Source organism: Alternaria ethzedia (assembly GCF_023757985.1).
Source record: "Alternaria ethzedia strain BMP 0044 chromosome Unknown scaffold_3, whole genome shotgun sequence".
Classification (NCBI taxonomy): domain Eukaryota; kingdom Fungi; phylum Ascomycota; class Dothideomycetes; order Pleosporales; family Pleosporaceae; genus Alternaria; species Alternaria ethzedia.
Window position 1 is genome coordinate 1,195 of NW_026056196.1, and position 137,566 is coordinate 138,760.

Genomic DNA, 137,566 nt, shown 5'->3' on the forward strand with positions numbered 1-137,566 from the left:
CATGATCCACCGACGAACCGTCTGAAGGGTCGCCATGTTTCCTGTAATACCAGAAATGGAGTAATTCGGTAGGACGACGTGTCAATGGCGGTACACAGTCATGTTGTGATGAACAAAAAGGTTGCTCTGGGAGGAAAAAGTGCGACGACCTTCGGTGGATATCCAATCAACCGCCAAGGCCTTTTCGCCGCGGGAGTCCCACCAACAAAGCCGATGCCGTGCGACGCGCCCTCCCCCACACGCATTCCAACACAACACAAACAAACACACTCCTTCTAAACCTCTCGACACTACCTGACGTCGAGCCGCCGCTCTCGTAAAAGAACACGATCAGACAATCGCAATGTCAAACGTCCCCCGCTCCCACACCCCCGCCGGCGGTTCACGCCTCAGCACCGTCCCCTCGCAGAAGCCGCGCCAACTCTCGCACCTACAAGCGCAACTCGCGCAATTGACGGCGAATATGTCGGATCTGGAAAGCTTGATGCGTATGACAGCCGGTCAGGCGCAGGACATGCGTGGTCTGGGTGGGTATGCTGGTGCTATGTGAGTTGGTCCCGCGGAACAGCAGGGTGGCTGGAAGGTGTTGGGTTGAGCTTGGATTTCGAAACAGGGTGGCATGCTAATGAGATGTGTGTAGGTTTATGGCTGCGAGTAAAGTTTTGGGTGAAGAGACGGTCAAGGGGGGAGGGGGTGATAAGGAAGGCAAAGAGGGCGATAAGTGAGGCGGAGGGCTGAGAGGAGAGAGATTATGCAACATCCCACCAGAAGTACCACGATACGCATCGACGATAACGCGCCGCGGAGTTGTATCTACGACGATAGACGAGACGGATATTGTGCAGGAGATAGGGAGGCCAGGTACCCCCATCTCTCCTTTGGAGACACGCGGTATTCTTGCCAGCCAACAAGAGATGGACTGGGTCAGATCTCGGGAGCGTATCACAGCTGAAGTACCTATACTCGCTGGAAGATGGGATTCAGTGCAAGAGAAACGAACATGGCTCATGTCCACGCGACGCGTCGCGTCGTGTCGTGATGCGCGGGTGTGCATCCGTAGTAGATATCCAGCAATGTACTCAGTTACGCGCTCTGTCGATATCCATACCCACACCCATCTCATCCTACCCTCTACATTCGTCATTCCAACATGTTATGCCCAACCGTCGTTCCAATCACTTCGCAGAATGGAACAAGACATTCGCCGACGGCGAGCCAGCCCCCTAGTCATTGTCCTACTATCAAAACCGCGCACAGATGTCTCACTCCCCCAGTTCCCCAACATCTCCAGAACGATAACCTCCAGGCTACCGAACTTCCAGCCACGCAGCACCACATCTCCCGTTCGCCGCGTTCCGTTCCCAGTTCATCCAATGATACTAACGCTCGACCGCATACCCGCAACAGACATACATGCACGTCCGCGTACCTTGCATCAGATAAGGGTCCTTACCGAGAGATAGGTACTATCACTATCTCTACTATCTCCTCGCTGCGCCTTCAAACGGCAACCCACAAGCCAATGAAGTCCGGGGAACTGTGGCTGGCCTTCCTATCGTGGACATGGTTTCAGAGTTTGTGAGGCTCAATGGCCCATGTGAGCCTCGGAGGGGGGGTTGGCAGGTCAATCATGGACCACTAAGCGTGGCGTTATCAATCGCGCAATGATAACGAGCGATGGTCTCACCGGCCTATCTATGCGTGCGTAAGGTTTTTCGCTGGGTCTGAGCGTGCGTGTGCGAGGGTTATAAGTACACGGGTATCGTCTTTGTGTGTTAAATTCGATGGTGCTTACTCTTGCTGCTGGACTCGATTCCGCTCCGCCGTTCGACTGCCTCTTCCGGAATGCCAAGACAATATACTTTGGATTGATGCGACTTTACCTACCTGGGACGGATAGATGATGGACGACAGTGGATGACGATGGAGATGGAAAGACGGTGAGGAGGTCCATGGTAGTCCCCGGGGTCTCTCGATCGGTTCGACCTCGTTGCGAGACAGCCTCACGATTTCACCACAGCATGAAGCTATTCGCACATTTCACGCCGCCCGCCGAGCCACGCAACGCAATACCCCCGCTACCCATGCCCGCCGAGCAGCGCCCAAGACGGCGAGTAGCGCCGTCAGACGTCATTGTATTTTCGCAACATCGGCAAAGCGTTGATCGCTACAATACGCTCGAGTGACATCGAGTCGCAGCGCCCGACCAAGGCTGGCCTGGCCTGATCAACCGGAACAAGGACTAGAAACGGAACAAGAGCACGCGAGCCTCCACGTCAGCGCCCCGGCAGCAAGCACACGAGCAGGACCCTTTCCCGTCCGCCCTCGTCTTAACCCACGATCGGCCCCCAGTACGATGGCCAACCGTTGCGAGCCCAACTGTGGAGATCGTCCGTCCGTCCAAGCGACCGACGGACGTGTGGTCGATGAGGAGGAGACGGACAGGCGAGGGGGCCCATCGTCATCGTCCAAAGGGAAATTTCCCCCGAATCATTTTGCCAATATACAACGTCTAAATGAATCACGTACACGGACCCCCACGGGCATCCCGCGTTTTCGTATCAGGAGCGCATGCGACCTTGCCCACTCAGCAGACAGCCAATGTTTCAACTCGACCAACGAAGACGTGCATCCGTCTTGTTAAGACGAGGGGGGGCTGTGTAATACCATTTCTTCATCGGGTCGGGCGGTTGGGTAGTTCCGCGTCAGTTGTGGATTTTGGTATACAATTTGCCAGCACGCCATACAGCCGTCCGGACATTGCGTGCTCGCAACGGATATTTCCGCGGTAGCCCTGGAGAAGCACAAAGGAAATGAAATAGAGCGGGATCGGATGGTCGCTTCGCTTGGTCGGGCCAGAAGAAAAATCAGGATTACAGCCAGTGCAAGACCGCAGAAAGCAGAATAGCATGGTAAAATTGCAAGTGTGTTGAACGACATCTGCGTCTGTAGCGTGCCCAAGTCGGCAATGCGGCGACAAGCGAGGTTAGAGCGGTATCTGTCGGGTTTAGCAAAGCGTCTAGGCTCCACATCCTGGCTGATTGCATGCATGCAAGTCAGATGCAAGTGGATTGGGAGGCTTGCATGAGACAGGGGATACAGCAGCGAGGCCGCTTACTCTCTGGGGCAATGAGCGTGGGGTCGCTGCGTGCGATCAATATCTGGCATACCCTGCCTATGCATGGTTTTGTCATTGATGAGTAACTGCTAGCGGGCGGGTTGTTCCTGTAGGATTCACGTAGGAGTGAGATGCAGGATTAGTTGTTTACGCTGTTGCGCGTCCTATGTGTATTCGTACCTTTTTCTGTTTCCGAGCCTTTGACATGTGAAACTCCACCACGGCGGTCGGACAACAGGGGTCCGGCGATTGTATCCAGGTTAGCGGACGCGCAACATCAAACATTGGGTGTTCGCGGCTGGTGCTAGATGAAATCGACGGCCGAAGTAATGCCATTGCAGATGTCGGAGGGAGTCGAGTGGAAAGATCAACATCGCCCTGGACCCTTTACTTTGGTGGGTAACCCGGTGGGTACGCAGTTCGACCTGGAAAAGCAATATGCTGCATGAAACGAGTCCACCAATAGCCAGCTCCCTGTAAGCTGATATTAGGGACAGCTCGCGGCTAAAATTGTCGTCCGGTTGGAAAGGAGGGGACCGAGAGCGAGAAAGCGAAAGCAACGGCGTCCGATCCACAGGTACCGCTCAGCGTGCCTCAAGATCGTTGGGAATGTAACGTGGTCCGTTGTCAGTCGGATAGTGTATTGAAGGAGCCGTCGAGTCTTCCCTGCCCGATGCGGCCCTAACATAAAGTCGAGATCTTGAACTGCAATAGGTGCATAGTTCTAGAAGGAGAGGTACGCCCGCCACTGCGACAGCGACTACAGGACAAGCTGCATGTTCTCGACTTTACAGTTCAGGTGTCTCCACCGTCCGCGTCACCGTTGGATCTTGCATCGTCCTGGTAATGTATCTCCCACCCGTCCGGATCTTGACTGCGGAACCGCAGGTCAGTCAGGCCCCCCAGGCAAGAGATTGAAAGTATATACTTGTGAAGAAGCAGAGTTTGGTTGTGCCAATGCCCTGCGAGGGAGCAGCAGCCGCGGCCCAATGGCGTCAGCTGCAGTGTTACGGTTGTTGAGTGCGCCACAAACTTGCAATGGCGTGTGTTTTGCTACCGGCAGGCGTTGTCGGATGAGCGACTGAAAGCGCAGTTCACTTGCAACCACGTGCTCCGCGCTATGTGCGGTGGATCGTTGTGTGGGCCTGGTAAACAAAGACCCTGAGATTTGTGAGGCTATCGGGAAATCTAGGAAAGGAAGTGCCGAGATGCAGTCGCGTTCGGCACCATTCGGATGACATGCTCCACCGTCGGGTAAACGATGGGAGTGCTATGGATCTATACACGCGGTGAAAGCCCTCTTGTTCGGCGCTGGTCACAAGACACAATACTGCTATTGCATGCAGTCGGCTGACAAGCTCGCGGTGACGGTGAGGCAGGCGAGGCAAGGCATACTTGCCCTGGGTCGAGCAGTGCAGCCTCCATCGAGGCTACAGCGTAGCGCAGCGTAGACGTCGACAGGAGCGGGTAGGCAATGCACAGGAGCCAATCGAGGCGGGCTGCAGATGTCTCTTCGCGTAAGCTTTTGCCGGCTGGTGTTGGTGGGCCGTAGTCGTGCAGTAGAACATGTCAAGAGGGAACATTGGCGAGGCCTGAAGGAAGTGACGTCCCGGGATCAGCGCAGTGCAGATGGCATCGTGAATCGTGGTTTCTCTAATTGTTCTCGAAACGAGACACCGAGGGCCTAGGGTTCTTCTGGTAGGGCTCTGGTGTTGACTGGCGTCGCTGGTCTGCACGACAGCAGCACACGCCGACAAATTGGCCGCTCGTAATTCTGAGCTCCGAGACTCTGTCCGGGGTTCCCAAGAATCCTCGCAGCACGGTTCAGGCGGTCTCGATAGGAGCAAGGGCGTGCATGCTAAGCGGCAGGCAAGCATTCTCCCGTTCAGCCCACACACACCTCGCGGGCCATGAGCTCAACCGCCGTGGGTCATCGCACATCTGAGGTTGCAGTGGCTGCGGGCCCGGAGGCTTCACGCCGCAAACGCGTCAGGTCTGGGTGTCGTGTGCGCGCAGCATTGCTTTTCTGAGTCGCGCACTTGACGACAGTGTGGAGAGGGCGTGCCGCGCTGCGAGGGTAGGGAACGCCCCAAACAGGACCCTAGCAGCTAGGGTGCAGGCTGCACGTGTGATTGGCGTCCGAGAGTGAAGAGAGTGAATGGTGGGGGCAGCGTAGTCTGAGCGTGGGTGCCGAACGCTCCACACAGGCATCTCATTCTGCTCACCAAGGCCCAGCGTCACGACTCACGACCCACCCAGTGCCACCGGCTGCCCGTCGCACGCTGGAGCCCGCATCGCTGCAATTCAATTATTGCGCCGCTCACTGGTCCCGGGAGCGCGAACATTTCGAGCCTTGTTCCCCGTGGAGGACAGCAGCCACAGTCCAATATCTACTCGTGACAGGCCGTTGTCGCTGTGCGAGGCCAGCACTCAGCACGCATCAAGCAACTGACAATCCCGCTCTTACGCTGGGCCTCTCGAACCTAGTATTATTTCTCGCAGCCTACCTTCCAGTGCCAGTGCAGGGCCTACTTCGGCTTGGTTGCAGCTGAGGTCCGCAGCTAACGTGGGGTGCGCCCATCCGATTCAGAGCACGCGCCGACGCAGCTACATCATCGCTTTCCCGTGAGAGGCACACTCGCAATATCCGCCGCCCACCAAAGAGGGCACCACCCCGACTGAAAACCCATGGACTTTGACAGACCAGAGGGCCAAATGGAGGTACAGTCGGCCCATGACACGAGCTCCAAGAGGGGCATGCTCCAGGATGCCATCTTCCCAGCGTTCGGCAACGATGCGGGCGCCCCCAGCGTGGAATCGCCAGAGCAACTGCAGAAGAACGACCCCCTGGGCACGCAAATCTGGAAGCTGTACTCGCGGGCAAAGACGCAGCTTCCCAATGCTGAGCGCATGGAGAACCTGACCTGGCGGATGATGGCCATGAACATGCGCCGCGCCGAGATGGATCGCAATAAAGGGTACGCATATGCCGCACTTGCTTTTGCGTCGCTACCACTTGACTCCCCAATACCAGCTGGCTAACTGTGATTCCTCGCGCGCAGGCCCGCTCCCGATGCGCACCACGCTGAACTGATGCCGCCGCCGCCCTCAACAGCAGGCGCAAGACCGCCGCCAAGATCCGCTCCCAGCGGCATCGCCCAGCAGCTGCGCAAGTCGCAGGACCAGCAAGCGCAGGTACAGCAGAACTCGCCCCACGACGCCATGAACCTGGACGATTTTATATTTCCGTCGTCCGTCGGCAGTCCTGCAGGCCTGTCGCCCGAATTGTCGAATGAGGATGCGGCTCCATTTAATGCAACAGCCCCAGCGATACCGATAAGAAAGCCGCATCTAGCCAACGACCACAACCTCTCCCTCGCCCGCGCCTCCGCGCCCTCGGTGCCTCCTACTATCCACAGAGAGGATGAATTTGGCTACGTTCCGCGACACGTCCGCAAGACCAGCATCGACGAGCGACGAGTGAGTTCCTTATCTCTCGCCCTGCCATTTCCTCACTAACCTCTTATCAGCCTCCCAAGCGGCGCGCTGAAGCCTCTCCTCTGGTCCCTCCCGTCAACAGTATCATGATACCCACCGACGCCCAGGCCGAGCACGACCTGCACCAGTACTCGCTCGACCACTCCATGCAGCCCCCCACCTTCCCAGCCTCACAGGCCCAGGCTCCCTTCAGCATAGACACCTTCTCCATGCACGACGACCCCGTCATACATTCCGCCGGCCCTTACCAGCAGAACTTCTCGGGCTTCTCCCCTGTCGGCTCGCCCCTCATGAGCCACAACGCCTTCAACTCCAACATGTTCAACCAGCAGTCCATGGCCTCCTCCCTCAACTCCACCGACTACTACTCCCCACCCAGCTCCGCCTTCCCCTCTACCGTCTCCACTCCCCAGCCCATACCCGAGGACAACCAGATGTACTTTGACCGGAGTGGCATGGACATCCGCAACTCGCACGGCGGCGCCTCGTATGGACCCCACCGCCCCTCCAACCTGTCGACCTCCATGCAGCCGCAGTTCATCTTCAACCCTGGTGCCGGCGGTCCCGACTCTGTCTTCAGTCCAGTCACGAGCACTAGCGGCTCGCTACCATTCTCCTCAGCGTCGTCGTTTGGCCAGTCGAGTCACGTAGATCCGTCTCAAGTACTCCACAACCATCTGCCGCTACGACAGCAGCACGAGATGCAGATGGGACGTCAGGAGAACATGTTCACCTTTGGCGCAGATTCTGACGCCGAGGACGATGAGGGAAGCGCGTTCGCAGACCGTACCATGCCACAGGACTACTCGCAGATGGAGGACGGGTCACTTGACTTCAATGCTGGCTACCAGTGGGAGACAAATCTCTCGAATCAATTCAACCCGATGCAAGCGCGGTACCCGGCAGGACCCCCACGCAAGACGGTCACAATTGGCGGCACCGAAATGGTGCACTCACCGCAAGATCACTGGAGTCCTGGGGGCAGTCTTGGGCGGACGCATGGCTCGGCTGCCTCTGTAAGCGACATACGCAATCGAGGGAGCGATCCACGACGCCAGAAAATACCCCGCACTAGCTCAACACCTAACGCTGCTGGAATGCTGCACCAGGGCATGCATGGTCTAGTCTCGTCACCCAATTCACCGCCAGAGTCTGGCTTTAATTCTGCAGCCCCATCACGGCCTCAAAGTCCTGGTGGATCGAAGCAGGGTGACGGTGGTGCCCCCACAACTTGCACCAACTGCTTTACCCAGACAACGCCTTTGTGGAGACGCAACCCAGAGGGACATCCACTTTGCAATGCATGTGGCTTGTTCTTAAAGCTGCACGGAGTTGTTCGGCCCTTGTCGCTCAAGACCGATGTAATCAAGAAGCGCAACCGCGGGAGCGGCAACGCACCTGTAGGCACGACATCTACGCGATCGTCAAAGAAGTCGTCGCGAAAGAACTCAATCGCGCACACCCCGGTGACGACTCCCACGTCCCACAAGGCGGCCGAGTCTGAGTCTCCAAAATCTACTGGCTCGGGTGGAGGCGCCTCCGGTACCATGTCCTCATCTACCACACCGACATCCTCAAAACCGAGCGGTGTGGTTCCAATCGCGCCTGGTCCGCCTAAGTCCAACAGCTCCGTAAACTTGGCACAGACTCGCACTGTCGCTCCTGCGCCGAAGCGTGTTCGCGGCTCGAGCAAAGCGGAATCACAGGAGCTCGAAATGGGCGATGCGGACGATACGAGTGGTAGAGCGCCATTGCGCAGAAAAGACACTGCCATCGCTAGTCCCAGTCCTTTCCCAGGCCAGAATCTGGGCGCACTTCCGATGGGTGCTATGGGCCAAGGCTTGCAATCATCTGGTCCTGCTGAATGGGTAAGTAACATCTTCTCAAGTATCAAACGACGAACGCTAACGAACGACTTACAGGAATGGTTGACCATGAGCTTGTGATCTTAGCAAATTCTTTGCGCATCCCTCACTATCCACCACCAGTTCTACATACCGATCTGGGAGGCCCTTTGGGGCATATTACGAACCTATGTCTGCGTTTGCTTTCACACGATGTACCCGGTGTTTCGGAGTTTCCGCGAGCATGGTCATGCTAGGGGCCCATTTGCTTGTTCACTCGCACGTCTTTACCTCGCCTTTGATACCTCCAAACTTTCCGCGATGCGATTTACACCCTTGCAACGATAGACGCGGTCTGGCTGCTTTTCTTCCCGGTTTTTTGTGACATACCCTGTTTGCTTTTGTTTTCCCAACTGGCTAGCCAGCAAGATGGAGGAGGCAGGCGCTCCATCAAGTTGCAACAACCGCTCTAATATCTTGACGAAGACGGAGGACCGCTCATGTCTTATAAGACGTCCTGTCTTATAGGTACGAGGTGGTTTCTTGTCACATTGCATGAGCTTATGAGAGAAAGAGAGAGAAGAGAGAGATATCCCGGGGGTTCCACGCGAATGCATAGAAGAAGAGTGGTGAAATGTACGCATCTTCTGCACATTTTGGTGTCTTCAAAGATGCTGCTGAGTTCGGCTCGAGTCCTGTTTTAGCGCCCTTTGCTCCTTTTCTATTACACGTGGGATGAAGATCTAGGAGGAACCCTACAAGGTTTCATACACAAGCAAAGCACACAGGACGGGCGAAAGGTGTGTATATAGCAGACGGCGAGACTTATACGGTGTCCTCTTTTTTTTCGTGATATCCTTGACGACCGATTGCTTTGGGCGTAACGTACCGAGGAGGAGAGGCAGCGAATGCTATATCTTTGACGACCTTTTTCTGTATGGAGTTGGCTGTGATGTCGTGACTTTGTGATGTAAACTGACTAACTTCCTTCCTATCTATCATAGATCTTGGAATGTTTTACCTCGTGTGCCATTGCAGGACATGATTGTAGGAAACGTTCGGAATGAGTTTCCGAGCCCCTCCCCCTCCCCCCCCTACTCCGCATACGTCACCCTTGCCTAAAGTGTGGAGCATGCTCAATCAACATCGACCCTCTCTCAGCCATTGCTTCAAACAATTCCCCCACACGTACCTTGTAGTACCACCACAGTTTTCATCTATCAAGGAAGTGCGGTGTATAATCTACGATGCCGAAAGCCCTAATCTTGGTCGCGGATGGATCGGAGGAGATCGAATTCGTGACGCCTTACGACGGTACGTTTAATAAGGTCTCATCTCATCACACTCCCAAGCTGTTGAAAGGCACGTGCCGTTCAACTGGATTATCATCGGATCGTTTGAGCTATAACATACAATTTGACGACAATCGTGCCCATTTCCTGGTTGTTGCACCGATGCTTAGCAGCTGAGCATGAACTATACCTACCCATGCGCGAGTCCGAAAGATGTAGGCAATAGATGCATAATTATTTAGGACGATTAGTGGGCTACTTTCACGGCCGTGAAGAAGAGTTCTACTCAATGTGCTGATGGAGATGCCGATGCTAACATGCCATCGCAGTCCTAACCCGTGCGGGCTTCGAGGTGAAATCCGCTGGTGTAATGCTCAAGAATGAAGGCCATGCACAGTAAGTATAACCCATCCAGGCTCTCCATCATCTCCCATCTCGATCGCTATCTTGCCCTATCCTATCCCCCGCAGATCCGCGCGTAGCAAAGCAACTCATCTGGGGTTTTAGCATGTCACGCAACATACGCATCGTACCAGACTACCGAAAAGTCACCGATCTGCTAAATGAGACGGCACATAACGTGTATGAGCACTACGATATCCTGATCCTTCCTGGCGGCGCACCCGGCGCTAAAACCTTCTGCCAAAACTATGACGTCCTCCAACTCATTTGGCACTTCCGTAACCACGGGAAATGGGTTGCTGCCATTTGCGCAGCGACAACGGCGCTTGTAGCTGCGGGGAATTGGGCTGAGGCAGTGACTCCGGATGGGGGCAAGATGCGTGTTACGAGTCATCCCAGTGTGAAGGAAGAAGTTGAGGAGGCTGGTTGGCAGTACAGCGAGGAGAGGGTTGTGGTTGATGGCAAGGTTATCACGAGTCGGGGGCCAGGGACTGCGATGCTTTTTGCGCTTACCATTGTGGAGGTGATGTGTGGGAAGGATAAGAGGGCGGAGGTGGAGGGGCCGATGGTTTGTGCTGAGACTCTGTAAAGGGTCAAAGGAATGATTTCGAAGGAAAGGAGGTATACTTAATCGTTCTGGGTATGACATCGAGCGGCGATGAGATGTTATACGAGTAAAGAGTACAAGGCAAGAACTGGAGCCGTTACTAGCTGTTGCTATACATGTATTTCTTGATTGCACCACGTTCTGAGTATAGAAAGATTACACCACAATATATATTTCGCACCATAATAACCGCTTAGCCTGTGCAGCTGTTGATCGTTTGTCTCACTAATTAGAGTCTGTACGCCGCATATGTTGGAAAAGGTTAGTAGTTCACATCTCGCATGGGGGTGCTATCCGTTGGCATCATTCGTGCTTCGTCCTCGCACCTTGCAACGTACTGAACTGCATCTCCAGTCTCTTCGGAACGACATAATATGTCTGGGTTTCGTATGACCAGAGGAACACGTTTCGTTTTACTCCGCTAATCTATATCTTTCGCATCAGCTATTCTTCTCGTGATCTCCATCTCTATTCGCAAGCCTTCTTCTATGCCCATGTGCTCTTCTCTCTGAATTCGATTGTCGGGAGAGGAGGTCCCAATGACTTCGAACAAAGTCGTCGTGAATAGATCTACATCTGTTTCTACACTTTACAGTCCTTCCCGTTCTTCACTTAAGAAACTTCTTTTGCTACCTTTTGGTTTCATTCGGTCGCTATGATGATTCAATCATAACACTAGGAAACAATCAATTCGCGTAGAATGGAATATCAGGACTGCCAACTACACTGTCATGATATGATCATTTTGAAACCGGAAGAGACTGGAAATTCGCAGCTCCATACGCCGTTTCACCATCATGTACACGTAAGTCGAGAGACTCTTGGCACATGAAGTTTGGTGCTGCGCGAATGATTTTGGTGATGCCCAAGCAACATCAAAGCCATCGCAATCATGCCGTATACCACAATGCAATCTCAAACCAGCCCGAGCCAAGACCACCTGGGCAGGCTTTAGTTTGAGGTTAAGGCGCACTCTATCGTTAATAATGCCAAGAGCGCCACTAGTTATTACTACACCAGATTTTATGGCTTTCAAGATGCTTGCCGTACGAATCATGAATAAATGGCTGACCAAGAGCAGGTTATTCTTGCGCAGATGTGAGGATCACGTGAGTACACCGGTGTGCTAGCACCGGGCGATCTACATCCCGAATTGATGACGGCGAAGAGGCGGGGAAATCGGTCCGCCTAGGGCAACGGCCAACCTCAGCAACGAAAGCGAAAGCGAAAGTCTGGATACACATTTGCATGGGAGGGTAGTAGAGCTCTTTTTGGCTCTGATTGGGTGCTGGAATACGCGCGATACGGTGGGCTAAAGTTTGTCGAGACGAGAACTGTCCTACAATCGCCAAGTGCCACAGTGCTGTTGAAGATGTGCCAGTGAGCATTTCCTTGTGGTATGTACTACGTGGTGAATGTGGCTTGCCATGTGCTTGGGGTTGGGCTTGCTGCGCGACATATCGGTCTGTTTTAACGGCGCTTACTTCTTCGTTGCCTGGTTGGACGCGTGGACATGTCCATGTACTAGGGTAAGCGACGAGGCGTCTTTCGCATCGGTTATGTGGTTTGTCCATGGGTCCTCCATGATAAAGTGCTTACGATGCGTTTGTTGGAGGACCAGGACGGAGGAAGGTGGTGCAGCGACATGTCGGAACATCGTGATCCGGTGTGGGCAGCCATCCCTCCTTGCTTGTGGAGTCCTTGCTGCAGATTCTGGATGTCGCAAAGTTGGGTAGCTGCACAGGCAGTCGTATGTCGTATCCATCGACTTCATATTGGATGAATCAGCAAGGATCATAATGATGGAGAATGGCCAGCGAAGGATTCAAACTCGGGTACATTCCCGTGCTGGTGCAGCAGCCTCGCGTAGAGATCTGGCTCGGTTAGATGAACGGAAGACGGAAGAGGCGTCAGCCGCAGCAAGGGTCCAGCAGCTCCTTCTTGCACCTGCCTCTCTTTAACGACCTGGTTACACAAACATATCCATCGTGCACTGCCTGCACCGACACGAAGGACGACTGCTCTTTCATCGACGGAATGGCGCGTGCGGTCCGTTGCCAGGGTTCTGCTGATGCCCCTCACCGACCGTGCTCACCAACGCCCGCGCAGGGTAATGATCCTTCCGAGCCGCACATACGCGTCAGTCTAGGCTGCTTGGTGAAGCACTTCGGGCGTACTTCCCGTACTACAAGGCCATCGATTGGATCGTCTCTCACCGTCAAAGATAAAGATTGGTGACGCTGAGGCATATTCAGCAACCTCGACAAAGGACATATGAGGTACTCGCTAAGAGTGTCCGGTTTGTTCCCTTTGCCCAGTGATCTGACGTCGAGTACGAATGGAGTGCTGAGGGCTGAACTCAATGTGTGACCCCGAGACACAAACGGTCAGGCTTGGCCTGGGGATCGTCGAGCGCTTTGCCCGTCAGACCCTAGCGGTCAGTAGACGGCTCCATCGCTAACAGCGCGACCGCCGGAACCAAGGATCCGCTCTGTGTATACACCGTATCAACCGTATAGAGCGAAGCGCACCAATGATCCTGGCTTTTCTAGACCAGGGGAAACATTCTCGGTATATGTAGAAGGACGACCACGTCGCGACTCCACCCGCCACTCACCGTCCACCTTTCCGACACCAACACGCAGCACCCGCAGGTGATATATCGAACCTAAGGGCAACCCTACTGCTTACCTCGAAGATGGCCGCCAAATTCGAAAACATCAACACCTCCGCGGTGCCTCCTACACAGGAATCTACGATGATGGACAGCCAAACTATGGCGCAGTTGACGCACACGCTGCAGACTGTGGCTATCGCAACCCTCTTTTTCGCAGTCTGCGCATACGTTCCCAAACTTAAACGAAAGGCCCAGCTGGGAAGCCTGCCGGTTCTCGGCGGAGAGACCGGAGAGAAACACCGACAGGCATACCTCACTTCTGCTAAGAAGATGTATGAAGATGGTTACGCCAAAGTAAGCTAATCGTGGGTCTTTTGAAATGCTCTTACTCACAGCGCGACTAGTTCAAAGACTCGGTGTACAGAATTGTAGGAGAGCAGGGTATGTTGACGGATTCCAAGAAAAAAGAAAATGCATCGCTCATACCTCTTTAGGCGAAGACAATATCGTCATACCCTCAAGTCTGCTCCCAGAGCTGCGAAAACTCCCAGATGATGTTCTCAGCTTCCCGGCCGCCGTCAAGCAGGTATGTAGACGTGAGCAATTAATGTCGAAACAAGGCTAACCGCCTATAGCTCATGGAAGTCAAATACACCAAACTGCAGGTTGAAGGCGCGACCGGTCTCCATTCGGTCAAGCACGACCTCACGCCAGCACTCCGTAGGTCGAAACGAATAACGCTGCTCACGAGATGGTGAAACTGATGCAATGGTAGCTCGATTAAATCCAACAATCGCCACGGAAGTCGACATCGCTCTTCGAGAGTCTATGCCCCCATGCGAAGAATGGACTGACGTTTACATTTTCAAAGAGCTCGTCGATGTCATTGCAAAAGTCTCCGGTCGCATTTTCGTCGGACCAGAACTATGTCGCAACCCAGAATACATCAAGCTCGGAACCAACTACACGATGGATCTCGTGGCAGGAGTCACAGCTTGCAAGAAGGTCCGCCCATGGCTGAAGCCGTTCCTGTGCCCCCGCCTCCCAGAGATCGTGAAGCTTCGCAAGATCGAGCAACAACTGAGCGACTTTCTGCACCCGATCGTAGAGGAGAGGATGACCGCCAAGGCGAAAGATCCGAATTGGCAAGAGCCAGACGACATGCTGCAGTGGATGATCACGAGGGGTAAAGGTAAAGACACGATCGACGAAATTACTAGGTTCCAACTGGGTCTCATCTTCGCCGCCATCCACACCACAAGTATGACTGTCACCAGCATCATGCACACGCTCGCCGTCACACCAGAGTACATCGATCCTCTCCGTGAGGAGATCCGCAATGTCATGGCCAACAACGATGGAGTCATTACTTCCCGCGCTCTGCAACAGATGGAGAAAGTCGATAGCTACATGAAGGAAGTCATTCGTTTCTACCCAACAGGCTACAGTAAGTTAAATTCTCTCGATATGCATCACTCTTGGAGAACATCACAACTAACCCCACCCCCTCCAGCGGCCTTCAACCGCCGCGTCCTCAAAGGCATCACCCTCAGCAACGGCCAATACATCCCGCCCGGCGTCACCATCGAAGTCCCCTCGGCAGCCGTCTACCTCGACGAAAAGAACTACCCCTCCGCCGACGAATTCGACGGTTTCCGCGCCTACAAGGCACGCCAGAGCGGCAAAGCAGCGGACATTGCACGCAACCAGTTCGTCACCACCAACGAGACCAACCTCAACTTCGGCTACGGAGCCCACGCTTGCCCGGGCCGCTTCTTCGCTGCCAATGAGATCAAGATGATTTTGGTCAGGCTGATCCTCGAGTATGATGTTAAGATGCCGAACGATGAGACCGTCAGGTATCCGATGGTTGATGTGAGCACGCAGAGTATGCCTGATCCGACGAAGGCGTTGAAGTTTAGGAAGGTGCAGATTTGAGTGCGTGGGATGGTGTTGGTTTGGATCATTTACACGTGACAGGAAAGAGCATGGGAGCAGGTCTAGAGACGGGTTTTCTACTCGGCTTGTGTAGCGACTGTTGCCACGGGTCGTTGTTTCTGCTGCATACCTTTTCTCTCTTTTGCGACTTCCTCTTTTCTGATAGCTCGATATCATTCCTCCGACCAAGAAGCGCCATGCTTTCATTCCACAACATATGTGTCCGCTTTCTCACATCCACCCAACTATGCAGTGTCTCCAAGTACTTTGACGATACGCGACGCTACCACATCACCCCTTCCATCCCCGATACAGTCATCGATAGCGTTCTGACCCTCCCGGGTGACCTGGCCTAACACAAAAAGATACATGTCAGCTTTCGCGCCTCTAAGCTCCCAACCATCACCGAACCTTATGTCGGAAGAACAACAAACAAAAACATACCATCTCCGCTGCTATGCTCACTCACAGCATCCCAACCCATACACCCAATCACTCCGATAACAAACCCCACAATATTCATCCCAACGACCGCTAGACTGGTGACGAGGATGAGTAGAAGCACGCCGGGGATGTCGGTAGCGGAAGAAGCGTTTTCGTTAACAGTGGTTGGGATATCCACGGGTATTAGCGTGGTGGAGAGGTGGTCTGATGGCATGGTCGGCCGTTTGATGGATGATGATCGTTATGAAATCGTAGGCCGAGAGAATTGTTCGACTCGCAGGTCTTCGGAACGAAAGAGAATTGCGATAAATGGAGTAAGATAATAGCGATGGAAATGATCGATCTTCTCTCGTTACCCTTAGAATGAGCGTGATAAGCGGAGTGCCGGTTTACTGATATCTTTGGTAAACGAGCGTAATCTCACAAGAGCGACGAATACTGCGTTTCGCACACGCGAAGAGATGTGTTTTGTAGAAGGGGCTGGTCATCGGTGTAGAGTGAGCGTGTCTGGGTTTCGTCTTAAGCTATGATGCAGACGCTGGGACTGTCTTGGGTTTGTCTTGGTAAGAGTGCAGTTTCAACACCCTGGATGAGTTTGATGGAGATGATAGAAGAGGTATTATGTGTTGGTCTTCAGGGCTATCTTACGCTGGGTATGGAATATAACAGTTGATGATCTCCGGCGCACTGTGGATGGGATTATACGAGGCCTAGCTTCCTTAAAATATCCGTCAGAGACACAGGCCGTGCGTAGAGCACTGCGCACAATTCTTGCTAATGGGATATGGGTAACGCGTCTACCAAGACAACGCAACAAAAGGTCTCAAGTCACGAAGCCATGCAAATGGGAAAAGGGTGTCTAAATCAAAATGTACATTGTGGGTATATTGTAATTATCATATCTTCCGACCAAATATTCCGGCGTTCATCATACGCTCATAACACGAGCATTCATCGTAATGAACCTCTACAGTTTCAGGTGCACGTGGCAACCTGAGACTCTCCTATCGAAACTCTTCATCTCCTACTCCTCGCGTCCGCGCCTCCTGTTGTTATCAATGAAGACCTTCTTGAACCTAAAGTGGCACAAGTCCTTTGTAACCTGCCACGAGCTCTTCGCATTCTCAGCAACAAGCTGACGTGTAGGCTTCTGGAACAACTGGTCAATCTCCTCAAGAGTGAGATCCTTCGTCTCAGGCATGAAGAAGATCTGGTAGAACCAGCCCAGCACGGCGATGCCGCCGTAGAAACCCAGCGCAAGACCAGTCTTGGTGAAGGTGTTTTGCATGCCGGTGAAGTTGTAGGTGACGATGAAGGAGGACAGGAAGAGCCATCCGGTGGAGGTGGTCATACCGTAGGAACGGAGGTAGGTGGGGTAGACCTCGGAGGGAATGACCCAGGTCAATGCGGCGTAGGAACCGAAGAACAGCTCGTAGAGAATGAGACCGGTGAAGTAGGTGCCGAGGGTAGCGCTCAGAGAATCCATGTGGTAGGAGATACCGACAAGGACGAGACCGACCAGGAAACCGGGCAGCATGGCAATGGCCCAGAAGCGACGACCGCAGGTCTCCATGAGGAAGATGGCGGGGATGGTACCGAGGAGGAGGGAACCGCCTCCGACAAGAGACATGTAGTTGGCGGTGACGGTGTCGAAGCCGACTTGGTGCATCAGGACGGACATGTAGTACATGATGGCGTTGATACCGGTGAACTGGCCGAGGAAGATCATGATGTTGGCGTAGATGATGGCGCGGCGAGCACGCGGCTTTGTGAAGAAGTCCATCCATGGGAAGCGGTTGGTGCGTCCGGCAGCGACCTCAGCCTCTTCCATCTCAGTGCTGACCTTCATGACGAAGAACTCCTCGCGTGCCTCATGAGTAGCAGTGCCGCGAATGCGCTTCCAGACCTTGAAGGCCTCCAGAGGCTTGCCCTTGTGCATAAGGTATCGAGGGGATTCGGGCATGAAGAGGATACCGACACCCATGATGGTGGAGAAGACGAGGGAGCTTCCGAGGATGTAACGCCAGTTGCCAGGTACAGTGATGAACATGGCGGCGACGGCGTAGCCAAGAACTTCTCCGAGGGCGATGTTGAACTGGTAGAGGGAGACGAGGTTACCACGGAGTCTGCTCTCGACAGTCTCAGCGACGTAGACGGGTACGGTACCACCTTCGAGACCGACACCAGCACCGAGGATGACACGGGCGGCGACAATCATGCCGTAGTTCATGGATCCGGCTTCGAGCGCACCACCGATGGTGTAGAGGATACAGGAGATGATGATGGCCCAGCGGCGACCGAAGTATTCGTTGCAGGGCGAGATGAGGAAGGCACCAGCGACGGCTCCGAGCGGCATACCAGAATTGACGAGCGAGTTTTGCTGGGCAGTAAGATGAAGGTCGTCGGGCAGTGTGAGGTTAGCACCAGAGATGAGCGACTGATCCAGGCCAGATAGCAGACCACCCATGGATGCGAACGCGACAATCATCCATGTGAAATGCTTAGGGTTCTTGAACTCGATGTCGAAGAAGCCCTTCTTGTAGTTGGCCTGCTCCAACTCCTTCTCAAGATCCTGGATTAGGTTCTCGGATTCCCATCCTCTCGCATCCTCGAGTTGTTCTGTCTTTGCCTTGGGTGCGGAGTAGTCCGGTGTGGGTGCGACCTGGATGTTGTCGGCTTTTTCGGTTTGCAGAGTGTGTTGCGGCGACGAGGTCTCCTCAACCATCTTGGTGTCCTTCTCGTCCATGATGGGCAGTGATCAACAAGAGATCAACAGTGAGGAGGGGAGGAAGAAAAAGGGAGAAAGGCTGCAGCAAAAGGCTGGTATCTCACAACAACCCCTCAAACGGACGCATCTCCGCCCTTTATAAACCCCAGTGGAGACGACCCATGCCCATGGAGAAGCCTCCCCATGGCGCTCTCCATCCCACCACCAACGTGACGTGACGTACGCGTGGAGTCTCCATGGCACGAACGCGGCAAAAAATTTGCCTTGCGCGGATCGCAATGCCGGGGTAGTAAGCACCAGCGCAAAGCCGGTTGTTGCAGACTTATCATGGGCTGCCCAGGAAGAGTATAGACGGGTGGAGATAAACAAGCAAAGGACCGACCGCCTTGGTGGAGCTTGGCTGCAAAGAAGCTTCTAGCGCCCCACATGCGGCTCTGCGGTTGGATCCAATATTCCTGCCGAGATACTCTCCGGACAGGTGTGGAAGGTCGCGCGTGTAGTCGTCTCGAGGAACTTTGGCATACCACAGCAGGACGTCTTTATCGCTGGTATTCGAGGGTGCCAAGTTTGACATGAAGATAAGCATCGCGGAACATGCGGCAGTGGCGCATGGCGTAACGTTCGCGACCAGTTCTCGCTGTTCCCAAACTACCAGGCATCTCGAACGGCCCAACCAATACCAAACTCTGCGCGCTACGCCAACAAACAACGCGCGCAATGACGTCGAACGCCCTCGTGATGTGTCAGGAAACGGCGCGAATAGCCAATTCCCCCAAGATCAGAAAGTCCATGCGTGCATCGGAATCGGAGCATGGGGAGAGGGGCGGGTTGGTGTGAAGGCCATGCATGCATATCCCCTCACCATCGGAGAAAACGCTTTACTTCGGCGCCCATGCCTGTTTAGGACGAGCCGGGAGGGCAGCGCAGAGGGCGCATACCTTACTAAAGTACGCCGTCCGACTTGTTCCGCTCCAGCCTCGTCTTCCCCCGGTTCTCCAGCCCGTGTTGTTGGGTAGGTGGGTGGAACCCGGGGTCCTCGCATGGCCTCGCATGGCGGGTTGGGGGACGCTTCGGGCAGAACCGGCGGCGCAGACATCACTGCTCAAGCATCCGGGAGAGAAGATGCTTAGCAGTTCCTATCGCACCGAATATCTTGTCGCTGATGTCGCATACTGAACGTTACTGCTGTTCCTCGGCCTCAGCAAAGATGGCGATATCGAGAGCTGCGACCAGCCATCAAACCAGCTCAGCATTGATCTGAAAGTCGGAGGTGGACCACATCGCTAAACCCACCACCAAAGCGCCAACATCGGACCATTCGACTCCCTCCGACATTCTAGAGCTCCGATCCAATACGCTACCACACGAACCAATTGAAGCCATTAGCTAAAACGGTCTCCATCCGACGAATCCATATCAAGCATCGTGAACTGCATGTGCAGGCGGTGTACCTGGTCGAGAAGCTTCAGTGGAGTGTGCCTTGACTCGGGCACCTGGAAATCCCATACCATGGCCTTGGCTACCTAAAAGGGAGCTTGCATAACACAATACTCGTGGTGTACATAGATCCACTCTGGGCTGGGCCCTAAGAGTGATGTTCTGCTTTGCTCTGTTCCTTTTCAGGGTGATGTTGGTGGTTAAAACTCAACCCATCACCACCATCGCGGACTTTGACCTGGAACGCGATGGTTTCGTTCGTGGCTTGCGGCGCAATTGCACTGAAATCTGGAGAGTATGGCTTTCTACTGTTATGACGCTGCAAATCGCAGCATGTATACGCAACTGTACCTAGGTATCGTCGCACAAAGAAAGACTTCGCCGCACGGATATCGACTATCGCACGACATTCAGAGAGGTTTGTTCTTGACGTAGCATCATTTATCAAGTCTTCTTTTTGCATTGACTAGATCTCGAATCCGTACGAGCAGCTGAGGAAGCGTCTCTGCTGCAGCGATTTTGTGCAGCAACGCTCATTCGGCGCGTCATTCGACACCAACCAACCCTTCCCTCTACACTTCACAACACCCCAGTTTATAATCTTTCTCTCCTTTCTTTTTCTTTTTCTCTCTTCCCGTTCCTAATTCTCTCACTCCTCACAACTTCGACGTCTTCTCCTCCCTCCCCACCAACCCCGGATGCGCCACCCTAACCGGCCTCGTAACAGCATAAAACGCCATTCCAGCACTCTTCGTCGAAAACTGCACCTTACCTAAAGATGGGTGTACGAAGTCAGTGTTTGTCTCACATGCAGTTCGTACATCGGCAATTACTCACTCCCTACATGGAAAAACGCAAAATCGCCCGCGACAAGATGATGCGTGATCCCCGTTGCCTCATCCAGCACATCGATCTGACCACTCAGAACATATTTCGTCTCCTCAAAGTCATAAGAGGCGGGTTTCGAAGGCCCGGCCTCAATCTTGTAGAAGCCGGATGTTAGGTGTGCGGGTGAGGAGGGGGTTTGTGTGCGGATGCTGGCGTGAGTTAGAAATAGAGTTTAGATGATGGAGCGTGGCCTTGGAGGAAGTGAGATGATGCGGAGCGACGAGCCATTCTCGATTCCCGCGATACAAAATCGTTCTATACGCAAAGATACTCTTCGAACGAGATGGATCGCGATCATTGCAGACTGGCTTGGATTGCTGGGGAGAGAGGGAAAAGGTGATGATGGTACAAGAGGGGGTGGCTTACGTGTGGAAATCGGCAACAGTCGCGTTGTCGCCTTTTGGCAAGGGGATGAATTCATGGCCTGCGCCTTTGATGACGGTGAGGGGGACGAGGGTTCCAGACACTGTTTGTACGGTGCGCGTTAGTAATGCTGTGAGACCGGCACGTCGGTTCCATCCCATCTGGGAGGAGGGTTGAGCTTACTGTTTGATGCAAGTTCGTAGAATTCTTAGTAGTAGTAGTAACGTCAATGTGATATATATTTGAGATGAAATTAGTCCAGAAAGCACGTTATAAAGAACCAAGGTGATGTTGTTCGGTGCCTCTTCCCCCACAATGTTGTGGGATGCGATAGTTTTCCTAATCGGGTAAGCCGTGCCTGACTGCCCAGGTCAGGTAAGCCCCTCCATTGCACTTTCGACATAGGTACGTAATGAGCGCAACACTTGAACTGAAAGGAACATGCGTGGAAAGTGCGTACACTAGCTAGCGATGCGCTTCAGTATACCAGGGCGAATATGACGACACCATTACTGCAACTCTCACGCAAAACATCCATCAAACTTCACGCCGTTCACAGACTCACAAACAAGTATATCGAGTAAAGAAACTCATAACCTCTATCTAACACCTCACTAATCCTCTCCACCCAGTCCACCCAACCAGTCTCCCATCAAGGTCTAGAGAGACAACCCGGGCCTGCACTCCCAGATCATCCTCTTTCCCATCCGTTCGAAACCAGCCAGCTGAACCAGGCATTCCTGCATCATCACATCTCCATCTCATAAACTCGTGAAATATACTCCCTCCACTCCAATTTTGAACTGATATTCGTACACAGAGAGAGAAAAAGAAGAAGAAAAAAAGAGCCCAGGGCATAAACCATCAATCACTACTCTTCTTCTCATCTACCAAATGCTCATTCCTTCACCCCTCACCTGAAAGGGTATAGTTCATATCCCGGTACACACATACACGCCCCTTCCTGCGCCTGCAATGCAAAGAAGATCGTAATATGTAATCATCGAAAAAGCGATATTCGTGAGGTAAAGAGGCCGTTCGTTCGTTGTTTGTGACAGCGAGCGGGGTAAGTTTAGGCGAAGCCAAAGTACTCGCCACCAGCTGTCATGGCGGTGTAAAGGGCCTTGCGAAGATCTTCGTACGTCTCGTACTCAGGGAGGTCGAGTTCTGTCAGATTTGTTAGTATTGGGTTGAGACAAAGGGTAAGGGGCTATATCTTACGGTTGAAGCAAGTATGGCTAGATGGCAGACGATCCTTACTGCCGTAATCGCGGTGGATGTTGAACTTGGAGAAGCCGTTCATGCCCTCAAGCTCTTTGAAACCATTGAGCGGCACTTTACTAGTACCGGTGACGAATTGAAGCAGCTTGGCTTGCTCTTCCTTCTCAAACGTTCGGACAGCGCGCCAGAACCACTGGATCTGTGGCGAGGCAGCTGTGTAGTTGTGGTACTCGGTGTTGTTCTTCCAGTCATCCACATTGATGTCAGGCAGACCGGAAATGAGAAGTTCCAGCTCCTGTTCGCTGAAGATGGAGACGAGCTCCGCCGGAACGATATCGTGGAAGCCCTTGAGGAAGTTCTCGAGCTGCTCTTGAACGGCGCCTACAAGACGGTGCTCGGTGATGAGGCGGACGTACTCGTGCTTGTTATCTTCGGTGACGGGAATGTTACGGCCGTTTTCGATGAGGTCGACGGTTTGCATCTCTCCAAAGGCTTCGACTTCAACTGAGAAGGTTTCCGTTATGATATCCGTAATCTCGTTGTGAATCATCCATTCCAAGGACTTGTAGTACTCAAGGTCAAGCGTCTCCATATCCTTGAGACTGACCTGCTTGCCCATGATCTGCTTGTAGACCGCTCGGCTGAAATGGCAGTCGAGGACGCGGCCTTCGTAAAGTGCTTTGCCGATGATGCGACCAATGAATTTGAAGAACATCAGATGCTCAGGGTTGATCGAACTAAGGCGATTGGGGTGGAATGTCGTGCGGTCGGAAGCGACAGGTACAAAGAGAGCGTAGTCGGCGTTGAACATCTGTCGTGAGATTGACTGGAACCACTCGCGGGTAACACCACCAGCGTCAACACCTTCCTCGCCGTGGAAGCGGATGCTGAGCTTGCCGAACTTCATCTCATCGGCCGACTTGAAGTACAGCGACTTGAAAGAGTCTAGGAAGACTTGGTCTCGACGAACAGAGAGCTGGAGCGGCTGGTGTTGTTGTCGGTCGCCACCTCGCGAATGAAGCTTTCGGTTGAAGTAGTTGCGCTTGTTGTCGAACTCTAGCACCTTGGAATTTTTCACAAGTAGGGAGAAAGTTCCGCTCATCAACTTGGGGTTCTGGCGTACAAGATCGTTGAGAATCTTGCGGTGCTCTTCAGTGAAGTTGAAGAACAGGTTCTCCATCCTGCTCTCAGGTGGCGGACTAGACAAAGCGAACTCCTTGGGAAGCATCTTGGACAGAGGCATGTCCTTGAGTGTGGTGTTCTTGCAAACGACCATGAGACTCTCAATAAGCGGAAGCAGCGTAGTAGCAATGTTGAGCATGTTGCCGCGCTGACGGATGACAGTGAGACATTCGCTGAGCTTTTCCCATAGTGGCGCGAAAGCAGAATCCTCGTATAGGGTCAAGAGGATGTCTTCCTTCTGAGCGGGTTCAAGCGCCTCTGCAGCAGCCTCAGGCTTATCCTTGCTATCACGCGATGGGTCGAAGAGGTAGTCAAGCGCTGTCAGGGCCCTCAGCAGCTTAGTTTGGTCGGAGCTTGCTGGGGAGAACTTGGCAAGTGCGATGCCTTGGACGTCAGTAGGCGAGCTTGCCTTTGAAACTTGAACCGTCAAGCTCGCGAGATCCTGAAGTGTTGAGCTAGCAAGATCCTTGGCAATACCAAGCAATTCTTGACCGAAAATCTCTTTGGCACCTGGGATGGGGGAGAGGTTGCTGATGACAGACAAAGTCTCCTGGAAGACCTTGCTATTGCACTCTCGAGCAGCCAGAATCTTAGCAACAAGTCGAAGGTTGGCTTCAGGCACATCGGGTGGTGTGAGTGTGCGGTGCTTCTTCTTGTCCTCTTCCGCCTTTGACTCGTCAGGCTTGGAAGTACTGCCCTCGCCCTCAGTAGCGGTATCTGGCTGAGCAGCGTTCTCGGGAGCAGTCGTCATTTCCGTATCCTGACCTTCTGGACGAGCCTCTGTGGTTGTGGTATCAGCAGGCTCATTGTCAGTAGTCTGACCCTCCGCAGAGGCCTCTGCCTCCTTCTTTGCGTCTTCAGCAGCCTTCTCCTTCTCCTTCTTGAGGACTTGAAGTGGTGCTGTGATGACCTTGAGCAGTGACGTCAATTGCTCCATGATGGTAGAACTCTCAACGATAAGCTTACGGTCCAGCAAGGTGAGGAGCGCATTGACTGGGTACTTATTCGCCTTGCTTTCCTTCGCCTTGCCCTTGCGGTTGGCACGATTCTTGAAACCGACGCCAGTCTCGTGCTCAGTAAGGAAGAACTGCCATACGGCAGGGTTCTTCTCCGTCAGCTGAGTTAGTGTGTTGAGACATTGCTGGACGACCATGAGAGGAGAGACATCGGCGTTGATCGATAGAGCACCATTCTTGCGGGAGATCTTCGGAGTCTTGTCTGCTGGCTGCTGAGGCTGCTTTGCTCGGATAGACAACTGAGCAAAGCTCTTCTCAACTGCATTCACATCGGCGCTACCGTCTTGAAGAATGGAGAGCAGGATGCTAATGACCTCGGCACGGTTTTGACGGTTCTCACAGACATAGCGGAGGATGGAGCTCAGGCTACCCTTGGCGCTGCCCTGTTGTGGGATGAACATGAGCCTGAGGAGCGTGGCAACGCCTGCCTTGTCGAGCATCTGAACGCAAGGACGCGTCTTCTTCTTCTGTGAAGGATCGTCTGGCTGCGCGCGGCGATCACGTCTATAGCCGAAGTCGTTGAACTGGTGTAACCGGCGATCACCTCCCATTGCTCGAGCTTCCGCAGACATGTCAGGTGGAAGTTGGCGCAGTATGCTCTCATCGGTATCCATAAGTACAGCAGCTCGCAAATTGGGGTCCAGCGATGCGAAGAAGCTTGCAGGATCCATGTCTTCTGCCTGTGGAGGGGCGGCGCCAGCACTGCTTTGGTCGCGACGGCGGCGCTCTTCCCGCTCTCGGCGTCGACGCTCTTGCGCCTCCTGTGCAAGCAACTCATCTCGGATCTCTGGAGGAAGAGCAGCCAAGAAGTCTGGGTTGATGTCTGTAGGTGCTTCACCTGCTGGACCTGCCTCCTCGGGCGCGGCCGGGGCTTGTGCTTGTGCCGGGGCTTGCGACTGCTGCTGCTCTTGTCGTCGTGCTTGAGCCCGTTGTTCGGCTCTACGTTCAGCTACCTGCTGCATCAAGACTTCCTCACGCAGATCCTCGGGAAGAGCGTCTAGATACTCAGTGTCGATGCCCAAGTCCGTAATGTCATACTCATGACCTCTAATCGTTGTTGTGACTCGCGGTGCTGGAGGCGCAGCAGGTTCCGCAGGCGCGGGCTCGGCCGCAGCGGAGGCGTCGGCGGGCGCTGACGAGGAATCTCCGACCTCAACGCCCTCCATCGCTTGCGCTTCAGGTGCAGTTTCGGCCTCAGTCTTTGGCTCGCTTTCTGCGGGTTCCTCTTGAGCTCGGCTCGCAGCCTCAGCAGCTTCACGTTCCTGTCGCTCACGATCCTCCTTCTCTTGTGCTTCGCGCTTCTCACGCTCTTCACGCTCCTTCTGCTCTTTCTGTTCCTGCTCTTCCTTGAGTTTGCGTGCGACCTCAGCCTGGCGTTCTTCTAGACGCTTCTTCGCTGCTTCCATAGCAGGAGGAACCATGACCTTCAGAATGGAGTTGACCACTCGCTGGCTCTTCTCTATCGCGCCAGGACCGAATAGGATCCGGGCTTCTTCCTGCCAGCGCTGGCTGGTGTACGCCTTGACGAATGATACCGCAGAATGTGGGTCTTCGCGAGCAGTGCGTGATGTGTACGACTCTCGCATGCGAGCAATATCGCGTCGCATCCCGCTATCGAAGGGTGGCATACCCATGGGATTGGCGAAAGAAAGGTGCAATGCGCCTCCGTGCTGGTGTATTGTCGGGCCAGTAGTAGAGCTCATAGCATTCAAAAGATTGCTGATGAACGAGACTGGGCTGTCAGATTGGCTGAAAACGCGGGGACCACGGCCTTCAATAGCATGAACCCAGTCGCTCTGGCCTTCGTTGCGCGGTAGACCATCTCGTCCAGCAGAGCGACCACCTCGCTGAAGCAAGGGGTTGATACCGTCGTCAGTAACACGAGGACCCGCACCTGGGCGATGCGAACGGTAAGCTGGTACAAGAATGCGATCACCTGGCCCAGCGGGGAACATCCATGGGCTGAGGCGGTGGGTGTGTCGAACGGCAGGAGCTTGAGCGTCTTCCCAGCTACCTCCCCACCCCATCTCGGGCATAGCATCGTCTTCATCCTCCATTCCAGGATCGTAGTGAATTTCTTCATCGTACTCCTCTTCTTCCTCGTCCATATCTAGTTGGGTTAGCGACCGTGATAAGCGTTCTATCCTATGGAGCAACGGACCTTCTTCCGCCATCTCGTCATCTAAGAAGTCTTCGAGATCTCCACCTTGTTGACGCATTTGTTCAAGAAGCTGAGGAGGATCAAGGACAAAGCCGAGCGCGCCAGGGCCCATGTTGCCCTCGCCGTTGGGACCACCTGGGAAGTCGTCCTGGTCATCGCTCCAGTCATCTTCTTGATCTTCAGCGAGACTGGCGTTCTCGTCATCACCAGTGATTTCCTCCATAGCATCCATGGCCTCATCCATGTCGTCCATATCGTCATCACCTCCATCGTCCATGTCATCCATGTCATCTTCGTCGTCATCCTCATCGTCTTCTGAATCATCATCAGAATTGTCGTCAGAATCGGAACCCATTCCCATTTGGTTGCCATCGTCGTCAACCTCGATCTCGACATCGATGTCGCCGGGGAGACCTTCGATAGGACCCATACCGTCAATGTCCATACCCATCTCCCCAAGGATCTCCTCATCGTCATCGGAAACAACATCGTCGTCACCGATATCAGCCTCGTCGTACTCCATATCATCCGCATAAGGATCGTCGTACATCATTTCCTCGCCCTCATCGTCTTCAGAGTCTTCGTCAGATTCCGAGTCACCAGTCTCAAACATGCCGAGCGTCGAATTGCGGAACAGATCAGGCGTCTCTTCGCGTGTGTTATCAACAAGATCGTCGTCGGATGCTGTCGAGATCTCGTACTCGTCGGCGGAGTCTGGGGCTGAACCAGTATCATAGTGCATGCTCAGATCCATGGCTACGTAGCAAAGCCACTTCAAAGGCTTGAGAATGTACTTAACCACTCGCTTGGCATTTGGGAAGTTGAGATCAATGTCCGAAATCGCTGTTGTCAGGATAGTGACAAAGTTCTTCTCGTACATAATCTTGGCCATCTGCTTCAGGTTGGGTGTCAGATCGGCGTTCTGAGTAAGCATCTCTCCGTTGGGACGCTGCGACACCATCCTACTAAAGATGTCGGCGATGCTCAACAGACGAGAGTACTTCATATCGAGTGGTTCATCCGAAGCGTTTGCATCCTTGAACGCCTTCAGAGCATGCTCAAGGACGAACTTGCGTACGAAAAGCAGGTCTGGCTCAGTTTCCGTGTATGGCGACACTGGTACGTCAGTTTTCGGCAGAACGAACTCTCCTGTCTTGTTGCACAGTGAAACGATGACGTCGATGGCGCAGTTCGATGTCGCCAACTTCTTCTTGAACGTGAGGTCGCCTTCATGGCTCAAGCTACCAATGGGCACCACGTTGTTGAGAAGGTAGTTCAGGACACCGGAGCGAGGCTTTGATGGCGTCACAGTGTAAGGGTCAGCCTTCCTGGAGAAGTTGATAAACTCAATCTTCGTGCGGTTGTAGCTCTGCAGAAGCTCAGCCAGACACTTCAAGATGAAGCAGCGGTAGATGTAGATTGGGTGCGCTTCAGCCTTGAACACAGGCTTCTCGGGCTTAGCAGACTCTGTGGGTGCGGCAGCTGGGGTCGTGGTGGCGGCGTCCGAGCTCGACTCTGTGCTTGCCTGTGCTTCAGTTGCACCCTCCGCGGGCTTCTCTGCAGGCTTCTCGGTAGGCTTAGCAGGCTCAGGCTTATCTTCAGCCTCCTTGTAGGCTAGCAACTCGCAGAGAAGGTAATGGATAACACCATCGGGATTCTCAACTACAGGCACCTTCAGATCCGAAGTCTTTGTTCGCTCAAGGAACGGCTGCTTAGGCGCTTCGCTAGACTCCTTGGGTTTATCGGCCTCAGCAGTAACCTCTGAAGACTCAACGACACTTGTTGGCTCAGCTGTCTCAGTCGGAGGTGGGTCAGTCTTCTTAAGAATAAGAGTCTGCGGTCGCTGATTAGGATCGAATCCCTTGAGTTGAAGCTTCTCGTTGGTGACCTCAACGAAGATCTCAGGCGCACGGATGGCTAGCGCGTACATCTGGCGAGTGTAGCCAGTAGTGTCTGTCTGCCTTCGGTCGCGCGACTCAAACATCTGCTGGATCTCGGTACGCATAATTTGTCGAATCATCTCGTCGTCTTCAATCATGTGGCGAAGCACAATCATGAAAGCGCTTCGAAGGCCCTCATTAGTGATACCAGCAAGCTGCTTTACCATGAGGAACAGACGTTGAATGTTGCGCTTCTCTGCAAGGCGCGTGGCAATCTTACGGGTACGAGTAAGCATGGCTAACACTCGTGTCACAGATAGAGCCAGCGACTCGTCTTTGCCGATGCGAGGCAACATCTCGATGATTGCGTTGAAAAGCAGATCCTTCTCCTCGATACTGACGATAGGTTGCGGTAGATCGTCGACTGTGGTCTCTTCCTGGGACTCTTCTGTCGGCGGAGTCCATTGGACTTGATGCGGAAGTTGATCCTCAGCCAGTAGTCGTTCCACGATAAGCAGGACCTGACCAATCCAAGGTGATGAATCCTCCGGAGACTGATCTGGGAAGATTTTGATGAAGCCCAACAAGGTAGTGAAGTGTTCCTTCAGCTGTTCAACAATAACGTCGTAGAAATCCTTTTCTTGAAGCACCAACGCTAGGAGATGGGCCGAAGCTGCTATCTTCTTGCTCTGGGTTCGGAAGTCGTCTTCACTCTGCAGCGACATGAGAGACTGCACAAGCATCATACCGATCTCGGCACGCATCTCGGGTGGGTCGGGCGCCTTCGAAACGGCGGCAATAATGAGATCTGCCAGCTCAAAGGTGACATCGTCGTGCGAGTTGAGCATGTCGAGACATCGATCGACGAGGTTCTGGCGGAGCTTGGCTCGCTGCTCATCCAGCTGGTCTATGGCAACGAGCTGGGTCGAATTGCCGTTAGCCATCCGCTTCTGATAAGCAAGAGCGTCCTGGGGCGCAGCGGGTGTTTGGCTTGACTGATCACCGGGCACAGGTGTAGTAGATGTAGGCGCCTCTGACTCTGCAGTCGAGGCATCGGCGTCTTCCATATGGACAGACTGTGTCTCCGGGTGCTCAGAACCATCTTCATCTCGCGTTACTTCGCTCCCTGTCATGCTAGCGTCGTCTGGGTGCTCGGGAACCACCACTTCAGCTCGACTTGGTGAAGCGGATGGCGGGCCTCGCGCTTGGATCTCATACTGTGGTATAGGATTTCTTGACGCACTTGGACGGATTTGGTTCTTGCAATACTCCTCTGCCATGTTGAAGTTGTCGCAGCATCGATACAAGGCTTCTTCAGCAAGACTCTCCTCGTATCCCTTGTCTTTCAAGCGCGGCAAGTGGTCTCCGTTTCGGGCAGTCCAAGGCTTGATTATGGGCTTGCTACGCTTTGGAATCTTGTCGATGCTCTTGTAAGCTCCATGCTCACCTTCGCACTCGAGAACAGATTTCAGTATGTTGACAGACGTCTTCACCAACGACGTAGTAGCCTTATCCATGAGATCAGAATTCCAGATCTTTTCCACAGGCACGATGACGGCGTAGCGTATTTCAACGAGGAACTGAGCAGTCAAGAAGTGATCAGCCCGCTCCCGATCGCGATCCGGCCGGGTTTGCATCGATGACGTCTGTGGCGACTCTGAGATGACTTTGAAGTTGATGATCTGGGAGAAGAAGGCCAGAATGATCTTGATGCCTCCGAGAGAGAGGTTGAGCACTCGCTTTGACTCCTCACTAGTATCTTCTGCCTGCTTCTGGGTGATCTCAAGCGCCGATTCGTAGAACTGGTTGAGGATGTTCGCCAGAACGTCGAATCCACCGAGGTTGCGGAAGGACACAAGCAACAGCGTCAACGCTTGCGATCGATCGAGGTTTACCTCCACGATCAGCTGTGACAGCGAAGTAAGAATGATGATCCAGTACGCATAGCGGTCCTCAATGATCTCCGATTCCTTGGGACCTTCGTACTCGAGCTGGTCAATGACTGCCTGCGCAAGCTGGTCTGACACAACCGTTGCACATTGCCTCTGGTAAGCCTCAAGACTGCGGCGGAACAAGAGCAATTTGCCAAGCGACTGGAAGAACGGTGCGACTTCCATCGGTATCCTACTAAGCAGATTGCGGAGAGTTTGCGTGTTCTTGAACTGTGCACTGTTCTGGCTTGGAGCCGTAGTCTCAGAAGCTGATCCAGAAGCAGCAGCGTCTCCATTGGCAGGTGGTTCGGTCGCACTGTTTCCAAGGCGGAACACGTTGTCGGCTTCATCATTGCCGAAACCAGAACTGGTGATCCGCGTCTCCTTCTCCCATTCTGTGGGCATGTTGCGCTGGAGCAAAAGCTCTTCCCAAACACAGCTTCGATGTAGCTTTCCGAGACTGTCCACAAGACGTGCGTACATGTCCGCAAGATTGACTTGACTGGAGACATTATGAGAGGAGCGGGTGGTGTACATCTGGCTCTGGAAGGTCAAGGTCATGGCTCCGACGAGGGTATGGGCCGACACTAGTGCTTTGACGTATTGTGTACCTTGCTGCATGTGCTCTGGACTTTGGGAAGTGCCAGTGCTTGTGAAAGGTGCGAAGAAGGCTTGCTTGCCGGTGTGATCGAGGAGTGGTTGCAGGCGCTCCAAGGCCACTTGTGTCCGCTTGATCAGAGAAGGCACCGCAATATGGGGCTTCTGCTCAACGAGTACCTGGACGACGTGGCCAAATTGCTCGCACATGCTCCGGTATTCACTTGCCTTTGGGTCTAAGCAAGCAAGACTTGAGATGTCAAGGATGGAATCTACACCATCAAGCTCAACGTACGCAGCGCACATGGCGTGGTTTGAGAAGAACCCAGAGAGAAAACGGCAGAGTACGCGGATGTACTGACCGGTGGTAGGACCCTTGGTGCTGTCCTCAGTCTCGGTGATTTGACTGTAAGCGACTGGTTCGTTAGCAGTCTCATCGGCATCTTTCATCTCCACATCAGTGCTTGTGGTCCCTGATGCTTGCGCTGTACTTTGCTGCGAGCCTGATGTAGAAAGCGCTTGGCGGCCGCCTGCCACGGTGAGCTTTCCAGCAGCATCCTCGGTCCAAAGCTTGGCTCCTACACCTTCCTTCTCGGCCTTGTCGGCGCAAAGTTGGACCACGCGCGCGATCAGCTCGCTTAGACAGGCAAGAACGCGTGCCTTGAGAGGCGGGTGATGGCGCACTAGCTCATCGAAAGAGTTTCCGATCAGGGTAGGCATCTCCGTATCAGCGTCAAGAGCTTTGATGTGAGCAGGGCTCTCGAAGATCTCGAAGAATCGCTGGAGCGCGGTCGATGACTGGAACAGCTTCATACCAGCTTCAGCCAAGCAGATACCGTCGAAAGCCGGGGGCAGGGTCGAGATGGCTTCAGCTACAGGCAAGATACCCTCGGCAAGTGGCTTTCCGCCCTCCCTGGGAGCGTATGTCGTTGGTGTTGAAGCACTGGGGTCATTGTTGGCTGCAGCCGTCGTTTCTGAAGCAGGCTCTCCCGCGACTGTCTCCAAGAACGCATCGCTAAGACCTGCCTCGGCGATGACTTGGTAGCTAGTGGGTTCATTGTTGATGAAGCTGGTAAGGATCGTGACAGCCATGCTCCAAACAGTTGAGCCGAACGTCTTGGCGTTTGATAGCACAGTGCGCAAGCTGCTAAGCAGCTGTTGTGAGTCAAGCAAGTTTCGCATCAAACGATCGAAGTTTCCGCCTGTATGCGACATCATGTGGTTGAGGAACTTGAAAAGCCAGCGTAGACTCTGCTGGTGATAGAACGGAATTTGATAATCAGTAAGCTGAGTCTTGTACTCCTTGGGCATACCCTTGTCCTCCTCTGCGAGCTTCTTGGAGGTGTCGACCTCGTATTGCATCAGATCAGCAATGATTTCGAGCCCCTTCGCGGCCACAAGGGCTGAGAAGGCGTCTCGCAGGTTGTACACAAAGGTATCAAGGAAGTTGAGAATCTTGGGGTGGTTGCGCTCTGCCTTTGCTGTACGCAGCTTGAGGACATCGACAAGAATTTCCAGGAGCCCCGCAGCCACCATCTGCTCACCAGTGCGTGTTTGAGACGTCGGAAGAGTGTTCAGCAGAGAGAACAAAGCGTCGCGCCACTCGTCCTCCTCGATATCATCCGGGTTACCAGTTTCCTCGCCAAGGCCAGCGACCAGCTTGCGCACGACGTAGAACAACACACCGTGGTTAACGTTGACACTAAGGGCGGTGCAAACATCAGCCGCTTTAGACTTGTGCTTTGCAAGGGCCTCGAGCGCGCTCATGGTATATGTCTGCAGCTCCATCGAAATCCCAGTCTCGCCATTTCCAGGCGGATGGACGAGCTCAGAGAGTTGGTAGGCAAGTTGCAACCGGCGTGGTTCGTCTGCATCCTGCTGACCCAGCTTTGCCATGAACTCCTTCTCGACGTGTACGTAACCGATGTTCGCAATGGAGAGTAGGCGGATGGCAACTGCACTGTCGCGCCCTGTGCGTCCCTCGTTGAACATCTTTGCGATGCGGAGCTTGTGGAGGAATTCGTAGTGCACCGTCTCCGGTAGACTTGCGAGTCCTTCCTTTATGAGGTCGTGTATGTCGGTCTTGTGTACCTTGTCCGCTGACAGCTGGAAAGTCTTAGGTCCGTTCGTTGTATTACTGGGCTGTCCGGGAGTGAAGGCGGGTGTGCTCGGCGAATCGGTAGCGGGTGCAGGCTGGGGCTGTCGCGGTGTTCGGTTGGGTCCCATGCTGGACGTCCTCCGTACGGGAGTCGGCGTGGTGGGAGCGGGTGCCTCTGTAGATGCCTGCTTGCTGCTCTCTGCTTCGGACGAGGGAGTGGGCTCATAGTACGAGATGAGGACGCCTCCGAACTCCTGCTTCATCGATGACTCGGACAGAGAGTATAGAGCGACAAGGTCGGACGGACTGACCTTATCAGTGCTGCCAGCGCGGTCCTTGCCCTTGCCTGCTGGAGTACCGAAGACAGGTGCTGCCGTTGCGGGGCCTTTTGCGAATGGGCTAGCCAGCTTCTGGACCTTGTCGAGGTTGATGTTGTAGTGGCTGGAGAGAAGGGACGGGTGCAGGGTGGCCGGGGCCAAGCGCATGCGTGCAGCAGCATAGCGCTGAGCGAGGCGATGGCCTAGACGAAGCGTGGCCTTGAGGAGGGATGTGGAGGTCGTGTTTAGCAGCTTGTCCAGGCGCTCACTGCTGGAATACAGACTACGGTTCCCGCAGTTCTCCAAGAGCATCCGCGTGAAGTTGAGGATCTGCTCGACCAGCTCGCGATCGCCATCCCGGGATACGTGCAGGGTATCCAGGACGGCATCGGTCGTGGTTTGCTCGGAGCTGGTGCTTCCTTCCTCGGCATCGCCCTTGAGCAGCAGCCGGCGCTGGAAGGCCTGTGTCTGGGGCCCATCTACCAGGCCATATTCCTTGTTGAAGAGCTCGAGGATGTGGTCGAAGCGATTCAAGGCGGGGATCCAGTGGTATGCGTCACCGCGGGGAAAGGGCCAGTGCCTGGGGAACGAGGCGAGATGTGCGGGCAGCTGGAACAGCGGTATTGACTCGGTCGCCTTCACAAAGTCTGCTATCATCGGCGACTACGCGCTGTGTTAGCAGTGGCGAGGGCGGGGAGGGCGGGGAGCTGCAGCTTACCAGAGTCGACTCATGTCGCGATGTAGCCTGTTTCTTGATCTTCATGTTTGCGCCGGGCGCTCGGAAGACGAAGCTTGCTCACATGCAAGCTCTATGAAGCCGGTGTCGAGCGAGCAGTGGTTGCGTGTAGGCGGTCGGATAGCACGGCGCCGTGTCCGTGGCGTGAGAGGATGTCTAGAGGCAGGCTGCGATTGCCTTTACCGGAAGCGCAGAAACCCAAAGTGGCTGCGGCTTTAGTGGAGCGAAAAGCGGGGTCGTGATGATGTATGTCGTCGGTGGGTCTGCACACAAAAGCGGTCGCCGCGAAATGTTGCGATGGCTACAAGCGGGCGGGTTGGCGGAGAAGAGGCGTGGGTGGTGGGTTGCTGGTAGATTCCACGGTGCAGGCGTGGATCTTGGGCAGCTAGTTGGGGAATTTGTGGCAGGGTGCAGGTGCCAACCGTGAAATAGCGCGAGCCTCTGTGTCGGCAGGCGGGTGGTGGGTGAGGTGAAGGTGTTGTTGGAGCTCCAGCTACGAGCACCGCAAGTAGCAGTTTCCGCAATCATGGAGACGTGGTCCGTGCCCGATGATCCAAGCTTAGAGCGTCACGAAAGCGACGCGCTGTCGTCACTCTCTCTGCAGAAGGTGACGAGACAGAATCACGCTCGGTTGCGCGGGGCATGTTGGGGCGCTTCTAGGTTGATTCATGGGTCGATTACACTGACATCCGTCGTCCCATATAATTTCCGATAACAGGCATGTCACTAACTCACCACAGAAACGCAGCGCATACCTGGGTATGCAATCCGGAGACTTTATAACAATATTATATATTACTCAACAGCGCTTCATCAATCATAACACGACCGTCGCCGTAAATTCCTCGCCAGTTCTTGGTATCGTCTACCAACCCCCCGTCCCACTCGCCGACTCCTCCCTCTCCCTGCCCTTCCCATCCACCAACCTAACCGTCTCCTCCAACACCAGCAAATCCCTCTCAATCATCTCCGCCCAGTTCTGAATATCTCCCACCTCATTCAACTTCTTCGTGCCGCCCTGAAGCAGCTTATCCCACTCGGCAGTCTGTTTCGCCAGCGCCGCCGTCTGCTTCGCTAGCTCCTTTTCCTGCTTTGCGATTGCCGCAGAGTTGGCGTGCAGGTCGGCGGTGCGCGTGCGCATCTCGTTGTCGACGGATGCGCCGACGCTGGCAAGGGATGCGGTGACGGCTGCGCGCGCTTCGGTTTGGCGGCGCTGAGCTTCTTCGGGCGTGGGTGGTGGGGAGGGCATGGTGGGCGTGTCGTGTTTGATGGTGTCTGAGCGACTGTGTTTAAAGGATTTCGCGTTGGTAAGTAGTGTAGTAGTTCGTCTTGATATGGTAGAGGTAGGAGAGTGCATGTGCTCGAATGGTCCTCGCAGCTACTCTCCCAGCGAATGATCGTCCGCGAGCTACTGCGTAACTCCACCATAGTGGCAGACTACCTAGTCTCGCTTCGGCTCTTCTTGGTATGCTGCGTAACATGGTGATTGGCGATTTGCGTCTTCTGCCGGCGCCGTTGGAGGCCGCTTCTGGCTCACTGCGTGATGGTGTAACGGGGCTTGATGTGAATGGCCGGACGAAATGCTCAATCTATCGTTACGACTAGCATCAGGGCACTCCCTAATGCCGTACCTTTGTCTGCATCTTGTACACGTGTACAAGGCTAGTACGCATGTCGTACGGCGTGACCATGGAATTCTACAACTGGGCGGCGGGGCGTCAGCTGTCGGCAGCGATTTGGTTTGATAGTACAGTGAACATTGCCTTGATACAGATATTCTCTCGTTTCTAGGATGAGAATGTTGGATATCTTTGTTCGTGCGCCTTTAGGCTCGGAGTATGATATGCGCTTGGTATTGATGTCATCCAGGTACCGTGAGCTTCTCAAGCTGCAAGTTTAACAAACACATGTCTAAGGGATTCTGAAAAGCAAAAGGGCACAATGGAACTGCCACGAATTGAGAGTTGTCGCTTGTGTCGCCTTCTCATAAAAATGGTGGCTGAAGCCTGAGTCGTTGCGGCGATTTATCAAAGCGGGGCAGTCAGCGGGGAGCATTCGGGGCAGTCGGGGCAAGCGACGGTGCCACAATCAACACCTTATCGTAACTTGCCTATCCGGGCAGCGTAGTCATCATTATCAAAGATCATGAACGTCGGAAAGGTAGAACTTGTCTGGGCCCAATTCAATCAAATTCGTAAGATAACACTACAATCCAAGAAGAAAAGATAAAAGAAAGTAAAGAAGGTCATAAAAATCCCCCAAGTGATCCAGCCACACATGTATCCACCCCCAAATCCCATCAAGCCAGTCCCCAGATTGACCCTTAAGCCTCAATCTCCTGAGCAGCCTGCTTAATCGCCTCCTGCATCTCAGCGTCCATCTTTGCAGCCTGCGCCTGCAACTCAGCGTCTCCAGCCATCTGCTCCGCCTCCCTCTTCGCATTCCTCGCCTTGATCTTCGCCTGCACACCCTTAATCTGCTGCACAAGGAAAGCCACGCCCTCATCCGCGCGGACACCATATGTCAAGTGCGCAGGCAGCACGCTCAGCGTACCGAGGCAAACAGCATCGCCAGGCTGGCAAATGATCTTGACCTTCTCCTTGGGGAAGTTAGGGATCTGGTCCCTGTCCTGCAGCTTCTGGGTGTCGCCGTAAGTGACGACACCGGCGATTTGCTGCATGACGGCGGGGTCGAGGCCTTCGATGGCGCGGTGGCAGACGGCTGCGCCTTGGGAGTAGCCTGAAGCGACGATGACGGAGTCGGGGCATTTCTGCGCCATGCTGTTGAGGGTGTCGGCCATCATGTTCTTGGAGCGTGTGTCGGTGCCGCCGGGGAGGACGTTAGTGCCGATGGAGGCGGCGTAGGGGATTCCCTCGGTCGCGACGGCGTCGGCTCCGAATTCTTTCTTGAGGCCGTTCGAGGTGGGCGGTCCGACGACGGTTCCCATGTTGCCGATCTCGGTGGAGCCACGGGCAAAGGCGAAGAGGACGTCTTTGCAGCCGCCGCGGCTGAACTCGCTAGAGCTGGATCCTGTGCCGCCGATTCCACCACCAAAGAGCTGGCGGCTCTCGACTTCGATGGGGCTGGCGGAAGCGAAGCCGGCAAGGGCGGCGATGAGGACGGATTTGGCGTACATGGTGTTGACTGGTGGATGGATAGAGGGAAGTGGGATGAAAGTTGAATCTGCTATTGACAAGAAGATAGAGAAGAAGCGAAAAAGGTAGGAGCGAATGTAAGCACCGGGCCTGTGAACTGTAGTGTTGATGACAGTGTTGACTGATGATGATCTCCAACTGAAGCCGGCGTCCTACCTTCTTATAATCCCAAGATGTTCGACCAGGCATATGGCCAAGCTCAATCTACCCATGACGACGATCAAGTCGAGAAGACAGGGCATAGTGCCAGGCACAGCCAAGGTATCAGTGGGCTCATCGATGAAGTGGAAACAACCGGTAGCTAAGATCGCAGCCGAGGAAGGTGTTCGTCGACTCGACACTGGATTGGCCAACTCTGCACCGGTGTATTGCAAGGACAACAAGCCCCAGTCATGCAACTGCTACCAAGTGCTGCCAAGTAGGTTGAGTTCTCATGAGAGTCATGGTGGAGATGGGGTACGGAGGAATACCAGTCCCACTTCGAGCCTCCTCGACTCGAACAACCTGTACGGTCATCCACTCAAGACCTTCAGATGATCCGACTACCGAAAAAGCACTATCATCATTCATGCGCTTGGACTTTACTTTTTAGTCACCCCGGCTGATCCTGCTACAGGGCAGTGCCCCACGCGAGGATGTTCCTAGTGCGTCCGCAACGTGCCTGCCGTGCCTCGGTACGCTGTGGACTCTGCTGTGAATCATTGGCCATAGTGACGTCCGTCTCCGAGCTGTCATTGTAGGAGGTTGAGCTGACAAGAAAACGGCTGTCTCGAAAAAGCGGAATGACTTCATCGCAGGCAATGCGAGGAAAACTCTCAACATAAGATGCGATTGGGCAGTCTGCGGACGGAGGTATTTCTGCATAATACTGCGGTTTTGCATATAGCGAAGTTCCTGTTCGTTGTCAAGAACGCTTCCAAACGCAAATAAGCTTTCGCATATTTGCTGCCGTTGCTGGTATAGGGCTGATCGACGTCACGGGAGCGTCCCGTTATGGACCGTGTGCTATTTTAAATTCGCCTGACGCTCTTAGCTGTTTCAACACCCAACGTGATACAAAAAGCAAGCGCACCAAAGATGGCCAAACGCTGGCAACGCCAGCACCGCAACTTGACCGTTGTGAGCGGAATGCGCCGCACATGGAAGCCATGCCTTCTTGCCTTTGACTGCGACGTCTGGTGACGTTGGAATTCTTTTCGCAAAGGTACTCCAATAGATGGATGTTTTAGTGTGTGCGATGCTCGCAGACTGGGCATGTAAGACGAGCTTGCTTCCACTCACGGCAATCTGCTGTCAGGATGCTGCAGGCGATGTTGATGCAATGTGTCCAAGGGGTACTAGCCATCGCAACACCCTTGGTGCACGACTCTATACCCTGCTTCATCCTGCGGACGCCAAAAACGAACAGTTCTTGGAAGCAAAAGAAGCAGGTACAGCATCAGCCACTGCAGGGTGCTGCCGTTGTTGAGGATCTTGGATCTTGCGATCGATGCTTCCATGATCTTTCTGCAACCCCATTCATCCGCATCACCTGCCCGCGCTGGATGACTCGCAAGGAAGGCGCGATTGTTTTAACCTTACGCCTGGTATTAACCGTTGAGTCGATGAGTCGCTGAGTCGCTCCAACCCTGAGCTTCTGGCAATATGACTCGGAGGGAAAACAGCATTGATTGTGATGAACATGTCGATGCTCGCGTTCGCTTTTCCAGACTGTTCATCTCGCTAAGTGCGGGGCGCCGTTGTTCACTCTGGGCTTGGAGCCGGGTCGACTTTGACATTGCACAATCTTCGTTATCAGTTCTATTGCGGTCAGTGCCGGGGGTTTGAGTCGTTCGAGAGTTGTTGTAAGAAGGTTGTCGGAGGAAGACAATGGTGCCACGTGGGTGCCAGAGGCGGAAAGTTAGAATAACGACATCAACCGGCGCGCGGTGGTCAAAGCGCGCCGTCCGGCAAACCTTGTGCGATGCGCCTTGACGGCGAGGAACATACACCTCTACGATGCATACGTGTAACCCGTGGACAGAAACATGGACTCTATCGACCTCGGAATGACCGATACGAAGCAACCAACCTTGCGGAACAGGGATGGTTTCCGTCGGAAAGCATCCCACTCCCAAGCCTCGCGATAACGATAACGTATGATTGGGCCAAACGTACCAACTCCCAAGAAAGATACATCTACGCAGCAAAAGGCACATACCACTTTCAATCCGGACTCGAAAGGAACAAGAGAATAATTCCAAACTCCAAAATGCACGACCCCGTCGCCTCAGCAAAAGCCCAAGAAGCAACCCACCAATACACCTTCCGCCCCGCAACCCCCGCCGACATACCCTCCCTGCAATCCATGATCGCATCCTCACTCCGCAGCTTGGGAAAAGGATACTACACAGACGCCGAGCTCGACGGCTCAATAGGCTACCTCTTCGGTCCAGATTCTGTTCTCATCAAAGACCAGTACGTATAATTCCAATCATAATCAATGGATGAGAATAAGGCGTCCGTCATCAACTGTCATGTCATCAAGCATTATCCATTTGCGGAAGAGGGAGGGGGGGATATGTACCCCTCTTCTCCACATTGCATTGCCAAAGACTAGATCCAGAAACCTGGGTAGTGGAAGGGAAGGAGGGGGGGAATTAAAGGGTAGTAAAGTTGATGATTTCGCAAACAGAACATACTACATCCTCCACCCCCTCAACGCACCCCTCACAATCTGCGCCTGCGGCGGCTGGTCCTTCCGCAAAACACTGTACGGCGGGGACTCCGCGCCCTCTCCGCTGCGCATGCCAGAGAAACGCGATCCAGCCGTTGACCGTGCGAGCATACGAGCAATCTTCACGTCTCCGCAGTATGCGCGCAAAGGCCTGGGCACGATGATGATGCGGTATTGTGAGGCGAGGGCACGGGAAGGGAAGGTCGGTGAGACGGACGGGTTCAAGAGGCTGGAGATGGGGGCGACGCTTAGTGGAGTGCAGTTGTATGAGAGGTGTGGGTATGTGAGGAGTGGGAGGGTGGATGTGGTAACGTGTCCGAATGGGGAGGGGATTCGGATTTTGCATATGACTAAGGATTTGGATGGGGAGAAGGAGGCAATAGATGGGGTTTGAGACAGGACTGGGAAGGGGAGGGGGGAGTTGGTAAAGTGTAGACCTAAAGATACATTTTCGCGAACCGACCCTTTCCAAGGTTGTCACGATCGTGGTATTAGCCGTGACCTGTGAGCTTGTAAGCGAGATCTAAGGTGGTACTGTACACGGCGCAATGCTGACCCGTGATAACGTCTTTCCTGCACGCTGGTGAAATGCGGTGATGTGTTGTCAAGGAAGCGTGAACCCTGCCGCTTTGGGTTAGTGGATGATGGACGCCTCGCGGTAAGGCACCCGATCGGGCGTATCTACTGCTTGTGGCGCTATGATGCGGTCTTGATTGGGGGTATCACAGGATAGAGCAGGAGGGGTCACTTGAGTAAGAAGCTTGGTGGCTCGTATATCAAGTATGCGAGATTGTCCGGTTGTTCGATTATACGATTTCTGGGTCCTCTTTTTATGCGGATCAAGCGCGAATTTCTTATAACTACGGCGCCGATATTTGGACGATAAGCTTTACCCCGAGATCGAAATCATACATCGACAGCATGTCCGACCCCAAAGCTGCCGCGCTGTCAACGGCGGTTGTCATCATCACCGTACCATCGGGCACGTAGTCTCACTGTCGACATCCATTCGATAAAGCCAATCTACGTGGCTCGTGGCTTCAGGGTCTAGCCTTTGGACGTGCTCACCGGGGACGAGAAGAGTCATTCCGGGATTCGACGTGCGTGGGATTTCGGATAGTGTTGGTCTTCTCCGGACAGGCGGTGACATGTGAAGTCACTCAAACCTGCCATGAGGATGCGAGGGCCAATGGCACGCGAAGCAATGGTCATCATCGGTCCAACAAGATACCCACCGCTTTGATCCACGCGGTCTGCCAGCGTTACGAACAGCAAGTGGGGTGAAGAGCATTTGGAATGAGGAAGAGGTCTAGATGGAAGCGCTGGCAGAATTGGATAGCAGCGACAAGAGTCATTGCGGCCATTCGTAACGACCCCGAAACTGGGTGCTAGAATGTCAGTCACGGTATCACTTGATGGAGCGGCAGAAGGCAGAAGTGTAAAGCACTTTTTTTGGAGGAGAGTAACTAGGATATGTTATCGCAAGAACGCACCAACGCAGTGAAACCGAACGCATCCGGCTCCGATGCCAATATCAATTCCTCCGCATCCTCCCAATGACTCTCCATTTTGTCGTAATTTGATAAGGAAAAAGTTCAACGCAAGCAGTGCACATGAGTCCATGACGCGTGTTCCAGAGTTGCCTTCCAGTTAGACCAGAAGTCAACAACGCAAGTCATGACAGCCAGGGTATCGAAGAGTGAAGTGGGGGCTTTGTGCTGTGTCGTCGTAATCGTCGGCTGTGTGCATGACTCGATTCGTGTCGAATCGTCTATGTGTCGTAACTCCAAATCCCAAGGACGCGAATAACTCCAAAGGAAGCCAAGGCCCAGAACATAAAGGTAACAACCGGTATCTCACCGGGGAGGAGATCGACTTGGCCACAGATAGCTCGGTGACAGTTGTAGTAGCTAATAGTCACATTGGTTGGAAGCTGGGCGTGCGCCAAATCGATGCGAAACCGGAAGTACTCCAAAGATGAAAGCTGACCTGCAGACCGTGATGAAGCGTGAGTGTCATAGCGGAAGGCTTTGTGCGTGGAAGGAGGTTGTTACGACTCCAGGAAGTCATCCATCTCCTTCTCCAGGCCCTTGTTCCAGAGGTACTCGTGGTCTGGCTCGATGTGGTAGTCGACGGGGAGGTAGACGTCTTCCATGGTGGGGATCTTGCAGACCTGGTCCATGGGGTACTGCTCGATGGCGGGGAGCTGGTTCCACATGAGACCCGGAGGACCCTCCTCGCGGGGAAGAGGAAGGAAGCGACCAACACCTGTCTTGGCTCGGTCATCGCCTTCCCACTTCATCTCAGCCATTGAGGGCCACGGAGCGATTTCGTCCTTGCCGTTCTCCCAGTCGTTGCACCAGATGGTTTGCTCACCCAGAGCGCGGCCGTAGTTTCCGATCTCTTCGAAGTTGCCTTCTAGACCGCATCTAGTGAGTGTCTTCTGGACGTCAGAGGAGATGGGAGAGGATATCAAACGGGCATCTTCCTTGCTCTTGACCTGGTTTGCGAGCTTGTTCGCCTGCGATGCTAGCATGGCCTCTTTGTGAGCAACGTAGTCGCTCAACTTCCACTTTGAGACGTCAGAGTTCTTGAAGAGTCGGCGCATTGCATTACGGATCATCAGAAACTCTTGCTGGACCTGTGCGTCGGGGGACATCCATGTACGCGAGTTGCGATAACTACCGGCACCACCACCTCCTCGACCGTTGTAGCCAGCTCCGAATCGATTGTTGCCACCGAACCCACGACCAGGAGGACCATAGACACTCGGCTCGTTGTGTTGCTTCTGTCCGCGCTGATAAGGGTTAGTGTAGCGATCTACGGTGTCCCTGCGGAGATCAACACCACCGCCGCTGATGGCCAAACCATTGAAGTTGAGGTTCTCTGGGCTGATAGGGCTATTAGGAGTCTCAAGACCATCACCGCTGGAGCGGACGTCAGAGCTCTCGTCATGAAGGGTATCACCGCTAGAGTCGGATGTTGGAGATGTGACTTTGGTATCCTGGAGTTCTGGTGCAAAGGCCTTCTTAGGTGTCGCGACTGAGTCCCCAGTTACGACTTTGATAGGATCGACCATAGAAGGTGACATTGAACGATGCCTGATGGGGTGGTGTGGGAAGAAAGATAGGCGCTGAGGCTGTGCAATGTTTCAAACCCTGGAGGTAAAGGCCGACGGTATTTAACTTTGCGTGAGGCTGTAGCGTGTAGGTGATGTGTGGGTGCGGTAGAGAACAGCGATGTGTTGAGACTGTAAAGTGTAGGTCTGATAGAGCCAAGAGTGGTAATGGTATGAGCCCAAGCGGTTACGAGAGACTAGATCAATCTAGGTACTCCGACTATACACGAAGTTCTATTAGCAAAGATTCACTACACGTGCGCTGGTTCGGGTCAAGAGACAGCGTCACCGCCTTCGCGATGGTGGTCGATACAAGTTTGCTGCCCGAACACTTGGTTCGCGGGATGAGATTGATAGCGCAGAATCTTCGGTCATCTGCGGGAGACCAGTAGACGAGGTTTGAGTCGATACCGCCCCGAAGTTTCGGAGAACGCGGCATCGATATGCAATGTGTTTGTCACGTACCTGAGAGTCTGGGCCTTGCAAGTGCGGGGGTTATAAGATACCTAGGGAGATAGTGAGGCGCCAAGTTGTTGAACCCGAGCGCTTGTTCTGAACCTCAGAGTGAGCGAATGAGGCAGACCTGATTGCTCACATGGACGAGCTTACGATGAGTGTAATTGAAAAGTTGAGTTGGTTATTTGGTGAGTTCTTGGGTAGAAGAGGTTTGCCCACAGAGATGTGTGTTATTGTAGCGCTGAAAGTTGCCTAATATATGTCTTAGCTGCCATAGGTCCTGCCTAGCGATGATAGAAGGTGAGAATGAGAGCGTACGTTCTGCGTGATCGAAGTTATTGTACTCTCAGTGGTAGCCTGCGATATCGGTCACCGGGCTCAGGTACGTGTTCACCTGCTTGACCAGCGGTGTATTGAGCGGAGCGGGGACGGGGATGCGGTACGCTGTCGCGAGAGCGGTAATATTGGAAAACGATTGCGGTCTCTTCGGCTGTGTGCTCTCCAAACTGATAACAAAGTAGAGAACGGGAGGGACGATTCGGGCGAGTAGTAACAAATGCGGTCGGTTCGAAAGCGGAAGGATCTGATATACTGCGGGTGGTTAATAAAGTTACGTCACGTCGGGCAATGCAAAGTGCGAGCAATTGAGAGGTTCCGGAACGAGTATGGCGCGAGTGCAGTGAACGAGTGGGCAAGGCGGAGTGGGTAAACAAGTGGTAATTTGCGGTTGGTGGGGTAAGGTGAGGTCTCTCGTCACTGAGCACGTTCTGCACGGTCTGCACGGCCGAGTTGCAAAAACGACGCCCGGGCTCATCGTGGACGCGGAACGTGCTGGAAGCTCACGTTCACTTCACCACTCTCCGGACCCGACCCAGGCACTTCGAGGACAGAAAACGAGTGACAGGTAGCGGCCAGCGCTATCGAGATGAGGCAAGCGGACGATAATCATAGACGGTGACGGTGAACAATAGACGAAAGGGGTTCGGACGAAGAGATGGTGATTTGGAGAAAAGTCGAAGGCTCAGAGATGAGTTGCTGTTATATGTCTTGGTCAGCAGGAGATATGGGGAAAGCGCGCTCGGGATACGACAAGTGCGTCCAATATGAGGAAGCGACTGCCCATGAGGGTTGTTGACGACGACGACCCTTGCAAAACTCATGCATCCTCGTCGCATCCAGAGGCGTGTTGCACTTCGGAGCAGTGACTTCGCACCATATGAATATGAGAAGAGACAGACATCAGCGGTTCAACAGTGAATAGACAGACATCCACCAAGGGAATGCATCTCGTGGAGCTGATTCTAGTAGACATTGAGACACTCAGTGATGCCACGCAAGAACATGTCAGCGACATTCCACGGGATGAGACAAATGAAAGAGGATACGGCATTATGGCGAGACGGTTGGCTACATCGGCGGAGTGATAAACTTTACGGATTGGCGGTATTGAGCTGCAAAGGGGTGTGGTACGGGGGAAGATTTCGCATGCGAGGACTCGTGTCAATATGTACAGCATGGCCATGCAGGAAGATCTTGGACATGAGCAGTCGTCGTTGGCGTTGATGCAGTGCGGAAGAATGTTTGAAGACGGGTTCGAGGAGATGAAGTTGGGACGACAGGGCCGTGTTTGAGCCTTCTTAGCGAATGTGGCTTGATTGGACAGAGGCAATCGGGCAGGCGCGACCGGCGCATGGCTCCACACCAGCGCTACGCCGCAGCCACGCATGCAACTTGGCGTATTGATCAGATTCCTGGCTACGGCATCTTCACGGTCAAGCATGATGGCGCGTGACTTGAGCACTCGTTCTATTTTGAAACTCACAGAATGCGCAACATCTGGCGACGCTGTTGATGGAATTTCCGGGTGTGAAGTTGGCTCTTGACAGCTGCAGAAGACCAGACTGGGTATGACGTCTTCGCTAGCTGCAGAAACGCGAAATCAAGGCATGACGGCGCCACAGGCCTTCGGACAGCCGTGCGGCGACGTGTTGCTACATAATGGCGGCGTCGCGCATCTCTCCGCGCCTTGAGCACCTCCTCTGCCAGCGACCGACGTTCAGAGGTCGTGTTCCCTTGCGCTCGACAACCCCATCCTGCGACGACCCCAGATGTCACGAGGTCGTGCACCTGCCTTCCTCCACCGTCTGCGGGAATATCGCATGCCAACGAGCGCAAGCCGTGGAACAAAGGACACCCGGCTCGACTTGCGACAACCACTCGAGGACAAACCGGCCCAAAATAACAGACGCTGGCAGTTCGATCTGTTCTAGCGTCTTGTTTTGAGCCCTCTCCAAAATATCGGCCTGACTGGTCGGGAGTGGCTTGCTCCACTTCTGCGGGCGCGTATTCGGGCCACCACCTTTCCTAGATTTGCCTGTTCTAACTTGAGCCTCACGATCGTGTATGCCCTGCTGAAACTCTCTGGTCGTGCAGGCCTCTTCTCGAGGTATCATTGGTACCTGGTGGGGAGGCCTGCTACTGGTCCTCGCTCTCTCGCGGTACGTCGATTCCAGTCATTTTACCCTAGTCGCTGTGAAGTAGATATTCACAGCGGTCTTCCCCACTCCAGGCTCCTTCACCTGGCTGCTTCACTACCACCTTTTCCTATTGCATTGTACGGAGCGTTGGGTTTTCCTATTGTTGTCTATTGTCTTCACATTGCAATACTTCGCCTAATACTTTTTCCTACGTCGCTACCTTGTCTCTGGAAGACATTCATGACCTAGCTGGCCTACTCCCACGACCGCACTTGTTTACTATCATCGATCCTGAACCTCAGAGTCTAATACGCCAGCCAGACCACGTTTCACAGCCATACATCTTCGCCATGGCTTCCTCCGCGAACCAACAGCAACTCTTTCCACCTGTGCCTCCATCTATGTCCGCTGGCGATAGTCATGAGATGCGAGACTACTACCCATCGCAAGATGCACCACGACCTACAATAAACCAGACACCAAACTTCAAACCATACCTCGGCCTTCGAGCTAGGCTCTCGCAGATATGGATCAATCGCTGGACGATCCTACTGCTCCTAGTCCTTGTGCGACTACTCATCGCCATCGCAAGCACCGACGCAAGCCTCGTTTCCGCCCGTCGGGAAGCCCTCAGTGCTTGCACCCAAGTCGAGAACATCGGCAGCTCCATGGCCTCGATGCCCCACTACATGGCCAAGGGCGTCAACGAAATGACGGCCTCAGGGGTTGAGAAGGCAATCAGTGGCCTCATGCAAATGCTCGAAATGAGCGTCACTGGTGTCGAAGAGATCATCCTCTTCGTCATTCACATGATGACAAGTACCTACCTCTGCCTTATCACCCTCGCTGTCAGCGGCAGCCTTCACGCCGCTGTGGAAATCGGCGAAGCTATTAACAAACAGCTCGACGAAACCATCGAGTCTGTCACCGAAGACATGGGCGACGCCGTCAAGTCCGTTTCCGACGGCATCAACTCCATCATGGACAAGATCAACTTCAACCTCCCGGGATTCAACAAGCCAGAAATCAATCTGGACGACCAGATTAAGAAGCTCAAATCACTGGAGATGCCTCCTGATATGGCAGAGGGTCTCCAGAAGCTCAACAACTCCATCCCGAACTTCGAACAGGTGCAAAACTTTACGGATGGTATCATTCGCCTGCCTTTCGAAGAGGTCAAGAAATTGATCCGCGGCATGGACACTTTCGAGTTCGACCGCACAGTTCTTCCCGTGCCACAGAAGGAAGCACTATCTTTCTGCTCCGACGGCAACTCGATCAACGAGTTCTTCGATGATCTGATCGAGCTGGCCTACAACGCACGGAAGATCGCGCTCGGTGTGCTCATCGTCGCCGCCATCCTTGTTTGCGTCCCGATGGCGTGGATGGAGATGCGCCGCTACCGGAAGATGCAAGAACGTGCTGCTCTCTTCAAGGAGGGCCACGATGCCATGGACGTCGTCTACCTCGCGTCCCGGCCCACATCTTCTGGCATCGGCCTGTGGTTCGGCAGGCGCTTTGGCTCAGCTCGTCGACAAGCTGTCATGCGCTGGGCCTGGGCCTACGCCACCTCTATTCCCATGATGTTCTTGATTTCTCTGGGGATCGCTGGTCTCTTTGCATGCTTCTGTCAATACCTCTTGCTCAAGGCCATCGAAGACAAGACCCCAGAGCTCACGGATCAAGTCGCTGACTTTGCCGGAAAAGTCGTTGAATCGATGAACAACGCGTCCATGTCATGGTCTAACGGCGTTAACGGCGCCGTCGCTGACTTGGACAACACGATCAACGACGACATCTTCGGCTGGGTGAACACCAGTACGACGGCAGTCAATGACACCCTCAACTCGTTTGTGGATCAGATGAGCACCACGCTCAACGACACGTTCGGTGGCACTGTACTTTATGACCCGATCAAGGAAGTTCTCAACTGCCTGATCGGCCTGAAGATCGCCAGCTTCCAAAGTGGCCTCACTTGGGTCCAAGAGCACGCCCACGTCAACTTCCCTGGCGTTGCAAATGACACGCTATCTATTGGAGCCCTTGCTGAGCAAAGCGACTCAGACTCTGCCAACCAACTGCTCGCTGACCCCAACGGCAAAGCAAAGGACGAGATCACCGAAGCCGTCGAACGCGTTATTGACAAGCTGATGAGCGGCATTCAGACCGAAGCGCTCATCTCCACCGCCCTGATTCTCATCTGGCTCTTCATTGCCCTTGGCGGCCTTGTCTACGCTTCGACCCATCTCTTCCGCCGTGACGATCCAGAACTCGGACGTAATCCCTATGTCATCGATCCCGCTTTCGACCGCGAGCCCAAGCCCAACGCCGATTACCCCACCACCGCGCCGCCGCAATACGTGCCCAACGACTACAACGTGAATAAAGCAGCGCCTTACACGCTTGCACCCCGACCTTTTTCTACATTCGAATCTGGCGACAACATCGAGCCAGCAACAGAGAAGGTCGGCCGAGTTGGGTTACGCGCGGTGACCGACTCCGCACGCCCAGGGCATCTACGAACAAGCAGCCATGGCCAGCTCGCTGATCCCTCACCTGCCGACGACCGCTCCGGTCCGTTCTCCGACCCCCATCAATACACTCAGTCGCCCTATCCGCAGGAAAAACAGCAGCAGAACCCGTTCATCTAAGATCCATATTTTGTCGAAAACATCTGTAAGCCAGTCGGCAACCACCTGACCTTTCGGCTTGCCTTCTGCGTCAACCGGCCAACGACTGGTCTTACTACTAGACAATCCTACGAACCCGACCGACCTGCGATGAGCCGTAATTGCTCAGACCGAACCTTGCGTTTGAAGTTTTCTTTTCCCCTTCCTTTCACGATGATGCGATAACACGCTCTCTGGGGAAGGGGTTCGGGCACATGCACACCGCGTTGATGAAGCTTGCTTCTCCGCTGTGCATGTGCCGGTGTTTTGATTCTTACATTTTGGCCTTTTTCTCAATATACCCCAAACCACGATGTAATTTTCTTTGTGTTTATTTGTCTTGTGTTACTGCTCTCTCTTGCGAGTGCGTGTTGGATTGATATCCCCTCATCGCCAAAAGTTTGACAGCGAAGCTCTGCAGACAAACTACCTTTGTAACTTTCCATTACTCTCCTTGCTACCCGAGATGTTTTGCGTGTTTGTCTGCAGATGCCTTTCCATCAAATGATGAGGTTTTGTGTATATCTCCTTGAGTATGTCTGTTCCCGAGGTCCCTTACGCCCGATCCTCTGTCCAGCCCTCCTACATCCCCGTTTCCCTTGCCCTTCATTCCCACACCTCGACGCTGTATCGCCGCCGCACCCCGCCTCGCCGTGGCTTGCCCGCTTGGCGCGCTGCACAGGCGACCTCTTGGTGTGCATGATGATTGTGGTTCGAGGCTGCAACGGGGGTAGTGCTGTGTTTGCTGGACACGAACCGGCAATATGCGGATATGACTCGCTCATTCGCCACGCCCCTCCGACTCCTGTTTTGGCTCACCAGCCCACTTCCGGCTTTGTATGCTTTGCACCCGTTGCTTGTGGCTGCGTGTTTGGGGGTCAAGAGGAGGGGTTGATGTGCTGATTGGTAACAAGCGTTGTGCTTTCCTCCTGTTTTCCTTTCTTCCAGTGCTTTCTGAGAGGGCCGCGTTGGGAGAGATAAGGAATACATGTTGACGTTGAAAGCCGACATTTTTGTGTTTGTTTGTACGGGTGGAAGCATCCTCGTCCCTCTGGATGAAGGGTTGGTTTCTGCTGTGTTCTTTCTTTAGAACCGCCGCTTGAGTTGATCCTGGAGGCGCTTGCGCCCGGGACCTGTTATTGCAGGCGTTTTTCTGGCATGTTGGTGGTGGTTGCTGGATAGCCCGAAAGAACCCCACTCGAGTGGTGTGGCAGTGGGTGTGAAAAATGAGGGAGAGATGGTCCCGCCGTATGACGGGCCAACGGTAGAAATTTCAAATATCCTCCCTTATCCTGTTACTGCACAGTCATGTTTGAAGTTGTTTTCCCACTCGCTCAACCAGCAACACCCACTCTCGTTCTGTTTCTTGCTCAAATGCCTATTAACCGGGCGAGCATCTTAAGTAGATTAGATAGATTATCAATGCAAAGCATCCGATCTCGACATTGGCCTTCGAAAAGTGATTGCTTGTATCTGTTGGTTGAGCAGTGAACTGTCCGAGAGTGATGTGGCTGCACGTGGCTGGCTGGACCCTGGCCAAAGCTCCGCGGCAATGACGATGACCGCCGAGCTCCAGGCGCATCCCAGGCACCCATGGAGCTTGCAGCACCCGTCGCATAGCGACATGAACATGGCCAAATGAAGTCGCAGTCGATACAATAGCCACAATGCTCTCTGCATTCACCGCTCGACCCATCGTCGAGCTCAAGCAGCGCGACAAGTCGAAGATCGAGTCCATCCTCGCATATGGTACAGCGCCCGCCTGCAGCATCTCCCCAGCTTACTAACACACCCAGGCGACCGCGTGCTCGTAGGCTTGAACACGGGTGCTCTGCGCATCTACCGCGTAAACGACCAGATTGAGGATGTAGACCCCGACCGCAAGCAGAACGGCGACTCGAACGGTGAAAGCGAAGCACCTGCCACGCCAAAAGCCAGACCCGCCGACCTCCTACGCGAAGAGGAGAAGTTCTCGCGACGACCGATACAACAGCTGGCGATTATCAAGGAAGCGAATATCTTGGTCTCGCTTTCTGACAACTATGTCTCGATCCACGACATTCAGACGTACCAGTTGCAGGAGAAGCTTGAGAAGACACGGGGTGCGACTACCTTCGCTGCGGCAAGCAACATCGTCAAGGACCCCTCGACTGGCATTCCGTCCATCGTGAGCCACCTGGCTGTCGCCGTGAAGCGGAAGATCATACTGTGGACATGGCAGGACATGGAGCTGACGGGCGACGCGGTGGAGATCTCGCTCATTGCGTCCGTCAAGAGCCTGACATGGGCGACAGGCACCAAGATAGTCGCTGGCATGGACCCCGGCTTCGTGATGGTCAATATCGAGACGCAGGAGGTGCAGGATATCATCAAGCCAGGCGCGTTGGCCGAGAACGGGAGTCAGGGCGGAGCACGCTTCGGCGCTGTTTCGTCGTCAGGCATGGGATACATGGGCATGGGTAGTTGGGTGCCGAAGCCGCTCGCGACACGACTTGGAGAGGGCGAGATGCTGTTGGCGAAAGATGTCAACAGCCTTTTCATCGATACAGACGGGAATGCCCTCGAGAAGCGACAAGTACCCTGGCACTCCGCTCCCGAGACCATCGCATATTCGTACCCATATATGCTCACGCTGCTACCCCCTTCGAAGGGCAGTCTGGAAGTCAGGAATCCGGATACCCTGAGCCTGCTACAGACAATCGCACTACCCAACGTCAGCTTTCTCCACGTGCCGCAGCCGAACATCAGCTTAGCCCATGCCGGAAAGGGTTTCCTCGTCGCGAGCGATCGATCGATATGGCGCATGGGAGCACAGAGCTACGAGACACAGATTGATGAGCTGGTCGCTCATGGGCGTTACGACGAGTCGCTCAGTCTCCTCAACATGCTGGAAGATACTCTGCTTCTTGACAAGGAGGAGAGGGTGCGGGAGATACAGATACTGAAGGCGCAGGCCTTGTTCGACCAGAGAAAGTACCGTGAGGCGATGGAACTGTTTGTCGATGCAAAGGCCCCGCCTGAGCGCGTCATCGCGATGTACCCCAGGTCTATCGCTGGTAACTTAGCACCAGAAGAGAGTGTCAAGGGTGATGGGAGCGTTGCGGATGAGGAAGAAGCGAATGGAGAGAAAGAGAAACCAACGAAAGAACAAGAGGAAAGCACACCCGCTCCTGTAGCTACGATTGGGCGATCGATGATGGGCCGGTTTGGAGTCGGAGGACATAAGAAGGTTGATTCAGACGCTGCATCTATTCGCACCAACTCGGCCAAAGACGATACTATGGAACCAGCGAGCGTAAAGAAGAGGCCAACCGATCCCTCTCAGCCCGACAAAGCGGCAGCAGAGAAAGAGTTCAAAGACTCTGTTCGTGCTCTGCAGTCTTTCCTTACGCAATGTCGTGTCCAGATAAAACGCTACATCGACACGGACGGTAACCTCAAAGAACCTCTCCCCACACCCAGCGGCAGCCAACTCGAAGCCGAAAAGCCACCCTTCCACATCTTCATCGAAGAGTCCTCACTCCAATCCCCCGTCGATTGGAAAGCAAAACTGCTCGAAGTCGCCCAACTCGTCGACACAACCCTCTTCCGCGCATACATGATCGCCAACCCCAGCGTAGCCGGCTCCCTCTTCCGGCTCCCCAACTTCTGCGAACCAGACGTCGTGCAAGAGAAGCTCTACGAAACAGGTCGCTACGCCGATCTAATCGACTTCCTCCACGGCAAGAAACTACACCGCCAGGCACTAGAACTACTCGAGAAATTCGGCAAGAACGAAGCCGACGAAGAAGTCTCACCTGCATTGCAAGGACCGCAAAGGACCGTTGGATACCTACAAGCCCTCCCCCCCGAACTCATCGACCTCATCCTCGAATACGCAGAATGGCCCCTCCGCACCGACCCCAACCTCGGCATGGAAATCTTCCTCGCCGACACCGAAAACGCCGAAACCCTGCCTCGCGACCGCGTTCTCGAGTTTCTGCAAAACATTGATTTGAAACTGGCGGTGAGGTACCTCGAACACATTATCGAGGAGCTGAATGACCTGAATGTGGATTTCCACCAGAGACTTGTGGATTTGCTGTTGGAGAGGTTGAAAAAAGGAGATAAGGGGGAAGGAGGGGAGGGGCAGGGCAAATTTGAGAGTGAGGAGGAGAAGAGGGATTGGAAGGAGAGGTTGGAGGTGTTTTTGAAAAAGGGGAATGCGCAGTATAATCGGTATAGGGTGTTTCAGCAGCTTCCTGCGAATGGTATGTTGATTGCTGATATGAGAGAGAGAGGGAGGTTGAAATATGGAGTTGTTTTTGCTAACGAGAAGTGCAGATCCGGATTACTACGAAGCGAGAGCTATTGTGCTGAGTAAAATGGGGAGTCACAAGCAGGCATTGGCGATTTATGTGTTTCAGTTGAAGGATTATCAGAAAGCTGAGGAGTACGTCCTTCCTTCCTCCCAACCCACTCCACTACTTCTACTATTATCCAGCAATACCTCACTAACACAATCCCCACAGATACTGCAACCAAGTCTACGCCGCACCCCCCACCTCAACCCCTTCCTCGCGCCCCCACTCCCCGGAAAAAATCCGCGGCACAATCGAAGACACCGACCTCTCAATCTACCACGTCCTCCTCTCCCTCTACCTCCAACCCCCACCCCCACACCCCCCAAACTGGCCCCCTGCCCTCTCCCTCCTCTCAAAACACGGCGCCCGCCTCCCCGCCGCCACGACCCTCGATCTCATCCCCCCTTCTCTCCCCGTTAAGGACCTAGAATCTTATTTCTTCGGGAGAATCCGGAATGCGAATTCGCTGTTGAATGAAGAGAGGATCGTGGCGAGGTTGAGGGGCGTGGAGAAGGTGGGTGTGGAGAGGGCGGTGTTGCTGGGCGGCGAGGAGAAGAGGGATGCGTATGGCAGGTTGGCGCCGGGCGGGTTGAACAGGAGGGTTGTGATTGATGAGGAGAGGCATTGTAGTGTTTGTCATAAGAGGTTTGGGGGGAGTGCGATTAGGGTGTTTCCGGATAATGGGGTTGTGCATAGTGGGTGTGCGAGGGGGGGTGTTGTTGGTGGTGGTGGTGGTGGTGGGTTTGGAGGGAATAACGGGAGGAGGACGGGGGGTGCGGGGTGGCGGTAGGGTTTGGTCTTGTCGCGTGGTATAGTATAGCCCAGAAGAGGTTGTCGTTAAAATGTATATCCGTCAAGAATGCGTCTTCTTCATGCAAGAGACTCTCAGTCTTCATCGACGACTTCCTCGCCATATGTCTCCTCGTCTTTTGCGTCGTCGGCGGCTTTGTCGTCGGCCATTTTTTGCGTTAGGAAGGCGTTTACGTCTGCCTGGAGGGTTTTTAGGGACGAGGAGAGGGTGTCGAGGTAGGCGACGCGATCGGTGGTTGTGGGTGGTGAGGCGAGTGCGGGGAGTTCGGAGGTGAAGGTTTGGGGGTCCGAGGTCGGGGATGTGTAGGTCGCTGTTAGAGAGGGCATGTTGGGTGGTGAGTTCCAGCGGGTGGTATCTTCTGAGTAGGGGTGGATATGTTATTGGTGTATTGAGTGTTGGAGTGAAGGAGTTAGTCAATTGAAGATAGGCGGGGTCAAGCGGCTCGGGGTGGAGACAGCACGGCCACGCGACGTCGATCCATCAACGGTGCATGTAACAGTGGCAGTAGGATGCACGTCAGCTCCTCCCACGACTCCACCTGCGCTTGGATAACGCTGTATCTGCTACTCTCTCCATGCAGGCCATGCGGGAATACGACTAGACACGAGTTTCTGCTTCCCTCCTCCCCACATTCACTTTCCATCCGTCCCGTGTGTTTGGCCAGGCCTACAGCCACCGCCTCTACACCCTGTCCCTGCAAACAGCCACACTGTCGCAAAAGCAACCCACGCGGTAATACGAGAGGGCCTGCAGTGCGACGGCCCACGATGGCGCCCTCTTCACCCCCTCCCCAGACGCCATCCATCCACACGCCCTCGATTCACCGCCCCTCGCTCGACGACTCCGACTCGGACGGCTCCCACGCCACGCTGCAGCAGCAACAACAACAACAACAGCGCCGCTCTCCCCTGCCCACCTCGATACTCTCGCCCTCGTCCGCAAAGTCGCCGACGTCAGCAGACTCGCGCGGCGCCCCAGCGCAAAACTACTCGCGTCCCGGCATTGTGCGCGATGCAACACAGAGCCAGAGTCACATTGGCGCGCATCTAGGACACCGCCCCCGCCAGCGCTCCCAGGGCTACTTCGAGCCCAGTCTGAGTTCCATGAAGGAGGGCTCTATACGGGACCGCGACAATACCATGGCCTCGCAGACCCATCTTACCGCCTCGCAGATCGCCGCCCAGGCCGCATATGCCTCGAACCCCCAGCACAATCGCAAGCGCTCCACCACGATACCCGCTCCGAACGAAGCTGCGCCTGCAGGACGGGGCCAGCCCATGAGTCCGCCGCCTGTGCCGGCGCAGGTCACGTTTAGGACGAATGGCATTACGTATTCGAATGGGGTTGGGGGAGGCAGGATGGCCGCGACGAGCGCTGCGAATGCGGCTTTCCCTCGGAGTCCGCTCAACTCGCCTGGCATTGAAGGGACACAACAACCACACGCGTCGCCTAAGTTGGTGTCGACGCCCGAGCCACCGCAGCTGCAGAAGCCAAAGGAGGGGAAGAGCAGGATAGGCGGGAAGCTGTTCTCGTCCAAGCCGAAGAACATCAAGGTGGATAATAGGTTGGATGGCAAACACCAGGCTTTGCCGTCGCCGGGCAAGATTGGCATTGGCATTCACAGCTCGCAGGCGCTGAATCGCATGATGATGGCGGGGTCGACGACGAGCTTGGTTGATTCGGCGACGAATAGCAGTAATGCTTCCTTGTACTCTTCTGCCAACGCGTCGACATCCACGCTAGTACCTCCACGGAATGATTCTCTACCCGAGAGGAAAGAGGAGAAGCATAAACACCACTTCTTGTCACGACAGAAGAACAAGTTGAAAGACCAGGATGGCTTCGCACTGCCATTGTCGTCTGCGAGCAGTAATTCCAAGCCTACAAACCCTAGCGCACCAGAGCCGCTGTACTCCTTCGCTGCGCCGTCGTCGCCAGGGCATTCAAGTAGTTTTGCAAATTCAGTAACCGGCTTGGATCTCCGACACGGTGGACGCCATCTCCGACGAGCGAAGAAGGAAGAAAAGGCCGCCGCATTCCTAGACGCGCAACTCGAACCCCCATATCGAGAGCGGAACCAGTCGTTTAGCACCGAGCGATCAGAATGGCCGTCTCTAGCCAGCAGCATAACCACAACCCCCAACATGAGCACGCCCAGCCAAACTATCTCTCACACAACAGAGATGCTTCACCTGGGCAGCTCCTTCGGCATCAACGGCCTCTCGCCCGACGACGCCTGGCCCCTGCTCAAAGCACGAGTACTTTTAATATTCGAAGGAGAAGACCCGCGACCCCCCGTCGAAGATTTCAACGCCCTAGTAACCGTGCACATAAAACGCTGCATCCACAAACGGTCCCCCATAATCCTCATCGAAGACCTAAACGAACTCCTTCAAACCGGCTTCGGCTCTCTGGACCAAACCCTCCGCCACGTCCCCGACGACCGCCTCATCCCACACCTAGTAGAAATGTGGCTCGTAGTCTTCACCACCATCCTCCCCTTCCTGCAAGCCGTCTTCCTCCCCCTCGACCTCGAGTTCAGAGGCAGCGGCATCATGACGAGTGCCCAGGCAGGCGAGTTCTGGGGCGTCATGTTGCCTGACGAGATGAATACCAAGAGTCCGGAACATAGGAATATACCTATACTTGGGGAGCTGGAGGTTAGGCGGATTACGCTGCTTATGTTTAGGGATATTGTTATTTTACCGCGGTATGAGGCGCTTATGGCGATTTTCTCGCGGCTTAGTCTGGAGAATCTTAATGCGGGGTTGGAGAGTCCGAGTCCGATTCCGGATCATAGGCCGGGGACTGCGGGGAGTGGGTTTGGGGGCGCGGGGGAGAGACAGAGTGGAGGGGGGGAGATGGGGAGTCTGAACTCGACGTCTAATTCTTCAGCTGGATATCTCGAGTCGACGACGAGTATGACGAGTTCGACATTCGCAAACAGCACCCGCTCGCGCGCAACATCGAACACATCCGCTGGCTCCTTCTCTTCAAACCCATCCTCCCACCCGCCTCCCCACTACCACCCCCAATCCCTCCACCACCCTACCTCCTCCTCAAACGCCCAGCACGCCCTCCACCCAACAATATCGCACCTCCACCCACCCCCAACATCCCATTCAAACTTCACATCCAACGCCCCCTCCTCCCTCCGCCAAACCCCCATGGACAGCACCAAAGTCACCGAAACAGTCGGCCGCATGCTGCAATGCGTGTCCGTACTCGTCTCTCTACAGTCTAGCGATGATGCGCAGGAGAAAATTGGGCGCCTGAATAAGGAGTTGAAGTATAATTGGTTGGGGAGGGGGAGGACGGGCAGGCAGAGACAGGGGTTTGTGGGGCCGAGGGGGGGGACGAGGACGGGGTTGGGGATGGGTGTTGGGATGGGGAATGTTGGGGGAGGGGGTGTGAGTGTTGCGGGTGTGGGTGCGTAGGCGGAGAGAGGATAGGGAGAGGGAATGGTTGGATAGGTGGTGTTGTATGTGTACGTTTTGTGTCTTGGGCTTTTCTTGTGTTTGGGGGATACGTCTGCGGGTTGCGTGTGTAGACCGACGGTGGCGTTTATGCCTTTTCTTGTTGTTCCTCTTTCCGGAATGTACGATTGCGAGATGTCTACGACATCACCTGTTCGACGAAACCCAATGGATATGCAAACAAGCAAAGCAGTAACCTCTGGAAAAAGTAGCTTCTTTGGCCAGCCTCAACAACAGCGATCCAAAGAAGGACGAAAAGAAAACGACCTAGCGATGATAAAACGCCATCCAACCCCCTCTCTACCAAGGCAACTCCTCCCCACTCCTATGAAAGAACTTCCCCGTACTCTCCATCCCCTTCTCCCTCAACACATCCCACAGCCCCCTCGCCGCTTCATCCGGTTCCACCGCCCCTTCTACCTCCACTCCCTCCTTATGTCGCGGATCCAATCCCGTCTTCACAATCCCCGGATGCAGCACCAACACCACCACGCCATCCTCTCTCAAATCCACACTCAAACTCTTAAACAAACCATTCACCCCCGCTTTACTCGCGCGATACGCATACTGGCCTCCCGACTTATTGTCCGCCATACTACCCACACGACTCGATACCACTGCGATCTTCGGGGAAGAGGATTTGAGTATATTGGGCAAGAGCGCTTGCGTCAACAAAAGCGGGCCAAAAGTGTTTACCGCAAACGTCCTCTGCAGTCCATCCAAATCAACCGTGCGGAGCGCATCCTCCTCAGGTCTTTCCATGACGCCGGCGACGTGGACGACGAGGTCTATGGTCGTATCTGCGTCGATGCACTGGGCGAAAGACTGGATCGATAAAAGGGAGGAAACGTCGAGCTGGTGGGTTTCGCAGGGAAGCGAGGTTAGGGTTGGACCGAGGGTTTGGTCTGTTGCTAGGGCGGTGTAGCCCTAGATGGGGGCTTGTTAGGCTGTTTGAAGGGAGAGGGGAATGGAGATGGATGGGGGTTTTGCGGACTTCGTCAATGAGGATACTGGCGAGGGCGTGGCCGATGCCGGAGTTTGCGCCTGTTATTAGGGCGGTTGGCATGGTGGGTGTGGTGGTGGCTTGGGGGTTGGTCTGTGTGAAACCTCAATTTAGGGAGCATTGAGAAATCTAATGAAATCGGATGTTGTTCGCTATCTAGGTTTCTGCGTCGAGATGATGGACGTTGTTATACATGTAGGAAAGGGCCTATGACGTTGATGACGTCTATCTTACAACGTAGCGATCTTATCGTTACTCCTGTATCCAGTGACCGTGAGATGAGTGTGCTAGGTACTTCATTCGTGACAAGCAAGATCACGATGTTTTCAAGGCCAAGGAAAGTCGATGAATCTGTATTGAATGGCTCGTGGTAGTCTCTATGGCAGCGCGATACCGAATCTAGCTAGTCTACACTCCAGCATCCAGCTGCGAGGATCTTGCTCACTACCCAACAGCACAACGCAAAAGAATAACCACTCAATGCGCAAACCGAAAGTCCAACCGCCTATTCCCCTCATCCTCCGTAGTCTCCAAATACCCCTCCTTCTCCTCCCTCGTCATACCCTCCCAAATCCTATCCCTCTTCCTATTAACCTTAACATAATACACCTTCGCCCCAACAAACAACACAAAATTATACGCGCAAATCGCAAGTAGGACCTTATTCCCCCTCCGATAAAGCGGCTTATCATCGTCGCGGTAGATATTCTGGCTGATAATACTACTCGCCTGGACACACATATTGTACAGCGCACTCGCCACCGTGCGCGTGCGCACTGCACCGGCATTGCGCGATGTGATGGCGACGAGGATAGCGTGGATATACGGGTGTCCGACGAGGAGGGTTGAGAGGACCCAGCGGGACCAGGGCGACGCGGTTGCAGGCAGAAGTTCCAGCGCGATGAGTAGGGGTAACGCCCAGATTTGCGATATCAAGCCGACGAGGAAGCGTTGGTTGAAGCGCTCGGATATGTAGGTCCAGAAGAGGAGTTGCAGGATGAAGAGGACGTATGCGGGGATCTGGGGTGTGTTAGTCGTAGTAGGGAAGGGAGATGGGAAGATGGGAAGGGGGTGCTTACGGTGAGGAGATTTGTTTCGAAGGTGCCGAAGCCGAGGGAGCGGAGTTGGAGCGTGAGATACGCTGTTGAGGGTGTTGTTGGTATTGTCCATGATAAGCCTAGTAGGTAGATTGGCCACATGTGGTAGTCTCTAAGGCAATCCCACAGCATGCGGAAACTCAGACCTTGTCTGTTGTGCATGTCGCCTTTGCTGGGGTCATCCCTCAGTATGCGATTTACCATAATCTTCTCTTCTCTCTCATTAAACCATCCGTCTTTTCCACGAAACGGATTCCACGCCTTACTCGCAGTCTGCGTCGGACTGGGTGGCAGGTAGAACCAAGATGCGATGCCGATGCAGCCTGTCAACATGCCCTCAAGAGCGAACAGCCAGCGCCAACCTTCCATGCCGTTGTGTCCGCGCAGACGCAAGATGCCAAAGGCGAAGAAGGCAGAGACAATCTGAGTAGACTGGTAGCTCACCCAAAACCAACTCAACCGCCCAGGTAACTCCCACCCCGTGTAGAAGTAACTGAGGTAAAGAATATTATCAGGAATAAACCCACCCTCAATCAACCCCAACAGCGCGCGGCAAGCGAAAAACGAACTACGTCCGCTCAGGAAAGCTTGAAAGCTAGCTACAAGACTCCAGCTGACCATCTGAACAGGAATCCAATTGTCGGGTCCGAGCTTCTTGCTGATGAGTTGCGAGGGTAGTTCAGCGCATAGGAAGCAGAGGTAGAAGATGGTCTGCCCGTAGTTGTAGTCGTTGGTGTTCATGCCGAGGTCGTCGAGCATGTTGTCGCTGAGGGCTTGCGATATGTTGCCTCGGTCTAGTTGGAGGGCGAAGAACATTAGGCAGGCCCAGGTACAGATGCGCTTGTCGATCTGGGGTAGGTCAGCGTGGGATTCGTTAGTCTTTGAAGAATGATGTCGTTTACCTTGCGCACGAGACGCTTTTCTTCTGGCTTGTCCCAGACGAAGTCCGGATCGTATCGATGGATGCCTTCGTAGGAATCGACGGGCCTGTTTCTGTCTTTTCCGATATCTGACGAGATGAATGTCTTGCCATATCTTGTTTTGGTACCGGATGTGTTGGCTGCCGTGTCGCTGTTGTTGTCGCTTTCCGCAGTGTCGAGAATCACTTTGCTATCGACGGGGTAGTCGTCAGCAGTATCATTGGCGACCATCTTGAACTTGAGTTGCTCTTCAAGGCCAATGAAGTACTCTCATATCGAGAATGCTACGAGGATGCACTCTCATTATATCTGTGGGCGCTCTCTCGCTCGTTGACCCACGCGATAACCATCCCATGCGCAGAGCTTCGGGACTTGCATCGTTCAGAGAAACAGTTTCGCAATTTTGCTAGCGTTGCAACGCACGATGACCGTGTATCCACCGACTGTCAATGCATCTTCGCCATCTTTGCGCCTCTCGGTTACACTTGGATTCTGATACTGGCCGCGGCACTGACAGCGGCAATCGTGCCGCCAACTCTAACGAGCACGCAAACAGTGGATGTTATTTCGCAGCGGGGTCGAGCGGTTCTGTGCAGCATATCTGGAGTTGATTCGTCGTAGTTTCTTTCCATGATGGATTGCGTGATTGGCTGGGGTGTTGGCGACATAGATATGGAACACCATATCCGCCACTACTGCAACGGTGCGTTCGGGGATAAAACTGACGCCAGAGTCTTGGTATATTCGACATCGCGTGGGATGGTTCGGTTGCAAGAAGCCTTGCACAACTCGTTGGTCTTTGCCGCTCGCGGTTAGTCTGGTGTAGGAAGAAAGTATGAAGCAATACAGTGCATGCTTGATGCAATCTGATCGCACGCTGATTGATCGGGGCATATCGCGGCAGTCAACCTCACTGGATCGCCAAGATAGATTACTTGACTGCGACATCCGAAGATTGTGGCAACTTGGCGTTGAGTTCGCAAGAGCGGGGTTGCGCGTAGCCAATGTCGAGTCGCAATGAAGCATTGCTACTCGCAATTATGATTCGATTCGTACATATAAGGCCGCTTCATAGGTGATGTGATAGACTTCCAAATTGACGCTCCTCACCATCACCCTAAGTGATATCGTTGGAAAGCAACATGGCTCCCGCACTCATCGAAGAGGTCACCGAACAGACTACTGTCGGCTACAAGTCTGGAGTTGGTCAGTACAAAGAAGCTGCCTTTGGTGGCCCGAAGGTCTTCCAGAAGGAACTCGAGCTGCGCGGGACTGATAAGCATGCACCTGCCAAGTATCCGCACTACCTCCCGACTTGGGACAATGAGAAGGGCAGAAAGTGAGTATCGCCATACCGTCAATGGTGCCGGAGACTGATCAGCGACTCAGATACCCACCATGGGAGCCATTCGAGCACACTGAACACGGAAAAGATGCCGACCCTTCGTTCCCTAACCTCTTGGCGAACGCGACTGTCGCCGACATTACAGCAAACATCGGCGCTGAAGTCCATGGTATCCAGCTAAGCAAGCTGACGGATGCCGGAAAAGATGAACTCGCACTGTTCGTCGCCCAGAAAAAGGTCGTAGCGTTCCGCGACCAGGACTTCGCAGACATCCCAATCAAAGACGCACTCGCTTTCGGTGGATACTTCGGTCGACACCATATCCATCCTACATCAGGTGCTCCTGAGGGCTATCCTGAAGTTCATCTCGTCCATCGAGGTACCGACGACACCACGGCGCGAGACTTCTTTGAAGAGCGGACGAACTCGATTACCTGGCATTCGGATGTGACGTATGAAAAGCAGCCACCTGGTACTACCTTTTTGTATGTCCTTGATGGACCAGCGGCGGGGGGTGATACTTTGTTCGCGAACCAGGCCGTAGCGTATAACAGACTCTCGCCAGAGTTCAGGAAGCGACTGCACGGCTTGAAAGTCGTTCACTCAGGTAAGCCTCGACGCCAAACAACGCGCTGCGAAAGATACTAACGCCACCTCAGCCGTCGAGCAAGCCGACAACAGCAAAAATCGAGGCGGCATCGTGCGTCGCGACCCAGTAACCTCAATCCACCCGCTCGTGCGGACACATCCCGCAACAGGCGAGAAAGCGCTCTTCGTGAACCCCCAATTTAGCCGACGCATCGTAGGCTACAAGAAAGAGGAGTCGGATTTCTTGCTCAACTTCCTGTACGATCATATCGCGAAAGGACAGGACTTCCAGGCACGCGTCAAGTGGGCGCCGGGTACGGTTGTGGTCTGGGATAATCGCGTTACGGCGCACAGTGCGCTGCTCGATTGGGATGATGGCGCGCGCAGGCATTTGGCGAGGATTACGCCGCAGGCTGAGGCTCCGTTTGAGACGGATGTCGAGGAGAGGAAGGCGGCTGGGTTTGAGTATTAGTTGAAATAGCTTAAGATGATAGATGAAGCTTTTGTTGCGCTCGAGAGTTTTGACAAGTTCTGAGGTCATGCGACAGATGCTGTGCCCTTGAGGTACGCGCGTCATTCTTTGGAGCTGCCATCGGAAGTTTCTTGTGTCGCCTTGGGGTCGTGTTGAGTGAACAGAAAAGACGGTATCGCATTAATGGCTGAGCGATATTGCTAGTGGCGTTGTCCAAGTTGAACAAATGGCGAGGTTGGGGAAGGAAAGGAGGTACGCCAGATCACATACGTCATAGTTAGTACGGAGGAAAGCCCGCGAACACGTACTTGCCCAGACCACCTTTAACAAGAAAAAAAGCTGAACAGGTATAGAGCCTACATCAACTCTAGGTTACCTATCTTGTAGGTTTTTACGTTAATATAGGCTACAGGCCTGTTCGGTTTTTTTCTTAGTTGGCGTGAGACTATCATCAAGTTGTCGGAACAGAAAAAGTACTACAAAACGAGCAGAGCGGTATATATTGGAATAGAGAATGAGATCCTGTAATAAAGCCATAAATGAGAAATATGCTGGCTCCGCATGATGCCGAAGCTTCACTCCACACCCGAAGCTCTTACGCACCCATAGCGCCGGTACGCCTTTTCCGATATCCACACACCAAAACCAGTAACTTGACTCAGAGCTCTGACTCTTCCGCTTCATGTCCAAGGCTTCTCATGAGTAAACCTTCCTGGCATAGGAAACCAACGTCTGCCCTGACCACCATGCTGTTCTCAGGATCCATGTCTTCATCTGCGCTGGCCTTCGGCTCAAGATCCAGTGTCTCAGCCATTAGGCTACTGTCGTTGTCGAAGTTTTGTGTGAGCCGGACTTGGCAGCCGATACAGAGTTTCAATCCGCATCCCTCAATCTCTTGGTCGAACAGTGAGACTTGGTGCGTACGGCAGACGAACGTGGCAGGGGTGAAGCACATCGAACACCAGCGTTGGAGCTGTTGCTGACAGCCTGCTGGTGTTTCAACAGAGTCTAGGAGATCGGCGGCTGTCTGATCGAAATCTGGGGTCATGCCGTTGGGAAAGATGTGCTGAATTTCGTGTCCTGGGCAAGCCACAATTTGCACTCTGCCTAGTGGAGCTGTTAGTAAATGTGATCGTGAAGAGGGAATTCTCTATGGAAAGATTCAGAGATGCAGCTTACCCATCGTGCAATCCTGGCACATAGTCGTACCGCCGTTGCTATTCTCCGCATGTCCACCGCCGACTTCAGTGTATCCCATCCCGTTGTGCCATTGGATGACATGGACTTCCTTCTCGAATAGTCCAGTGAACCCAAAGTTGGGTATTTCGCAAAAGTTGCAGTCGCTAGTGTTCTTTTGCCCGCCGAACTGAATAGGATGCGCGAAGCAGGTTTTGATCTTTGTCAGCTTACCCTTGTGGCCAGCCTCGTCTTCCATCTCAAGTTCGGGAGACGGGGAGCGTGAGAACATCGGTACGTCCTCTCCATACATATCCTCCAAATCTTCTTTCGTAAAATAGTCGTGGTCAGGCACAGCGACTTCCGGCGCATCTCCCTCAGTCGGTCCCAACACCTTCTTCTTTTTCTCCTTGACGACTTTCGGGATGTCTTGGAAAGTGCAGCCAATGTGGTTCTTCTTGCATCGCTTACACGGGGGCTTATCGGTCTTCTTCTTCAGGCTGCAGCGCTTCTTCTCCAGGCGACAGTGCGTGCATTGTATGTGGGGCCGATTCTCGGTATAGATGATTTCATCTATGATAATCCGTTCAGCGCGGTAGCCCACCGGCGGAAGCGCTTCGCATATGTACTCGTTTTCGGCGCAATGGTCGCAGATAGCTTGGCGGGGCTCGTCTTCGAAAGAACAGCGCTCGTTGCCATCTTCGACACATTGCTTGCAACGGCCTTTCTCGGTGGGTGATATGATCGGCTCACATTCCTGTGCCATGTCTAAGCATTCCTGGCAAGGGTATTCACCACCTGATACTAGAGAGCAATCTGTTTCGTTGTTGCGACAAGATGTGCAGCCTCGCGCTGCTGGATGGCCTGTCAGATCGTCGACCTCGGAACGGGGATCTTCGATAGGTTGCTGCATGGTGCGATCGGGCGTCTTGCGACGGAAGAAATCCCGATACTCTTGCAGTTCGCGCTCAGCTTCGGAATCGATGTCCGACCAATCAGCCGGCCAGTTGTCCTCCTCGTTCGTGACGTTCCTCACATTGCCGAAGCTTTCGAAGGGCAGTTTGACAATGCACTTCATGATGTTCTCTTGAGGTGCGCGCTGCTTCCCCTTCTTGAAACGATTTGCAGCTTTGGCAGCTTTGGCAGCCTTTGCTTGCTTCAACTTCAGCGCCTTGTTCTGAGCCTCTTGCGCAGGATCGAAGGTGCCGGACGCATCTTGATCGACATAAGTGTAAGTCTTCTTTCGGTCGATACCTTGTCGCAATCCATAGGCCGGCTGGTAAAGTAAGTACTTGACTGTGACAGTGGTTATAGAATGAATGGTCTCACCTGTGTATCTGGGGGAATGACGATTTCGCCGTCAGATGGCGCTGGAGATCCTCTTGAAGACATGCCTTCTCTGTCGGAGTCTCCGGGTTGCTCAAAGCCAAGGTTGAATTGTTGCTCGAACGGACTGACTTCTCTCTCTTGTTGGTCGAGATTGAGACTAGACATGCGGTTGCCGATGCTTTGTCTGGGTATCTCCGTCTCAGGTAAGTCTATGTCCTCATCTACGAGGCAATGGTCGGGCTGTTCTTCGAGAAGATCGTCAAAATGGTCTTCTTCAACCTCCTCTGACAAGCCCCCAAAAATTGACTGGCGCGGTTTCTTGCTCCTAGGACTGGGTTCATCGTCGCCATCCTCAGTTCTCGGCGACTTCTTACTTTTGGGTGAAGACCTCCGAGCCTGATGAGCAACCCAAGAGCGGTCGAATGCTTTAGGAGCATCCTCGTCGTCGGAAAACCCTTCCTCGAGGGTATTGTAGTTCATATTATGTGGAGCTGAGCTCTCGTCATGCGCATTAGGATTATCGTGTGGTTCAGTGTTTTGGTGTGAGACATCAGCATGGTCTTGTCCGTCATGATAGTCGTGGTCATATTGCATGACAGCGTCGTGAATTGCCGAGCTGAGTGGGTCTTCATCAATCGCTGGCGTCTCTGTTCCGTTGTCAATGCCGTGCGGAAGATTGAAGTCGAACTCGACTTCAGGCCTGGGTGGCATTTCGTCATGGCCCAGAGCGCTCATGATGAACGTCTACAGCAGATTGGAAGCGGCCAAAGATGCCAATTATTGACTGACAAAGAGTTGTGCCGATGGTTGAGCGGCCGAAGTGATGTCGATGAAGAGCGAAGTTGGTGACGGCAGAGAAGTGCTGGTCTTTACAAGCATGATATTGATTTTCTAAGATGTAGTGATAGAAACTACTGCGGAGATCTATACGCGATGGTCATGTTAGCTTGTGATGCGACGTGGCGAGGCTAGTAGGTGAGAGAGATAGTGGCAAGCTTACCAGTAGACTCCGCGAAAGGTGAGAGGACGTTGGCAGCCGGAATGCAAAAGGCATGCTTGAGATGGGAAAATTGATACGCCAAATGTGATCTAGGAGAGGTGAAATCGAGCAAACACTTGCCAGGTCAGAGCTGAGCGGGGTATTTGGGAACAAGAGCGGAGATGTATCGGGGACTAGAACGAAGGAAGTCGACGGGGAAAATACTGCCCAGTGGTGAGGCATTGGCTGTGAATTGAGGATATGCCAAACCACATGGATTGTTTGACAAAGGGGCCAAAGATGAAATTCCATTTCTGGCGCCATTAAAAAACTTCATGACGTGCTCAGGGATAGCTTGCGGAAATAAGTCGCGTTGTAAAGCCTGTGAGATTTGAGCTCCAGAGAAGTTTGCGTGAAACTGATACCTCGCCATTCATAGACATGAGCTATGGGTCGCTGTAGCGACGTACGAGACGTTGCAATTTGAACATGACGAGAGCACATCGTTTGCACAATCGTCGAGCAACGTCAATTTCTGGATAGCGGCACCATTTTCTATTTGGATCGAGTCGGATGTTTGTTTGCTCGTGTTTTCGATCACAACAATTACGCTCTGGTGCTAATTCCGAAGAGTTTGGCTTCTGGCGCATTCTTAGCGGTGAAGTGCGGGTTCAATTTCGGCTTCGCTCGTGGTATCAAGAAATGTCTCGTTACATGTAGTGCAATATAGTAGTCTTCGAGCTGCGCCTTCGTAGGGCTGTTGGTATCTTCTTAGCTGGTCGTATGCTGTAATCGGAGTTGAAAGCTCACATTTTCGGTTGGCAGCGCATTCGGTAGGTAACGTTAGTCATCACGACGCTAACACGGACCAAGTCATCCAAAATGACGCGCGCAATTTCTTAGAGCTCTGTCTTTCCCTACCCGCCTCACCCATCCATGAAGCTCGACGGCGCTTCATACCGCCCTATGTGGGCACCATGGCGCGATCGATGAGGCTGTTTCTGATCCGGCATGGGGAGACAGTTGACAATGTCGCCCAACTCTAGTAAGCTTTCCGTATGCCGTCATCGGCGTTCGTTGCTAATTATGACAGTGCCGGTAGCAGAGATTCAGCGCTCACCAACCACGGCTACCAACAGGCTACCCGCCTTGGTCAGCATTTCAAGGCCGTTGGGTTGACGTTCACCCACCTCTTCTCATCGCACCTCCAGCGGGCTGTGAAAACAGCTGGCAAGATCCGAGAGGCTCAGTTGACGCCCGCAAGCGACGATAACACTGCGAAAGCGGTTCCGGATGTCGTGCAGCTACGGGCGTTGATGGAGCAGGACTTTGGATCGAAGGAAGGCAAAAAGTTCCACGATCGACTGGACAACAAGGATACACCAGGCTTTGTGGAAGTGGAGTCGAAAGAGATCATGGCGCACAGAGCCGACTCATTCCTCGATGAGCATCTCTTGCCGCTCCTCGGCGAAGCGTCGAACGACGCTGACACCGTGGTTGCGATAGTCTCGCATGGCATTTTCCTCTCCACTCTTTGGAAGCGACTGCTTTTGCGCCTTCCGCACAAGAGTGTTGCGTTCTCTCCAGAGCTTCAAGCGACGGCGCGACCTTCGCTCGAGCATCTTGGCGGCTGGTCTAACACCGGCTACCTAGAGCTGTACATGACGAAGGCAGAGCCTGATGACCACAGCGCCTCTGGAGATGTGTACGTGGTGCCTAGCCCAGAACCTTCTTCGTCGCCAGTTAAGATGCCGGCCACGGATCAAGGTCTGGGCGAGGTCAAAGTACCGCAAGCGGCAATTGAACATGGCCCCGCATGCCAACAGGAGTCAGAAGCACTCACCCGGCTACCTGGTCACTCCTCACCGGCTATCGCACCGCGACTCGCCGAAGGGTGGTGCGCAACCATCCTTGCGATTAACGGTAAGGACCATCTCCGCAGCCTCAAACGCACTGGTGGTGGTGTCGGAAGCTCTCGACATGATGCATCACAGAAAAGCATCGAGACTTTCTTCAAGCGTCGAAAGGTTGAATGATGTGGTTAATGGTAAGTCCGCACCTTTTCTTCGCTCTTATGCAATGATGAAAAAACCTTTTAATCACAGACCTGATCGGAATTTACTGTCGACCAAAAATTGTACCAACTGCTGTCTGATTTGCATCCAACATTCCCATTCTTGAACCACCTCTTCTTGAGAGCTACGCTAACGAGAGAGGCTACAGATCTTACGTGGTGTGCATCCCAGCATTTGCGCGCTGCATACTAGACTTTAATCAATAAACATCATTTCACTGCACATGTTCCTTCGTTTGTGACTCTATTCCGCAGCATCGTCGACGTCACACTTCATTTCACGTCCAAGGTCTCGCTGAACTCGAAGTTTAGGCAGGGCTGTCAACGATTTGTCGCTTTCCGCCCTTTGCGCTGGCGGTGAGATTGCGATAACTTGTGTTGTCGCGTAGTGGTCAGTGCCACGGCGATTTGCAGCTTCTGCTGTCAGTAGCCAGCGCGACAAGCCATCGTGACACCAAAGTAGCGCGTCGTACCAAGTTTTTGACGTGGTGAAGGTCCGTGCGTGACGCGCCTTCCTTGCCAACTCTCATTGTCGCCTCATTCACCGCAACATCGCATCATCTCGACTGCCATGGCATGCATCTAAATTGACAAGCCGGAAAGTTTCAGATAGCTGCCGCTGGCACGGTGCATAGGTTGTGCATGCGCTGCGCTACACCGAACGTTGGTGTGCGACAAACATGCTTCTTCGTAGGATCGCCCGGTGGCTGGCATGACCGGCCACCCTGGTTTTTGGCAACGGTCAATATCAGCCCCCCAATATTAATACATATGATCAGAGGGCTGGTTCCTCGGAGTAGTTCTTTCAACGCTCTGTGTCTCTGTCAATCCGCACTCTTTTTGTCCCTTTCGTCGGATCTTCTTGAGATCTGTGTCTGGCCAATAGCAGCACGTCGTTCCTTGCGCAATCACAGTCCCACATTCGTTCATCATGAGGGGAAGTTCGTCAATAATGGTGCTGAGTGCGCTGTCGGTGGGTGTAATTGGTGGTGAAGTATCAAAGCCTTATGAGATGAATAGTAGTAAGTACATGGAGTGGTTGTTTGGGTGTTTGCGATTTACTAACCTTGATAGCTACCACCGTTGGAGCGCTACGACCGCACGTACATGCTACTGGACTACCAGTGCCGCCATACAGTTTATCAACATTAATACCAGAGCCCAGCTCAGTCGTCGTCGTCCCATATCCGATTCCATCACCATCAAATACAACACTTGCCGCCGCTCCACCCTCGTTATCAACTACGTACGCGGTATCTAGTCCCTCACCGGAAGCAACACGAGTGGCACTGCCAATATCAAGTTCGTTCAATGCCACTACTCAGAACTCGACATACATAAACCCATCGCTATCGGGCTCAGCAGCCGTCGTTTCGCCGGCTTCGGTTCCCACTCCAGGCTATGTGCCTATCGTAGTCGAAGTTGTCTGTGAGACAGTATACTACTCAGCATCGCCAAGCACTTCAGTTGCTTCGACTGTGGTAATCTCCAGCGCTACTCCCTCGTCAGTTTTCGCCAGTATTCATCCTGGTCTGGCAATAGCTGCAGTTGGTCAAGCTGATGAGCCGGCTGCTTCTGCTTCCATCAACCTCCCGCTCTTGTCGTCCATCTTAATACCCGATGTCAACCACCAAACCATCTTCACTACGACTACCACGACGACGACTACCGTAGTTTTGACCCTACCCACTCCGCTAGTTCCGACCACTTCAGACGTCGAATCTACTGCATCGGCGACGACGACAACGACTGTGGTCACACTCACGTCTGCGTCGGCATCGACATCAGCAGACCAGCCAATCTCGACATCAACAAGCGATTCAGATGAACCGTCATCATCAGCAACTGACTCAGCATCGACCATCCTCTCCACCGTCACCGTCACATCCTCAACACCATCACCACCCTCCAACACGGACACCGCCTTCCCCACCGCCCCACCCTTCTCCTACAACCCCTCCGCTTCCCGTGGCTCCGCCTCCCCCATCTCGCGGCCCACCCCCGAACCCTCCAGCGCCCTCGTCGCCGGCTCGACGCTCAGCACCGCCACCACACCTAGCTCAACCTCAACACGCATCTCGCAATACACTGGTGAACCACCTGCACCCCCGGCTGCCACCGGAGGTGCGAGTGGTATGCTGAGTGACAGGAGTAAGGAGAGGGTTTGGTGGGTTGCGTTTTTCGTTCCTTTGTTGCTTCTGGCGTAAAGTGTGATGAATGTGAGAGAAGTGTCAGGAAGAGCCGACGATTACGATTCTTATGTGTTTATTATGATGATATTATTTAATGTTTGTCTGAGTTATTAAGGGAGATTTGAAATGGGATGAAATGGGACGGGATTGGGGAAAGAGGAGGATATACCAGGTTTTACGGCGCATGTATGGCGTTTATACTAGATTCGGGGCCTTGGATTTGATGTTAGATGGGCAATTGTCTACGGGGTATGCTACAATGAGTTCTGATGGGCTTTAGATGTTGAAAGAGTATTATATAATGTCAAATGAAGATTTCATCCAAGCAAACTTGTCATGCAATGCGTTCAAGACCGGCGACGTCATCGAGTTTGCAATTGGCTGCAACAGCGCTGCAAAGCCTACGGATGTAGTCCCTAGTTTCCGAAAGAACAAGATCAGTACATCAAACTATGTCCAAAAAGTTCAACGACTGAGATGATCCGGGGTCGAAGTGCGGAGAGCGTTGTTCGTTGGAGATCAGAGCGGGGGAGAAGCGCCTTGGCTAGCGCAAGCCACCATTTCTTCCGTCAATCAAACCTCATGTTCCACACACTCGACATCGCTTTCTTCGCTTCGTTTCCACGCGTAAAGTCGAAGATGCACGCGTCTATAACGAAAATGCGATCAGAGCAAGCCTTCCGATCTGCACCGAATGTGCGCTCGAGGAGTTAGCACGCGTCACATGCAGCCCAACAAGCTGCGGCATCATTTCGGTTGGCAAGTATGACATAGATCATCGCCCATTGAACCGGTATCTCAATATACAAGACAGTGTAGTTCAGCTAACCTCTAGACTTTAGTTAGCTAACCTTTAATTAGATAGAATTAGACACTAGTAAGCTAACCTTAGAAATTCTAAAGTTAGCTAGCTTTTTAGTTTTGCACTTTTATTACCTTACTAATACTCTATACACTATATTTAACTTAGTTATATCTTAGTATACCTAGCTTTACTACGTAGCTCTATATTACATTATAATAAGTATACTTATATAGCTATTCTTATTATTAAGCTAATATTATATAAGATAATAGCCTACTACTATTAGTCTAGCCTATTACTACAACTAGAAGTTAACCTAGTTATAACTTAACGTTGTAACAGCGTCTAGAAGGCAAAGCTATAGTTTTAATTATACTTAGACTACTTATAGTAGCTACGCAGCCTCTATTTATAGAGTTAGATAGAACTAAGTTACTACTTAGTAGACTAACTAGCTATTAGTTCTAACTAGGTTTTAACTAGGTTTTAACTTAGTTCTAACTTAGTTCTAACTTAGTTCTAACCTAGTTCTAACTTAGTTCTAATCTACTATAACTACTACTCTCTATCTATACTTAGTATATATATATATATAGTGTTAACACTTCTACATTAGAGTATATACTAGGTCTATACCTAGCGTAATTATATCTAGCTCTATCTATGTTTTAAGAAGTAGTACCTCTATATCTAGTAGCCTACTATCTTATATCTTTGCCTCTACTACTCTTATTAGCGTTTAATTTATCTTAGTTATAATTTAGCTCTTTTACTTAGTTATCTAAACTCTATGTATTCTTATTACTATAGTAGTAAGACTTATTCTAGTTAAGCTAGAGCTAGTCTATACTGCGTAACTATAGATTAGATATTACGTTCTATAGTCTATTTATAATAATACTAGCCTTAACTAAGTAATCTACTTTAGTTATATCTATATTAAATAAGTATATTTATATAAATAGTACACTATCTTATTTAGGTATAGAGTTATTAAGTTAAGCTATATTAGAATTTAACTTAATTTAAACCTATCTAGAGAAACTTATTCTTAAAAATAAGACAGACTCTAACTTTAAGTAAGTATCTAACAGCGTATTAATACTAGAGCTACTAATACTTATATAGAACGCAATTAATTATTCTAAAGAAAAAGAGCTAGTAAGTAGCTAATAAGGTAGATACTTCTAAGTTTAGTCTAATAAGACTAGGTGCTAGAACTAGATTCTTTACTCTTATTAGACAAGTCTAATACTTCTTTTAATAGCAATAATTCTAAAAACGCTATAGTATATTAACTCTAGATATAACTTAGCTAGGTCTTATATATTAGTAGTATACGTCTAGTTCTAAAACTATTATATAGATGTCTAGACAAAAATAACCTAATTCTTAGATAAAACCTATTACTATAACTTATGTATTTAGAACAGCAGTAGTGCTAATATTTTCTAGAATATCTAAGAATAGAACAGCGTATATTATTAATATTCTAGGTATTAAAACTTACTAAGACGCGCTTATACTTACTAAAGTATAGATACTATCTTAGTTTCTTCTGTATACGCTAACTATAACGTAGAATATATAGTATTATACTTTCTTATAATAGAAAACTAATTATACTACCTATAAGAATACTTAAAAGAATCTTACCTAATATATATTACTCTATAATGTAGAGTGCTATTACTACGTCTATAACTACACTAGTGTTAAAGTATACGTAGCGTTAAGCCTAGTAGTATAAGATCTATTTTACTCTTATTATAATTATAATATTAGAAATATCTTACACTAGATTAGACTTAAAAACAATATCTTTATACTTTAAGATATAGTATATAGGTAAGTAAATAGTCTTAGAATCTATCTTAGTGTTGTCTAATAGTGTTAGGTATTATCTAGGTTATATTAAGGCCTACTAAAGAGGTAAAGTTTATAGTTATAACTATAACGCTGCTATCTACTATTTTATAATACTATAAGAGAATAATTTGCATATACGTATAATAAGTCTTAGTTACTACTTATTATATCTCTTACCTCTATACCTAATAGATCTTACTAAGTCTATACTAATAACTATAGATACTAAATTCTAATCTAGCCTAGTATATAGTCTATATTAACTAGCGTATACCTAGTGTACGCTGTAGAGAGCACTAAATTAGTAAGATTAATCTATATTACTACCTAGAAATTGCGTTTCTATGTAATTAGTTTAGTAAGAATTAGTAGGCTACACTTCTAGCGAAGTATATAATAGTTTAGCAAAATAGTAGTAATAAAAAGTAATACTATATATATATTATAGACTATACTAAGATAAATCTAACTATGTCTAGTAGTTAACTACCTTTAAGGAGCCTAGAAACTCTATCTATTCTCTAAGAGGTACCTATTATATAGACTCTATATATACTATTTCTATATATTTATTCTAGTAGAAACTAAAAGATATCTATATATAGCGCTTGTATTCTATAATATCTATAATTACCTACTACCTTCTCTATCTAAGCTTCTCTAGATAATAGCTTTTAAATTATCTAAGATTATATAGTAAATTTATAATCTAAAATTAAGTATAAGTATATACGCGTGTACTATATTAGAAATATACTAAGACTAATTCTATAAAGTAACCTTTCTACAGAATTCTTACCTTATTAACTAGCTTATAAAGAATAGTAAAAAGTCTATTATTAACGTATATATATTACTAGCAAACTATAATTAAATATAGGCTATTATACGTAAGAAGAGACTAACTATAATCTAGGCTAGTAAGTATATAGACAGCGTGTAGCTAAAGTATATAACTAATCTTTGTAAATATAATTCTATAGGTATAAGATAGGTCTTAGTCTAATTCTAGCTAATATAACGTAGTATATTAAATATTTCTATTAGAATAGTAATAATCTTCTTATAGTCTACTTTTTCTAGTCTTAACTTACTTCTATTAAGAATAGCACGCACTACTAATTATTTATTAATATAAGCTTTAAGTAAGTATATTAAGCTTCTATATAAGAGGTTATATTTACTATCTATATATATAGTGCTAATAAGCGTTAGTTTCTCTATAATATAACTAAGTATATACTAATAATATACACTAGTCTATACGCTATATTACGCCTTTATAAATAATAAGACTACTAAGTCTTATAAGAAGATATTTAAGTAGGTATTTACTAAGATAGAAAGTGTAAACTTTATTATATATTAGCACTATAAAGATAGAACTAGGTTTAAACTAGTATATATAGATATATACACTAAACAGCTGCTAGGTTTATATCTCTAGTGCTAGATTATTCTTAGTGTACTTATATATATAGGCTTTAGAAACTACCTTACTAGTAAGTATAATAATAGCTAAATATAGAGATACTATATTTTCTACGTAGTTATATTTTGTTACGTTTATCTAAAGAGAGAGATATAAGAGATAACTAGATTAGAGAATTAGACTTAGTTAAGTCTAAATAAATTTGCGCTTAATCTTACTAAATATAAAACTAAGAATAAATATAGAGAGTTTATTTGCGTAGTAAAAGGTATATTAAAATATATCTTAGTTACTTCTTAATCTAACTATTATAGACTAGTACTCTAATACTCTACTTATAAACTAGTTTAATAATAAGCATTTAGTGTATACTACTAGTATATACCTTATCTATTTAAGAATACTAGACTATATATAGAACTAGTGCTAGATCTACACTAGTAACTATAGTAAGTAGAATAATTTTAGAATAAACTTATAGAGTAGAGTAGTAACGCTATTAAAGGTAGTTTTAGAGTAGATTATACTAGACTAGACTAAGACTATACTCTACTAATTAGTTCTAGTAGTAAGAAGGTAGATCTTAATAATGCCTATTAGTTTAATACGTACAATAAATAGAGCGTTACTTCTATATAGTCTAAGACTAGTATTAGTAATTATATAGCTATAAATATTACTAATTAAGGTACTATCTCTAATCTAACTTAGACTATACCTAGTTGCTAATTATTATAGAGCGTATTAAGAAGAATAAGTATAAGAATAGATAACGCTATAAAGAGATAGAACTAAGTAATAATAAAACTAATAATAAGACTATATCTTCTCTATTTTGTAGTTAGAGTAAGAGGTTCTATATAACGTCTACTAGAGTAATCTAAATACTAACCTCTAGCGCTAGCGTAGATTTGTTTTAGTCTAGATTCTATAGTTAAAGTAATAGATTCTACACTACGTCTACTAGAGTAATCTAAACACTAACCTCTAGCGCTAGCGCAGATTTATCTTAGTTTAGATTTAGATTCTAGAGCGTTTTGCGTAGCTGTAGTTGTAGCTATAGATATAGTGCTAGGTCTAGCTAGCGTAGTAGCTCTAGCTTATAGCTAGATTTTAACTTAGAAGTAACTAAAGAATATATAGCAGAACTACAAGATAAGTAAATACTACTTTTAACTTAGTTAACTTTTACTAATTAGATATAGTCTATTTATAGTACTATCTATAACGCTATCTATATAGAGTTTCTCTAGTACGCTATTATAATAGAACTCTATTCTGCCTCTATAACGCTAGCTATTCTAGAACGTTCTTAGTTAAAACTAAGTAGAAGCTAATACTACTATAATTACTACGTTAGAGCTCTATAAGTGTAAGATAGCGCTAGAGAAGTAGCGCGTAGTATTAGAGAAGCAGCGCGTAGTACTATAATAATAAAAGCTAGTTAATACTTAGAGGTTACTAGAGTAGTTAGTAGAGGTTTATTAGCGTAGTTTAAATCTAGATAACTTTCTAGAGTTATAGTATTTGTAGATAGTCTTACTATTACACTATATTATAAATACTATAATAGTAGTATAGTAAGGTTCTAACTAGGTTAGAACTAAGTTAGAACTAGGTTAGAACTAGGTTAGAACTAGGTTAGAACTAGGTTAGAACCTTTAGTAATTACCTAGATAATTACCTAGCCTTAGTATATAGTGCTAATACGCTAACTAGGTTCTAACTTAGTTCTAACTTAGTTCTAACCTAGTTCTAACCTACTTTATTATAGTATCTTAGCTTTAGAAATAATAAAATAGCATAGCTATTTCTCTAGCTACTAATATACTTTCTTCTACTTTATCTAGCACCTCTAACTACAAGATCTATCTTAGTTCTATCTAACTCTCTACGCCTATGTTACTACTATAGGTATTATAGCATAGTCGCTGTAGAAATCTATATAGTAATTATACTTAGCCTACTCTATATATACTAACTCTCTTAGTATTTCTATACTAAGCTAGCAAAGTCTCTTTATTTAGAGTTCTTCTCTTACTTATATTATATACGTATAGCTAGTAGAAAGACTATACTAGGTCTAATCTATAGTAGAACTATTTATCTAATCTTTATTAGTATATAAAGAGTTAAGTATATTATAATATTAACGTTAGCTGTAGTAGAGCTGTTCTAAAGATATGCCTAGTTAATATAAGTTAACTTAGTTTATTTACGTATTATATAGTTTACTAATATATTATAGAACTCTTTTGTAAGTAAGTTATCTTATATATAGTATATAAAGAGGGCGTATATACAATATAACCTAGAATATACTAAGACTAGTCTTACGCTAGTAGAGTATTATAGTTAGTAGATAGACTTAGAGAATACTAGCTTAATAAGCTAAGAAGGTAAAGCGTATATCTACTACGCGCTTAGATCTATTAGAGTCTAATCTAACTAGTATATTAGAAGACTCTTCTTAATTACTTCTAAGATACTTATAAAAAAGAGCCTATTATTTTACTTCTACTAGTTATCTTTCTCTGTAAGAGTAGAGTATAACTTAGATAAGACTAGATTAAGTTTAAAAATAAATTTACGCTACCTAGTTTATATAATAATATAGATAGTATATATTATATTAACTAGTCTACTTAGTGCTATTCTAGTCTAATCTCTATTAACCTATATATGTACAGAATAATAATAGTCTTAATACTCTACCTTTTCTAACCTCTATTAGTAACACAAACTAATTACTATCTATAGGCGCTAAAACTATACTAAGTAGAATCTTACTAATATCTATAACTAACTTAGCTAACTAGCTAATAGATAACATATCTATAGAATAGTAATGTAACAAGTTAGCACTAAGATTAATTAGCGTCTTAGATAGTAATACTATAGGTATATATATAGCTAACACTATTCTAGGTAATATTAGTATAGATAATATAGCAACTATAGGCACTATAACTACACTAAGTCTCTACTCTAGCAACAAGAATGCAGTTAACTAGCGTAAATAATATCTAGTAGATAAGAATAAAGTAAGTATATATATATTCTATATTATAGTAGAATCTAACTAGGTAGAAACCTAATATAAGTTTTGTAAAGAGAAGGCTTTAAATTAAGGCCTTATACTAGGCTTACTATAAGAGAAAACTTAGTATACACTCTACTCTCTTAGCTTAGATATTACTTAATACTTATTCTTTTCTAGATTATCTATTATAGGCACTAATATTAGTCTATTATATTACTAGGTAATATACTCTACTACAGACTAGGCTAAGTTAAAACTAACGCTTTTTATATTATAGTACTAACGTATATCTCTATTTTCTTCTATTTGTTATTAGCTATATTCTAGAATATTACTAAGACTAAACTTACTTTATAGCTATAGCTAACTAGACATTCTAGCATAATAGTACATTAGCTAGATCTAGTACCTAGAAGACATTGTAGTTAGAGTTATCTACTATAATATATAGGTAGGCTATATAGTATTAGCTAAGATTAGACTAAGTTATATCTAACACTTACTACGCTTCTCTATAGTTTTACACTTATTATATTAAGTAATATTTTTAAAACTAGCAGCGTCTCTAGTCTTCTTAGTTTATATAGTCTAATAGCACATTAGCTAGATTAAACTAAGGTAAATCTAATAACTTACTATATTAGTGTTACACTTAATATAGGCCTAACTACTAACTAGAACTTACTATATAAGAGCTAGAAATAACTATATAAAGGTAGTTACGCTGCTAACGTATATTAGCTACTAGAATAGAACTAGATTTAAACTTAGTTCTACTAGTATTAGCTAATAAGATGCACTTAAGTTTAAGTTTACTGCTAGCGTATTAGAAAGAGCTTAGGCCTAAGATAGAACTTAGCTACCTCTTACTAGCGTTAGCGTTAACTTTAAGTAGAATAGAATATTAGCTAGGTAGTATATTATATTACTATTTATCTCTGCCTTATCTAAAGACACGTTAACTAAGGCTCTATACTAATCTAGAATATATTAGCTAGAATTACTCTTAGTATAGTCTAACCTTACTAATTAATTCTATTATAAATAGACTTTTTATTTTACTACTAGGTTAGCTTATAAGAATAAATTCTATATTAAGATACTATATAATTAGTAGATAAGACTATACTAAGTTAGAACTAATATACAGCCTAATAGTGCACTTTTATAATATAGTAGATAACGCTTAATAGTATAATAAACTAGGTCTATATATTATAAGCTAAGAGTAGACTAAGTTAATACTAATACGTATAGTATTATAATTACACTATATAGATAGTAATAATCTAATATTCTTATCTATAAGGTAGTCTAGTATCTCTTTTAGAATATAGTATAAGAGTACTCTATTATAATAGTCTTAGACTTTGCCTAAGCCTAAGCTAGAATAGAAAAGGTATAGGTAAGGTCTAGACTTGCTACATAAACCTCTAGATTCTATACGTAGCCTCTTAAGTTCTAAGCCTTATAATATTCTATTAATACTTAGTATATTCTAACTCTAAGGCTAGTCTATAATATTTATAAGGCTTCTTTCTTATATACTATACATAAGTTTAGAAATAGACTAGCTAGGCTTAAGAAATAAAAATAGCTAAAGACGTAACTCTATAAGTAATTCTAAACTAACTATAATAACTAACCTAAGACTACGTAGAAGACTACGCCTTATTCTAGACGCTTTAGATCTAGAATAAATACCTTACCTAACGCCTTAAGGTCTTAAGTACGTAGTTTAATGCTATACTCTTTCTTAGCAATACTCTATAAAAGAGAAACGCTACTTCTACTATAGAGGTGCCTATTAGTAGTTTTAGCGCTAGTGCAGACTCTTTATTTTCTTCTTTTTCTCTACCTATATACGTAGATAAGCGTAGGCCTCTTTAGATAGAGGAGCGCTTTAGAGGTAATAAGGCGTACTTTTAAGCCTAGAAGATAATAATTAAGTATAAGCTAGTAATAGACTAAGAGTTTCTAGAAAATAGAAAGTTATAGTTTATATTTATTAACGCTAAACTATTACCTATAGTCTAGTAGTAGGTTACTCTATACTTTAAGATAAATAAGTATAGTACTTAGAATCTACTAGAGTTCTTTAACTACTTATTATTCTACTATAGTAACGTCTATAGTAAGAAGTAGGCTCTAGTGCGTCTAGACTACCTATACTAAAGAAAGCGTTAGTCTTTTATAGAATTCTTTATTACTTTTAGCTAGACTCTAGCGTAGGTAAGTAGGCTCTACTAGGCTAATAAGTATAAGCTAGACTAGCTTTGTAACGCCTTAAATAATTATATAAAAAAGGTCTCTATAAACTAGAGTATATTACGCACTAACTATAACGCTATAGTTCTTACGTATAAGGCTATTATAGTTAACCTTAAGATAGTAGAAATAGAGTCTACTTAGAGATCTTAGCTCTATTACTTTATACCTATAGCGCCTTAGAAGTAGAACTATAATAGTAACGTTTATATAGTAAATATAGAGATAGTAGATACTACGTCTAGAGGCTCTTATAAAAGTCTAGCTTCTAACTAAAAGAACTAGATTTCTATAGATATATTTAGTAAGCGTAAGGTAGTAGATATCTATATATAGTGTAGATACGCAGGCTACTATATAAGAGTATACCTTAACGCAGCTATAATACACTTTATTATAATATAATTAGTTAGTTTAGATAAAGAAAAAGTACGTTTAGAAAACTAACTATCTCTAGAAAGAGTCTAGCTTAAAGGTAGACTATAGTTATATTAGTAGAGAAGTTACTAACACGTAGTCTTAATACTTACTTAGTTAATATTAGCTAGTTTATAGATAAGAGCTTATTTTTAGTATTCTTATTTCTAGAGAGCGCTAAGTAGGTATAGATATTAGTTAACTTAGAGTATAAATGTTTCTGCGTAATTAATAAAGTAGTTACTAGAAGAGTAAGTACTTAATTTCTTAAATTAACTTTATAGTTACTGCGCTAAGTAGTAGATCTCTTATAGAACTCTATTATCTTATAGTTAGCTATAGTAAAGTGTAATATTAATAGTTAGCTAACTTACCTTATTACCTATATAGTTCTAAACTTATATTATAATATTATTCTAGGTAAGCTATAGATGCGCTAGAAGAGCGTTGTTCTTAACGTTCTATAAGGCCTTCTTACTATAAGTTGCGCTAGAGAGATAGTAGTGTATAAGTATAATTAGGCTCTAGAGTAGCTAAAGATTATAATAATTAGTGTAGAGAAAGTAGCTAAGATAGTAGGTTATAGAGCGCGCATTTCTAGGTATAGAGGCGCAGTTCTTATTATAAGTATTTATACTCTTATCTATACTTTACGTTAGTTCTACTTCTTATTAGAAGGTATTTAACTCTTTATAAAGCCTAAGCTAAGTAAATTACTACTTAAGTTAGCTACGTTTTGTAACTTCTTTAATAAGAATAAGGCTAGTAGACTACTCTCTTACTAGAGCTACTTTAATTATTATATTAACTTATCTATAGACGCGTGTAGCTACAAGTAGAATACGCTATAGAGCCTCTTATATTTAATATTACATAATTAGCTACTAGAGCTACGCGTATAGCTTATAGACCTACTTAATAAGAGGTAGATCTAGGCTAGCTTCTTCTCTACTAGGTTGCTAGTTCTCTTAGTAAAGAAGGCCTCTAAAGGTTAGTGCCTCTACGTTAACTACTATAGCCTTAACAAAATTATAGTTATAGATTACTATCTACTACCTTTAATTAAGAAGACGCTGCGCATACTTTTAGAGGCTTATTAGTTTACTAAGATTAATATTTATACTATATTCTATAAGCTGCGTATAGCTAATAGTAATAAGGTAAAGATAGCGTTCTATACCTAATTTAGGTTATTTAAGTAGCTTATCTACTCTTTTAGCCTAACTAGTGTACCTATATTCTTCTAGCGGTATATTAATAGTGCGCTAAAGAAAGTACTAGATAATTTTGCAATAGCGTATCTTAACAACGTTCTAATCTACTTTAGAGAAAGTAAAGCTAACTACTTTACTAAAGTAAAATAGGTTCTAACTCTACTACGTAATACCTAACTTAACTTAAACCTTAAGAAAAGCGTATTTATAGTAAAGAAAATCTACTACCTTAGTTATATTATTAAGGTAGAGCGCGCTATACGTCTAGACTTAGATAAGCTCTAGGTAGTCTAGAACTAGCGAGTGCCTATAATAGTAATAGGTATACGTAGTTTTCTTAAGTTTATAAACTTTTATTATAACTTTATCTTTAACTTCTCTAAGATAGCTACTCCCCTCTACTAACTTATAGAAAAGGCTACCTAGTTTAAGTAGAGACTAGAGAAGAATTAGGCTTTCTAAATATTAAAGTCTATATTTATTATAGGCTCTATTCTTTATTAGTAGAACCTCTTTTACTAAATAATTATTAAGATAGACTACTTAGGCGTTGCTTTAGAGAGATATCTTTTGTAGTATATTAGAGGTATTCTATATCTAGTTACTTACTATTTAGCAGCTCTTACAAGTAAGAAGCGTAACTATACTATTTATAATAAGAAGTTACTTACTATAGTGCGCTACTTTAAGGTATAAATAGCTAAGCTTACTAGTGTACATAAGCCTTTTAAAGTTCTTACTAACTATAAGAATTTAGAGTACTTTACTAGTATATAAGACCTTAGTAAGTAATAGTATTACTAGGTAGAGTACTTCTCTAAATTCTAGTATATATTACGTTATTAGCCTAGATACCTTGCAGCGCGCTCTAATGTATTAAGCTACTATAAGTAAGACTATATAGAGAATTTCTGCTAGTTAACACGCGTTATAATACCTATCTAGATCTTAGTAGGTATAGCCTAGGTCTAGGTAGAGAATATACCTCTACTAGGCTTTTTAGTATTCTTTAACTTCTATATACAGAGCCTATAGAATGCTACACTAGTAGAGAATTCTAGCTACGTTAAGAGATAGAGAGTAGTCTATCTAGGTATAAGAGCTTTTCTACTTAAGGCTAATATAACTTAGTAAATTAGAGACTGCGCTATTAGCGCATATAGTATACTACTTTAGAGAGATATTTTATAGCTACTAAATTAGAAGCTACTTACTATAATAGTAATCTAGAGAGCCTATAAGTTAGGCCTAGTAGAGTATCTAAAGAAGAATGTTACTTTCTACTATATACGCTAAAACTATTACTAGAATAGTATATTAAGTAACGTTGCGCGTTATATTAGAAATTACTACTACTATGCTACTTACTTCTCTTAGAAGAAGCGCTAAGAGCTATTACAGCCTATTCTAGTAGTAGATAGGTACTAGTAGTAGATTTTAATAGACTTTATAACAAAACTACTAGCCTATAATAAAACCTTACTATAGTATCTTTTAGTTATTATAGATTACCTATTAAAATTTATTTAGTTAGAAGTAGTTTCTTCTATAGCCTTAGACTATATCGCGTAAATATTCTATAACTACTAGTAGCGTTTCTATAAATTTCTCTTAGCTCTTATTATAGACTATAGCTCTAACTAGTTAGAGGCTTTCTAAACTACTTTATGCAAGCTTATAAAGGTAGACTAGCTACTCTTAACGTTATACTACCTTTAGACTAATAGAGGTATAGAGCGTATAAACTAGAAGATGCAAGTAGTGCTACGTATAATAGTAAACTTTAAATAGACTAACTAGCCTAATTACCTTCTAGCGTATTAACTTATCTTAAATAACTATAACTTAAGTGTTATAGAGGTTAGCCTAAACCTACTACTTAATAGATATATAGTAGAAACGCTATAGTAGGTTCTACCTTAGAAGAGGTCTACGCATACCTCTAAGAGCTATACTATCTAGTTTATAGAGTATCTAAAGTCTAGGCTTAATCTAGCCTAAGCTATAATTATTTTTATCTAGTAGTAGTAATAGAAGGCTATAAACTAGTCGCGCTGCCTTACAGAGCAATTCTAGGTTAGTAATAAGGTATAGTTCTCTATACGTAATATTAAGATAAACTAGCCTAGTAAGAAATTAAACTAGCTCTAAGTAAAGTATACTATAATAGTAGTGCTATCTCTCTTTATAGTTACCTTAGACCTATCTAAGAACTTATATAAGACTATCTATATAGATCTAGTAGAGTAGATAGTAGTAGATTTTCTACTAAGCTAGCTGCTAATAGACGTATAACTAAAGCCTATAGTAGATCTATATAAGAATAATAAGAATTTGCGTAAATAGATAGTAGAGAAAGTTTTGTAGGTAAAAAACGCTCTTAGTTAGAGCTAGTAAAAGGCCTTAGTAAAGTAGGCTAGCTACGTTACGCTAATATAAGTTAACCTACTTAAACTCTCTAAGACTAAGGCGCTAGATTATTTTAAAGCTAAATATAAAAACGCGTGTTTTTATAATAGACTAGTGCGTTATAATAAGAAAAGAAAAGGTATATAATAAATTTAGCCTTAGACCTATAATAAAGAAGTTAATTTAATAGCTTTTAGTCTACGCTATCTAGTGCGTACTATAAATCTTAAGAATAGTAACTTTATAGGCACTATACAGACCTAGACTAAGAGTATATAAAGTCTACTTAGTTATTCTCTATCTTATAATAGATCTACTTATTAGAAAGACTACTACTTATATTAAACTACTTATTAGGCTCTAGAATCTTCTTTTTAATTTTAGAAAATTTCTACTCTAGCTACTATTATAGGTTTTTCTTAGGCAAAATTAGATTCTTCTTAAGTAGAGAAGGCTTCTTCTTAGATAGAAGCAGCTTCTAGATATAGCTAAAGCTCTAGAGAAGTAGCTCTAGAATAAGTTAGCCTTTAATATAGTAGTGCATAGAATAGTTATTATATAGTAGTAAAGAGGTCTCTTGCTTAATAAAGCTTTAGCGCAGAGTGTTACTACTAGAAGTTAATAATAGTAGAATCTAGAAAAGGTAGGCCTCTAATTTAGTGTTAGACTTAGAGTTAGACGTAGACTAGCTAGATAATATTAAGATATAGCGCTAGAGTTAGTTAGAAGTAGAGAGGTTAGTAGATAGAGTAAAGTCTAGAGCTAGTCTAGAGTTACTAGGCTGCTTAGCGAAATTCTCTATTAGCTTATTCTAGTTCTACTTAATATTTTTGTAGACTTTAGTGCTATAGTAGACTATATCTATATAAGGCGCTAGAGAATTCTACGTAGAAATAGGTACTAGAGCACTATATCTAGAAGTGCTGCGCTACTTATATATAGTAAAGAGAGCTTACGCACTTAAGTTTAGAAAAGAAATAGCGCTAGGCTAAATATTAACACGTTAGTAACTATAGTAGATAGTATCTCTAGTAGTTTAAGAGTAGTTATAAAAGAAGTTAGTATAGTAGTTAGCGCAGCGCGTAGAGACTCTGTACTTCTTATTATTTAAGTTATATTTATTCTTAGGCTAGTTATTAATCTAGTAGGCTTAGCAGTAGAAACTAGAGCTACTTAGAGGTAGATAGTCTACTTAGTAGTAGTGCTTTAAGAGCGTGCTAGGTAAGAGTTAGTTCTAATAAAAGTTAATATATAGATAGTGTAGAGAAAGTTAGAGCCTATACTATAATCTTACTAAATATATTCTTCTACTACTAAAACTAACTACTAATAATGTTTAGAGCGCTGCTAACAAAACGCGCAAGATTATTTAAATTGTTTAAGCTATAACTAGATACTATAGAAATAACTATATTCTTCTAAGAGAGATTAAATAAAGATATCTAGTTATTAGATAGATACAAAGCCTTATACTAGCGTTAAGTAGAAAGTTTATAAAAAGTAGCTAGACTAGAGCCTTACTTAGCTATAGCGAGAGTTAATTTAAAGTAGTAGTAGAGAACGTAAAAGCGCAGCGCAAACTTTAGTATAGTTCTAGTTATAGGCTATATAGTACTATACGTCTCTAGATCTATAATATAGGCGTTTCTGCGCTTAGTGCTCTACTTAACGTAGTAGTTCTAATTATAGAACGCGCAGCGTAGCTTAGAGTTAATAGAAAACTTAAGTGTATATAAAGCGCACTTTGCCTTATAATAGCTATAGAAAGAATATAAAGAGCCTAGAAGAAGTTAGCTTATAGTCTAGACTCTTAAGAGAACCTAAATAGAATAAACTAGCACTAGGCTTACACTTATACTTTCTAAACTAGAAGAGTAGCATAATGTATAGAATATATAAATAATTCTTAGAGTTAGCTTTAGCAAAGTTAGAGTTATTAGAGTTACTCTTAACTTTATACTAGTCTATATAGCGCTGCTTACTCTATTATATATTAGTTAGAGTATAGTCTAGACCTAATTAGAGCTCTTACCTTAGAGTTATAGAAGAAGCTATGTCTAGAGAGACTAGTTAGCTTTCTTAGATCTTAGCTACTAAGAGCGCTAGTAGTAGTAACACTAGTGCTACTATTTCGCGCGTTAAAGAAACTAGCTAAAGTAAATAGTACTAGAGCTATAAGCTAGGTAAGAATAATATAGAACCTTATAATAAAAGGTGTAGACGTAGTCTAGAACTAATAAGTTTTTAAAAGAGGTAGATGTAAAAGTTACAAAGTAAAGAATTTAGAGTAGGTTAGAATAAAGGTAAGTTACGTTAGAGTATAAGTAAGGCCTTAGATAAAAGCTATATTATAATTATAAAAAATTATAATATAACTCTAGTCTAGATATAGTTTAGAGTTATTATAACTTTATACGTAGGCGTAGTAGAAGTTGTATAGGTAAAATTTTTATATAGTCTAAAAACTCTATATATATAGACCTACCTCTACGCGTTGCCTATTAGGTCTATAATCTTAGCGTAGAGGTATTCTTTATAACACTACGCTACTTTCTTAACTAATATAATAAAAGTAAGTTTAGAGGTATATAATAGTTTTAGGCTTTACCTAAGCCTAGACTAGAATAGAGAAGGTATAGGTAAGGTCTAGACTTGCTATATAAACCTCTAGATTCTATACGTAGCTTCTTAAGTTCTAAGTCTTATAATATTCTATTAACACTTAGTATATTCTAACTCTAAGGCTAGTCTATAACATCTATTAATAATAGCCTATAACTATTAGTAAGAGAAAACTTAGTTAAAATATATAATACTTACTATGTAAAGAAAAGGTAGGTTTAGTAGAGAGTTACTTATAGATAATAAGGCAACGTACTTCTTATAGAGCTTCTATATAATATAAGCTATATATTTTCTATATAGAGTAGACTAAGTATATACTAACTACTTAAGCTTTAAGGTATACTCTATTTTAGGTATAATATATATATCTTAGTATTTATTAAAATCTTCTAAGAAGTCTTACTTGCGCTTTTAGAATAGTGTAGTAGGTAGAACTTAACTAAGTATTCTTTTAGTGTAGATAGTGCCTAGAAAAGAGACTTAATAGGTAGTAGAAGTACCTAGACCTAGCTAAGTAGTATCTCTACTATTAATATAGTCTTTATAGTTAACTAGGTTAGCTTATTAAAGTTCTAGCGCAGCTTAGGTATATTCTAACTTAGTTATATCTAAAGCTAGGTTCTTAGGTTCTAGTGCAGCCTAGTCTTCTCTGTCTCTAGGTAGATATAACTTAGTTATCTCTATAGTAGTACTATCTTACTTATAGGTAGCTTTAACCTAGCTAGTAATAATAGAATAACCTATATTACTTAGTTTTAGTCTAGTCTAATCTTATACGCTATATAGAAGTTAATATTAGACTAGTAGTAATGCGTTAAGCTAGTTATTAATTTCTTTAGATAATAGTAATAGTATAGTATATTTAGCAAGATAATTATTTATATAGAATATATATAAGTAAGAGCATAGGTATAGTGTAGAGAATTAAGTTAAGGTAAGTCTACTATTAGAAGCGCCTTACGCTTTAACTACCTATAATATTATAAATATATACTCTTAATTATACTAAGTCTATACTTATCTATCTTTATAGAGTTATCTTTAATATATATAAGACATTTATATAGACTTATAGAATCTATCTTAGTCTATACTAGAATAGAGTCTAGTAAATAGGTATAGTAGCTTTTGTATTACTAGGTTTTTATAACTACTTTCGCCTATTTCTCTCTACTATATATTTACTACCTATCTAGTTACTTATACTAGTGTTAACTAAGATAAATCTTCTATAGCTTTAGTAATAGCCTACTTACTCTCTCTAAATACTAGCACGTTAACGCTAACTTAACCTAGATTAGACTAGAATAAATCTAAAACTTCTTTACTAATAAGCTCTCTATCGCTAAGCTCTATATTATTAAAATTCTTATTATTAATATTCTTATTATTAATATTCTTGTTATTAGCATTCTTATTATTAGAACTAATATTAGGTTCTAAACCTACCTCTAACTTAGATCTATCTAAGTTACTACTAGTAGCCTTCTTCTTACTTTTCTTAACTAATTAAGTTAACTTCTTTATAACGCGCTTTTGCTTCTTAGACTAAGACTTATAAGGTATTTAGTTAATATATAGAATAGACTAAGTTTAAATATAGACTTACGTAAGATAGTATACTTCTATAGACTTATAGGTATAATAGTCTAAAAGTCTATAGTCTAAGTTAACTATAATATCTAGATATGCTAGTATAGTTAGCTTAGTTTACACTTAGACTTATTACAAACCTACTATAGTAGTTAATATTATACTTAATACACTATAGGTACTTAAAGTACTTAGCCTAGGCGCGCGCTATAGTAGTATATAGCTAACTAGAATTGTAGATAGTAATATTAACCTAGCTATTAGTATTTATTAGAAATAGTTTCTGTAGTAGTTAGTTAGATAATACTAAGTTTAATCTTAGATATATATACAGCAGCTTCTTTTATAAAAGTATTCTTAGTAAGCTTTTTTAATATTAGTTTACGTAACGCCTAAAGCTATTAGTAAATATTATAAGTAGACGTAACTAAGAATATACTACTAGTAGCTATTATTACTTAGACTCTATATATATAGGTGCTCTTAGTTAAAGAGAAGCTAGTAGATCTCTAACTATAGTAGTGTGTATAAGGTTTATATATTTATAAAAGTCTAGTTAAACTATTAGATATAACTAAGTTAGATTCTAGAAAGAGAGAGCTACTAGAGAATTTATGCATCTACTTAGCGGGCACGTTACTAAGTAACTATACCTACTTAAAGAATCTAGCATTATTATACTATATAAACGCGTTAGTATTAATATAAGAATAAACTTAGTGTAATCTAAATATATATCTTTTTTATAGACTACGCGTACGTAAGCTAAGATAGTCTTATTAGTTTTATATATAAACTATAGACTATAAGCTAGAGTTATAAAAGATATATCTAAGTATATACCTACTTAGTATATATCTTTAGTTAGGCGCTAGACTTATTAATGTTCTTATTAAACGTATAATATTATAGTCTCTTAATATAGAGAAACTGTCTAGTTACTATATTCTTTCTAAATATTAGACTAAACTAAGAATAATCTTATGCGCTTACTATAGGTAGAAATAGTATACTAAGTAGCTAAGAGGCGTAAGTTAAATAGCAGCAGTAATATTTCTAATAATATATATTAACTAAGTAGTTTTAACTAAGAATAGTCTACGCTTATGTCTACTATTAAGAGTAAAAATTTCTAAACCTATTTCTTATCTTTTTCTTTAACGTTACTCTTACCTTAGCGTCTATTATTAGAATTAGACTAAGAGTTGTCTCTCTTAGACTAGAAGTTGTCTCTCTTAAACTAAGAGTTATCTCTCTTAGACTAAGAGTATTTTCTATTAGATAGTAATAACTCTTTATTAGACTAAGATAAAGCTAGATCTAACTTAGTCTTATCTTTCTCTCTACGCTTATATTTAGCATTCTACTCTTTTAGTCTAGAAAGCAACTTAGTATCTTTATAGTTAGAATCTACTAATATAGCTTTATTATTGCTGTTTTATACTATAGAACGTAACTAAGTTAGTACTTAGCTACTATTATACTAATAAGCCTATTATTCTAAGCTCTTTTCTACTTCTTAAAGCTTTAGTCTAGACTAAGAAGTATCTAGCTATAGTACTTTCTTATCTTTGTTAGAGAAATTAGAACTAGAACTTAATAGACCTCTCTTAATTATAATTAGATTAGTAGACGCTCTACTAGAAATAGATAACATAGATTTGCTAGGTTAGTTAGAATTAATCTAAGTAGAATCTAGTTAGATAGGTATAGGCAGCGTAAAGAATATAGTTTAGAAGTTCTAAGAGAAGTTCTAAAAGAGATACTACTAGAGAGTAAGATTACCTAGATAGAACTTAGTAGTATCTAACTATAATAATACAGACTATTCTATTAAGCTTAACGCCTTAATATTCTAGACTATATTATCTAATACGCTATAGCTAATTAAAGAAGATATATCTAGTTATAACTTAGTTCTATTTAGACTATTATAGTATACAGCTAGCTATAAACTCTTATTTTCTTAGGTTAGTGTAGTTAGTGTAGACTTAGATGTATTAACGTAGACGTCTTTATTCTACTAGTTACTATTAGACTTAATAATCTTAGCTATTAGCGTTATTACTATAGTATTAATTAGATTTAACTTAGTTAAATTATTACAAGTATACGTTAGGCTACCTAGAAAAATAAGAAGAGTAGGTAGTTAAGGTAATAGAGAACTAGATAGGTAGTTTCTTATATATCTATCTAAGCGCTAGCTAGTATATAGACTTATAACTTCTATAACTTTATATCTATAGAATAAAGATTTATCTAAGACTAAACTCTCTATAGGCATAAATACCTATAGCTCTAAACCTAAATAAGAAGATAATATATTATTTCTATAACTAAGAAACTACTTAAAACTAACTATACTTAGTTAGACTTAACTAAGTTAAACCTTACTAGTGCAACGCTTCTATTTCTTCTTATTCTTCTTCTTATTCTTCTTCTTATTCTTACGCTTCTTATTATTCTAGTTTACCTTCTTAGCCTTCTTCTTATTATTACTACTCTTTTATTAGTTTAGACTCTACTAAGTGTTATTACGTTAATATGTATAGAGTAATTGTTATATTCTTATAGGTAGCTAAAGATACTTTAGTAAACTTAATAGAAATATAATAATGCAGCTTATTATTCTAGAGAATAGCTAGATAAGCTATAAGAGTTAGCTAAGTCTAATCTTAGTGTACACTTAACCTACTGCAATTATTAGCTTTATAGCAGAACTAGTAGAACTAGTAACTTTTCTTTAGGCTAGTCTAGATATAAGCTTTACTAGCTAAGACTCTCTATATTATATTAGAATAGGTATAGACTAAGTTAATTCTATTTATACTTATACTATTCTTATATATAGAGAGCTCTAGCAATCTCTCTATAATATATACTATCTACTTATCTACTTCTTAGGCCTATAGAGGTTAGTTATAATTAAACTAAGATAGATCTTCTATATACCTTTTAAGTAGCTAGCTACTTAGCTAGCTACTTATTATAGAGAAATAGTAGAGGTAGAGTGTTACTAAAGCTAGGCTTCTCTAAAGTTTTATAGTTAGGTAGTTAAAGCTTAGTTTAGTCTAACTTGTACTAGACCTTAACTATATTCTTAGCTTTAATATATTTCTCTATAGCCTTTATATAGTTAAGTATATTCTAGAAGTAATCTATCTAAGTTAGCTATAATTAATCTAAGTTATATTCTTAGTATTTGTACTATTAATTATCTTATAGCAGCTCTTATCTACCTATCTCTTTACCTAATCTATAAAGAAATACCTAGCGTAATAATACTATTATATATTAGTAGGCTTAGATAGAACTAAGTATAATCTAACTTACTACTTTACTATAAGTCTATTTAAGATACTTTATAAGTATACTAGTATTATCTATAGTAAACTATATTATATTAGTTAAGAGTTAACTAAGTATATATAAAACCTCTTACCTTACCTAACTTATATCTACGTAGTAGTTTTTTAGTTCTAAAGTTAATATTAGCTAAGTAGTAAATTATTTCTTAGACTATAGTAACTATTTTAGTTTTATTGTTCTAGAGAGTATTAACTAAAATATATCTTAAAGAAATATAAGTATAGCGTATAGCCTAAAAGTAGAGTAGACTAGCTAGACATAGTAGAAGTGTCTAGTAAATCTTAATAAATTTCTATACTACTATTAGTTCTAGACGTAACTAAGTGCTATCTAAATAAACTTAGTCTTTAAGTTTCTTTATTCTGCGTACGCTCTCTATTATTACTTTATATTTCTATTTAGCTAGATCTAACTAGGTTAGATCTAGAGTTAGCTACTTTATATTATAATTAGAATTTAGATTATTAGATTCTAATATTGTTAGGCGCCTTAAGACGTTGCTAAAAAAGATCTTAATAGTAGTATATATACTGCTAGTACTGCTTAAAGGTATAGTATAGTAGTAAGTAGTAGTAAGAGAGTATAGTTACTAAGTATATAAGCCTTAATTAGTAGCTTAGATTGCTAGTGCGCTAGTAGCTATACGCTAATTTAAGCAAAAGTTAGGTTACTTTTGCGTAATAAATTAAGGGTTAGCTAAGTTAAATCTAGAGGTTAGCTAAACTAATCTCTAATATACGATGAGCGTCTTGGGTGAAAATTGTCCGCAGTACATCCAGAAGTCTGCATGCACCCCGTCCAACGGCCCGTAGACCCTGGAGAGCATCTATAAGACTTACGGTACATTGTCTAGAACCGAGTATCCGGGCGAGACTGCACTCACACGGTGTACACTCCATACCATCATGCGGCAATTCTTCTCCGGTTCAGCCTCTCTGCTTGCTGGGTGTGCTCTGCTCCTTCCTAGCAGCGCGTACGACTTGGTTCGCAGACAACAAGCAGCGAATGCGACTTACAAGGAAGCTTCCGCGCCAGTCGAGGACAGAGTGGCGGATCTTCTTTCCCGGATGACTATCGAGGAAAAGACAGCTCAGCTCATTCAGGGAGATATCTCGAATTGGATCAACACTACCACCAATGCTGTCAACGAGACAGGTCTCGAATGGAACTTCCGCGTCCGCGCGGGTCAGTTTTACGTCGGCTATCCGATACCTGCGGAATGGATCAGCAATGGCGTCAAGATTGGCCAGGACTATCTTCTGCACAACACGACATTGGGCATTCCGGCAATGGTTCAGACGGAAGCCATACATGGCTTGCTCGTCGGTAATGCGACCATCTACAACAGCCCGATTGGGCAGGCCTGCTCGTGGGATCCGCAGCTAATACACGACATGGCTGTGGCGATTGCGAAGGAGTCGGCTCCTCTCGGCATCAATCAGCTGTTCGCTCCACTCGCGGATCTGGCGCGTGAGCTGCGTTTCGGAAGAGTGGAAGAAACGTACGGCGAGGACGGTTATCTAGCCGGCGAGATGGCATACGAGTATGTTAAGGGAGTGCAAAGTCTAAATGTCAGCGCTACGGTCAAGCACTTTGCCGGTTTCAGTAATCCAGAGCAAGGTCTCAACACTGGGCCAGTTCATGGAGGCGAAAGAGAGCTGCGAACTACCTGGCTGCCGCCTTTTCATCGAGCTATCATGGATGCTGGTGCCTGGAACATCATGGGTGCTTATCACTCTTACGATGGAATACCCTCAATCGCGGATGGCCATATGCAAGAGACAATTCTCCGCGAGGAATGGGGTTACAAGTACTGGCTCACTTCGGATGCGGGCGCTACAGACAGGCTGTGCTGCAACTTCAAGCTGTGCCAATGCAAGACAGAAGACACGCCAATCGACAGCGAAGCGGTAACACTCATGGCTCTACCGAACGGCAACGACGTGGAGATGGGCGGAGGCTCATACAACTACGCAAACATCCCGCGCCTGATCGAAGAAGGCAAGCTAGACATTGAGATCGTCGATCGAGCAGTGAGCCGCCAGCTCCGAGCGAAGTTCGAAATGGGTCTGTTCGAGAACCCATACCAAGGTCTCTCCACGAACGCGACTGAGTCCATCATCCACCCTGAAGAGCATGTGCAGCTTGCGAGGACACTTGAGGCTGACTCCATCGTCTTGCTCGAGAACAAGAACAGCACATTGCCGCTCTCCAAATCTGCGAACATTGCTGTCATTGGCCCCATGGCAAACATTACTAACCTTGGTGACTACGTGGTCTACCGCTCTCAGTACAACCCCACCAACGTTACTCCGTTGCAAGGTATTCAGAGTGCATCCAGCGGTACTATTACGTACGCTCAGGGCTGCGAGCGCTGGTCAAACGATCAGTCCGGCTTCCCCGATGCCGTCGCTGCGGCCGAGGCTGCAGATGCCGCAGTAGTCGTCGTCGGTACCTGGTCGCGCGATCAGCAAGAGCTCTGGCAAGGACTGAACGCCACTACCGGTGAACACGTAGACGTTGCCTCACTCAACCTAGTCGGCGCCATGGGCGAGCTCGTCCAAGCCATCATCGAGACCGGCAAACCCACCATTGTCGTATACTCCTCCGGCAAGCCCGTCACCGAACCCTGGATCTCCGACAACGCAGCCGCCCTCCTTCAGCAATTTTACCCCGGTGAGCAAGGCGGCAATGGACTAGCGGACGTCCTCTTCGGCGACGTCACCCCCTCCGGCAAACTCTCAGTCTCCTTCCCTTACGACGTCGGTACCCTGCCAATCTACTACGACTACCTCAACTCCGGTCGCGCCACCGACGCCGGAGCCATCCTACCAAACGGCACCCTCCAATTCGGCCACCAATACGTCCTCAACAGCCCCCAGGCACTCTACGAATTCGGTTACGGACTCTCCTACGCGAACTTCACTTACTCCAACGTCACACTCTCAAAGACCGAAGTCAGCCCCAGCGACACTATCACCGCGACTGTTACCGTAACGAACGAATCTGAGGTGGACGGCAAGGAAGTGGTGCAGGTCTACGTTCAAGATGTTTTCGCTAGTGTTGTGGTGCCGAATAAGGAACTCAAGGGCTTCAAGAAGGTTATGGTCAAGGCGGGTGAGACTGTAGATGTTAGTATTGAGTTGGATGTGGCTAAGTGGGGGCTCTGGGATAGGAAGATGCAGTATGTGGTTGAGAAGGGAGATTTTGTTGTGCATGTTGGGGCTAGTTCGATGGATTTGAGGGGGAATGCGACGGTCACTGTTGTTTGAGGCTGTATATGTCGTTCAATTGGGGATAGGAAACGACAGTTCGAGTTGACACTGGCCTTTTACCCCACGGTAATGTTAAGACTTCGTACGAGTAACAAGTATCGCCGATTTGGGAAGTCACCACAACCACGTGACTGCGCGCGTCGCTGTGCGACCGAAAGATACGCTAAATGGGGTCTGTGCGGCAGCAAACGGGCGTTGATGGGGCGCTGCTCTGTTTTGGTTCTCACTTATTCACTCTGCTCTCATAAGTCTCTGATCTCAATTCCCTCTCTTGGATGGTCAATTGACTTTCGTCTCCTCCATTTCACCTTGCCAGCGGTTGCGTTACTGCTTGTTCGGCATCCGCAAGATGGCCCACGAAACGCCATGGTTGTGGGACGTAGGCGGCGACGTTGACGACTTCTCAGACGACGACGATGGTCTTCACCTGGATCTGAACACTGATCTTATCGGCGTCAATCGTACTACAAAAGATCTCAATATCGTGAACGCTTACAGACCGAAGTGGACATGCGTTGAGGCCTTCCGCGAGTCCTACCAAAACTGGTGAGTCTATGCGCTGCAATTCTCCAGATGACAACCTCTAATTAGCGACAGGAGGGACGGCATTCTGAGATCTTTCGACCTTGACCAGTCCCGGTTTCAACCTACGTACACCGAGAAGGGACAAGAAATCATCATCGAGGCGCGCCACCCAGATAACGACAATCTCCTTGGCTACATTCACTTCAAAGGTGATAAGGATGGTAACTGTGTGGGAGGTCTGAAGGTAGTCAACTTCGAAGCCACCCTCAGATTTTCTGATTTAGGCACGGGATCGACTTCCAAAGCTCGCGACCCTAGACAGACCGGACAACATGGCGATGGCATGAAAATCTCGTCTCTCGTCTACCGACGCAATGGATATAATCTTCGCTACGAAAGCGGTGGGTTTGCCTGGAGATACATCTACAAGAAAGGTGGCTTAGCCTGCTCTCTCAGTCGGATTAACGAGAAGAATCTGAAGAAGATCAAGGATAAGGACAAAGGCAAACCCAGGACTCACAGGCACCACGCCTGGGAGGATGTTTGCTTGGTCATTGCCGACACGGGGAAAACTAAGGACATTCGTGGATGGGAGGCACACGGCAAGCAACTCAACATCGTCGACTTCAAGAAATGGATCATTGTCACCCTCGATATCAATCCGCCAAAGGATATCATTCGAACGATACACGGGGATCTCATCCGTGATCCCAGCTACCAGGCGCGCATGTACCTACGTGGTCTCTCATTGCCGCGCGGAGGAAAGCAGGGAGACAAATACGCATATGGGTACAACTTTAATGTCGGGAATACCAGTGCCGATCGCGATGCGCTTTCTGGCTCAGCAGAAGAGAGCGATGGTATCACCGCCATTTGGTCAGCTGCAATACGCGCAGATGGGTCTACCGATTCAGATCTACTGTCAGACTATACCAAGCTGCTTCTGGGTTCGATCAGTAAGAACGGCGATGTCATGATGTTCACTAACGACGATGGTTCTGAGTCTATGCCTCGAGATATCGCCAAGAAGGTCTGGGAGAAGATGTTGACGCTCAACATGGATGCCGAGGGTCAGGCAGCCTTCTACTATTCAGCTAGCGAAGGCAACAATGTAAGCAAACAAGCTCCGTTGAAAGAGACTCTACTAACTGTTTCGTCCCAGGAAGCCCACGTCATCGGCGAGAATTTGCGCAAAAGCCCTACTCCAATTCACCCCGACTTGTGGAGGATCTTGAGGAAGTACTCCCTTTGCAGAACGCCACGCGAAGAGCTACTACATCGCTTTGAGTCTGCGGAGGTCGTGAGTTCTGGACCAGACACTGTCTTTGCGACAAGCATGCGCACAATGCTTCAATGCTTGCTACTCTCTTCTCCAGCCACCCAAGAGATGGAGCTTACCTTCGTGGACGGCGAACATCTAAACATCGACGCTGGTTTCTTCTCGGGTACCTGGAAAGTCCACAGCAAATGGCTTACTTGGGAAGGCGCACACGAACAAGCATTCTGCGAAGAGGACGAATCGGGGACATTTTCCTGCGATCATGCAGTCCTGCAGCTATGGGACATCATGATCTCTCAGCTTATCGCAACCGGTGAACATCCTCGCATAGCTACTGAAGAACGTTGGCTGAAGAGTATGGCAAGGATTCGCTTGTCGCAGATGCCTAGGTCAGTCGAGTGCCGTCAGACACAGAACAAAGGCGAGCTTATGGTCACGTGGGAGTCCACAGACTCACACAGGCATAAACACAAGACGGTCAAGGTCATTCTACACTGGGGCGGCTGTGATCTCGTAGGGACATTGGATGAGAACTGTCTGAACCATGACGGTAAGTATCACATGAGGAATATGAATTCTACGTCCATTCAGGCTAACGGCGACCAGATCAGGGTTGTTCCTGCCCAAGTCAGATATCCCAGGCTGTCAGCGACGGTGTTACCTTCCCTGGTTTGGATACTGATGAATTGTATTACCCTCTCGTATCCCGAGACGCTGAGGGTGCGTTTCTTGCTGGACCTCAAAGCTCGGTAGCGCCTCGCGAGCATAACGTTGCTGTTCCACGTACTCCCAAAGCCAATACAACACCTATGCTAAGTAAGTCACAGCGATTCGCTGTCGACTTTGCTGGGTATGCTAACACAACCAGGTTCTGTCGAGTCTGGTCCACGCCCTACAACTGCAGACGCGATCGATCCGCGTAACAACGACCAAACTCCTTACGTCGACGAAGACGATGAAATGGAAGACAACGCCGATCTCTACCGATCTCCAAGTAGAATCATATTTTCATCGGTCCCATCTTCAGTTTCATGTAGCCCCCCGCTTCCGCCAGTGCCGCTGAGACGTGGGCCACGACAGGAACGCAGCAACGTGGTAACGGTAGACTTGACAAAACGTTCGAAGAATGGCACCTACGGTCAGTATACCTAATCACCGAAATTTTGTCTTCTTAAACTGACACATCACAAGTTTCCGGCACTAAAGTTGAGCACAAGTCGCTCGATTGGGGTGGTAGCTTCCCTGGAAGCCACGACTTCTACCGAACCCGCGACGAGCCAGACCAAGAGATATACATCCTCAAACCCAAGATCAGCACGATGAAACCACGTAACAAGAGAATGCTTTCTGGAGCCACCGAGCGCGGTGGTGCCAAGAGATTGCGGACGAACATCGTGGCTAACCGCGAGGACTCGTCGGCATCCAACAAGATTTCGGGTGGAGAACTTGAGGACGGTTCAGACACAGATAGTCGACCCAGTCCTTTCCTGCGTCGTGGTGAGTCTGCTATGACCCTGCGACCGGAAAGACGTATGAACTATCGTGAGGGTCATCCAGGGCAGGGAATGCGATGGTGATAGTTAGGTATCTTGGGCAGCAGCTGGCGAGCGATCATTTGAAGCATCTCATTGGATACCTGCTGGGGGTCCTTTGCACTAGTCGGTTACTGTACCGTGTCCACGCGAAGAGGCCTCGAGACGCCATCCTGCAGGGCCATCGGGCCACGCTGTCAGCCCTAGTCTACCCGTACTGCATCGACATTGCATTCGCGTATGCTTCTAGCGTACCTGAAAGCCTCTATCCAGCGTGCTATTCGAGGAATGAAGTGTTACTGTCGTCAGTGTGGCTAGCTTGTATGCCCCTGATACGCTGGCGCCCCTTGTCACTGGCTTGGATGCACATAGTCCTCTTAAGCTATATCAGCCTTGCATACATGGCAGGGATTCAATTTAGCATGAATGGATATGTGCCTTGCAGCCTTGCGGGAATGTTCATGTGCCGTGCAGTGTTTGCATGGAAGCGATAGGTTCGATGGTGCCGCTTGCTACAGTGACGCGTGACGCTAGCACACTGGGACTCAAGCACTTCATGTCCATGTAACATGCAAAGTTATATACTAGAAGTATCGCGAATAGCATGACCACAGTGATGTTGTTCTAAAAAAAGCCCAAGCTCGCGGTGGCTGCCGAGCTTGACACAGCACCGCGTGGCGACTATACGTGTATCCTGGACTGACCAGTGCAGACTAAATGTGATATCTCTCATCTTTTTTCTCTCCTAACATCACAAGATTTCATCATCTCAACGTGGTGTCGGTCTGCACTTCAGATTCACTCATCGCGCCGCATAGCTGAAACGGGTTAGCACGCTACGGCCGCCGCCATCTCGCTTAGATGCGGCGACCTTTCCAACGGCCACGATAATCGGAACCGTCGGTGACGACTGCGCAACTCTCCAGACGTCGATATCAGCAGATAGGCAGACGATTAATCACGAGCGATGTCCAATTGGAGCCATGGCAGCCGGTGCAAAGAGCATCGGGAAAAGCGACGGAGCTTGCCCGTCGCAAAATCTTGCTCGATAAGGAAACAACCTCCACGAATGCCCCGCGCCTAGTCTACAGCGACCACAACGACATGGCCGCTTTCGGCCCACTATATTCACTAGCCGCTTGTGGTGCGAGTGATGGTAGTAGTGCGTGATGATATAAATACGCAATGCGATGGTCTTGGATGGTCATCGCTGCATCAAACCTCTCTCACTTCTATGCTCTGCGACGATAAACCGTGGTTACTGAACAACATGTCGTCGAGCAAGCCCTCATACCTCGTCGTTGGCGCCGGCGTCTTCGGCATTTCGACTGCTTACCACCTTATCAAGAAGTACCCAGACCGACAGGTTACCGTTGTCGACCAGGATGCTTGGGACGCCGATAACCGCGTAGCAGCTTCGTGGGACTGGAACAAGGTCGTGCGCGCCGATTACGACGATGTCATCTACTGCAGACTCGCTCTTGAGGCCCAGGATGTTTTCAAGGAGGACCCATTATGGCAGCCGTACTTCCACGAGACTGGTATCTTCTGGGTTTGCCGTTCAGACTACGCACAAGAAGTCATCGACAACTACAAGAAGCTCGGACGCGAAGCAGACTTGCAATCAGTCACCATTGAGGAGGCGAAGAAGTTGTTCGGCGGACTCTTCGAGGATGCGAATTACGACGGCGCGAAGAGTGTACTCGTCAACAAGACGAGTGGCTGGGCACAGGCTGGCGACGCGCTAAGAGCAGTTACCAAGTGGTCGATCGCAAAGGGCGTCAAGTACATCACCGAGAAGGTCCAGGACCTAGACATCGACAGCACCGGTCGATGCACAGGCGTCAACACCGAGCAAGGCAGCACCATCAAAGCCACGCACACCATCCTCTCAACCGGCGCCTACACCGCCAAGCTCCTCGAGCAAGCCGCCCAGAAAAGCGGCAACCCCAACCTACGTTCTGGCTCAAGAATTGTCGCTGGTGGTATCACAACCGGCATGACGACTCTAGACGAGAAGTCGTACGAGAAGTTCAAGGACATGCCCGTTGGTGTCCAGGGCTACACCGCCGCATACGGACCCTTCATCGGCAGCTTACCGCCAACCAAGGACCGCGAGCTCAAGTGGTGGGGCGAGAAGATCTTCAAGCATACACATGAAGTACTACCCGGTCGCTTCGTTTCTGCGCCGCCGTCTGGAAAGGATTATAACCAGTGGGATGTGCCTGGCCCGTTGAAGCTGGATATCGATCACGCGAATGATGTGTTTTACGGGAAGAAGGGCGCGAATTGGAAGATGGAGAAGCATCGCATTTGCTGGTAAGTTTTACACTCACTTATCTCCTGCTTGATCAGTATTAATATCTTTCAGGGACGCATTCACCACATCATCCGACTTCATCATCTCGCCGCACGCCGGCGCCAAGGGCCTCTACGTCGCCACATGCGGCTCCTTCCACGGCTACAAGTTCTTCCCCGTTCTCGGCAAGTACGTTGTGCAGATGCTGGAAGACGAGCTGGAACCAGCGCTCAAGGAGAAGTGGGCATGGGATCGTGAGAGGCCGGCGCCTAGCCTCAACCCCGACTGGCCTAGGTTCGAGATGACGGATTTGATGGACCAGTGGCCGAAGGCCAAGTTGTAAGATGCATCGAGAGGATTTTGATGAAGTTAATGAGTGGATGTTGCATATTTGCATGGCGCCTGGGCTGGCGTTTACATTTCTTTTACATAGCGGATGTTGTGAATAACAATCCTACTTTTCCACCTTGCAATCCCATCGCCGTATGCCAGCCGTCTCCTCAAGTTCAACCTCAATCTCATCGACCCACTCATTCATTTCTTCCTGATACGCCGTGATCCTGCTCATACAGCGTTTGAAGTGTCGCTTTTGCTCCTCGTCGAGCGTTCTGAACTTATCTTTACCCCACGTACCCAGGTAAACATACTTCATATCTTTCAGCGGGCTCATCACGTTTCTGGTAAGACAGTCCATTCTTTCGGCTTCGGTGGTGAGGGAGAAGAACGGATCGAGGAAGCAGCCATGAAAGTAGAGCTTTTCCAGAGGACCGGGACCGCACATCTTGGTGGTTTAGAGGAGATTGCGGTGAGGGAATGATGTCTGAGTTGGGGAAGACAAAAGGGCGCGAATGGGTTTTAACTTAAACAAACACTCGTGCAGCCACCATATGGTGCTTTCTCGCATTGTTAGAGCGCAAACATTCGGTCATGAAAGTGTACATACGCTTGTATGCTAGAAGATGCGAGCAAACACACGCCTTCTATACCGCGAGCGAACGTACCAAGTCTACCCATCACCGTTTACTTCACAATGTCCTCTCGCATAGTTGAAAATGACCCCAAAACTTTCACAGATAACTTCGCAATCGAGGAGCTCTACAAAGCAGTCCTTAGGTTCCAGCGCATATGCCTCGGTAGAGATGCTAACGGCAGCATCATCGAGACATCCGACCGAGCGAAACATCCCACTCTAAGCGCGGGTAACAAGAGCCTTTTAAAAATAACTGCGGCGCACATGCAGAATGTTCTGAAGTGGAGTAGAGAGATCGGTTTGGACATGACGGTTGAAGAGGCTGGTGACATTGGGAAACAAAGACTATCTGATCTGCCCGGTTGGGTGTTGGGAGAAGAAATTAAGAAAAGCAAACACAGTGACGATTGGTTGCAGTGGAGTAAGTAACCCTTCATCGTGTAGCATATAGATGTTCATTTGATTCATATTTACATCGAAGTGTCACACCTACAGTAGGTGCCGACCATTTTTCCTTCCCTCCTCTTCGCATGCAAGACACGTCTAAGCAGTGAGCTTGCTCTTGATGAAGGTGAGGGCCTGGTTTCCGTAGATGCTGACGTACTGCTGGTGGTGGTTGGCGTCGTTTCCGTTGCAGCAGTATGGGTCCTGGGAGTCGCAGTAGCTCTGGATGATGCTGGTGCTGGCGGGCGAGCAGGAGAATCCTGAGGGGCGGGCGGCGAACTGAAGTAGATGTTAGTAAAAGTAACTGTGGATGAGGGAAGGGTAAACTTACGCCTTGGGCCTTGCAGGTACCGACGTTGTAGGGGAGACCGTTACGGTTGTGGGGGTCACCCATGAAGATTGCGGCCTTGACGGCTGCCAGGGCGGTGCCGGTCAATGTGGAACCTGCGCCGCCACAGACGGCGTTGTCCATGATCTGACCTCCCTGCGGGCCGTTAGTACTTGGCTTTCTTGGATTCTATGGCATCATCCATACCTGAGAGTATCCAATGAGGACGATCTGAGTGTCAGGGCACTTTTGGTTGTAGGCAGTAACAGCCTTGACAACGGCTGCAGTTCCCTGGGAAGCAGAGTTGTCGTAGGAAATGCCTCCGCAGGCAGATCCTCCACCGCAAGCTGGGTATACGATGGCCTCGGATCCTGCACCGGGGTAGGCGCTCTTGACGGAGTTTACGAGCCCGGCGGCGGTACCGTAGCCATTGCTTTGAGGCAGGGTGGTCTCACGAGCTCCGAAGATGTAGACCTTGGGGCAACTCTGGCGCTCGACAAGCTCAACAGGGCCGGCGGCGGCGAGACCTGCAAAGAGAGCTGTTGCGGCGGCGAACTTCATGTTGACGTTTGGATAAGTGGGTACTTTGCTTCGGATGGAGATGAGATGTCAAGGAATCGTGATGATCAAGTCTGGGCAACGGGAGAAGTGTTTATAAAGACCAGTTTCACCTGGCCATAGTAGCAGTCCTTTAGGCAGAATCAGCCTGCCTTGACTATACACCATAGCGTGGCGGTGGGGTACAGGATACTGGTTTGCGTTCTCCTGGTGCACAGATGGTCCTTTCATCCGTCCTCGCAATTTATCTGAGTAAGTCACGCCGTCCTGTGACGAAGATCCGACAGGGGTTATTGCCGTAGCTCCACGTCCATTTCATGCAGAACCAAGCCGAGCTCGTCTGGGGTACATATGAATCCCAGTGTCTTCGGGGGAAAAGCGAGCAAGCGAGCGAGTAGAGAGCTGCAACGTATAGTGCCTTCGGCACATCGCGCGCTGGATAGATGGATGGCGTTACGGCCGCGTGGTCAGATGGTGTACCGGCGTGGAGCCGAACCGTTCTGGCTAAAAGGCAGCTCGAGGAAAAGCTTGGGTTGGCACCTTGGAAATCCGGGGTAAAATGCTTGTTTCTCGGAGCCTCAGCGCTAACATGGCGTACCTGAGGTTGGAAGAAGCATAGCCTCCGGATGTGCGTAGAGAGTGCCAATGTTGTGTATAGGGTCAAGAACGTCGATAGTAGCGAGGTGGCACTCACTGCCCCTCCCCAATTCTGCCGGTGCTCAAAGATTACTCAACATCATTGAAAGGAGACAAGGCCGTTCTAGTGCAACTTGAAGGCGACTTCAATGGCGGTCTGGTTGGGCGTAGCGACTACTGGTTCTCCTGATAATGAAACAAATATAGGGTGGGTCTGTCCGACCGCCGCGTTTCCGTCACTGACAGACCTATCACTAATCAGTGCATGTGTAGCTCGAAGACTTACTCTGCATGCGCATAGACTACTTCTGGAGGGCGAGAACGTACGACATGGCTGCACATGAATTTGCGTGAAAATGAAGGTTTGTGAGAGACCTCCAGGGCTAGGTACAATCGTGCCTGCCCAGGTGTGACGTCATCACGACATCCTCACGATTTAGCTCCGTCATCACGCTACGCTAGATACGTCGTAAATCGTTGCGCCCCTGTACTCAACTATCAACAACGACTACAAGGTTATGTCCGATATATTAGCAACACAATACTGAATGTGCGCTGGTTTCTCTCGTGGCTCCGCCCACGAAAAGGCGTTGTTGCTTCAAAAGAACGCACAGTGCTGCAACAGAACCTTGGAGCGCATGATCTACCAACCTCTGCAGGCGAAGAAAGTGTATTGAGAAATCGTAATGACGTTCACGAAGTTTCGACGAGTTCTTGATCCATGTCTTCATTTGGCAAGCCTGTCGGTTCTGTGCAATGGGGGCTTTTAGGAAGAGTGCGGGGCATGTAGTCGTGCGGCGCAGTCAAAGTGCAAGGTCTGACCTCGCGTTTGCTGCGCATATCACCTCTCGTCCATTTTGAGTCCGTACAGCAGGATAACACGACTTTCACCATGTCATCACAAGAGGGCACTATCGAGAACGTCCCGGAACCGACTTACAAATGCGATGACGCTATTACTACTGCGTATAGTCCAGCCTGGGCCGACCTCTTCGAGCATTCAAGTGAGGACAACGATCAGAGGAAGCTTGCTGTCGACGCAGAGACGCGACTTGATATCATGAAGAGCTGGATCAAAGCCTGCAACAAGTCGCACTGCGACCCTCCTTGCGTTCCATCCAAGGCAGACGCAACTACATGGCCTACGTGGCTGATCGATGTTGTGGATGTATGTATAGTCGAGGGCAGCATTGCCGACCGTTATCTTACACTGAGCTATGTATGGGGTGGAGTACAAACACTACAGCTTTCTACGGACACCATCGAGCAATTGAGACAGTATGGAAGCCTCAGTGAGCATGAAGCTGGCTTACCAAAGACAATACGTCAAGCTTTGGAAGTTACGCAGCTGCTCGATGAACGATATATATTCATTGATCAGCTTTGTATTATCCAGGATGACCAGCAACACAAGAACACCGAGATCGAGCATATGGCGGAGATATATGCAAATTCGTTTCTGACTCTTGTTGCTCGGGCCGGCGAGACGGCGGACTCTGGGCTGGCTGACGATCTCGATCAGTTGATGCGCAGCAATCCCAATGACCATCCACCTACGTATAGAAGCGGTCGAACCACATGGGAGCGTCGAGGATGGTAAGTAAATTACAACACGGCTCATGGTCAAACGGTTCGTACTGATCATTTGCGTGTCTTGACTTAGGACCTTCCAAGAACAAATCTTTGCGGCACGCGTAGTTTATTTCTACAAATCTGTGAGAGAACACGGAGACTTTGCAGAAGAATTTCACGTTTCCTGGAATTGTCACCGAGCTTTTTGGCCAGACACAGATGGTTCACAAACAGGGAAATCTGAAGATGTCAAGGCGCGTAGGCAGAAAGAGTTGTCCACTTTGACTTGGCCAGACTTCAGGCGATACACGGCGCACGTCGGGAGTTATGCTCCACGAGAATTCACCTATGACTCCGATGTAGTTCCAGCATTTTCTGGCATTGTATCAATGTGGACAAAGGTTTTCCCCGGAGGGTTTTTATATGGTCTCCCCGTTTTATATTTTGACGTAGCTCTTCTGTGGACACGTCATGGTTATTCGAAACGGAAGATCAATGAGACGTCTCATGAGAGCATCCGGCCCCCGAGCTGGTCTTGGATGCACTGGCGTGGCGGAAATGGGTACTGCCAACATCCTTTTTGGAATGCTTTTCCCTCAACAGGGTTCAGTGATGGTACGGCTTACCACGGAGTGGTTGTAGATCCGCTGGTCCGATGGTTCTATACAGGCGCAGGAGGAGCTCATATCCCTATTGAGAGCAATTATCACAAGTACCGGAGTTTCGCTGAAGACAGTGAGAGTACGCCCCCTCCGGGATGGAGTCGGATTCCTCGCAGGTCTAGCGAGCGGACGATAATCAAGTACGTCACGCCATATGCCCCAAGGGAGTGGTTCTATTTCCCGATTCCACTGGTCGACACATCACTTGCGGTTACAATACCAATGCCGGTCTCGAGTAAAATCACCTGCCAGACTGAACACGCCTTTTTCCACCTAGTCAGGCTGGAATCTGATAGAGATTGCGATCTGACGCGTATCCATGATGCGGATGGGTTGAGCTCAGGTGTACTGATGGAAAGAGGAGACGTACCTGAACCAACCGGGAATAACAGGAGGGTTGAAGTGATTGCAATATCTACTAGTCGCGTAGGAGGTAGTGTTAGGGACGGTGAGATATCCTACTTACGGAAGTATTTCCCGCGACATTCAGACTTCTACAACGTTCTTTGGATCGAATGGATAGATGGTGTCGCTTACAGGAAAAATCTTGGTCACATCACCAAACCGGCATGGGAAGCTGCGGACAGGGAGCTCATCGATGTTGTGCTTGGATGAAGAGGAACTCGGTTACGAACCCAGTAAAGGCAACACTCCACTGCATTTGTTTCTTGAATCGCTGAGTTTCGGTGTAAGCTCTCAATGGACCCTATTATAGCGCTCCATTCACACCAGAGCACACCCTCGCTTTCAACAAGACATTACTCATCTCAGCATGCTCTCCCCACTCATCACCCCACTTGACCAGACCCGGGAATGCGCAGAACAGGAATCTCCGATCCACATCCATATCAGTACCATCCTCTACAGCAGGATCAACGTCATTGACAGCTTCCATCGTGCGGTCATCGAACTGCATACTCGCATCTTGGCAGCGGAAGAAGAGCAACTGGTAGCGTGCCTTCTGCAAAGCCAATGTACGTTGCAGACTCGCGGCGTCTTTCAAGATTCCGGTGAGGACGGACTGGGCGTGCGGCGGAAGGCTCACAGATGTTAGTGTGAAGAGTATGTGGCTGACCTCTCCGGTGAGGCGGTGTAATGAGGCTACTCTTTCGGTATCGACATCTCGCTTCGCTTCGCTGCGTTCAAGTATCTGCACCGTAGCACGCACCCATTCTCGATACGTGGTACCAAGATGCCGGGTGTGCTCTGCGAGTGGTCGCAAGGTAGCGAAAGGACCTGTACTAGGTAGCCCAAACACAACAGGAGCATCGAAGATCTGCATGAGCGAATTCGATACAATAGCCTGATACAGCGCAAGCTTATCCGTACTCCGAATATTGACACTATACAGCGGGTTCAACGCGCTAAGAACTTCCTCCGTCTCCTTCGGAAGGCTGTCGAGATTTAACTTCGATCGCCTGAAGTTCGACACAGTCCATTCCCGCACGCGATTCGCAAGTTGTGAGAACGATGCTGCCAGCTCGCTGTCCGTTATCTGTGATTCCATGCGCGTGAGCGAGGATATGCTTGACTTCAGTGCGAGAAGTTGCTGGAGCCTCTCTTGTGATTCCTTCTCGGCGGCGTGGAGGCGTAGGCGTAGGTCGTCTGCTTCGCCGTTCGGCTGTGGTCGCTCGAGGCGGTGTTGGTACGGTTCATCGTGCGACGGGAATCGTTCGTCGAGCTGTGCTGGTGGGACTCTATTCGCATTAGAGCCCGATTCGATGAGTCGCGCCCTCAGTTCCTCAATCGCATGTTCATCTGCTTCCCTGTATTGTTTCACTTTCGAAAGTTCCTCCCTGGCCAAGTTCTGTTCCTCCTTCGCAATCGCGAGAGCTCTTTCCAGGTCCGCGATTCTGTGTGCCATGCGCGCGTCTACGGCATCATCGCCCGATGACGCCATTTTCGACTTGCTGTAAAGCTCATTGCTAGGCCCTGAAGGTGCAGTGTCTCTCTCGCGATCTACCGCACCTTCGCTTTTGCGCTTCAGCATATCATTGAAGGGGTATCGGCGTCGATGTACTTCGTCTTTCCTCGCATTGGGAGCGGCTACGGCAGCTTTCGGCGGGGTAACGACGTTGTTGGCGGAGGGCTTCGTTGATCTCGAGATGAGTCTGGTACCACGCTTCACGCTGAGGCGGTGGGTAGATTCTGGGTATATCAATACATGTTAAGACCGTGCGGTAGAAGAGCTGAGGCTTGCCAGAACTCTTTCGTTCGGTCATAGCTGGGACCGGGCGCGTTCCGACCTAGGGGCGCATCGGAACCAACTTCAAAGCGGGCGTCGAAGACCCAAACCTCCACACCCCTCTCGAAGAATATCACCATCGGATGGCTTCACGTGGGACGACACGAGCGTGCCTGGGCGAGCTGAATCCTGCAGCCTTGCGCGAGCTGACGATCACCAACCAGGGCCCGCAGCTGGGCGACTCCTACAGCTGTGGGTAGCGCGCGCCGTTCCTAGGCTTCGACATCACACCGCGCAAGGTTTCCGCCGGTGCCTGAATCATTCGCATGTCCTTCAGGCAGACACACTCATGACCTCAACGTCTTCCCCGTATCCACGTCCACGCCCATGATACTCTTGTGCTTTTCGTAGGATTCAGCCCCGCGGTCCGACCCACGCGACAGCCACGCGATCTGCCGAAGCCGGCATTGTAAACAACAAAGATCAACACACCGAAGAATGGCCATGAACCACACGTTTCCCAATCGAGGAAGTAGCATTCCGTATACTTTCAATCCGGGGAGCAATGCGACAATCGACATAGGCAGCGTACCTGAAGTGGGTAGTACCACGAAGGATAGGTTGGTCGTCGGTGTAGACTTTGGAACCACCTACAGCGGTTGGTAGCAACTATTCCACGATATGCGACCGATACGATTGGACGCTGAAGCTCGATAGGTGTGGCTGCCGTTTACAGTGCGACCCCTGACGACATTGACATCATCAAGACGTGGCCTGGCGGGAACGGTATGTTGTACTTGGGTTGACCGGAGGCGCGTCCACGAACTGACATGTACGCGCAGGTATCACGTCCGACAAAGTCCCCACCGAAATCGGTTACAGCGAACCATCCCCCCGTAACGGCTCGGTCTCCTCGCTCGATGCGCCCGCCAAACCTACGCAGAACATAAAATGGGGGTTCCAGTTCAAGCCCGAGGAGACGCGTCTCCGGTGTATAAAGCTGTTCCTCGACAGGAATCAGAAGCTACCGCATTTCGTATCGCCGCTTGAAACCGCCGCGCAATTGCGCAAGTTCGAAAAGACGGTCATGGAAGCGGTCTCGGACTATCTGTCGCAGATATACAAACATACAATGGAGACCTTGACAAAGAGATACGGAGAGACATTCATCAGCTTGACCAAGGTTGAGTTTGTCTTGACAGTACCTGCTGTGTGGTCAGACTCTGCAAAGGATGCGACGTTGAAGGCTGCGGAGAAAGCTGGTATGGGCAACAGGCACGAGCTGAAGCTTATATCAGAACCGGAGGCTGCGGCGGTATATACTCTAAAGGCGATACAACCGAATCATCTGAAGATCGGCGACAACTTCGTCGTTTGCGATGCTGGTGGTGGCACCGTTGACTTGATAGCCTACAAGATCACCCAGCTGCATCCTCTTCGCGTCGAGGAATCAGCAGTTGGGACTGGCGGCCTTTGCGGGTCGACGTTCATCAACTATCGTTTCGAAGAACATGTCAAGCAGCGTATTGGTGCAGAACGCTATAACTGAATGCGCGAGAAGAAGATGAAGACATGGAATATGGGGTTGAAGTACTTTGAGGAGTTCGTCAAGCGCAACTTCAATGAGGAGGAACACAATGAGGTCAACATACCCTTCCCAGGATTACCGGACGACGAGGAAGCGGGGCTTGACTCTGGGTTCCTTGTCATGAGTGCGGAGCAAGTCAAGGAACTATTCGATCCGGTAGTCCAAGAAGTTATAGATCTGGTGGAAGGTCAAGTCCACAGCATAAGAGCGAAGGGAGGTCTGGTATGCGGAATCGTCCTGGTGGGAGGCTTCGGGCAGAGCAATTACCTCTACGGTCGGATGAAGTCCCACTTCAACAGCGCACCTCCACCTCCCTATACCGAAAGACCAACGCACGCGGTCGCATTGAATGCCTCACAGGCAGTCGAGATATACCACCCGATACATGCGTGGACAGCAGTGGTGCGAGGCGCAGTACTCCGCGGGCTAGAAGGCAATATGGTTATCAGCAGACGAAGTCGCTGGCACTATGGCACGAGCTACGCGACAGTCTTCGACGAGGCGAAGCATCCCATATCCGACCGATATTGGAGTCCGCTCTGGGAGCGATGGATGGTGTCCGACCGGATGCAATGGCACATCGCAAAGGTAAACACCCCCCTCACCTTCTCCATGATATAACACAACATACTAACCTCCCACACAGGGCGCACAAGTCTCCGAAAACCGACCTATATCCTTCCACTACACGCGCAACTTCCGGCCTGGTCAATCCCTCATTGTAGAAGACGACCTCATAGCCTGCGACGCGGACACAGCGCCCGACTCCTTTAAGAAGGGTCTTATCAATGTCTGCACACTGACCACGGACTTGAACACGGTGCCGAAGAGCTTGTTTACGCGATTGACGACGACGAAGGGGGTGGAGTTTGATAATCTGGATTTTACGCTGGATATGCGGTGTGAGAGTGCGGGGTTGGTGTTCGAACTGAAGGTTGATGGGGTGAGGTACGGGGGTGTTAGTGCAAAGTTTCATTGAGGAAGGAAGGCAGGAAGGAAGTTGATGGAGGGATGAGATTAAGAGTGTGTTCCGGGAAAATCTGTGTAGGACCCAAACGAACAAGAATATTTATCTCAGTCGAAAATTAGTCAACGAAGATTCTGTGGATGTGGTGCGCGTCAAGGTGTTTTTCGAATGAGTGTCGATGTGTGACAGACGGTCGAGACGAATGTTATGCCAGGGCAGCCGACAGCGGACCATACACTTGATGTCTACTGCCGATTTGCCGCATGCGGCACCACCTGTATCGGCTGCGGCGTTACTGCCCTGGCAAAATCGAAGGATGAAAGGATCGCATCCTGAAGTAAAGCGATAGGAGCGGTCGAAATCGCCGTGGATCTTGATCTGATCGCAAATCGCAAATCGCAACTGGGGGAAGAATCCTTCAACGGAGATATGGGTGCGAAGGAGTACACTGGAGAGCCCCATCGATGACCACTGCATTATTCGCACAGTTCTCGTCGGCAGTGCTTTGGGCTGCGTATGCCCAAAGATTAAAGGTTTCTCACGGATCACCATTAGGTTTTCGTGAGCACTCTATCTGAGAACGATAGCGACCCCGAGTAATGTCCAAAGTGTATATATCACCTGGGTTCCCACGCGTTTGGTAAACGGACATAGTACCCGTTGTAGACAACAGAACCGATGCTATTTTCTGAGAATAAGATGATTCAGCAAGGGCAGGGTGTCGAGCGTAGTTTGTGCTGCGGATTTTCGGATGCTGAACTATCCATGTGGTGCTCGTGGGGCAAGCGTGGATGGGATGATCCAGGGGGTGGGGAAGCCGGAAAACCTAGTTTTGCACTGTAATATTGTAGTCGTAAGAGATGGTTTGGTTTGTAGATTCCTAATCTACAAGTCATGGTCACGCACCCTGGTAGTAAGACGCGTAGACGAGTTTAGGTTGTAATGGCTAACCCACGCGTAGACTATCGTGGCTGCATCATGTTTCCTTTTTCATACCAGCGCGATCCCGGGTATAGAGCCTCCCGGCAACGTGTACACTTGGCAGCAAGGCGAGCAGAGATCCTGATGCGGAACTAAAGTCCCGACGATTTGAGGTTTTGGTGATCCGACCTAGTTGTTCAAGGGGGTGCGCTGACTAGTGGAACCCCGCATTTGGGTTCCATGCGTGAAGATCGTTAGCAGCGATTTCACACCCTCGATCGCTCGGGGGACGTCCCGCCTGTAAGATCTCAACCTGTTGTGCGTGGAGATTGCCGTGGGCAGTGAGTGAGATTGGTGGCGTGATAGTCGATGCAGGTATTACCAGGTTTTGCATCGCATTTAGAAACCAGGACAAAGACATGCCCACGCGATGGATGTGGTCACTTGTGGGGCCTGTCGAGCGCAGCACACATCGATGGATTTCGCGACTAGATCTGTACGATACTGAATGCGGTAATTTGGGCGAATCATGGCTCTCGGATGCGAGTCCGATGAGAACTGCCGCGTATCGGATCGGAATCTCTACCGGTGGCACGGGCAAATCTCCCGAACAAAGCCGATGGGTGAATGGTTCTGGTGATACCCTCAGCATCCTTGATCAATATCGTCACTGCTGAGCATTTGGTCGCCGGAGTAAGACGATGTTCGAAGAAACAGACGACCAGCGATTCAGGGTCCATGAGGATACCTGCCGAGTCGTGCATGGTGCGTGGTTAGCGAACGGGACTTGCCATTTCACGCTTCTAGTACTACTGCACTCTAGCTAAGTAGAATTGTGAAACCAGCGCAACATGACGAAGGACCGATAGCTCGAATCGGCTTTTCGATTCGAGATGCGTCCGTTGTACGAAGTGAACCATACTATCTCCAACATTGATAACATAGTATGGTTCAGGCGACGGGGCGGAATTTTATTCTCGCAAAGTGTCGCGGATAACTCCGTCGCAGCTGCCGTCGGGGACATATGACGTAGAAATCGAATGATTAGTTGGAGAAGAACCGTATTCCTAGGGTTCGAAGGCCCTGTCAGCAAGTGAGGCTGCGTGCCCGCTAGAATAAAGACTTTAGTATACCGGCTTTCTATATAAAATAGGAAAGGTGTCCCCGAAGCAATCGAACTTTAACCATAAGGCGAGCAATTCGACGGAGGCTCGGCCAAGACGTGATCGACCATGACAGCTGAGCGGAGATGGCTCCGTAGCTTTCTGGTCGATCATAATGCAGAGCTTTAGAGTCCGGCTGTTGATAGCGGACGCTGAGGAACTGTGCCAACGTCGAAGCGCGTCTAGAAGTATGCGGCCGGCGTTATTTTCGTGAATTATAGGCGAGGTGTTGCGCGGCTGTCAACGTGTCGCGTTCGCTCTCCTGAAGATCACCCACTGAGTTTACCAAAGCGGACACTAGCCAACGTGATGCTGATCTCCAGAGGTTCGGTATGGGGCTCCGCCATGTCGGGCAGACAGCGTGGCGACAAGACTGGACGTTCGAGATGCGCTAGGAAACGTGGTGACTGCCAAGCTAAGATGGGCTTGGTGTTGAGAAGTGGTGTGAGGGCCTCAGCAAACTCAAAGTAGGGGAAAACGTTCATCTCAACGATGTGCTGGTGTAATTCAAAGTGATGCGATTGGTCGTTTGAGCTCGAGCGCAACCACACCCAGGCTTCGGGCAGCGACGGTCAGTATCATGAACTTCCTAACCTTCAGTGGCCTACTCAAGGTTTGACCAAGGCGCCCTTACTCTTGGAGATGCTTTTCCCTCTAGACGATGAGCAGTCTCAGGTGTGGTTGTACGACTAGCTTATATCCGAGCATCTGCCCGTAACTAGCTCTTGAGAAAGCGAGTGCGGAGACCACATAGCCGGGAACGGTCTCGCGTATGCTTCCAAAGCAATTCGCCGGTATACGGAGTACGGTGCGTTGTCGTTGCATAAGAACGAAGACGTTGCATATGCGCAAGGATCAGTGACTGTATCATGCGAAAGAACTGCCGTGGTGTCGATAGTTGCTCATATGGCTAAGGCGCAGGACGTGATAGTCGCTAGCGTCGAATCGAGCATTGAACGAAGAACCCACATAGAAGGTGGGAATGTATTCTGCGATGTGACATGTCCAGTCTGGCGGGCCTGGCGTATCGTTTGAGCTGGCGAAGGATCTGCTATACGCCCGGCATCTGTGTCTTTGTTACCTCGGTGAAGCCAGACCAGATGGAGGTTGCACCACTGTGTCGCCGTGGCGCAGACTGCAGGGCTGTGATGCAGCCATAGTCGTACACCCTTCTCCAAGAGTCCCGGAGATGCCGCAGTACAATGATTGTCGATGTAGTGAGACAAGTGGGGTTGCAATGCTGACATTCATGGCCCAACCCCAACGTGGGGGCACTGTGTAGTCGCTACTATAGGCAGGAAGTACCAGAGCTGCGCAACATTGATACGGCCCTGCGATGTTGGTACTCGTGCTTGGATAACGAGGTGGTAATGTCGGTCATGTCCGCTGCCACCTACTATGAGAGGCTAGCAGTAGTGTCGAGGAGTGCTGGCCTGTATCGTGAGGACGGTGGGAAGAGACGATGAGGTGGTGGAGCTTGATATCGCGCCGCCGGCGCATGTCACCAGGGCCAATCAGGGCGCGGTCGTGGTCGAGGTGAAGGACGCGCGGGGTTTTGGAGCTCTTGCTATCTGTGCGCAGCATGGCACTGCAATTGGCAGGCGCGCACCGCAAAGTCCCAGGGTGGAAGTTGCGATTAAGCGAGCCAAGACTAGCGAGGGGAAGGCACGATGCAAGCCTCGCACGAGCGTTCACGAACGGATGAAGCGCCGTTCGCCTGTGCAGCGGCGCAAACACCAACTACTGATCACCATGTTATCCCCGACTTCTTGATAGCCGGCCCTCCGCCAAATCGATCGGTTGATGTCCGGTACGTTTCAGATACACTACACTACCGCGAACAATTTAGCCAGAATACATGACTGAACTCTGCGCACGACCAAGGCGACTGGCATCCTCAGGCCTAAGGGCTGGAGAATCGGAGGGCATTATTACCGACGACCTGGTCTAAAAGCGTCAAATCGATATTACCCTCCAATGACGTGCAAAGCTAACACAGGCTGTCGGCACCGGCAGGATGCAGTGCTGACCGCGCGAACACGATGAGTAGCGGACACATGGAAGACAAGAAAAATGGAGAACGTGGGATAGCTTTCCCTGCTTCTTGGGCGGCGGAGGCGTACTGGGAAAAAGAAATATCCTACGCCTCACCATAGACGCGCCACTACGGACCGGTGGGGGGAGACGCTGCGCAGGTGCCGTCGGGAAATAGCAAGCCTGCTGGAAACCGTCTGACCACCGAAAATTCGAGACGAATTAATAGGCCCGAAGTGCTTTTGTATCAGATCGGTCTTCCACGTGCAATCGCCTGTCTTGGACAACGCCCGTACTATTGGTGTGCAAGTCATGCAGCGACCGTAGCCAGAGCGCTGGGTCAGGCCTCATGCGCATTAACCGACGACCGGCGGCCATCACGTACTGCAATCCAGCTTGGCCAGTGACATGCTCGCTTGACCACGCTTGTGCAACGCAACTGTGGAATCGCTGATTATCCTCAATCGCGATGACGCGAGTGGAGATTAGTCGAGCCTTTGCCAGGGCCTTGCTAGCGAGATGAACACTGTGGAGAAGGACGCGCCTTCGCAGCCAATTTGTCGCAGGATAGCATACCATGACAGCGCCAGCAGTTCACGTCGGCGTCATCCCTGCACCACCCTTCGAGACCTCTCCAACGACCGCGAGCATCGGGGGATCATCGCAGCGGGCTTTCGCTACTGGGCGGTCACGTCACGACGTCTGCGTATTGGGCCCTCAGCTGCGCAAACCAAACCCTACCAGTCTCCAGTCTGCGTCAGCTCTCTCGCTCAGGCACTTCGGCCCTGTCTCCATTGAGGCCTTTATCGCCGTCCTCATCATCTTAGATCCGGACACTGTTGAATCTCACCCTGGCTCAACCACGCTTCCCCGGCGACGTTCATACGCACAGAGCCATGCTAAATTAACCTCACAGCTTGCATACTCCTTAGCATACTGCCTTGTATAGGCCCCTTACATACGTACCAGAAATCGGGGTCAGGCAAGACATTACATTCGTCTCTTCACCAATCCAAGGCCATCCACACGGTGGCTTGACTAGGCTTTCACACAAGACGATGCAAGTGGATCGCGCCGCCGCTGACGCTAGGCGGCTACCGCTGGCTGTCATCGCATCCCACCGTCGAGACGTGACAGGCAAAGCATCCCAAACAGCGACTGTGCGAAGGGTCCGAGCCATCAAAGTCATGACGCTCGGACTTTGCTGGCCTGCACACCCATCCATCCCGCACATCACTTGGTCCAAGCGGGCCCACCAACAGCAACCTGGTCGCTTGGCCTCTAGAAGATGATCTTGTGCTTGTGAGGAAGGAGGATTGATGAACCCTGTGAAATCCTCTGGTGCGAAGAGGCGCTCCAACGCAGCAGTCCGGTTGCGTAGTAGCGTGGATATACTTCGCCACTTTTAATCATCCACTTGTTCAACCAAACAGCGTCGTCTAAATTTCTATATTCGGTCCCTACTTCTTTTCGTATGTATGCAGGCTTTTGCTTTTGGCGCCTGTTGTCCTGAAGATTGCAATGCGCCCCCGCTAACGAACGGCCGTGGTAACGACTAGCTGCCTTGAGCTGTCACTGTCGGTGCGCAACTGCTTCACCATCGCTTCTGCTACTTGGTTATTTACCTGGTTCTTGACTATTACTACCTCTTGGCCCCTGCTGTCAGTGCGCCTCCGAAGCATTGATTAGATCGAGAATCCCATGGCACGGTAGATCAGCAAGTGTCCCGTCGACCGCTCCGCAAGCAAGATCTTGTAGTGCCGGCTCCAGCGTTTGAGAAGTCGCCTCGTTTGACATCCCAGGTATGTACACTGTTTAGCTTCCTGTCCATCATGGATCTTTGTGGGGCCTTGTTGAACTTTAAACATTAAATGCTTATACCCTCAGGTCCTTCAATGCACTACGTATTGCCGCGTCTTGATATTCGGGTCTTGCGACAAGAGTGCGCCTCACATGGCTGTGGGTACAGAACGCCGCGCGAAGAAGACGGCAGCTAGATTAGAGCACTCGTTGCTTTTACAGCCCCTTCAGGACGCCATGTCATTCAACCCCCCGAACCATAACACTGGGTTTGGTCGTTCCCATGCCGCCGATACTACCTCTACACCAAGCCCCACAGATCGACTCGAGTCCGCCCATGATTCTGCGACCGGTCAGGAACCCGCTACCCAACCTCACCAACATTCGAATAAGAAGAGACGCTCCTCAAAGAGCAAAGTACCGGGAGAGCTCCGCAAGTCCTCATCAACTCCACACATGCGCCACTTAGCACTTGGAAACCCTGGTGACCTGTCGCCAACAAGTAACAAACCGAGGAACAAGCTAGGATACCATAGAACCTCAGTTGCTTGTGGTAAGTGAACAAACAGCGCATTCTGGTGTCGTTCTCGATCACTGACTGTTGGGAACAGGGCATTGCAGGCGCAGAAAGATACGATGTCTTTTAGCTCCCGACGATCCCGCAGGCCGTTGCTCCAACTGCATTCGGCTGAAAAAGGAATGCAACTTCTACCCAGTTGAGCATAACCCTGATATGCCGCAGCCCCAATCTATCTCGTCGAAGTCGGGTAGTGCAGTTCAACCAGCTACACCTGTCTCTACTTCACCTCGGCACCCTTTGTCCTCCTCAGGCGATGCCATGGAGTTCCGTACACCATTCTCTGGACCTGCGTCGAACGGGCAACCTCCAAGCTTCGGATATCATGGCGACCACGACAGTGATCCTCACCATGCTTCTGTCACCAGTGGCCGTAGGTTTAATGCTGCCTCAGGCCCGCATTCGCTGACGAACAAAGTCCCAGTACAGCACCCTCCTTACCCTTATCCTCCTCCAATAGAAACCCAATGGCCACCAACGAACAGTTTCCTACCTTCATCCACCGTAGGCGAAAGCCCCACGTGGCGCAATTCACCTTCGACCGCAAACTCAGCGTACGGAAGCGAATCAAACGTTTCAGGTGGTCATACACCGGCCGCGATGAGTACGAGCTCGACCATGTCATACGGTCACCAGGACGGCCACTGGAGCCAGCAACCATCGTTTCAACCACCATCACGTTCGATGTCATACGGAAACATTGAAGGACTTCCGCAACAATATCCAGGCCAAGGTCTCGGTATCCAACACGAAAACTACCGGAGAACTTCTCCGTATCCATATCCGACCTCGATAGACACAAATCCTTCTACAATCCACGCGACCACGATAGGCGCATCCACAGCGGCGCCATTATCTGCACCCGTTGTTCCGAACCACTCGTATTATCCGGCTCCCTGGTCATCATACGACGCCATGCCCAACCATGGACCACCAATGCCTACAGCTGGGCGTTCTATGAGTGCGCAGTGGTATGGGGAGCCAGGACATCTCGACCGGGTACAAGAAGAGGTGACCCCGCCAATGGCATACCATCACCAAGGGCTACCGCAATTCTACTCCGGAGCATAGTTAACTACCAAGCGCATAGCGGTTAATACAGTACAACTTTCGCGCGGTTCCACAACTTCCAAATTCCGATCTCACACTCTGTATGGTGGCCAATGGCATGGATCAGGGAACACTTTGGCGACAGCTCCGATGTGAGCGGTCTTATCAAAATCATCATTTCCGGAGTTAGAGGCGCGACACGACTGGAATTACGATACATGGTTTGGAGATCATGCTTTTCCAATGGACCAATAAGTGATCTTGGGCGTTACTAGCATTGCAAGTTTTTGATTTTCAGCTTCACAAGGACTCCATAACGGGGCGTCATTCTTCCAGGTTCATTCAGGTTTTGCTTGGGCAGCCTTCATGTCCCAATTTCGGCGGTTTCGTTTCACACTCCCAATCAGCATCTCACAGCCACTATCACATGTACAAACAACGCCGATTGGAGGATCATTTAGAGAGATGCTACATGTAGCTTTCCGAATACTTCGAAAGCATATGCGCCGAATTCGATACCCAGATAGTAACATATCGCTACTTCACTACCTGAGCACCTCGGCACGTTTGTGACACCTGTTTTCTGTCGTTCACGGTATGGCGTCCCCGCAACTACAGCAAGCATACGTTACCCACATGGTTTCACGGGGACCGTGGGGTCACCAATGCGAAACCGACTTGTCAAATACCACCGGGTACTTTGCAAGTCATAATTATGTTCAGAACATGGTACTTCCTGGTACCAATGAGAGTATTGTTCTGGAAGGTGGCATGGCTGTCTTGGCTTTGGCCTGAGGCACACACGCAATGCTCGGCGAAGGCAAGGCGCTCCGAAGTAAAACTACGGTTGAACGGAATATTCCAAAACACCTACACTTACATCATGCTTACGAAACTCCCATGATCAGTAATCCTTAGACAACCCCATTTTATATACCTTCTCTACGCCAATACCAGCAATGCAATGGGTACAACTATCTGTGTGTCAATCAGACGATGCATGAAGTTCACGGACCGGCTGTTAGCAAATGGCATCGCACTGAAGCCTCATTACACGCGCAAAGATGAAGCCACGCAACTAGCCGTACCGTAGCATCTTCGTACCTGCGTCTACGAGGTACGATCTATAAAACCGGTTCTATGACTTCGGTCGTTCAGCCTTGAAAAGAGCCTTGGATAAAGTCAAAAGTCAACCGTCGTCAGCAAACCCTAATGACGTTTGACCTTTGTGCAAGCGAAGCATGTATCCCAGGACCCGGAATAAATTCGCTTCCCAGCCCAAACCTGCGGACATTGCGCAGACGCCCAGGCCTCCTGTCCAGACTTCTTGAGACTGTCGTATGCAACTTGGAATACGTACCCGAACCTCGGTCATTCAAGGTGGCAGTTGATCCACTTTTTCTCGTCGCTTTTCTACGATACTGGGTAAAGCTCGGACCGTGATTAATCCTCCTTCAATTCCGGACCATGAGACAATGGCTGCGGAGGGAACGGAAATTGCTTTTGCCTTTGGCTCCCAGTTTTACTGGACCAGGACTCGACTTTTTCCCCGCTACCACACAGCCGGGTAGGAGGCCCGTCGACGTTTGCTCCGGAATGACCCTTGATCTTTTCCGACCATGTTCTTGCTGATCCCACTTGGCTGAATCATGGGCCAAAGCCTCGGTTGTTAATCCTCTCGGCGCTCTTACCACAAATGTGGAGGTGTGCCTGTACGGACTAAATCGAACAAAGAGAATGTGGGCTCAGCGCGTGGACACGATGTGAAGAGGTGCGTTTTTCTGCTTATTCCCAGCAGCGGCTACTGCATGGGCTCAAGGGTCTCTGTGGAGAGGCGTGCGTAAAAATCGCTAGTTCGCAATGACCACGATAGTCGAATTCAGCGTAGTTACGTACTCGAGCTGGTGGTCACCACGTTTACAAGTTTCAGCGACACTCTCGAACCACTCGGCAGCCGCAAACTTCATGCGCGCAGACATTCAAAGTTACACACATGTACGCGCAAGCCACTGCAGCCCTATGCGCGAACGACATACTGGCAGCACGATGTTACATCATTTGGTGACACAAGTTCAGGGTTTCTCGAAGGATTCAGAGGCGTGTCTAGGCATCCAATCGCGCATTTCTCCCATGCAGGATACTGGGGCACAAGAGGTTTGTCCTGTCACAGTTAGGCGTGCTGGCGGGATGTCTTCCGGCAGTAGTACTGTATCCACACAGATCCTCAGCATCATCATCATCGGTCTGCACACCAGCTTGTTTTCATCACAGTCCACCACGATTGCCAGCTTCTTAGCGTCGCAAAAGCCGGCCGTTGCCGTATGACAGTTATCGGCATCTAACCCCTGCAACGGAAGGTTGCAACGAGTGTCGCAATCGCGTTCGTGCGCGTCTGCAGGGCAAAGCTGAAGGAACATGCACGCAAGGTTGGGAACGCTACCTTCCCCATCGCTCGACTGACGCATACCCAACTGCAAGAGTCACTGGCCTGTTACTCATGGAAAATTCACGCGTGTAAAGCCGCGGAACTGAACCCTGTCAGATCCGCCTATCCGTGCTTCCTGTCAGTCATTGAGCGCGCACCGTACCTCCCGTTCCGCTGGGTTTTGACGCGGTTTCGACGATCCAGGCCTCCTTTGCGAACATCAAGCATAAACGCCTGCAACCACCCTGGCGGCCATGTACGCCTAACGGATTTTCGAGACATACAACGAGTCGGAAAGCATGCAGCCACTACATTTTCCCACACCACCCAATAGCCTTTCCCTCGCGTCTCTGACCCAACCACCACGACTGTCAAACAATCTAAACTGCATACCAACAAAGCAGCGTGACTTGCACGCAATGCGCTCATGCTGCACCGCGCCGCGAGGCCACAGCTGCAGCATTAGCCGTCCATCTTTTAAAGTCCACTTTAACATCCTTCCATCCGATCCGGGCAGGATTTCCGAGCTACGCCCCAATCGAACGTATAGATGAACAGCACACACGACCGGCATTAGGCAAGCAACTCAAAGACTCTGTTCGCTGGGTCCGCTGCAAACGCATCATGCGCGGTCGGACCTCTCTCGCGTTTTTGCTGCTCGTGTGTCATCACATATAGGCAGCGCGTGCTGCACTCCAGACTCTTGGCTTCACGCATGGCGCTATTGCGCAAACTTACATCCGCGCGCTATGGCATCGACGCTTTGGTTGCATATACGGACTGGCGGTTTGTGGAGTACCTGCATGCCTGTTCACATAGCTATAGGCGGGCAGGGCTATGTTGTGCATGCGCCTTCCCATTATAACATGGCTGAACCATAGAGTAGGTAAGATGGACGGTATGCGAGTCATTTCGGCGGATGGAGGCCTTCCCGGTGTCAGTGGATGCAGTGGGTCGGTCGAGATATCTACTCACAAAGAGTGAAGCTGTGTCTTGCATCGCATCGCATCATGCAAGACTACTACGAGATAGGAAGACCACGATGACCTTCCTCTAGCTTATCCCTCAAGACGGATATCCGCGCAACTGCCCCGTAGCCCCCTAACCACCTACGTGTCTCTCTACTACGGAGTAACCAACCCCGATAAAGACCTTCCCTTACGCCTACAATTCCAAAATGACAGCTGAGAAAGACGGTCCGAATAGCAAGCGGAACTAGTACATGTCAAATAGTGCTTGATGTGGGTTGCAGACTAGATGCTCTTCCACCGGCTGCTCTGCTACAGTAACCGGTGCGGCGTGCCCTAGGTTTGAGCTAGCTGCTGGCTGCCTACTGTACGCCTGCTGATCACTACAGATGCGTAAAGGCTTGTTTGGATGTTGAAACAGAGTCTGGAGCTAGGAGAATGCCGGTAGCTTACATGCGTATTCGCTAAGGTGTCTTGGTGTGATTGAGAGTATTCATGCGCATGGGGGATGTGCCCTATCAAGATGATGAGGATGGTCACTGATGATGGTGCTAGGGATTGTAGGCGTAGTGTCTCGTACAGATTTGGAGAGGCTTGAAGTAAAGATACGTAGGTACTGAGCTGAAGTGAGACTTTGAGGTGATTAGACCTTGGTGCACACGCATGGCTAGTATAATCGGGAACCGATCGGATGCGAGAAGACGTTGTGAGATGGAGACTTTCATTGACGTGGAGGGCTTACCGAGAAGCGTACATTGCGTACTGTGTATCTCGGTCATATCTCATGGCTTAAAGGTAGTTGCAAGCTCGCGTTTATTGCAGCGCACTGTTCGTACAAGACCCGCGCGTCATATCATCTTCATGTGTGAAACGACAAGAACAAGTTGTGAAAGAGATACACGGAAGCCTTGTTATGTCCGTCTAGAGATCAAGATGTAGATTATGCCTTTGCTCACCCGCAGCTATCTCAACTATCGATGCACGTTACTGCCTTTGCGGCATCTATCTTCTATCGCAACGAGCCGAAAGACTGTGTTCCTCTTGTCTTCTCCCATGGCTACTGATTCCAGCAGCTTTCCATCTTGTTGGCGCGAGGATGCTGCTCCGACATCATGCCATCAGAAGTTACAGCGCACGAACATGAAGTATAAGCGATCGAAAATTGCTGTTAGCTTCAGAGAGTCTTCTTTTTGTGCATGTAGACGCTACGAGCATACTACGGAAGGGGTGCGTTCATTGAAGTGAAGATAAGCTCTTACCAAATTAGTACAAGATGAAAAAAAGAACTCCTTGTTCAAAAGCAAATCAACACGACGACTACATATAGCGAGCATAGCGCTGCATGTACTCGACGTGTTACTACAACTGTCGCTGTGCCATTGTCGTTGTTCTTATCGTCGCCGATTTTCCAAAAAGTCAAAAAAAACATCCTTCACTACCACCACATCATGCCCTCCCTCACATGCCATGTACCAGACGCCAGCAAAAAGGAAAGCCCGACGTGGGGGTCGAACCCACAACCTTGAGATAACCAATCGAGTCTTTAGGACGTGAAAGCTAAGAGTCTCACGCTCTACCGATTGAGCTAGCCGGGCGATTTGATGAAATCTGATGATTTGATGGAGGTTTCGAAAATTACCACGCTTATATCCCTATAACAATATTAGGAAAGCATGATGAAGGGGTAAGGAAGATGTGTTTTTGATTCTGATGTGTCGGTGGTACATCTTAGGCTGCGAAGTGGGGTAGAAGAAAAAAACTGCAGTGGGCCGAACCACGCCGCAACGAAGCAAGGCAATCTGTTGCAACACCAGAACGGCACCAACGATGCTACCCAAAAGCTCTCTCTGGAGACAACATACAGTTTTGATGTTTGAAGTCCAAGAAAGAAGAAATTAGGATATATACAGCTTTGGCGCGTATGTACGCCGTTTGGTCTCCGCCTTGCGACAACTATCTAATGAGTTCTTTATGCCAATATAGGACGATGGTATCTACGCTGCATGCTGACTGCGTATTCAAACTGAGCAAGTTAACAATAGTGGCTAAGGTTACGGATACCCCTGTCTATATTGTGTTTGACAGAACGTCGGGTATGCGCCACAAGTTTCGTCATCACAGAGTGAACGAAACAAAGGACCATCACTATGGTAGCTATATATCACTTGACTTTTGCATCTCGCGAAGCTGAGAGGATCAGGATTAGATCAGGCAACTCAAAGTGACCATTGTTCTTAACGCGACATGGAAGACTTGAAGCTGTCGATTGCACGCTCGTGATACAAGCTTAGTGTATGTATCGTTGCTAGGCTGTTTATTATTACATTACTATTCGAGAGCTAAACGTTTATCAAGCTATCTTTCGCTAACACAACGCCGTCATAACCAGAGTGGCTGAATCCCATCGTAATGTACAATCTATGCGAACGATTAACATCGAAGGTCATACTTGCGAGAGTGCAGTCCTTGCGGTCATGCGATAGATCCAAACGCCCTCTCTAAGACTCATATCTTGCGCCGCCGCATTCCGTGACCTTTCCGAAAGGCCTGACTCCACCAGCGAATACCCGTGAAGAAAGTTCACAAGTTCATTCCATCCCAGTCCCCCTGCGTCGGTCCTCCGAACCGCTCTCGCCGTAACCTATCATTCTCCTCAATCAACGCATCCCTCTCCTTCTCAATATTCTGAATATACTCAATCGCGCTCGCCAAGATCATCGCCTTACTCGGCTTCGGCTGCCCAACCACTCCAGCCTCCTCGCTCTGCCTCAATATCGGCACCGACTGTCTCAGCCTCTCCAGTTCAGAATTGAGCCCCTCTCGATACTTGCGCTCAACCTGATTATGCGGTAACCGTTTCGAGCGCTGATACTTTAGAGTCGGAGAAGGCAGGTCTTGGCTGTCGGTGGTATTGCGGTCCATCTTCGGGCGACCCCGCTTCCTCGTGGGGCGTTTGGGGGTGGATGATTCGGAGGCAGAGGTTGGCGAGGATGGGGATTCGTGCTTTAGCATGTGTGGGGAGAGAGATGGTGATATGAGCGGTTGCGGCGCGTCTCCACCGTGCGACGAGGGTTGCGACGTTGTGCTTGTGGGGGAGAAACAGTCTGGTTCGTTCGGTTGTGGTGGCCTTGTGTTTGTGGTGAAGTCGAATGGGTATGGCTCGAATGGACTGGGGTGTATGGTGTTGAATGTTTGCGTCATAGTCTGGTTGTTGTTCCTGGTCGATATGCTGGCCCTGAAAAACGTCGCATTGCAATCTTCTTCTGTCTTCGATGTCGTACCGGATACACTCTGAACTGATGTAAGGCTTTGATCGAAGAATGTATCGGAGTCAAAGAAGGTGTTGAGCGAGTCGTCTGGGCCTGGCCCGCCAAGGTAAGGATTGTCGAAGTAGTTGGTGTACGGCATGGTGTTCTGTGGTGGAGAATGTTCGGTATGTTCGGTCTTGGTTCCATGCGCATCACTCGGAAAGTTCATTCAGACTGTGTCGACTCGTGTATCGGTGGGCGTGTTCGTTGCTGTTTGGCGGTTGATGTATCGGTGTCGCTGGGAATGACGAAAGGCCTGGTATTATAAGAATACGAGGACGTAATTGTATCGACGATTCGAGAACTGCACACCCAACAGAGTAGGTAATAGGTCCTCGTGACCTGCTGGGAATCCACCACTAAGGTTGATCAGGTTCCGGTGTAGTGGCTCAGTACAGTCAAGATGCTTCCAGTAGCTGTACGGTAAACCCAAAATCGCAAGTTAGTTGTGGATCCGTCCTACCCTCAACCTTTATTGGCACGGCTAAGTAAGCCTTCCGCTTCCGCGAGTTTCACTGCAACGTCTGCTACTCATTCAAAGGGTCGAGTTTTTACAATGACTGTAAAGGTCGAACGATAAGCACCTCATCGGCACTGTCCGGTAGGAGCAGCATCTCGTGTAGTCCCGGGACGAGCTCCACTACGCCGAAAGTCGGTTTCCGCACATGCTCCGATCCCGAGTTTCCGATATGACTCTGAAGCCGCATTGCAAAGACTGCGATGTTCGTTTACGTGCGTACAACCTAATTTACCCTGTTGATCCCGGCAAGGCCGCGAATTGCGGTCTCAGAATCTACTCAACAAAGCCATGATGCAGGATCTGATTTGCTTTCGCTTGTACGCGGCTAACTCGGGACGGATCGTATAAACTATCTGCGATGCCGGATGGCTTCCTCACGGTATGATTACTGGCTTGCTTTATTAGCAGATGTTTTGCGGTACCCCGATCGCAAGGTAAATGTCAGTAAAGGATCCCTAAAGCCTCATTCTTGCCGACGGTAGATTCCCGGATGCATGCGGATGGAACGCGTTGCTTCTAGATACAACAAGTGAGTTCGCTTACTCCTTGGTATTGCATCCTTCCAAGGTCGTGCTGCCCGATGATGGTAGAGGTTTTCTCCGAGCACCTGTCATGGTACCACACGCAGACATCGGCGTGTGCCAACGGGCATCTCCGCCAATCTGGCATCCGAGGGAAATAGCCCGGGCTTAACGAGAGAGGCTGAAGAAGTCGAGAAGCCCTTTCGCTGCACAGTGCGCATGTGGCTATGTTGAGGTTGGTGCAAGGCAGCGCAGCTCGTGAGAGTGGCGTGATACTTGTCGGCAAGGCCCGAAGTAGTAAGTCTAGCCGGCAAGGATATCCACAACTCGTGGCCATCGCGTTTTTCTGTGACCTTGGCGAGTGCAGCGTAAAGAATAGTAACCCTGCACGAGGCTCCTCCACAGAAGTCAAAGACGTGTACAGACTGACAGCGAGCCGCAGTGTTATCTCGCAGCCGAAGTTGTAGCTACCATGGCAAACGAAGACTATGGTAGCGGTGTTCTGAATACCATCACTAATAATAAAGATGGAACATAATGGGCGTTTCTTTGATTCATGAAGGTAGTGTTGCTGCCTACAAACAATGTACGTTTGTTGATTGTAGACACTCGCGATTTATTGAGGTCAACGCTTCTCAACCCCGCTACCCCTCAACGCGCGAACTGAAGCTTGCAGGTGAAGCTCCCAGCCTCCGCCATGACAACACCATCAACATCAACAACGCCTAATCGTGTCAAGACACGCTTCCTCATCATCTCAGATACTCACTCTAGATCTCCTTCCGATAATATCGCCCATGATGAGGCTGCCTTCCGCCCCCCACTGCCCAAGGCAGACGTGCTTCTTCACTGCGGCGACCTGACCATGATCGGTCATCTGGATGAATATGAGAAGACTCTTGATATGCTCAAAAACATCGATGCGGGATTGAAGCTCGTCATAGCTGGAAACCACGACATCACTCTGGACGAAGAGTATTACACTAGGAAAGGGGAATACATGCACAGAGGAGACAGATACGACAAAGACCTACCCGCCAAAGCTCGAGAGATGTGGAAGGGCGAGCGGGCGCGAAAAGCAGGTGTGACGTACCTGGAAGAAGGAACGCATACATTCCAGCTTCAAAACGGGGCCAACCTGAGGGTATGCACATTGCTAGACAGTCGACAACTCCATTCGAAGCTAACAGCGTTCAGGTCTACGCGTCCCCCTACCAACCAGAATTCTGCGACTACGCCTTCCCCTACTTCCGCAACGAAGACCGCTACAACCCTCCCCACCAATGCACACCGAACGCCAAACCCATCGCCGAAACCCCCGTTCCAGACTTTCCCAACATCGATGTCATGATGACCCACGGACCGCCCATGGGCGTCATGGACGCGACAACATCAGGACAGCACGTCGGCTGCGACCACCTACTGCGCGCTGCTCGACGCTGCAAACCCCGGCTTCATTGCTTTGGGCATATACATGAGGGATGGGGCGCGCAGAAAGTGCGGTGGAATAACAAGGGGGGGCTGGATGTCAGGATCGAAGAGCATATCGAAGATGTGGAGAGTGTGGATGTTGATCAGGATGCGGCTAGGGAGAGGAGGGCGGCTACTGTTGATATCGGCGAGGGTAGCGATACGGCGGTTGAGTTTGGGCGGGAGACTTTGATGGTTAATGCGAGTATCATGAGCGTGACGTATAAGCCGTGGAATGCGCCTTGGCTTGTGGATCTGGACCTTGAAATGGCTAGTTGATAAAGAATGGCTGTACGGAGTAGACGGGAAAGAGCTTCGGGAGTATGCATACATCACAAAGAATGAGTGGGCATCAATGGGATGGACCAACTACTGTCATGCGCGATATCGCCATCGTCGTTTCCAGACAGCGATTGATCTATAGCAGCCAGCTCAAACGTACTGCGATGACCTCTTCGCGTTCCCTCTAAACTTCGTCACTATTTCTCACAGGTCTCACACAGGCCGAGCAGTCTTGAGTCGCAGCTAGCGAAGCCATATGCATGCAATTCTTATGCAGCATCGACATAACAACTATCGTACATCGTAAAGCTCATCTTCGAGCAAGGTAGAAGTATCGTAAAAGAACAAGGTAACAAAAGAAGCGCGCTTAGTTGCCAACCTGAATCGCGTAGCCACCATCGACAGTGACAGTCTGACCATTGAGGTACTGACAGCCAACAGCGAACAAAATCGCCGCAGCCATATCCTGATCCTTACCCGGCCTCTGCGCAGGAAGACCCTCCTTATGCTCCTTCGGCATCTCACTCTTCTGGTTATCATCCCTGCTCTCCTGGGTGGTCATCTCCGAAGGGAACACACCGGGTGCGATGGAGTTAACCCTAACCTTGATCCCGTTCTTCGCAATCTCAGACGCGAGCAACTTGTTGAGGTGTATCGCAGCGCCTTTGCTGGAGTTGTATGCAAAGTGGCCTTGCGAAATCTTGATGTGACCGGAGATGGAGGAGATGTTGATGATGGTACCGGAGTAGCCGGGGTGTGTCTCGGTGGACTTTTGGAGCAGAGGCAGGAAGGCTGTGGACATGAGGAAGGGGCCGACGACGTTGGTTTGGTAGACGTCTAGCCATTCTTGCTCGGTTGTGCCGTCGAAGAGCTTGGAGACGAGGTCTTCGGCGGAGCCTTTTACTTCGGTCTTACCGGGGGCGATGCCGGCGTTGTTGACTGGGGGTGTTAGTTGGCGTTGCAAAAGATAGTAATGGGTGGTGGAGAGCTTACCGAGGACGCAGAGGCACTTCTCTTTTGATTCGATCTCCTTCTTGATCTTGCTGTGAGGTAATTAGTACTCCGTTCGCCATCAAACATCGTTGGCAACGTACGATACACCGTCCTTGGTACTGCAGTCTCCGACGATGGGGATGATCTAGCGACTGTTAGATTAGGTTCTCATGAATCTACCGTGTCGAAGACTTACCTGTCCTGCAATGTTCTGGCCATGCACCTCAACAACCTTCTCCAGCTTCTCCTCCGTCCGTCCAACAATGTAAACCTTAGCACCGTTGACAGCAAGCGTCTGTGTAATCATGAGACCAATTCCAGAGCCACCACCGGTGACTAGAACGACCTTGTCCTTGACATCAAAGACCTGGCCCATCTGGAGTTCGGCGTTGTTGGTAGGAGCCATGTTTGCGTAGTTGCGCTGTTGATTCTGCGGTTGGATTTGATTTGTGATTTGTTTCGTGCGCTCAATTGATTGAATGCGATTTGGAAGTGCAGAGAATGAAGAGGGGAAATTTCGCGTCGCAGAAGTCGTGATATAGCGGGTAAACGGTCTGACGTCACGGTATGAGCACCGCGTTGCAAAGCGCGTCAATGTGACGTGTGGGATTTTGAGCGACATGGCGAAAACGAAATTTCAGAATTAAAAGACCAGAGATTTAAGTGGAACAGATAAATAGGAATTCAGAGTTGACTGAGGGGTATGCACGCAGGATCGCGATTCAAACGCGTTGAAGAGGGTTGAGAATAATGCAGGTCATGATTGCATCACTGTGGTGCGGGAGATCGACCCGCACGCGGTGTCACGTTTTTCCCTATCTTCTTGACATAGTCGAAGTCTCCATCGACACATCATGTTTGGAGGGCCTGATTCCATGAGTTATACATCATCGAGAAACGATCGCGGGATAATCTATCAATACCACTGAAGATACTGGTACCTAGCAATCGTACGTATTCTACATGAGCAACACAGCTCTCAGCATGCCCCTAAGCTGCTCGGGAAATGTGGCTCTAAACTAGGAGAATAGCGAAACTAGGATACTAAAAGGTTTTGGTAAGAAGAATTGATGTTGAGGTGTCAATCATAAAGAAGTCTTAGGATGGGCTGATAGTCGATTCTTTTTCACGCATACTACACTTCCCACCTAGCATTCCACATCTCAATACGAGCGTCCCCCATATCCCATATTTACTCGGTTGCAGGTGCCTTGAGTACCTCATCGAGCCTAACCACCGTTGCCGAAAACGGCGTATGCAAACCCTCCGCCCTACCATCATACGTCTCGCCCCCATAAACCAACAGATGATTCGGCCTCTTCGCAAAAATCTGAATAGCCCGCGAATACACCGCACCAGCAGGCGTCATGTGTTCCTCCCACTTGTCCAGCGCGCCGCCCGCGGAATTCGTGTATACTTGGCGTCTATCCGCATCACTCACTATAATCGTGCCGTTGGGGCCGCCGAGCGGGGACCAGACGACGTAGGGGGAGGCGTTTGGCACCGTGCTGTTGTTCACGACGATGGGTCTACCGACGGAGTTACGGAAGTTCGTGGGCTCATCGGCCATGACGTAGTAGACGGGGTAGTTTTGGCCGTAGGAAGAGGAGTTTCCGACGGGGAGTTCGTGCACCAGGATCCATTGGTCGAGCGGTGGGATGTAGGCTACGACTGTCATGCCAGGGCGCGCGAGGTATTCGTCGTAGACAACGTCGTTTACGACGGGGCCCCAGGTGCGGAGGTCGGTGCTGGTTTGGTGGGCGAGCTTTTGGCCGTGGAGGGGATCGCGTTGGTCGGAGTAGTAGGCTATTAGTTCGCCTTTGTATTGGCTGCGTGGAATGTTAGTATTGGTGCTCGTCTAGGGATGGGAAGATTTGCGGCGACTCACAGAAAGTAAGGTTCCCAAATAGGGTCTGCACCATTCGTAGTATTCGGGCGTCCGCCCTCCGCGACATGGCTTACGAACTCCCAAGTCCGCGCTCCATCCGTGCTGGCGTAAAGGTCGATGCGAGTTCCGTTGTTGCTCCAGCTGTTTCCTCCACCCAGAATCGTGCCAGCTTCGTAGCCACCCATTGGCTCTGTCAATTCGGTCAACGCGGGCTGGGCGCTGAAACCCCATCCATTGACCGTGTCGTGTAGGTCAGAGATATGTTCCCAAGATGCGCCGCCATCTTTCGACTCGAAGATAGGGAAGTAGTTTGGGTTGTGGCCAGAGAGGGAGGCGGTGGCTATGATGGTTCCATCTTGGAGTTCAGTGTAGCGGGGGTAGGTGATTGATTCGTTGCCGGTGGTTTGGTAGATGGTGTTGTTTGTGAAGAAGCCCCAGGGTTGCGGGGCGGAGCTGTTGCAGGATGGTGGGTATGGGTGGGCTATAGCTGTGCTTGTCAGGGCCGCTGTGGCTGTTAGGATCTTGAACAACATCTTGAAACACCTTCCGATTGTGGTACCACGAGAGACTTTTGATTGATGCTGGGGTTCAATCGATCGATCGTACCTTCAGCTTAAGTATCTACACTTCATCGTTGACGCCACAGGCTCATCTCTTCCTTCGGCTACAAATGCGCGTCATCACCCTCGACAAAGCTTACCCTCAAGAAGCTATGCGTAGTTCAACGTTGGTACGAGCAGTGGGGATATACCCGGCGGGCCGTCGATCATCTTGTCGGTTCCCCATGGGGCCTTTTTTGCCGGTGGATGAAGGTCGTACGTCCTCACCTTGCTTGCCAGCTGCTGCTCTGCATGAGTCTTTTTCGTGAGGGGTATACAGTGTTTGTCAAGATTTGGCTGTGTCTCGACGGGTAAGTCGGTTGTGGAGTTGCTGTACGTACTCCGGCTATGTTTGTCGGTTGATGAGTGTGCCTAAACTTGTGAAGCGAGCTCAACAACAGTGCTGATAGCTGTCAGAGCTTTTGGAAGTTTTCAGTTCTCGTGGGTGGCTGGAACATCATGGAAGCTTCTGTGGAGTTGCAATCAGTATAACTGTTGCTTCTTCTTCGGATGTTACAACCACCAATCGGACAAAATTGAGCATGTGATGGCCTCGCCCAGGTCTCCTGACACGGCATACTCACTCAAATGGAAGGTTGTATCCAGCTCTGGGGCTAAACTGAAAGTTTGGGTGCTGCAAGTGCAAACAGCCGCGGCTCTTAAGTCTTTCTTCCACGAACCTCAAGAAGGATCGGAAAGTGGAGATATTGCTGCATGAATAGTAACACATGTAAGTACCCGAATTCGGCAACGATCTTCTGGAGTAGTCCAACAGTCGGTTAGCATATCCGAGCGACATGATGGCGTAAGTCGGCGCTCTGCAGCGTCTTAGGTAAGTATGTACCCCATGGGGTCTGCTCGTCACCTTGCATGATGCAGCAGTGCTCCACAGAAGGATGTCACCTGTTAAGTTTCCGAACAAGTGCCGTAGATTTCTTCTTCTTGGCGAGTTTCTTCTCCTTGGCATCATATACTTGAAGTGCCAGGAGACGGTGAAAATGCGACTTGGGCTATGTCGATTGGGCGTAAAATCAGAAGCAAGGGGAATGACTCTCTCGGGGTTGTATAGAAGTCTTGGTGTTCTCGTACGGCAGTTGGAATGGGTAACAGCTCCGTAGTATACCAAGAGATCGACTGATGAAGTCGCAAGTATGGGACTTAGGGTGAGGTTGAAGGTGAAATGCGAAAATGTACTTAAACGTCCGCTGCGAGACCGAAGGAAGGCCATAGCAGCCTTCCAGCCTAGGGATCCATGACAATGTTCCGTCCAACCTCTTTCTTCGCGCTTGGCGCTCTCTTGTTCCTCGCACTCCTCGATCAGGCTACCGCTGTCACAGCGGGCTGTGGCAAGGCGCCAAGGCTGACCAACGGCGTCCAAAGGGTCACGGTGAACGGCAAGCAACGTCAGTGGACGCTGCGAATCCCGAACAACTATGACAACTCCCACCCATACAAGTTCATCTTCGGTCTTCATTGGCTCAATGGCGACATGACATCCGTTTCGGGTGGTAACGCGCCATACTACGGCCTTGCGGCTTTGGCAAACGAGACTGCCATCTTCGTCGCACCCGATGGTATCAACAAGGGGTGGGGAAACACAAACGGCGAAGACATCACCTTCCTCGACACGGTCCGAAAGGCAGTTGAGGATGACCTATGTGTGGACGAGACGCAACGTTTCTCTCTCGGTTTCTCCTACGGTGGCGCTATGAGCTTCAGTCTGGCCTGCAGTCGTGCGAACGAGTACCGCGCCATCGCCGTCCTCTCTGGTGCAACTCTTTCAGGCTGCAATGGCGGAAACACGCCCATTGCATACTACGGCCAGCACGGTGTCAAGGACAGCGTCCTGCCCATCGCTATGGGAAGGGAGATCAGGGACCGCTTCGTGAGGCTGAACGGATGCCAACAGAAGAATGCACCAGAGCCCGCCAAGAACAGCAGACAGCGCATCAAGACGGTGTACGATGGGTGCAAGTACCCGACGCAGTACACTGCTTTCGATGGTGACCATGTTGCGCTTCCTGGGGATGCGGGTAACGATGTTGGACCGCAGAGTTTCACGCCCAAGGAGGTTTGGAGCTTCTTCTCTCAATTCTGAGTGATTTGAGTCGTTGTAGTGGGTCGATGGTGCGTACTTGAGGAGATCAGATGGCGATGGGAGCGACTGTGGCCGACAAGGGAGTATGAATCAGTATAGCGACGATTGTACATATCTTAGTGTCAGTATGAGAGAGCCGCAATGAAATAAGATGTTGGTGATTCAGAGATGTGCAAGTAGCAGCAGCTGTGACATTGAGACAGACTTCTGACTGGTTTGCACGCTATAATCTTACGTCCGAGATGTTAGGCCGAGAGTGTATCGTCGAAGACTTGGCAGCGTTTGAGTTGACGGCGGAGTGATGAGGGAAATGTGAGGGGCTAAACGGACCGCACGTGAAGAGGCGCCGCGCTAACTGGCTCCTTCCCCACCAACGCGAATGTCAACACTAACCAGTCGCGTCCCATCTCCACCACAACGTCATGGTAAGCATCAACAATTCGCTGTTATACGCGCATACTAACCGGGCTCAGGCGCCTGCGCGCTCCAAGGATGCGAAAGCGACGAAAAAACGAGGCCGGCCTCCGGGCAGTCGCAATTCTGGCGCGGTCGTGAAGGCCAAGTCGAAGCCCGCGCCAAAGCCGGCAGCAGCAAAGAAGGGCAGACCGAAGAAGAGACCAGCCCAGGAAGATGTCGAAGATGAGCTCTCAATCAATGAACCCGCGCCAGTCCAGCCCTCGAGACCCCGCAAGCGCAAGTCGGACGAAGTCGCTGAACCTGAAGCCGAGTCGCGCAAACAGTACGCGCAGCTGGAGAACAAGAAGAAGAGAATACCGCAGGAGCAAATAGACACATGGCCACAAGTGCCGCCTCAGGTCTTGGAACAGATCACGACGGTGATACGCAATGCGAAGAAGGACATCGCCGAGACGCAGCGAGACGAGCGCAGGATCATGGCCGCACACAACACACTCAACCCCCTGGTACGCAAGCTAGCGCGCCAACTAGCAGAGTCGCGGATACCCCCACAGGCCAAAGACATCCATTTCAACATCGACAAGCTCACGGAGCGCAATGCCCAAGTGTCGCGAGAGGTCACGACAGCCCGGCATTCCAAGCAGCTGCTCAGCGAGCAGGTCAAGATTGCCCAGCACCTGCTGAAGAAGGACGAAGATAACCTGGACGACCTGAAGAAGAACGTCAAGAATTGGAGAGCCGAGTGGAAGCACCAGAAGAAGCATGGACGGGTGCGTGTCTGTCTATTCTGGTCGAGCTGAACGTGTTGCTAACCTGCTGTAGATTCACCCCTTACTCAAAGACGAAGGCAATGCGACGGCCCACGGCGATGGTCCTGACGATATCCGTCTGAAGCGATCAGAGCCAGTAGCTTCCTCCCTTCTCGATGCGCCCGATGACGACCTCGCGCCAGTGCTTGCCCAATTGCGGCGCAGCCTGGAGAGCATGCAGGGCAACCATACACAGGTCGAGGGTCTCAATATGACCATCACCGACGCGCAAGCAGTACTAGACGACGTCTTGTTCAGGCACGCTGGCGCAGCGCAATATGCTGCCATACAAAATATCGATATGCAGGTCCCATGACGACTTTTGTTCTTTCTATAGCCACGCATGGCTCGGCGCATGGATCGGGCTCTGGGCAAGTGTGGTGAATACGGTACTGGGTTCGATATCAGGGCAGGTGTATGGCGTTGGAGGGCATCGGCGTAATTTCAATACTCTAAAGGAAGCTTTGTGCGAGGCATGGGCTAGGTTAGCAAGGCCCGTACCAGGCTGTCCAGCGTGGCGGCTGGCTGGAGTGGGCAGCGAGACCATTCAAGTCTATCAAAATACTCCCAGTTTTAGAACTGCGTTCCGACGGTATGGTCTTCGGAATGCGCGCGTTCGCGGCCGTCTCCATCATGTAGTGTAGCAATGCGGCGTGATTGGCTCTACCAGGGCTTCGGCAGAGCGGAGCCACTTCTGCAGCTGCAGCCCTTCTATGCGAAACTTGTGCAAACTACAACATGTCAAGCGCCGCTATCTGAATGCCCCGTCGCGATCACCCGCATTGCAGCGGGAAGCTGTCAAAATCTCCACTAGGAGGGTGGGCGGTGCACTTCTCCGCGATTGGGCCTGCGTTTCTCCGGGTTCTTCCTTCCAAGGTTCGGTTCGGCAAAGCACGCGACCGCGAACATTCACCTGGTCCTTCGTGCTTCTGAAACCACCTCTCCGCCACTCGTCTGCCGCGACTACGGGCCCTGCTGTGCCACAAAAGAACGTGTTCCTGGCGCATCTCGACCTTCTGCGCGCTTTTCGATGCTCGAGTGCGTGACGAGACCCCTGTCGTAACACACATGAACCTGCGCGTCTCCAAGAAAAGCACCCGGCTCTGACACCGACCCACTACCCACACTTGATGTCGGAAGCTGCACGACGATCAAATGGAGCTTCGCCAGTCAAAATGACGGAACCACTAGAAGCCGACAAGGACAAAGTCTCCCCAGAAAACACTGCGCCCAAAACCCATTCACCCTCCAAGAGCAAGCCCGATGCGACCAATTCCGAGGCGTCCGCAAAACCGCCAAAAAAGCGTAGAAAAGTAAATCATGGTAAGCCATCGATGCTGTGTACCCACAAATGCATCCGCAACCCTGCTAACCTATATGCCTTCCTTCAGCATGCATCTACTGCAGACGTTCGGTGAGCCACAGCCAATTCCCCAGCATTCGATACATGCAATGTATTTCCATGTAAGACAATTGTTACTGCTTGCTGACACACACCAATCAGCACATGACCTGTGACCTCGTAAGTGCACTGAGTATCGCCTCGTCTGTTCGCAAGCTGATTGAGCCCGCCCAATGTAGGAGCGACCATGCACACGCTGTGTCAAGCGCAATATTGGACACCTATGTCACGATGAGCCGCGTGAGGGTGTTAAAAAGTCAAAGTCCGAGCCAGAGAATGGCGATGGACAGAGTCAGCCCACTCAGGTCGAATCAACTTCCTCCGATGCCGCATCGACGGCCGCTCCTCCAGTTCCGGACGCAGCGCTAAACCTGGCGCCTCACCCAGTACCTCCTAATAGGGATGCCAGCACTACGTCAGGGACCCAGCCTGACCCCGTATCCGCGCCACAATTACCTGCCCTGACAGCTGGTAGTCAGCCTTGTAAGTTACACTTCTTCTCAGCTCCCCGTCGTAGTCGTCACTGACGCGCCGGAAGTCTTGGGCTACGATGGTTTGCTGTCCTCGTCTCAGAACAACCTTCAGGACATGCAGTTCCACCCCTCATATATGTTCAACACCTCCGAAGTCAGTAATGAGTATAATCTCCTCAACGACTTTCTCAACAACAGCCTCATGGACGACGGTGCATTTTACGGAGGCAATGACTTCCACAGCCTCTTTTCCGATGCCTCACTCATGAATCAGATGGGCTCTCTGAACAGCAACTCTGCCTTTACCTCGAACGCGTCAAGACCGTCGCAATTACTTCCACCTCCCGCGCAAAGTGTCGGTGGTCATGCTGCATCACGGCAAACAGGCGGCGTCCCTACTGACAAGGCAAGAGAGAGATACCTTGTCACGGCCGCTGATCCTGCTGGATCAGACAGTCCTGAAGAGCGCATGAACAAGCTACTCAAGGCCAAGGTCGACGCAGGGCTGCTGAAGCCCTTCAACTATGTAAAAGGTTATGCACGACTAAACCAGTACATGGAGCAGAACCTGCAACAGGCATCTCGCATCCGAGTACTGCGCCAACTGGATCGCTTCCGACCCAAGTTCCGAGAGCGAATGCAGAGTCTGACAGATGTGGATCTAGTACGCATTGAGATGTGGTTTGACAAGAGCTTGATGGAGTACGACCGTGTCTTCGCAAGCATGGCTATACCTGCATGTTGCTGGAGAAGAACAGGCGAGATATATCGCGGCAACAAGGAGATGGCGCGACTCATCCACGTACCGATGTCAAAGTTGCGAGACGTAAGTGCCAAACCGCGATCACTTGGGAAGTGACTCTAGCTAACAGGGTGTAGGGTAATATCGCTCTGCACGAGATCATCGCTGAGCCATCACTCGTTTCCTACTGGGAGAAATTTGGCGCCATCGCATTCGACCATACTCAAAAAGCTATCCTGACGAGCTGCTCCTTGAAGAACCCCGACCCGCACTCTAAGGATCCTGAGATACGTTGCTGCTTTTCTTTTACTGTCAAGCGCGATGCTTGGAATATGTAAGTGGAGGTAGACATTACCTCCGAGCTTAGACTGACTGTTGTAGACCGGCGTTGATCGTGGGCAACTTTCTTCCCATCACCGAGGCCACATCGGGGTCGCTACCGGCGTCTTGAGGCCGTCGAAGCCGCACCACAAATCACAACAATGGCTTCATCAATCTTCTACAAGTTCAAGAATTCAAGGGAAAGCGAGC

The 137,566-nt window shown here is 49.4% G+C and overlaps 34 protein-coding genes and 1 non-coding gene across 35 annotated transcripts in view; 19 read left to right on the forward strand and 16 right to left on the reverse strand.

Annotated features, from left to right (window-relative positions):
* Positions 1-36, reverse strand: part of J4E87_001494 (uncharacterized protein) — a gene marked incomplete at both ends in the record, with an annotated part of 400 nt that extends 364 nt beyond the window's left edge. Inside the window, one exon of the mRNA XM_049373137.1 lies at positions 1-36. This exon is cut by the window's left edge and continues 78 nt beyond it. Coding sequence (XP_049236507.1) covers positions 1-36 — 36 coding nt within the window.
* A 307-nt stretch (positions 37-343) lies between these two features.
* Positions 344-725, forward strand: J4E87_001495 (uncharacterized protein; the record flags this gene model as incomplete). The annotated part of the gene is made up of 2 exons (XM_049373138.1): positions 344-546; positions 641-725. 2 exons carry the CDS (start codon positions 344-346, stop codon positions 723-725), a joined length of 288 nt encoding a protein of 95 aa, XP_049236508.1.
* Positions 726-5,806: 5,081 nt separating this feature from the next.
* J4E87_001496 (uncharacterized protein) lies at positions 5,807-8,562 on the forward strand (the record flags this gene model as incomplete). Its single annotated transcript, XM_049373139.1, has 4 exons — positions 5,807-6,096; positions 6,181-6,598; positions 6,649-8,484; positions 8,539-8,562. The coding sequence occupies 4 exons, from the start codon at positions 5,807-5,809 to the stop codon at positions 8,560-8,562; spliced, it is 2,568 nt and encodes an 855-aa protein (XP_049236509.1).
* A 1,145-nt stretch (positions 8,563-9,707) lies between these two features.
* J4E87_001497 (uncharacterized protein) lies at positions 9,708-10,743 on the forward strand (the record flags this gene model as incomplete). Its single annotated transcript, XM_049373140.1, has 2 exons — positions 9,708-9,774; positions 10,223-10,743. The coding sequence occupies 2 exons, from the start codon at positions 9,708-9,710 to the stop codon at positions 10,741-10,743; spliced, it is 588 nt and encodes a 195-aa protein (XP_049236510.1).
* A 2,716-nt stretch (positions 10,744-13,459) lies between these two features.
* On the forward strand, positions 13,460-15,316 carry J4E87_001498 (uncharacterized protein; the record flags this gene model as incomplete). The annotated part of the gene is made up of 6 exons (XM_049373141.1): positions 13,460-13,732; positions 13,783-13,819; positions 13,873-13,964; positions 14,014-14,098; positions 14,154-14,825; positions 14,892-15,316. The coding sequence occupies 6 exons, from the start codon at positions 13,460-13,462 to the stop codon at positions 15,314-15,316; spliced, it is 1,584 nt and encodes a 527-aa protein (XP_049236511.1).
* Positions 15,317-16,784: 1,468 nt separating this feature from the next.
* On the reverse strand, positions 16,785-18,506 carry J4E87_001499 (uncharacterized protein; the record flags this gene model as incomplete). Its single annotated transcript, XM_049373142.1, has 1 exon — positions 16,785-18,506. The coding sequence occupies one exon, from the start codon at positions 18,504-18,506 to the stop codon at positions 16,785-16,787; it is 1,722 nt and encodes a 573-aa protein (XP_049236512.1).
* A 2,075-nt stretch (positions 18,507-20,581) lies between these two features.
* On the reverse strand, positions 20,582-21,337 carry J4E87_001500 (uncharacterized protein; the record flags this gene model as incomplete). Its single annotated transcript, XM_049373143.1, has 3 exons — positions 20,582-20,697; positions 20,763-20,962; positions 21,180-21,337. 3 exons carry the CDS (start codon positions 21,335-21,337, stop codon positions 20,582-20,584), a joined length of 474 nt encoding a protein of 157 aa, XP_049236513.1.
* Positions 21,338-22,248: 911 nt separating this feature from the next.
* Positions 22,249-35,564, reverse strand: J4E87_001501 (uncharacterized protein; the record flags this gene model as incomplete). Its single annotated transcript, XM_049373144.1, has 5 exons — positions 22,249-22,343; positions 22,398-26,705; positions 26,757-34,242; positions 34,298-34,370; positions 35,185-35,564. 5 exons carry the CDS (start codon positions 35,562-35,564, stop codon positions 22,249-22,251), a joined length of 12,342 nt encoding a protein of 4,113 aa, XP_049236514.1.
* Positions 35,565-36,638: 1,074 nt separating this feature from the next.
* On the reverse strand, positions 36,639-37,451 carry J4E87_001502 (uncharacterized protein; the record flags this gene model as incomplete). Its single annotated transcript, XM_049373145.1, has 1 exon — positions 36,639-37,451. The coding sequence occupies one exon, from the start codon at positions 37,449-37,451 to the stop codon at positions 36,639-36,641; it is 813 nt and encodes a 270-aa protein (XP_049236515.1).
* Positions 37,452-42,236: 4,785 nt separating this feature from the next.
* On the reverse strand, positions 42,237-43,265 carry J4E87_001503 (uncharacterized protein; the record flags this gene model as incomplete). The annotated part of the gene is made up of 1 exon (XM_049373146.1): positions 42,237-43,265. The coding sequence occupies one exon, from the start codon at positions 43,263-43,265 to the stop codon at positions 42,237-42,239; it is 1,029 nt and encodes a 342-aa protein (XP_049236516.1).
* A 3,322-nt stretch (positions 43,266-46,587) lies between these two features.
* J4E87_001504 (uncharacterized protein) lies at positions 46,588-48,888 on the forward strand (the record flags this gene model as incomplete). The annotated part of the gene is made up of 1 exon (XM_049373147.1): positions 46,588-48,888. The coding sequence occupies one exon, from the start codon at positions 46,588-46,590 to the stop codon at positions 48,886-48,888; it is 2,301 nt and encodes a 766-aa protein (XP_049236517.1).
* Positions 48,889-50,573: 1,685 nt separating this feature from the next.
* On the forward strand, positions 50,574-54,039 carry J4E87_001505 (uncharacterized protein; the record flags this gene model as incomplete). Its single annotated transcript, XM_049373148.1, has 4 exons — positions 50,574-50,655; positions 50,703-53,156; positions 53,230-53,338; positions 53,418-54,039. 4 exons carry the CDS (start codon positions 50,574-50,576, stop codon positions 54,037-54,039), a joined length of 3,267 nt encoding a protein of 1,088 aa, XP_049236518.1.
* Positions 54,040-54,134: 95 nt separating this feature from the next.
* Positions 54,135-54,386, reverse strand: J4E87_001506 (uncharacterized protein; the record flags this gene model as incomplete). The annotated part of the gene is made up of 1 exon (XM_049373149.1): positions 54,135-54,386. One exon carries the CDS (start codon positions 54,384-54,386, stop codon positions 54,135-54,137), a length of 252 nt encoding a protein of 83 aa, XP_049236519.1.
* Positions 54,387-54,827: 441 nt separating this feature from the next.
* On the forward strand, positions 54,828-57,497 carry J4E87_001507 (uncharacterized protein; the record flags this gene model as incomplete). The annotated part of the gene is made up of 1 exon (XM_049373150.1): positions 54,828-57,497. The coding sequence occupies one exon, from the start codon at positions 54,828-54,830 to the stop codon at positions 57,495-57,497; it is 2,670 nt and encodes an 889-aa protein (XP_049236520.1).
* Positions 57,498-59,016: 1,519 nt separating this feature from the next.
* J4E87_001508 (uncharacterized protein) lies at positions 59,017-60,787 on the reverse strand (the record flags this gene model as incomplete). The annotated part of the gene is made up of 3 exons (XM_049373151.1): positions 59,017-59,559; positions 59,619-60,485; positions 60,539-60,787. The coding sequence occupies 3 exons, from the start codon at positions 60,785-60,787 to the stop codon at positions 59,017-59,019; spliced, it is 1,659 nt and encodes a 552-aa protein (XP_049236521.1).
* Positions 60,788-61,698: 911 nt separating this feature from the next.
* On the forward strand, positions 61,699-62,961 carry J4E87_001509 (uncharacterized protein; the record flags this gene model as incomplete). Its single annotated transcript, XM_049373152.1, has 3 exons — positions 61,699-61,895; positions 61,946-62,508; positions 62,561-62,961. 3 exons carry the CDS (start codon positions 61,699-61,701, stop codon positions 62,959-62,961), a joined length of 1,161 nt encoding a protein of 386 aa, XP_049236522.1.
* Positions 62,962-63,619: 658 nt separating this feature from the next.
* J4E87_001510 (uncharacterized protein) lies at positions 63,620-66,201 on the reverse strand (the record flags this gene model as incomplete). The annotated part of the gene is made up of 3 exons (XM_049373153.1): positions 63,620-64,068; positions 64,141-65,413; positions 65,467-66,201. 3 exons carry the CDS (start codon positions 66,199-66,201, stop codon positions 63,620-63,622), a joined length of 2,457 nt encoding a protein of 818 aa, XP_049236523.1.
* Positions 66,202-67,503: 1,302 nt separating this feature from the next.
* On the forward strand, positions 67,504-68,481 carry J4E87_001511 (uncharacterized protein; the record flags this gene model as incomplete). Its single annotated transcript, XM_049373154.1, has 2 exons — positions 67,504-67,508; positions 67,539-68,481. 2 exons carry the CDS (start codon positions 67,504-67,506, stop codon positions 68,479-68,481), a joined length of 948 nt encoding a protein of 315 aa, XP_049236524.1.
* Positions 68,482-92,660: 24,179 nt separating this feature from the next.
* Positions 92,661-95,027, forward strand: J4E87_001512 (uncharacterized protein; the record flags this gene model as incomplete). Its single annotated transcript, XM_049373155.1, has 1 exon — positions 92,661-95,027. The coding sequence occupies one exon, from the start codon at positions 92,661-92,663 to the stop codon at positions 95,025-95,027; it is 2,367 nt and encodes a 788-aa protein (XP_049236525.1).
* A 170-nt stretch (positions 95,028-95,197) lies between these two features.
* On the forward strand, positions 95,198-98,411 carry J4E87_001513 (uncharacterized protein; the record flags this gene model as incomplete). The annotated part of the gene is made up of 6 exons (XM_049373156.1): positions 95,198-95,206; positions 95,347-95,576; positions 95,628-96,666; positions 96,718-97,384; positions 97,703-97,828; positions 98,026-98,411. The coding sequence occupies 6 exons, from the start codon at positions 95,198-95,200 to the stop codon at positions 98,409-98,411; spliced, it is 2,457 nt and encodes an 818-aa protein (XP_049236526.1).
* Positions 98,412-99,600: 1,189 nt separating this feature from the next.
* J4E87_001514 (uncharacterized protein) lies at positions 99,601-101,008 on the forward strand (the record flags this gene model as incomplete). The annotated part of the gene is made up of 2 exons (XM_049373157.1): positions 99,601-100,685; positions 100,738-101,008. 2 exons carry the CDS (start codon positions 99,601-99,603, stop codon positions 101,006-101,008), a joined length of 1,356 nt encoding a protein of 451 aa, XP_049236527.1.
* Positions 101,009-101,119: 111 nt separating this feature from the next.
* Positions 101,120-101,446, reverse strand: J4E87_001515 (uncharacterized protein; the record flags this gene model as incomplete). The annotated part of the gene is made up of 1 exon (XM_049373158.1): positions 101,120-101,446. One exon carries the CDS (start codon positions 101,444-101,446, stop codon positions 101,120-101,122), a length of 327 nt encoding a protein of 108 aa, XP_049236528.1.
* Positions 101,447-102,178: 732 nt separating this feature from the next.
* On the reverse strand, positions 102,179-102,968 carry J4E87_001516 (uncharacterized protein; the record flags this gene model as incomplete). Its single annotated transcript, XM_049373159.1, has 3 exons — positions 102,179-102,358; positions 102,411-102,563; positions 102,615-102,968. The coding sequence occupies 3 exons, from the start codon at positions 102,966-102,968 to the stop codon at positions 102,179-102,181; spliced, it is 687 nt and encodes a 228-aa protein (XP_049236529.1).
* A 3,576-nt stretch (positions 102,969-106,544) lies between these two features.
* J4E87_001517 (uncharacterized protein) lies at positions 106,545-107,825 on the reverse strand (the record flags this gene model as incomplete). Its single annotated transcript, XM_049373160.1, has 1 exon — positions 106,545-107,825. The coding sequence occupies one exon, from the start codon at positions 107,823-107,825 to the stop codon at positions 106,545-106,547; it is 1,281 nt and encodes a 426-aa protein (XP_049236530.1).
* Positions 107,826-108,518: 693 nt separating this feature from the next.
* On the forward strand, positions 108,519-109,569 carry J4E87_001518 (uncharacterized protein; the record flags this gene model as incomplete). Its single annotated transcript, XM_049373161.1, has 3 exons — positions 108,519-108,678; positions 108,738-108,806; positions 108,863-109,569. 3 exons carry the CDS (start codon positions 108,519-108,521, stop codon positions 109,567-109,569), a joined length of 936 nt encoding a protein of 311 aa, XP_049236531.1.
* On the forward strand, positions 109,570-110,587 carry J4E87_001519 (uncharacterized protein; the record flags this gene model as incomplete). The annotated part of the gene is made up of 2 exons (XM_049373162.1): positions 109,570-110,196; positions 110,255-110,587. The coding sequence occupies 2 exons, from the start codon at positions 109,570-109,572 to the stop codon at positions 110,585-110,587; spliced, it is 960 nt and encodes a 319-aa protein (XP_049236532.1).
* A 6,950-nt stretch (positions 110,588-117,537) lies between these two features.
* On the forward strand, positions 117,538-117,774 carry J4E87_001520 (uncharacterized protein; the record flags this gene model as incomplete). Its single annotated transcript, XM_049373163.1, has 1 exon — positions 117,538-117,774. The coding sequence occupies one exon, from the start codon at positions 117,538-117,540 to the stop codon at positions 117,772-117,774; it is 237 nt and encodes a 78-aa protein (XP_049236533.1).
* Positions 117,775-123,006: 5,232 nt separating this feature from the next.
* Positions 123,007-123,108, reverse strand: J4E87_001521. The gene has a single exon. It is a non-coding gene; the product is annotated as a tRNA-Lys (tRNA).
* A 985-nt stretch (positions 123,109-124,093) lies between these two features.
* J4E87_001522 (uncharacterized protein) lies at positions 124,094-124,921 on the reverse strand (the record flags this gene model as incomplete). The annotated part of the gene is made up of 1 exon (XM_049373164.1): positions 124,094-124,921. The coding sequence occupies one exon, from the start codon at positions 124,919-124,921 to the stop codon at positions 124,094-124,096; it is 828 nt and encodes a 275-aa protein (XP_049236534.1).
* A 1,638-nt stretch (positions 124,922-126,559) lies between these two features.
* J4E87_001523 (uncharacterized protein) lies at positions 126,560-127,611 on the forward strand (the record flags this gene model as incomplete). The annotated part of the gene is made up of 2 exons (XM_049373165.1): positions 126,560-127,006; positions 127,060-127,611. 2 exons carry the CDS (start codon positions 126,560-126,562, stop codon positions 127,609-127,611), a joined length of 999 nt encoding a protein of 332 aa, XP_049236535.1.
* Positions 127,612-127,981: 370 nt separating this feature from the next.
* Positions 127,982-129,013, reverse strand: J4E87_001524 (uncharacterized protein; the record flags this gene model as incomplete). Its single annotated transcript, XM_049373166.1, has 4 exons — positions 127,982-128,553; positions 128,608-128,657; positions 128,709-128,752; positions 128,804-129,013. 4 exons carry the CDS (start codon positions 129,011-129,013, stop codon positions 127,982-127,984), a joined length of 876 nt encoding a protein of 291 aa, XP_049236536.1.
* A 786-nt stretch (positions 129,014-129,799) lies between these two features.
* On the reverse strand, positions 129,800-131,028 carry J4E87_001525 (uncharacterized protein; the record flags this gene model as incomplete). Its single annotated transcript, XM_049373167.1, has 2 exons — positions 129,800-130,436; positions 130,496-131,028. The coding sequence occupies 2 exons, from the start codon at positions 131,026-131,028 to the stop codon at positions 129,800-129,802; spliced, it is 1,170 nt and encodes a 389-aa protein (XP_049236537.1).
* Positions 131,029-132,352: 1,324 nt separating this feature from the next.
* Positions 132,353-133,192, forward strand: J4E87_001526 (uncharacterized protein; the record flags this gene model as incomplete). Its single annotated transcript, XM_049373168.1, has 1 exon — positions 132,353-133,192. One exon carries the CDS (start codon positions 132,353-132,355, stop codon positions 133,190-133,192), a length of 840 nt encoding a protein of 279 aa, XP_049236538.1.
* Positions 133,193-133,614: 422 nt separating this feature from the next.
* J4E87_001527 (uncharacterized protein) lies at positions 133,615-134,734 on the forward strand (the record flags this gene model as incomplete). The annotated part of the gene is made up of 3 exons (XM_049373169.1): positions 133,615-133,617; positions 133,666-134,379; positions 134,432-134,734. 3 exons carry the CDS (start codon positions 133,615-133,617, stop codon positions 134,732-134,734), a joined length of 1,020 nt encoding a protein of 339 aa, XP_049236539.1.
* Positions 134,735-135,548: 814 nt separating this feature from the next.
* On the forward strand, positions 135,549-137,486 carry J4E87_001528 (uncharacterized protein; the record flags this gene model as incomplete). The annotated part of the gene is made up of 8 exons (XM_049373170.1): positions 135,549-135,741; positions 135,810-135,832; positions 135,923-135,940; positions 136,000-136,235; positions 136,296-136,303; positions 136,359-137,119; positions 137,173-137,369; positions 137,417-137,486. 8 exons carry the CDS (start codon positions 135,549-135,551, stop codon positions 137,484-137,486), a joined length of 1,506 nt encoding a protein of 501 aa, XP_049236540.1.
* Positions 137,487-137,566: the final 80 nt, after the last annotated feature.